Genomic DNA, 141243 nt, shown 5'->3' with positions numbered 1-141243 from the left:
TGGAGAATTAACTGCTATAATTGCTTTAATGAGGTCAATCAGACAGGGTTGTCTAATGGCCCCAATGCTTTTTGCTGTCTCTTCAAATGCTCTTGGGTGGTTGGTCCAACAAAAAATGCAAGAAGAAAAATTCAAAGGAATTAGGGTCAAAGGTGCTCACAAAGACTTATGCCTGCAGATGTTTGCAAATGACACCAATGCACTTCTTAATGCAGATAACCAGTCAGCTGAATCCTTCTTGGAATGACCTAATATGTTCTCTCTAGTCAATGGGTCTATGATCAATCATACAAATACTGGGTTTAAGTCTTCCAATGGACTAACCCCTACTGCTGCCACTATTGCAGGGTGTAAGGTCATCCTAGATGGGGAAATTTTTAGGCTATTGGGGATTCCAATGGGATTCAAGGTTACAATGACACGGAGATGGGATTGGGTTATGGACAAATTCAGGAAAAAGATCTTCCATTGGCATTCCTACCAACCTACTCTCTCCTCAAGAACCTTTGTACTCAACCACTATCTACTGCCTTCTATCATTTCATGCTGGAAGCCAACCAAGATACAAATGCTTTAGGTAATTAAATTGGCATGAAGGTTTTTATGGGGTGGCTCAAAATAATTGAGCAAGATGCCCAAGGTTGCATGGAAAATATGTTGAAATCACAAAACTAGGGAGGTCTTGGCATTCTGGATATGGAAAAAATGGTAGAAAAATTGGCTGCCAAATGGGTTGCAAGGGCCATAGATAGTACTAATTTTTGGGCGTGTTTAATTAAAAGGAGCATTCCTAACTTCTTCTTGCAAGAGTATAAGGCATGGAGCAAATTAACAATTTGGGACCTAATTACTTTCAAATGGACCATTAAGGCAACTGGTTCTCTCATAACTTCCAGAATGTGGAATGCTTGGTTTAGTGTTGATCCGAGCCTATCACAAATTTTTGTTTATCATATTTTGTTGGTTTTCCTTGCTTCTAGAGGTTTACAATAAAAGAAAGAGTGAGAACAACCTCTTGGAAAATTTAAAAAAAATGATTTTTTCTTGACTAGTTCACCGGAGGTGAAAGGTAGAGGGAGAACCTAGTGGTAAAGGGCAGGGAAAATATGTAAATGTGAAAAAAAAAGATATGATGTGGTTGTGGAGCCATGCACCCATGATTCAAGGGTCATGAGTGGCTCATATCATCATGGCTTTGGAGCCATATGATGATTCAAACAAATGGGACCCAAGTGGAAGACTTGGTAAAGGAAGAAACCATACACATGCTTTTGCTGAATTTTTAAAAAAATACTTCCACTCCGATCCAAGAAAAGTTGTCTTCATCAAAGTTGTAGCTGATGAGCTGGAGATTCTGGCCATATTTTTTTTATAATTTTTGCATCTACGGTCTAGGATATATGGCCAAAATGGTGGACGCCAGTTTTTTCAACTGTGGTGGAGACCACCCCCTCTACCTTTACACACACACACCCTTCCTTTTCCACATTGAGACCTTCTCTAAAATCAGCCATTAGTCTTCTCACCCTCCTCTCCTTCCTTCTCTCTCTCAAGCTCAAAAACCCATCAAAGTTCCTCTTCTAATCACCTCTCAAGTCATGCTTAATCTTGTTGTAATTCATAAGTTCTCATTCAACCCCTTCCTATTATTACTAGATATGTATTGATTTTATGTAGATTCTTTACATTTTAAAATAAGGAAGCTCTTGGACTCAAGCTATGGAGGAAGGAGTGAAGACAACACAAGTGATGATGGAGCTAATTGGTCAACAAATCACTTGGAAGGAGCTTCTTCATTGGTTGAATGTCCCTAATCAAGCTTCATTTGTACAAATTACACTTGGATCTTAACCTCACTCCTAATCACTCTCTTTCCTATATAAAGAGGCCTTCCCCTTTGTAATTTCAAGCCTCCCTCAGCCCCATTGAGCCTTTGTATCACTCACCATGAGCCCATAAGCTCATTCATTCACTCTATTCTTGCACATCCTAGAGTGCAAATTGTTTCATGCTAGTAACCTCTCCTCCTCTCACTTATGTTAATTAAGAGAAATGTTTTATATGTGTGTGAGAATGCTTGATGTGATCTTGGCTAATCCTTGAGTGATTGTTTGGTAATCTATATGCTATTTGTGTTGGGAGTGTTTGAAGTCATCCATTCCTTGTACACACACTACGGTTAATGCTTCATTCATAGTGATCTCTCTCTCTCTCTCTCTCTCTCTCTCTCTCTCTCTCTCTCTCTGTGTGTGTGTGTGTGTGTGTGTGTGTGTGTGTGTGTGTGTGTGTGTGTGTGTGTGTGTGTGTGTGTGTGTGTAGCGGTCCTAGTCCACACTTCCAAGACTAGGTGGTGCCCTCATCTCATTTCCCTTGTGGCGCAATGGAGTTTGTTTTGGTGTAGAGGCCACCATTCCAAATTTCCTTCGTCAGTGTCAAGGAAAAGATCACACAAGCATTCATTGCTGATGTGGCAAGTAGTTTCTAGGATTTTTTGCTAAATAATGATGTGGCACTGCCGTACGGACAGTTCCAAAAATCACGGTGCGTTTTGTGGAGTGATGACGTGGCAACAACGTACAAAAATCCTGCTTTATTCTACGTATGGGGCTGAAAATTTCCTACGCTGGGCTTTTTGGGAGTTGCTTTAATTCCCCCAAGAGGGCTTGTGAGAGGAACTTGCTTTATTTCTTTCAAAGCTTTTGGGGCTCTGCTTTTGGCATCCCTTGTAACTCTTTATAAGTGTAGATGGCCTTCATTTCTTAGAGCATCTGGACGTAGAGTCTGAGAGTGAGACCCAGACACTCCGTGTACTTTGTGCAACAGATTAATACAAAAAGAAGTATCGAAAGGGGCGCCAGTCTTTGGGGCCAATATCTCTAGACACGGAACTCTGTCGGGCCTTGTCGAATCAATTGTGAACTGTTTTGAAGTGAATTCTTATTGTGTCGCGGTAGAATCTTGACTTGGAGTGTCCAAGTCTGTTATAGTGGTATCACAGCGCTGCCAATTTCTGTTCTATCGGGAAGTCCGATCCTTTTTACACAGCATCTATGGATTCAGACAGAGATCAATCGACTTCCTTTGCATCAGAAGATTCGAGAAGAGATCACGAAGAAGAGTCACGCAAGGAGTACGGCCCGCCTCGGCCTACTCAGGTGGAGCTTGAAGAGATGGAGCATCGACGATTGATTGATAATGCAGCAAAGATGATGTTAATTTTTTTGAAGGACCCAAAATTTGCAAAATTTATGATGCAGACCTACTTTGACGAGGTGCAGGCACAGTGGCGACAAACCACAAAAACACCTCTCAAAACCAGCACTCAAGAAACCTCCTACTCCAAGGATGTTATTGAGCAAGAATTAGAAGGGGTGGTTGATACAAGGATTTCTTAGCTTTTTGATGCACAGAACAAAGACAAAAAGCACGTCAAAAAAGCAGAATAAGGGCACTGACTTCCCGGGTTATTTGGGTCGTCAGGCTACGTTTGCCTTGGCAAGCAAGCATAAGAAGCATGTGCAATTTGAAGGAGTACCCAATTCTTCTTACTCTTCTTCTTCTTATGACATTTATTCTCGCTCCTCTGACTCGAGCGAAGAAGACAGAAAAGGAAAAAAGCGAAGCAAAATGCAAAGCTTCGGAAAGGGTAAGAAAAAGGCAAAGAAGCCTAGATTTTGCCTAGTTTCTGACAGTTCTACAGAGGACTCGTCTTCAGACAATTCGGACTCCGAAGATCACAGATTCTATGCAAAGAAGAAGAATTTCTATAAAGCCAACCAGTATGACTGTTTGGAGGATAAAATCAAGAAAGTCTGAGAGTTTAAAGAAAGTGGACAGTCAATTAAATTTGATTCGTTTTTTGGATACCGAGATGCTTCTAAGGCTTTGGCCTTCATACAGCAGTTTGACATAGCTTTCTCTAGAGGGCGTTACTTGGAGCACTCCAAGATTCGGAGTGCTATCTCTTACTTCAAGGGAAATGCACGAACTTGGTGGCCCACACTTCTATTGAACCAGACAATGCCAGTTAAATGGCTGAAAATTTAAAGGCTTTTTATTTCTTCTTGGTTGACTCGAGAGTATGAACGCGACATACGAACTGCTTGGAACCATCTTCAAACGACCAAGAAGGATACATTGGATGCATATTGCGAGAGATTTTGGAGCTCTTTTCTACCAGCCTCTTCATTTAAGAAGATCTCATTCAACGAACAGACTGAGTGGAGATCCGAGATCACTACTAAGAGCAAAAGTCAGATTCCATTCAGGAACCGATGAGTCATACGAAACGGGGTTTTTCCATTCATTCAGGCTTCGAGCAAGGAAAGTAGAAAGAGGAAGAGCAACCCAGAAAAGAAAGAAAAGGATGCACAAACCAAGCTTACTCTTCGAGAGAGATCTCTCTACATCAAAGAGGGGAAGTGCTTTGGATGCGGGGAAATTGGACATATCTCCGCGAAGTGCCCTAAAAAGGCACCAAAAGAACATAACGAAAAGGATGAAGAAATGCCCGAGGGTTCAAAAGCAGCTGAGGAACGTGGATGAAAAGGAAAGATGAAAGCAGGGCTGGCTCCAGATTGCATGGGTACTGATCCAAGCACGATTGACGAGAGTATAAAACTTTGCCGAGCATGGGGCAAAGTGAAAGACCAAGAAGCCTCAATTTTCGTTGATGGAGGAGCCAAGGCCAACTTCATTTCACCTGAATTGGCGGTGAGGCTCAAAATCACACCCAATCAGATGGGACCACTAGCAGAGGCAGTTCTAGCGACACCCGGCGAGGATGTAGCCATTACACCTGTCATTGGAAAACTTCGGTTGCATTGTCAGGGGTATTTGGGACATGAGGACTTCTACAAAATGACCTTGGAAGGTTGTGATGCCCCTTGGGAATTCCCTGGTACCATAAGAAAAACACCATGGTTGATTATCGGGCGAGAAAAACGACTTTGACTGAGAGAAGGGTTGAACTATTGTACTTGATGTGAAACTTAAGGGAGAGTCTATTCCTATTGTATCGGCTTCACCCATTTCAAAATTAATGAAATCCAGTCTGTTTGTTTACGCAATATTTTTGAGAGAGTTGAATGATGAGAATAGGACAAATATGTCTGAACTTGATAAAGAACGCCAAGATTTTCTACACACTCATGCTGATTGCTTTTCAGAGGGCCTGCCAAGCGAGTTACTACCCGCTCGTCCTGAGGATCATACCATGATCTGATACCTGGAAGCACACCACCAAACCGGCCACCTTATCGTGTGAGCCGAGCCGAGAACAAAGAAATTATGAACCAAGTGAAATAACTCTTGGAAAAGGGTCTTGTCCAGTCTAGTACTTCGCCATACTGCTCTCTAGTGTTGGTTTTGAAGAAAGACGGATCTTGGAGAATGTGCATCGATTATAGAGCTCTCAACAAAATCACCATCAAGAACGATTTTCGATTCCTAGGATTGATGATATTCTTGACCGACGACAAGGATCCTCGTGTTTTAGCAGGATCGACTTGAAGAGCAGATACCATTAGATCCAAATCGCATCGGGAGATGTCTACAAGAAAGCTTTTTGCACGACTTTTGGGTTATTTGAGTTTTTGGTGATGCCTTTTGGCCTAACCAATGCTCCTTCGACATTTAATCGGATGATGGATATGATTTTTTGAGAGTACATACTATTTGTTGGCACTTTCTTTGACGACATCATTATTTTCTCCAAGGATGAGGCTGAACATAGAGAACATCTGCTACAGGTCTTTCAGGCATTCCGAGATCACAAGTTGGTGATTAATGCAAAGAAAAGTGAATTTTTCCTACCCGAGATACACTTTTTGGGACACATTGTCTTAGCAGCTGGAGTGCAGATGGACCCGGCCAAGATAGAGACTATCCGTAATTGGCCCCATTTGAAGAATGTCCATGAAGCTAGAAGCTTCTTGGGATTGTGTTCGTACTCTAGGCAGTTCATTAGAAAGTTTGCAGAGATTGCTTCCCCTTTGCATATCTTGACACAAAAAGGAGTCCCTTTCGCGTGCGGACCCACAAAGGTGACTGCCTTTTAGACATTGAAAGAGAAACTGACTGAAGGACTAGTTTTGACTTTGCTGGACTTGCAAAAGTCATTTGAAGTATATTGTGATGCTTGTGGTTGTAGTCTGAGTGCGGTCTTAATGCAAGAAGGCCATCTCATTGCCTACAAGAGTCGATTGTTCTCAAGGCCGGAATTGACATCACAGATTTATGAGAAAGAGCTTTTGGCGGTTATTCATGCTCTTACTCAGTGGCGACATTACCTACTCGGAGCGGATTTTACTCTCTTCACTGACCAACAGAGTTTACGCTACTTCTTGTCACAGAAGCAGCTATCGAAAAAGCATGTGCGGTGGGCAAACATCTTGTTACAGTTTCATTTCTAGATTGTCCATGTGTAGGGACAGAAGAATTTGGTGGCGAATGCTTTGTCCCGAAATCCGTTGGTTTTGGCTATTTTCGCCATACATCATAGGAGCTTTGAGGATATGGTCGATCGATATGCCACAGATACAAATTTTGCAGATATTTTTACTCAGATACAGAATGGGGAGATTGTAGCGGCATATTCCATTTGGGATGGCTACTTGATGAGGAAAACCATGTTGTGCATTACACAACCGTTGAGGGAAAAGGTTCTGACCGAATGCCACTGTCCACCATTTACGGATCACCGCGGCATTGCTACCACCTTGAAAGGGGTAGAGAGATACTTCTTTTGGTCGAGACTCAAGAAAGATGTGGACAATTTTGTACGTAGTTGCTTGGTATGCTAGAAGGTCAAGTTTGACAAGCATAAAGCACAGGGATTGTTACAGCCTTTACCCATACCCACCCGCCTGCAATAAATTTTTATTTTTGATCTCCCAAGAACACAGAGTGGTCACGATGGTATCTGGACTTTTATTGATAGATTTATCAAGCAAGTTCATTTCATTCCAATGAAGAAAACAGTCAAGCCGGATCACCTAGCGAGACTGTTTGTGGCCCAGATTTTCAGATTACATGGCATGCGCAAGATGATTGTCTCCGACAAGGGGACCCCAAATTCACGAGTTTGTTTTGAAGGCTATTTGGGAGAGCATTGGCATGCGGTTGTAGTTCTCGTCATCTTTCCACCCGAAGACTGACGTGCAATTTGAGATTGCCAATTTAGTGGTACTATATTTATTGAAGTCTTACATCTTGGATCAGAAGACTCAATGGGAAAAGTATTTACCTCTGGTGGAATTGTCCTGATATGCTCTTTGATGGGGAAGGCGCCATTTGAGATTATTAAAGGTGCTACAAAGGTTCCACCCTTCCTAAGCACGAAAGATAAGATTTTTGAAAGTACACGCGTGACTTGGACACGGCTTTTGCCAAGGTCCACGAGGCTTTGCAGAAATCTCAAGAACGATAGAAAAAGGCAGGAGATCGCCATTGTCGTGATTTTGAAATTGAAGGAGAACGATTGGGTGCTCTTACGTTTTGAGAAGGCGTGCCTGAGAAAGAAAAAGGGAAAGGAGTGGCTTTTTCCAAATCTTAGTATGCAATACTATGGACCTTTCTAGATCTCCGAAAAGATAATATGATGTCTCCTTTAGACTAAAGATGCTTGATACTTGGAGAATTCACAATGCTTTTCATGTGAGTCTCCTGAAGCCTTTTAAAGGCGATGTGCCCGAAGATGGGGAGCTTGATGAGCAACCCGAAGTGGAAGAAAATGAGGAGATCCTTGTTCTAGAATAGATATTGGCACATAAAGACATAAAGATTAAGGGTAAAGTGACAAGGCGGTTCTTGGTTATATTCAAGAACTATCCTGCATTGGATGGGAAGTGGATGGAGGAGGAGGACCTAGCAGATACTCCTTAGATTGTGAATCTTTACCTTGAAGCTTTTGGTTTAGCATAGTCTATTCCAAATGGAACCCCAAACTTAGCTTGGGCGGAATCTAGTGCAGCAGGTATGCATAAGAGGGGAGTTTCTCCACTCCTTTGTCAACAAATTGCCTCGATTTTTGATACTAAACTCACTGATGTCTCTTTGAGTTTCAAGGATACTGTGAGATGACAGTATTCTGCTGTATGACTTTATGAACTAGAATTCCCAATAATATGATACTGAATTTGTTCTTGGCTTCTTTAAGTGCAAGAACTGATAGACAAAATGACTGCAACATTTTGGCCTAAAAGATCTCGTTAGACATGGTGGCAATAAGGAGTAGTCAATTGGGCATCTGTGAGATCTCAACTAGATCTAGATGTGATTGCTAGATACGTTGCCGATAAATCATGGTCTGAGATCCAAATTAATTTGTGAATATGACCTGTCATGTGATGTCCTGTGATGTGACTGTCAATTGGTACATGTGCTAGATGTGTTTTTCCCTAGTGCGTCGGTACTAACAATTAGTGTCTGCCAGGCCTCTGTCTGTTTTGCAGGCACAATTGAGGGTGATTACAATGCTTTCAAGAGGGGGGTATGTCACAAACTAGTGACGTGGCTTAGGAACATTTTTACAGTGCACATACCTATCTTCCCTATTTTAACCATTTTTCACTTATTATTAACAAGTGACTTTGTTGGGAAACTGAGTAGGGCAATTTAGCCAAGCCAATATATAAGAAAACCTAACGCTAGCACTCTCTTGTAGAAGAGGCAGCAGGGACCAAGTGTCCAACAGAGCACCTTCTCAGCAAGACTCCCCGGCAAGACAGCTAGTGTTTTCTTCATCAGATTAAGCCTAGCATTTTGCTACAAGATTCAGCCCTGGTGTTTTTGCAGTTGCAGATCAGCCCTGTCGTTAGTAGATCCCAACATTCAACCTAGCATTTTTGCATTAGACATCAGATCAACCCTAGCGTTTTTGCATGAGACATCATGCCAGCCCTAGCGTTTTTGGGACAATAGAGCACCTAGCATTTTGCAGATTTTTGACAACAGAAGTACCCTCTATATCATCTTTTCAGTTTTTAGTAGATAGATTCCGCACCACAGCCCTCAAACCTTGCAGATCTCACCTTTTTACACAACAGATCCTAGCCGTACGGTTATATCAGCCAAAGTTTGCAGATTCAGCCCGCTATTCACAGATTTCAGCATCTGCGTTTTCAGTGTAAGAAATAAAGGCTAAGTGCCTTATGGCTGGCCGGACAGGTGTTAACACCTTGTAGGTCACTCACTTTCTTTTAATGAATAAGAAAGAATAATCTCAATACACAATCGTGGCTTGAACTCTCTCTCTCTCTCTCTCTCTCTCTCTCTCTCTCTCTCTCTCTCTCTCTCTCTCTCTCTCTCTCTCTCTCTCTCTCTCTCTCTCCCCCCCCCCCCTCTCTTTGCTCTTCTTCCTGCGCTCCTCCTCCTCCTCTCTCTCTCTTTCTTTCATTGCCCCCTCTTGCAACACCTTAAGCACCTGCTCCTTCCCCAACAACTGGTATTAGAGCATGGCCTCCAACCTTCTCTGGCAACACGAGAGCTGTAAACTCTTTTCTTTGCTGTGTTTTAGCTTCCCCATTGTTTGCGCTCAAGTTCTGTCGGGGAGGACTCATCTTGTCGTGAAGAACAATGCCCATTCGTCAAAGTTGACAATTAGGGTTTCAGATTCAGCACACAGCACAAAGAGATTTTGCTGAATTTAAGGTGTTTTGACCTCCCAAAGTCAAAATATTAGCTTTACGGATGAAACTTGTTGCTTATAGGTCAGATTCACAGGTGTTTTAGGCGGACAGGTCTGAAATTTCAGCAAAACAGTGAATTATAGGTCTGAATTATAGGTCTGAATTTAGGTCAATTTCAGCAAAGTTCAGGGCTGATTTGATGTATTTCACCTTGTGGACACATTTTGCAAGGTTTTTATAGTGAGTGTATGCCGATTTGGGTGAATTTTGAGGGGTTTTGAAGTTCTAAATTTTCAAGACAACAAGGTTTATTAGCTGATTTTGCACTCATCTCGCCGTGTTTAGCCTTGAGAAACAAGTGTGTTTGCATTTGTCTTTGTTGCAATGGCTTCCAACAGTGAAAGTGGCAATTTTGTACACATCAAGAAGCTTGAGGGTGCGCACAACTATGCCATTTGGAAGAAACAATGCTACAATGTGATGTTGCAAAAGAAACAGGCGAAGCCCATCAAGACAGAGGGTCAGAAGCTTGCAAACATGAGAGTGAGGAATGGGAAGAGGTGGACGCGTTGGTTCACTCCACCATTATGCTTTCTGTGTCTGATAGTTTGCTTTTCAATGTAGAGAATGAGGACACTGCATGGGGCAAGTGGAAGAGATTAGAGGATCTCTATGCACAACAGAGGGCAGCTAGTAAAGTTTACTCGCTTAAGAAGCTTATGGATCTCCGCATGAAGGAGGGTACACAAATGTTGGTACACCTGAATGAGTTCAACTCAATTTTCAACCAGCTGACGAACTTGAAATTTGAGATTGATGAGGAGTTCAAAGCTACTTTTTTGCTATGCACATTGCCTGAAAGCTGGGATACTTTCCGGACAGCTTTGAGCAGTACCAACACTAAATTGTCTTACACGGATGTAGAGAGTTCTCTTCTTATGGAAGAGATGAACACGAAGAACAAAGCTTCGGTGATTTCTTCTAATGCATTACATATGAGGGGCAGATCCCAGCAAAGGGAGAAGAATGATGGGAAAGGCAAAGGGTGTAGCAAATCCCGTAATAAAAAGGATGTGGAGTGCCGCCACTATAAACAGGAATGTTATGTGTGGAAGAAATTGAAGAACAAAGAGGCAGATGCTAATGCAAAAGACACTGGTAAAGCCAAAAAGAGCTAAATTGTGATTGAAGAGGCGAATGTTGCCTCTATTTATGACAGTGAGAGTAGAAATGATGTGCTTAATGCATCTTCCTTGGATGCAAAAACTCTTGTCTTTGGCTCTGATGAGCATATGCACACGTGGATACTTGACTCAAGTGCTTCTTTTCATGTAACTTCACACAGAGAATGGTTCTTTGATTACAAGGGTGGAAATCATGGTAAAGTGCATTTAGGTGATGACTTTGCATGCGATATAGAAGGCATTGGCAGTGTGCATTTGTCTTTTGCAGATGGTATGACTTTTTCATCCCAGGAACGTCGTACCATCGGTGAGATGAATGTTGACGATTCTTCAATATCTTGCCAATACCATCACATATTTGAATAAAACACCCCTTTATGCAAGGTAAAAATATACTTCTTACTTTTGATTGTGTTCTTCTTATCATAAACTTTGAAGTCTAAGGTGTTGCCTCTACTTGTTTTGTAGTGCTTGGCACAAAGGTTTCTTTTATGCACAAATAGTGAAAGGATGCAGGTTAGAGAGGCCAAGTGTCACCACTTTTCCTCTAAAACAGTCTTCTTTGTTACATGTTGTAGGTAGGTGCTTCAAATCCATGCTTATTAGGGGTGGTAGTCTCATCATAATGTATATTTTTGTATTGTTTATTCCCAGCTAGATAGAAATACTTGCAAATTTGTACAACATATACTTAACAAGTGTCTTCATTATATAGCTTGTAAATGTTGAATTCATACATGTTTTTGTTACAAGGTGACCTCTTGCTATGCTAGTTGAGTGGCGTTGTTTGCAAGAATGGCTCAAGGAACTGGCATAACATGAAGCTTTTACGGTGGCACAAAGCTCTCCTCAGCGGCAATGTGGCTCCCACTACACCAAAAATCATTATGCTGACATGAAGAGATCCCTAGTAGGACAATGCAAAATCTTTTCATTAGCAGCAACACACTCTTTCCTAACATGAGGGCACTCCTACCAAAGATATTTTTATGTGATAGGTCACCCCAGGAGCACTGCCATGTCATGGAATGGATGTAAGAACTATGACCGCACTACTCCTTGGAAAGTGTTCACAGATGTATGTTTATCAAAGTTAATGAGAAGAAATTTGGACTTTTTTATTTGTTGATGTGTAAGAGCACTCTAGGTCTACCATATTTTAGATTGTTTGATAAGTTAAATAAAATTTGTAGTCATTTAAAGTGTAAGTTTGTTTTTGTTTGATAAGATTGTACATGAGAAGACATAATAAAGTATAAGAGATCTTGACGGAATAAGCCTCGATTAGATTCCTACCATGCACTTGTGACACCAGACCTCTCCTTGAACCTTTTGATTTCTATCATTGTGGGAAGTCCAAGGGTGGTTTATTTTCAAATTTTTAGCAATAACTTTTTTTTAAAGGAAATTTTGGTTATTTTAAAGTTTGTACACAGTCTAAGAGTTCATTCTGATTGTTTTCCTTCAGTTTCAATTTTTGATCGAGGGCACTCCTTGGAAGCCACTTTTGAAGGTGTTATGGTGAGATTTTGAGAAAGTTTTGTATGTAGGAAATGCAGTCCTTAACACAATAAAAAACATTGGTTCTTTGAGTATTTTCGGATTCCATGGTTTTAATGCCCGTTCGAGCCCGTAGATTAAGGAAAAAGTAAGAAATGTCTGTTTTACATCATTTTTTAAGAAATTGCCAACTCGCACGTTGATTTTTGGAAAATCCGAGTAGGATATGATTTTTTTGCATCACACGATGGTCGAAGAGCGCAACGAGATGAACAAATTTATGTGAGACAAGCCCATACAGATTCGGAGCCAATTGAACACTAGAAGCTCTTGAAAACAACCTAAAAGTTGTCTAGGAGTTCATTCTGATTGTTTTCCTTCAGTTTCAATTGGCCCCTCTTGTTGAGGGCCCCTGGGCCCCTAAAATGATAAGTACAAGCTTTTTTTAATGCATGGCCATGAGATAGAACTGGGCAGTTTAATGTGTTCATAGCAACCCCTCCCCCCAAATGGCAGATACCTAAACCTTGTATCATGCTTATCAACCATTTTTTACTTCCTTGTGTCCATCCCCTGTTCTTGGAAATATCTTGGTCCCTATTTGTGCCTGGATGCGCATTCTACGCACCGTTGTGGTCCCTCTTGTTGAGGGTGCCTGGGGCTCAAAATGACAAATAGGAGCTTTGTTTTAATGTATGGCCATGACATAAGGTTGTAGTGTTTGATGTCTGGAGTATTCACTATGTCAAATTTTCCTATATCATGTGCGTTCACCACAATGGATTGAAAGTAGCCCTTATAGGCCTTACCTACACATGTTTTTGTAACTTTACAAGAATATAAATTCCCTTCTGTTGAACACATGTGCTATGTTACATATACTTTAGTGAACTCCCAAGGTCAAAGGCCTCACAAATTTTGTGCACTCAGAACATTTAGCACTAGAAATCAACCAAACAAGGAGCCAATTTTTACTTCCTTGTGTTCACCTCGTGTTCTTGGGAATGTTTTGGTTAAGCCATTTCTTTGGTATTTAAAACCACATGCGACCCCTATTGTTATAGTATCCGACCAAAGGTTTCTTGATTTGCAGTTATATAGGTTCGAGTGATACATATCTTCTATGTTAACAATGCATGTATCTATAATTTATGTTTACACTTTCTCTATCCAAATGAGCTACATAGTAAAAATCAAATCCCCAATTCAACAATTAATTTCACAAGGTGATAGCTATTGGTATTGATGGGGGCTTTTCACAAGCCAAGCTCCCATACCCCTCTTCTCTCGTCCCCACCCCATGAAAACCCCCTCTTAGGGAGGGAGTGATAAAAAAAGAATTGGAAAAAGTAAGAAAAAAATAAAGTATGATTATGTAAATATATAAGAAAGGTAAAATAGGCCACCTCATGCTTGCGGGATAGCCCATCCCCACCTTGCCTCCTTTTTCTTCAATGTTGCCCCGCCGGGTGTCCCTTTTCCTCTCCTCCACTCAAAAGGTCAACCCCCTCTCTCTTCCCCTTGTCCTTTCTCCTTTCTCTCTCCCCTCAAGCTACCCCACCTCTCACCAATAATGCATTATAACTCACCAATAATGCACCCTAACTCACATGCAACTTACCCTATCTTCCAAAATAGTATACCCCACCCCCTCTTTCTCTCTCCTATCATATCCCATGACCCAAATACCCCCCTCTCTCTCTAAAGGGCACCATGTCTCTTGTCTTGTAGTTAAATAACCTCCCCCACACTCACACACACTCAGTTTCACTGAAAAAGGTGCCCACAGACCCATCCCCACCCGGTGGTTACCTGATTTTTCTTGTGTTCACACACATCTGCACACAGATTCACCTCTGAACACACTCCCCTCTCTCCCCTCTTGTAATTACTTTATTCTCCATGTCACCTCTCACTTTTTTTCATCAACCTATCTCTCTCTCTTAGTCTCTCTCTCATGAGACTGCTGTTCTGGCACATATACACACAGCCAGACAAGTGGGGCCCACAGTCACATGGCCTATGTAGATAATGATTTCTTCATTTCTAAATTCTAGAATTTCTCCCCCCTCCTCCCCTATATAAAGAGGGGTCACCATCACACTAGGGACACAACATCACCAAAGAACACACTATGCACTGTGTGTGCCTAGTGCACACACACACACCCACACCATCACCATCACCATCACCATCACCATCACCACAATCACCATGCTTGTTTTGAGCATGACCTTTACACCCTTGGCTATGGAAGATGAAGGGCAATTAAATGAAGGATGATGGCCATAATCCTCGTGCGAGTCTTCGCCATCAACTCCCACCTATCCGCCATGTGCTCTACCACTCTCTCCCTTCTCATTCCCCTACCCTATGCTCCCCATTTCATCGCCTAATTCTCTAAATAAAGCTTGAGGTTTTGTGAGTATGTTTTCTTGCAATGTTTTGCCCATGTGAGGTGTGCGGAATCGCCACCTAGTCTTGTGTTTTGGAGTGAGCTTGTGTATGTGTGAAGGGTGTGCGGATTCGCCATCCTTTTGTGGTGCCTAAGTACTAAGCCGCTATACCCCCCCCCTCTCTCTCTCTCTCTCTCTCTCTCTCTCTCACTTGATCTCATTCCCTTTCCTCTTCATCATTACTCCCAAGCATCCATCTCTCTTGGATGAAAACTTTGTTATGGTGGTGTGTTGTTTGCGTCCTAGCCGCTGAAGCTAGGTGGTGCCCCCTGTTTGCTTTACCATGACAGGCTCGAGGCGTGCCATTCGGTCCCCGGTGTTTTAGAGGCCGTCGGGGTTCGGGGTTCGCTTTGCTCCCGTCATTTGGTGTCCCCACTGAGGATCTTTTCATGAAACCCTTCAGTTTACAAGACTAAAACCCTTAAACTATTGTGAATGGATGAATGGCAGGATTTGCTAATTGGACGACAGAAGAAGAAGAGCTCCAAGCACAACTAGACGAACTCCGCATCTCCATCGAAGCTCGAGTGCCAGGCGTAACGGTAATCGATTTGCAGTGGGAGAGTCAACCAACATGCCAAACCTAGTGGATATACATAGGCCAAGTGCCAAGAAGAAGAAGGAGAAGGTCGAAACCATTTCCGCAACCTACAACCAACCCACAACAATAAAATGGAAGGAGCTCTACACAATAATAGAGAATCAACACTATTCTACTTTGAGAATCGGGTAACTCAAGTCACTGAGGTAATTATCACAGTCAGTTTTCAAGTCGCACCTGATGCTGCAGCACAGATAACAGAATCATTGGCTCACACTCTCACTAGAGAAACTAGGGATCTACTGAGTTTGTTTCAGGAAAGAACACCACCCTCTCCCACAAGCTTGGACAGTGACTAAGCACCTCTAAGCTTCACATGAATCAGTACAACCTACCTCAAGACAGATCACACATACCAACACGTGTACACTCAATCAAGGTAATACTGGATTTGAAGGCTCACTACCAGCACGTCATTGACACCATGCCGGGTGGGGAGCGGTTTTTGGAGGTTCTGGCATCAGATCAACCATTTGTCTTACCTTTGGTACAAGGCAATGTACCGTTTGAAGTTTTAATCTATGTCCTAGTATAAGAGGGTATACACGCCTCCTTATAAAGAAGAAAAATACTTTTGCAAGTTAAGCAGTGTGTCTTTCTAGCTCTCTCTCAGTAATCATGGCAAGTGTAGCATTTCCAACATTTAAAGGAAAGAAGGGGGAGGATTTGGTAACAGACTTCCTAGATGACATTGAAGTAGCATGTGTAGTGAGCAACAAAGATACGAATGAATCCCGGGTTAGAATCTTTAAGCATCTCATGAAGCTAGAAGCTAGATCATGGTACAATGCACTTCCACAAGCAACCAAGCATGACTGGGAACCCTTAAAAACCGCTTTTAAGAGGCGCTTTGGGGGAGGTACCACTTCAGAAAAGTTGTGGGACAAGTTGAGAGACTTGAAGCAGGAGGGTCTTTTAGAATATGCCACGTATGAGTCCAAATTTGTGGATTTGTGGGAACGGTGGGTTGAGTCACTGGCTAGGGGGGAAGCTGCACCCGATTTCCTAAAAAAAGATCGGTTCACGCATGGCTTATGGCCGCTTCTCAAGGAGAAGGTGAAAGGTAGATTCTCGGCTACGTACGAGTTAGCCGTTGAGATTGCTCGCCTTAAAGACAAGAAGCTGCGAATGAAAGCCAAAGAAACCGAGTCAACAGAATCAGGAACATCGCGTCGACCAGCAACTACGACAACCACCATTCCACCACCACCACCGGCTCTTGGGGTAAGAGATGACCAACAAGATATGTTGGCCCATATTACTGACCAACTGCAGAATTTGTCTATCCACTTAATACAACAAGGGAGGAGTCAAGAAAGAGATCAAGACCCTGGAAGAGCACGACGACAAAACAGGGAGTATCATTGCTACAACTGCGGAGAAGACGGTCACGGTATGTACTACTGTCCCAAACCACGACAAAACTATAATAGAGGAGGTAGGAGGAACCAATTGTCACCCCCTAGAGAAAGAACACCCCCACCCCGAGCACCACCCCCACCAACACAAATTCTACGTCCACCCCAGACACCACTACAAGCATCCATCCCACCTCTTCCACCAGCCCCACCACCTGATCGCCCTGTAAACATCATAAGGCTAGAAGAGAAAGGAAAAGCCATAGTAGTGGATCCACCCAGAGCAAAGGAGAGGGACAAGGGTAAGGAGAAGGTAACCTTTTTAGAACCACTTGAAGCCATGACTGTGAAAAGAGCTAGGAGGGAGAAAGCTACACAATCAGATGATGAGAGAAGCATGAGAGGAGAAACTAGCAAGAGGCCATCCAGGCCACGATGAAAATTGGGCATCACCGACTTCCAGCTAGGGAAAAGTTCTAAGCCCTATGATCTAACATTGGATGTGGCAGAGCAAGGACCGAAGATTACATGGCCACAGCTGCTACATCTTGCACCAAAAGTAAGGCGACAATGGTCTAAAATGGTAAGTACAAGACGCTCCAAAACAAAGGTAGCCGGAGCAATTTCGGGATGCAACATGGATGACATCCTTCCAATTGTCGACGTAAACATAAAAGGAAAGAGGGTTGAAAACACCTACATTGATGGAGGTGCACAAATCTGTGTAATGAGCGAAGCTATGATGCTTCGATTAGGGCTCGAGGTTGACAGGCCTTCTCCATGCAAGGCAAATATGGCAAACAACGCAAAAGTAAAGTGTGTGGGTGTGGTAAGTGCCGTGAAAATCAAAGCTTTCAACACTGAGGTAGAGGTAGATGTTTTTGTAATGCCTACTAAGGGGGAGGGCTATCCACTAATTTTGGGAAGGCCATGGTTGATGGCCATGAAGGCAAAACAGGACTGGGGTACTGGCCTTCTACGCATGACCAGTAAGAAAGGGGAGACAATCTACTACGACATGAGGATTGGCAAGCAGAAGCAAATGAATCTGGAAACATCGGCAGATGAAACCACTAGCGAATCTTCCAGTTCTGAGGAGGAGACCACATCCACCGACGAAAATGACAGTTCCATTGATGTGATGGGTATCATTATGAAGGATCCACAAAGGGTAAGCACAACTGGTGATCCTTCACCAAAAGGGAAACCCAATGAAGAGGAGAGCAAATCACTTGGCCTAGGAGGAAGTAGGTTGAAGGGTATGTTGCCTACAGAATTAACACTTGAGGAGAAAGATAGTTTTTTGCAAATGTTGATGGGATTTCCTAACCTGTTCATTGACAACTATGAAAGAATCACAGGCATTACAGTGGTGGAACATCATATTAAGCTGAAGGAAGGGGTAAAACCAGTTGTGCAAAAGCTACGACGACTGGGGGTCATACAAGAAAAGGCACTCTTGGCCGAGGTAAGGAAACTGCTGGAGGTGGGATTCATCTATCCTGTAGAAAACTAAGAATGGGTGTCACCCGTAGTGGTGATGCCTAAAAAGAATGGTAAGTGGAGGGTCTGTGTTGACTACAAACCACTAAATGCAGCTACAAAGAGAGACCACTTTCCTCTCCCTTTCTTGGATGAAATTCTGAATGAAGTAGAGGGTTTTGAATGCTATACCGTATGTGATGGTTATTCTGGATACTTTCAAATACGCATAGCCTTGGAAGATAAGCTAAAAATCACTTTTATCACGCCATGGGGTTGTTTTGCATACAGGGTTATGCCATTTGGTCTCACAAATGCACTTGCCACATTCCAAAGATATGTCACATATGTTTTTCAACCCTTCTTTGGAACATCCATAAGAGTGTTCATTGATGATTTTTGTATATATAGCTCCCGTATTTCACATTTAGAAAAGGTAACTGAAGGTTTGGCCAGGTTGCAGAGCCTAGGTGGGAAATTAAATGTGGATAAATGCCACATTGGGGAGAGTAAAGTCATTCTACTAGGCCATGAAATTTCAGCAAAAGGTATCAACGCCGACCCAAGTAAGGTGTCCGCACTCATAGCCCTACCTTCACCAACGATCGCACGCCAACTGGTCTCTTTTCTACAGAAGGTGAGGTACTTAAGTAGATTCATACATCTACTATCATAACTTATTCTACCACTGCAACAACTCACTCAAAGATCAACTTTCACTTGGGACGAGGAAAGCGAACATCACTACAACAAGGTAAAGGAGGTCTTAGCCACTCTGCCAACTATCTCACCACCTAAGTGGGATGAAAAATTCTATGTCACCTCAAGTGTTGGTGATGACTCATTGGGGGCTGTGCTACTCCAAAAGGATACGAAGACATCTTTCATGAGGCCAATCTACTTCTCTAGTCGAATGATGACAGAAGGAGAGAAAGGTTTCACCCATGTGGAACACTTAGTCCTAGCTCTTAGATTTGCAACTACAAAGTTTAGGTCATATTTGCTGCCTAAGCATTTTGTGATTCTAACCACGGATAAAATATTTCCCTATGTTGTACAACACATGGATGTGTCTGCTAGAATTACTAAATGGCTAGTTCGTGTGCAAGAGTTTGACTACACGGTACAGGTAGAAAGCACGACAAGGGCAAGTTTGGGGGGACTCATGACCTACCAAGTCTTTGAAAGGAAGGAGAAGCAATCTAAGGAAGGAGAAGTCCGATTACCTCCAGTAACACCGATGGTAGAAGGAGCATACTCTCTCTACTTTGATGGAGCCTACAAGCGAGCGTCCGAGAAAGCAGCTGCAGGCATAGTGGTCTTTGATGACAAAGGGACAAAGGTATTTTCGTTGGGCCAATTGTTAGATTCACATTCTAACAATGAAGCTGAGTATGCAGCACTAACCAAGGGTCTACAATGGTGCGTCTCGCAAGGTGTACAACGCCTTAATGTATTTGGGGATGCTCTACTTCTGGTAAGGCAAGTAAATGGAGCATGGACATACAAGAATCCTAGTTTAAGGACTCACTTAAGTGGTGTAAAAACCTTGTTGGGTAAGTTTGAAGAAGTTCAAATACACCATATCCCAAGGGCTCAAAACCAAGAAGCAGATGCCCTAGCAAGTGAAAGACTACAGGAAGTGGTGGTTAGAGCAATAAAACTAAAGCTCCCTCTATTTCAAGGTAGTGATGCCTTGCCTGACATCATGCATTTTTTGGAAACAGGGGAATGCCCATCAGATTTAACAAAGGGACAGAAGCAATGGCTGACGCGGAAGGCCACAAGGTATCGACTCATCAATGATGGTTTGTACTGTAAGGGTAAGGACCAAATACTCAGGAAGGTCCCTCTCTCTCACGAAATCACGGGAGTAATTGCTAGCTGTCACGACGGGGTTTGTGGTGGTCACTTTTCCCTAGACATAACAAGTAGGAAAATCTTGCAGGCAGGCTTCATATGGCCTAGCCTCAACCGTGATGTACACCATTGGTGCAAAACGTGTAAGTTGTGTCAAAAGGCCGGCACTAGGTCACTTATGCCTGAACCACAGACACCTATTCTCTCATATGGCCCATTTGAAAAATGGGGTATCGATGCCATTGGGCCATTACCTAGGGCCAACTCAGGAAAATTCTACATTATCATGGGGGTTGACTACATGACTAGATGGGCAGAGGCTACAGCCACCACTAGAATCACAGTGGTAGAGGTAGCTAAATTTATCTACGAGCACATATGCTGTAGGTTTGGCACACCTTTCGAGATCATCTCTGATAGAGGGCCTGGTTTCAGAGCAGACTTGGTAGGAGAATTAATGTAGAAACTGGGCATTACAAGGAGGCACGCTTCACCATATTACCCTCAATGTAATGGCCTAGTTGAAAAGGTAAATGGAATGGTTTCTAAAATTATTACCAAGCAGGTAAACAATCATGCTGGAGACTGGGATAAGTATCTACTACCAGCTTTATGGGCCTACAGAACTTCATTTCGTACATCCTTGGGATTCACACCATATCATATAGTATTTGGTAAGGAAGTAATCTTGCCCATTGAAGTGCAACTACAAAGTCTCAGAGTAATGGCAAGCCAGCTTCAACAGCCCAACGTGCATTTGAGAGATCACATCATCAACTTGGAAAGACTGCAGCTAGACAGAGAAGAAGCAATAAATTATTATGCAGCACAAGCAGAGCATAGACGGCTTAGCTTTAACGAGCATCTCCGGAAAAAAGAATTGAAGAAAGGAATGTTGGTGCTCCGCTACGACAATCGCTTCGACACGCGCAAGGATAAGAAACTCCTACTCCGATGGGAAGGCCCTTTCATCATCAGGAAAAAGTATGCCAATGGAAGCTACCAGCTTATGGAAGCTGATGGAAAACTTCATAAAACCAGGGTAAATGGTTGGCGACTTAAACCTTATTTTCTTCGATTTGACTAGGCTCCACCAATTGACATTCCAGATGAGAACACACCATCAGCCACCACCTCCGACGATAATGATCAAACAGATGAGCTAGAGACATGAATGCCTCTAGCCAAAAGGGGAGGGCTAATGATGGGGGCTTTTCACAAGCCAAGCTCCCATATTCCTCTTTTCTCGTCCCCACCCCATGAAAACCCCCTCTTAGGAAGGGAGTGATAAAAAAAGCATTGGAAAAAGTAAGAAAAAAATAAAGTATGATTATGTAAATATATAAGAAAGGTAAAATAGGCCACCTCATGCCTGCGGGGTAGCCCATCCCCACCTTGCCTCCTTTTTCTTCACTGTTGCCCCGCCGGGTGTCCCTTTTCCTCTCCTCCACTCAAAAGGTCAACCCCCTCTCTCTTCCCCTTGTCCTTTCTCCTTTCTCTCTCCCCTCAAGCTACCCCACCTCTCACCAATAATGCATTATAACTCACCAATAATGCACCCTAACTCACATGCAACTGACCCTATCTTCCAAAATAGTATACCCCACCCCCTCTTTCTCTCTCCTATCATATCCCAAGATCCAAATACCCCCCTCTCTCTCTAAAGGGCGCCATGTCTCTTGTCTTGTAGCTAAATAACCTCCCCCACACTCACACACACTCAGCTTCATTGAAAAAGGTGCCCACAGACCCATCCCCACCCGGTGGTTACCTGATTTTTCTTGTGTTCACACACATCTGCACACAGATTCACCTCTGAACACACTCCCCTCTCTCCCCTCTTGTAATTACTTTATTCTCCATGTCACCTCTCACTTTTTTTCATCAACCTATCTCTCTCTCTTAGTCTCTCTCTCATGAGACTGCTGTTCTGGCACATATACACACAGCCAGACAAGTGGGGCCCACAGTCACATGGCCTATGTAGATAATGATTTCTTCATTTCTAAATTCTAGAATTTCTCCCCCCTCCTCCCCTATATAAAGAGGGGTCACCATCACACTAGGGACACAACATCACCAAAGAACACACTATGCACTGTGTGTGCCTAGTGCACACACACACACCCACACCATCACCATCACCATCACCATCACCGCAATCACCATGCTTGTTTTGAGCATGACCTCTACACCCTTGGCTATGGAAGATGAAGGGCAATTAAATGAAGGATGATGGCCATAATCCTCGTGCGAGTCTTCGCCATCAACTCCCACCTATCCGCCATGTGCTCTACCACTCTCTCCCTTCTCATTCCCCTACCCTATTCTCCCCATTTCATCGCCTAATTCTCTAAATAAAGCTTGAGGTTTTGTGAGTATGTTTTCTTGCCATGTTTTGCCCATGTGAGGTGTGCGGAATCGCCACCTAGTCTTGTGTTTTGGAGTGAGCTTGTGTATGTGTGAAGGGTGTGCGGATTCGCCATCCTTTTGTGGTGCCTAAGTACTAAGCCGCTATACCCCCTCCCTCACTCTCTCTCTCTCTCTCTCTCTCTCTCTCTCTCTCTCTCTCTCTCTCACTTGATCTCATTCCCTTTCCTCTTCATCATTACTCCCAAGCATCCATCTCTCTTGGATGAAAACTTTGTTATGGTGGTGTGTTGTTTGCGTCCTAGCCGCTGAAGCTAGGTGGTGCCCCCTGTTTGCTTTACCATGACAGGCTCGAGGCGCGCCATTCGGTCCCCGGTGTTTTAAAGGCCGTCGGGGTTCGGGGTTCGCTTTGCTCTCGTCAGTATGATCTTTAGCAATACCAAATAAATAGCTACCAATAGCGAATGAATAGGGATATTTAAGAAGGTTTGATACCAAAAACTTGTCAACACTACTCAAAAAGGTGGAAACTCAAAGGCTTTATAATATATATGATGAAACAAGAATCAATAATAAGTCACCCCTATATATCTACACCTCCATCTCAAGTTGTCATTTCTCTAAGTCAAGCTTGGCATAGGCATAGTATGGAAACAAATAACATTTTGGAAAGCAAGAATTTAGCTTTCTAAACTTTTGAAATGTTGCTATTGATATATATTCAACATCCCCAAATGAGGACATCTTGACAAAGGTTATGATCCACTTAATAAGAATAACCATTAGTTTTCTCATATTAAACTGATCATTTAATGTGGGATAATAAATGGGAACAAGGGTTAGAATATAGACATGTGCTTAGGATCTATCTCAACACAGGGCCAATGGTAAAGGGGTTGAGATGAGAGATGGTCTGTCAAAGAGCAAGTTTAACTAATGGAGCTTAAAAATAACTTAGGGTTAGCTTCATTAAAGACATCCAATGGTTAGTGTTAAAAGTCTTTGACCTTAGGCAAGCTAGGGCTGAGCTTGAGGTGGGAACCCGACCTAAACTTACCTTTGACCTTAGGCAAGCTAGGGCTAAGCTTGCCTAAGGAAAGTTCTCTTCTTCTTCTTCTTCTCTCTCTCTCTCTCTCTCTCTCTCTCTCTCTCTCTCTCTCTCTCTCCATGCTCTGGTTTGAGTAATGAGCTTCAGATATGATGACAAACGCAAGCCAATGATTTTTTGTTTTTTACAAAGACCAAAGAAATAATCTGTTTTCTAAATTACAATTGACAATTTGTGTTAAAAACCAACTTATATTGTGTAATAAATAGACTGCTTGCACAGGTTTTGAAACGAAGCAACTGTGAGGGAAGAACCCGAGAAATTATCACTCTTAATGTATTCAATTCAAATTCATCTATAAGCTCCAATCACAACTCGTTGTATCATCTAAGTGTGGTAGATTGGTTATCTCAGTTCTCTATTGTTAATAGACCTTGAGTTTAAGACTCATTGAACAGATATTCTTTGAGATCTCCTATGACGTTGAAAGTATTCTTCTCCTAAACTAGCCATCATCTTCAAAAATAATATTATATCTTATTTGATTACCAAAGAAATATTTTGCTCAAGGTCAAATATTCTCTCTTTGGTGCAAACTTCTTTTTAGATGATGAGGTTGACCAAAGGTGTGGAGGTCCCGCATGTTGTACCTCCAACTTGGCTCGTCACGAGACATCGTTTCTAGAAGTTAATATTCAGCTTCAGTATTTGGAGACCGGTAATGTAAACCCCCCAATGAGCTCATGCAACAGTATGTATTCGACCATCTTTTACCCCAACTATACAAACTTTTCGAGGCAAACCTATGGAGTAAAACTTTGTTTACTTGCTAACGCTCGTCAAATCTCACAAAAATCGGAGAAAGTGAGCAGGCGTGTGCTGGAGCTAATGGCGACTAAGCCCGAGAGGATGCAACCTACTCTCATACCATTTGTTGGAATTATGATTGTAGGAAAACACACACACAACTTGGAGAAGACGAAGGAAGACCACGGCACACAACAGAGAGTGTATTACTTAGTGTGCAATGGAAAGATTAGTTATCCCTAGAGTTATGGGGGTACATACAATGCACAGGGAAAAAAACCTCCTAGTGAGAGAAAAAATGCATCGGCAATCCTAAGTGTGTTCACACACACTGCTACCACATGTATATAGTAACAAATGAGTGAAAGATGTGATGAGTTATTTGAATCGTATGAAAGAGTTGTGCATTTTTTTGGATGCAAGGACGTGTGTAGGTGGTAGCCATGGATATAGGCTATATAGGAATGTGGGCAATAGAAGGTCTACAATAGGTTATGTCTTTACATTCACTAGTAGTGTAGTCTCATGATATCTTGTTTATAAGATTGTACATCTCAATCTACCATGGAAGTAGAGTATGTTGCTACATCAAATGCCAATAGCTATACGTATTTTATTTGAAAAATATATCATGCATGAATAATGGCCCGGGTGTGAGTATGAATCAAGCCACGAGCAAAGGAATTGTTTGTATAGAGGTGGAAAGCCACATGACCATAAGCAACCACATCACTATTAAATTTAATGTGTACAAAATGTGAGACATGACAAATGAGAGATGGGAAACCATCAACCAATCCTTTTTTTGTAATACTCTCTGCAAGTAGAGATTGGAGAGAGTTAAGTTATATTAACAATCATCAACCATACAAATGCATCATGCTCAAAATGAGCCATGGAGATAGTCCAAAAAGAATTAGAAAAGGTTCCAAAGCTAAGTCACTCGAGCACAACTAGCAAAAGCTCAAAATATCTCATCTATACTCTTTATACTGGAGCTTAAAATTTTCAAGGAAGGAGAGACCCTCCACATGTCACACTCTTCTTCATTTCAAAGAGAACCTTTTAAAAAATTTAATTTGAAATTTAAAAGTGAAGGGCAAGTACTAAGATGGTAACAAAATGAAAAGGCTTTTCAATCATGCCAATGTAAAGTCAAAAGAACTTAGTACTATATTTATCATATTTATAGGAAGGCCATGGAGTTTCACTTCAGCCCTCAAATTTCAACAATGACCACTCGGACTACTTTTACTTTTAAAAGCCATTTGAAGGGTGGCTTCACTTTTCATTTTGAAGGCTATAAAGAACTTCCCTCTATGTCACCCAATAAACCACTCTTTGGAGGCTGTGTGTGCACATGCACGTGCGAGCGAGAGAGAGAGAGAGAGAGAGAGAGAGAGAGAGAGAGAGATGCTACCTTTTTGTGTGTGTGTGCCTGTGTGTGTGTGTGTGTGTGCCTGTGTGTGTGTGTGTGTGAGAGAGAGAGAGAGAGAGAGAGAGAGAGAGAGACAGAGTCGATGTGCCATTCATTGAGGTGTTAGAGCGCTGCACAAAAGCCTTCCACTTTTGTATTGCATTAATGAAGCACAACGAGCTCAAAGATTCAGCGATGGAAGTCTAGAGATTTGTTGTGGATGTCCTGCATACATTGTGGGTACATGTGTGTGTGTGTGTGTGTGTGTGTGTGTGTGTGTGTGTGTGTGTGAGAGAGAGAGAGAGAGAGAGAGAGAATGTGGGTACATGTGTGTGTGTGTGTGTGTGTGTGTGTGTGAGAGAGAGAGAGAGAGAGAGAGAGAGAGAGAATGCAATGTTGCTAATTGCAAGCTTTTGTGTGTGAGTGAGATTGTTGAGAAATAGAGAATGGTCCATTAGTTCATCATGTGTGTGTGTGTGTGTGTGTGTGTGTGTGTGTGTGTGTGTGTGTGAGAGAGAGAGAGAGAGAGAGAGATCACATGTGTGAGTGAGTAAGAGAGAGTGCCATTCACTACAACCTATGCGAGTGAGTGTGTGTGTGTGCGTGAGAGAGAGAGAGAGAGGGGGGGCGGGGGGGGGGGGGGGGGGTAAGAGGGTTCTTACACTGGCACTAGAGACAGTGGGGAGGGAGAATAAGCATCGGTCTTACAATTAGCAATCGAAAAATTGACATCCACAAAATCAAGAATCAAGAAAATCGAGAATTGACGTAATTGAAAAAGTTTGATCTGATTAATCCAAGGTAGAAGGCAGGCAAGCCCAAGGTTGGAGGGGAGCTCAAGAGATGGAAAAGGTGGACAATGGGGGACAACTCTTGCAACACTCGGCTATTTTTTTGAAGGTTTTTATGCTAGATTTCTTTGAGCTTGGTTGGTGATCTCGCCTTTGAATGGAATTGACTTGGAATTTAAAGGTGAATCTCAAAATTCATAGGTGGAATTGCTCTAAACCTAGGTTTTTTTGAGCGATAGGCATCGTTCGTTGGTGGGGAGCACTTGGTAGTAGTAGAAGGGTGCTTTGTACAAAGTTTGCTCGAGCCATTAACTGTTGGGGCTGGTAATTAGAGGATAAAAAGATAATGGCTTAGGTGAAAACAGCTCTAGCCACGACTCAACAGACTGTGCTTATTAGAAGTTGTGTGAAGGATGAATCAGTCGCAACCAGTCCGCTAAAAGCACTCCATGTTCTTTATGAGAGAGAGAGAGAGAGAGAGAGAGAGAGAGAGCTACCTAGCAGGTCTTCAACTCAAAAGAATAGAGGAAGGGAGAAAAATAGGTGGAGAAAAAGATAGCAAAGATTTACTCGATGAGTCTTTATCTCAAGGTCTAATATGAGAGAGATAAAGAGAGAGAGAAGGCAAACCTATGCATTGTTATCTTTTTAGAGTGATTCCAAGGACTAGAGTTCCATTCTCCTCACATGTGGATGCATAGATACACACACACACACACACACACACACACACACACACACACACACACACCCCTACCTCTATATGACTTCGTATGTGTGTGTGTGTGTGTGTGTGTGTGTGTGTGTGTGTGTGTGTGCGAGAGAGAGAGAGAGAGAGAGAGAGAGAGAGAGAGAGATCTGATTGACATGCTTTTCTTGGCCGCAGCATTGCGCCGGTCACATACTAGTACGTACTTAAGCATCGGGTTGATTAGAGAGCCACCTTGCAAAAATTACAACCAAGTACAATTGCATAATGGGGGAGCCTGCAATATCCTTCACCTCGCATCATAGAGACCCACATTTGGGGAAAAACCAAGGGACCCACCATTTGAGAACCATCACATCTGGATCTCAGGCTTTTGTGGAGAGCCTAGCACCAACAATAGGACCTCAAGAAGCAACAACATAACTGAGGAACAAGCAGGCTATAAGGGGAGCCAAGCCCCTTTCCATGCGATGATCCATTGCCACCAAGGAGAAGAGCTTGCCACAGGCCATCGCCTTGCCAAAGCACCACACGGAGAAAATTCAAGGCCACCATTGCCACCCGAAAGAGATGTGCGAGAGAGGCCTCTCCCATAACCAAAAACTAGGGTGGATGAGCAAGCTTTGATAGACAGGAATGAGCGGCTTAGGTGCCCTCCTCCCGGAAAAATCCCCCACCTCTGGCACATGCCTCGCGGCTGTCGTTAATCCATAGACACCTTGTCACCTCCTCCCATAGGTGATCAATGTGAGCCTCCCCAATGAAGACCCCTCGCACGCAAGGCCACGCCATGTCCAGACGATCGCAAGCTCTATCAAAACCCTAGGTTGCAAATGTACCATCAACCAATCCTACTGAAAGTCATGGTCTGACAAATAGGTAGAAAAATCAAGTTGAGGACGAAGGAAATGACCTCTATGGTGAAATTCATGATACAATCCACTATCATTCTCATGTTGTGGATTCCTACAACATCATGAACTACACTGGGAGGGTCCCTAACTACACTGGGAGGGAGGGACCGCACACTAGCTAAGCATGTTTGGGAGCAAGGGAATATGTGTATGAAGTGGGGGCTCGAAGACCACTACCCCTAATCACATCTAGCTTGGTATGAAGTGGGAGTGGTTTATGATATTGTTCTCTATACAATATGGAGAGAGACACAATGGGAATGTCCCATGTCAACATCCATCTATTTCCCAAGGGCGATGCTCATCCACCAGCGCCACGATTTTAATAGTGCTCATCCAGCGTTCATTCTTTTTATGTGGGCAGAAAAGTTTATCTCGAGCAGTGAAAGGTGAAAAGTTCAGCTCCTGTGGTTCGTGAAGAGCGCTGTCAGGAGTCCGTCCATAATTTGAAGGTTTCTCGCGCACTGAGAGAGAGAGAGAGAGAGAGGAAGAAGAAGAAGAGGAACAACTCCGAGAGAGAGAGAGAGAGAGAGAGAGAGAGAGAGAGAGAGAGAGGGGGGGGGGGGGGGGAGACATGCATGCTATGCCGGGGGGCAGCTGGCCAAGGTTCATGATCATGAGTCTTGTCGCGTTAATGTTGAGCTCATGTAGTGGGCGATGGCGAGCTCTCTCTCAAGCAGATACCCATGATATATTACAGCAAGATTGCTTCAACCAAACGTGCGGCGGTGTGCGGGTAAGCTATCCATTCAAACTCAGCGACAACACCCACTGCCCATCGTATTCTTCCTTCTTCGATCTCGACTGCCAGCTCTCCCAAGGTCAAGAGCGCTTATATTTGAGCAACATCACTAACATGACTGATTACTGGAATGCATCCGTCCCTAGAAGAGTATTGCACGTAGACTTTGATAGTATCATTGTGGATGCCACCGGCCTTAATGCCTCCCTCACCACCAATGGCACTTCATGTGTCCCTTCCACACCACCTACCTTGGCACTTCCCCCCTTCCCCTCCCCTTTCTTCTTTTCTGACGACAACCTCTTTGGTAGCTTTGGTTGTTCCGTATTGGGTGTTATCGTTGGCGCTAAGCTACTTCCGAACGCCTCTACGTCAGAGCCGTATGAATCAACGATAGAGGTTGGTGGTTGCTATGTGCTTTGCTCAGGTTTGTGCTCACCCTCTCACCCACACACACGCACAATATTCTGTGTCCTAAGTCTCTCTTGAATAACACGTCTTGATTTCAAAATTTATCGGACAAATCTTCTTCTTCCACGTTTCAGTGCTCGGGAAAAAAAATCTAAGTTTAGTGTATTATCCAATCTATAAATTTTATAAAAAAAAAATCCTCTAAATTTTAAATTTAAACATGACAAAACCACCCAGAAATCTAGTCAACAAGACTTCAATCAAATACGTCCACTTTACCTCAAAAAATTCCATGTGTAAGTTGTCCCAATTTTTAGAAAACAATTTTTAGAAGCTGTCCCAAAATAAGGATTGAAACCCACTAGAAAGATAAAGTCGACTGTCTTTGGTATTTCAGATTGTTCCCAAGATGCTTCTCTCTCTCTCTCTCTCTCTCTCTCTCTCTCTCTCTCTCTCTCTCTCTCTCTCTCTCTCTCTCTCGGGGGTGTGTGTGGGTGTGCGCAAGTGCTAATAAAAAGAGGAAAATGGTATTGAGTTCAACTCTCCTCGTAAGATAGACCTTTAAGGTCTCTTGGGATAGTTTCCTACGACATTAAAGTTCTCTTCTTCTTCTTCCTCTCTCTCTCTCTCTCTCTCTCTCCCCCCCCCCCCCCCCCCCCCCCCCCCCCCCCCCCCCCCCCCCCCCCCCCTCCCTATGACGTTGAAAGTATTCTTCTCCTAAACTGGCCATCATCTTCAAAAATAGTATTAAATCTTATTTGATTACCAAAGAAATATTTTGCTCAAGGTCAAATATTCTCTCTTTGCTGCAAACTTCTTTTTAGATGATGAGGTTGACCAAAGGTGTGGAGGTCCCGCATGTTGTACCTCCAACTTGGCTCGTCGCGAGACATCGTTTCGAGAAGTTAATATTCAGCTTCAGTATTTGGAGACCGGTGATGTAAACCCCCCAATGAGCTCATGCAGCAGTATGTATTCAACCATCTTTTACCCCAAATATACAGACTTTTCGAGGCAAACCTATGGAGTAAAACTCAGTTGGGCCTTGCCATCAAACCACACACAATCTATTGCAGACATTGAACAAAGTCCTAAGTTTGCATGCTCCAACCACTCCAACATAACCATTGTGCAGCAAGTTCCTGGGTACTATTGCTCTTGCCAACATGGATTTCATGGTGATGGATATGCACAAGGACGTGGTTGTGCAGGTAGCCTCTACAACTTATTAGATAACATCTCATTCTCTTATAAATGCTTAACCCTTGGTGACTCGTAATGAAGTTGCATCATTTTTACACACGCCCATGTTTTCAGGTAAAGCAATATTCATCAAATGAGAGGGTAGATTTAGTAACATTCTCTTCTGATGTGTGTCCACAATATTGCCATTTACTTCTTGATAGCACTAATAATTTAGTGGTGTAGGGGGGCTTTGGCTCTTACATACGAAACTAAGATTGCATTCAATATTTAGGACTTAGCATATGCCCTCAAGGCTCATCTTGAGCTTGAGGTATCTTTGACAATGTACATTATTTTAGTGAATACAATAGTACATACACTCACTATTGTGAGTTTGGGGGAAAAAAAAACAGCTAACATATTACATTGGATAGCAATCGGGTTTCCCAAAGAGGCAACCAACAACCCCTCAGCAGGTCAATTTTGTCCCGTCAGAATGGCGTTGATGGCCAATCTCAATCGTTCGAAGCTTTCCTTCTACCAATCAAGACAATTAGCTCCGTGCATTCAAGTACTATTTCATTGAAACTAGCATTTAGAGAGCATTCTCAAACACCCTACAATTCGTGGCCTTCCAAATTTTCTTTAAAGTAGAAAACTTTGACAACTTGACTGCATATAAGGAGCACTTGGCTTTTCACCCTCATCCCTCCAAAGAACAAATCATTCTTAAAGAAGTATATCCTCCATGTCTTCTAAACCCACTTGCACATTTTTTTGCTAGGCTATGGATCGTCGGGCTCTGTCCTTGAATAGATGAGGAAGGTCCTCACAAGACATTTTGCAGCCACTACATCTATATGGGTCAATCCCCCTGGCATAAATTTTCACTCATGTCACCAAAGCCCACACCAGTACCTTCCATACAAAGCACTTCGTTGCCATGCGCCATTGTGGGGCTCAAATGTTATTCACTACCGACCCCCATCTTGCTTCTGGCCACTGTTTCTCCCAATGCTTGTTGAGGCGAGAGAACCAAACACTCAAGACCATGAGAGAGAGATAAACATCCTTTAGTTTTTGGTTTCCCAAATTACCAACTCTTGGGCCATCGCCAGACTTCCACTCAAACTATGATTCACACATCGACATATAACTCTTATCCAGCTCTTCCAGAACTCTCATTGCTAGTAGAATTTATATCCCACTTAAATTGAATTGAGATGCTAGTTGATCAATATGTTTCAATATTCTCTTAGTGTTATCCCAGAAATGGGCCAGATGACTTAGACCCTTAACGTTCATCTTTCTAGTTGTGTCCCTCCAAAGCGGGTTCAATGGTATATTATTGGCTTTAGACATCCAAGGGACCAGTGAGTGATGGAGTTCTGGAAGTATTTAGTAATCTCTCCCCATTCCACGGAGCTCGCCCATTGGTCCTCCCAGTTTAAGGTTGAACCACCTAGGGGCTATTAAAATGTTAGACTTACACCACTTTGCTGCATCATAGGTCTAGGGCATGCATGTACGGCTAGTGTGCCTCAGGGCTGGCCACCCTTTTCATATGCATTTAGACTACACTATCCGACCACCCACTTGTGGGCCGGCCGCCCACCTTGTCCGAGCGCCCTCAAATTTCTATTTTTTCTTGTTGGTTCGTATGGGCTTTTATTTGGCATTTCCCTACCCCCCCCCCCTGGGCACATATGTACTATTGGTCTCTTGCTCTGGTAGTCAGTGGGGGGGACTGGTCGCCCCCTTTCCCCATCTCTGGCGTTTTATGTCTTCTCTCTCTCTCTCTCTCTCTCTCTCTCTCTCTCTCTCTCTCTCTCTCTCTCTCTCTCTCTCTCTCTCTGCGTGTGTGTGTGTGTGTGTGTGTGTGTGTGTGTGTGTGTGTGTGTGTGTGTGTGTGTAAGGACATGGGTCCTATGGACAAGGCCACCGGCACGACCGGACAGTGTGTACGCTAGGGGGAGGCTATAAGATAGCACGGTTGGGTGGAGACTAGCACACGCATTACCACCGCCCTTTCACTGGTATCAGAGCTATTTTTGGAAGGAGGCTAAAAGCGGCTTGCATGTGCGTGTGACGCCCTACTTCCCTCCCACGTTCCACAGACAGCGACGTCTCCGTTGTGCAGCAAAAAGAAGGCATGCACAGTTTACTATACGAGCAGAGCATGGACAGATAGCTACAGCCGACCATGGCCGCCCCACCTACGCCCTCCAGAGCGCACGACCAAGGCAAAGTCAACCGGTAACTCAACGGCATCGAGGCTCTGAAGGCTTTAATTGGCGCCATTGGCTACGCACGTAGGAAGGCCCGCTTAACCCTTGCATGAAGGAGGGTTGAACCCACCCCATGAGGGTAAGAGGCCAACACTTTACCATCAAGCTATTCGCCCTTATTATGTATAACAAGGAAAGATAGTCTACTTGTGTAGAAAGGAAAATTAGAAGTAAACTGAAAGCTTCAAACTTCAAGGAAGTAGTTTCACCCTTCCTTTTCACTTCTTGGAGGAAGGCAAGTTTTCCTCCAAAAATTCTTTTTTCCTCAAGGAGGTAGCTTCAAAGTGAAGAAAAGCCTTCACAAAACGACGAGTCTTTGTGAAGAATCATCAAAAGTGTTCTTACAATGAACGACAAGTGAAGCACTCAAATTCCCGCAAGGCGAGGTTCACATGCAACGCAAATCACGGAGCATACAAAACACAAAGACTTCAATTCTTCTCAAGGTACAAGTTGTTTTTTTTTCTCTCTTTGCATTTGTGTGTGTTTACCATGGCCACTGAGGATATCCCACCTACACACATGTTTGATTTTGAGCACGTAGATCAAAATCAGGGCACCACAGATGCTACTGACACTAATATGCATGATGATGATGATCTAGGAGATCATGGGCTTGTAGATATGGCTTTTTTCAAGACTTTGGAACATCGCCAAAGCGTACTTGGAAGCAACCTTTCTGCACTCAATGCAAATGTTACCAATCTTTAGGAGTTACTTGTGAAATTTATGAATTCACAGACGACTCAAGGAGCCACAAGTGGCACGGTTCAAGGGAACCAAGCTCGCACGACTCAAGGAGTCCAAGAGACAAGAGCTGCAGAAGATGGAGAAGGTAGCAATGCATTACTTAAGAATATCACCATTCCTGAGTTTCATGGGGAACAACGTGATCGCAACAAGGATGCGGTCAATACGTTCTTACACAAATAAAGTGATATTCATAGATTGAGACACGGCCTGGATATAAAGACGGCTGTGGAAACAAGTCTATCTCTTAAACGCAAGGCCTATAGGTGGTGGATGACATTTCCAATAGATGCTCGTCCTCCGTTGTCGGGGGATTTGTATTCGAAAGGTGAGTCAGGAAGGCACCGGGCCCTTGGCTGTGAGAGCTGCGGGGAAAAGAGTTGTAGCAGACACAATTAACGAAAACAAAGCTCAAAACAAATAGTTTAACTTAAACCAAAAATAAACACTATCCATGATTAATCAATCCTTAAAGGAGGTGTCTATGCTCCCTACAAGGTTGAACCTGTCTTAACCCAGGTGCTAATCGAGACAATCGTTACTGATCTAATTTGTTTCCTCCTCTGCTGCTTCAAGATTGAAAGAGAACCAATTTACCTTCCGCCATGGCTATGGGAGCTTCGGTTTTGAACGGCCTTAGGAATTTTGATATGACTTACGATTGTGGCTCAGGTTTATGGCATAAGAAGTTCGGTTTAGAATTGCGGCTTGGATTTTATGGCTTAAGATTACAGCTTAAATGAACGAGAAGAAGATAGAATTCGAATGAATATGGGGTTTTGGGTTAAGATGATGGCTTAGCAGTAGGATTCGGTAGATTATGACGGGCTTAGTCTAGAGCTTAGGATTATGGTGGCTCTGTTTAGGGCTTAAGGTTATGGCTTAAGATATTAGAGATTAGGCTCGGCTAAAGTGTGTTAAGGATTATGGCTTCTTAGCTTCCTTCCCAGGAGAGAAGGCAGTCCCTTCAAAAAGAGGAGAGAGCTTCCAAAAAAAACGAGAGAGCTCTTGAGAGCCACATCCTTTCCTTTTTATAAGTTGCATGAACTTTATTTCTTGCTAAAAGGGGCCTACCCATTAGCGATGTCGCTAATGGGTGACGTAGCAGGCGGATTTTGGACTAGCGTGGAATTGGATGAGAGTGGCGCCGAAAAGCTTCGCAATGGTCTGCTCTGCAACTTTCGTCTCTTTGCCGCCTTCATTCGAGCGCCATGCCGGCCAACGCGAGTCCGTCTCCCTTCGTCCTGCGCTTCCCTCACTGCCGTCACGCCTTGGCTTTGCTTATTCCCCTTTTGTTCACACACAAACCCTTAGTAATTGAATGGGCGGCCTTTAGATGGCTTGGGCGGGCAGCCAGCCTTAGGTTTTGGGCGACCGTAGGTTAAGTGGGCCATTGGCCATGGTTTGAAGGGCATCATCACCTTTGGCTCACATACCGCCCATAGCCCTTGGGTGGCCAAGTTTAGTGGGCGGCCTTTCTTCTTGCGGGCAGCCACTCAGCTCAAGAGCACTACATTTGGACATACATATCGACCAAGACATTGCCTCCATGACATCATTTCCCAACACCCACTGACTAGCAATATCACCGTGAATTCTAATGCCCACTCTAGTGTTGAATGGCACCATAGCTTTCAAGATACAAGTATGTCCGTCAAGGCTAGGCATTAGATATGTTATAAAAAATGCTTTCGCATCAGCCCACATTTGGCATACACATCGAGCACCACACTGCATTAAGCCAGATAAATTTGACTGATCAAGGCGACAAGCGCGGTTCACCGGCCCCGGGCGATACAGAAACTGGTCAGATACAGAAACTGGTCATATCTTGCCAACCGAAACCCCGATTGACGAACTGGAAAGACCGACATGCTCCTCGAAGTGAGCACTTTGGACCCATGCATTCCTTTCATCTTTGACCTTTTATTAGCAGGTGCTCAATCTAGTACAGATCTGCTACTGACTCAACTTAAAACTGACATAACTTCTTCACCGTAGCTCCAATCAACGAGCCATAAAGACAAGCATGTAGAGCCTTTCAAGTACTTCATTTTTAATCAATAAAATCCTAGATATGACCACTTCAAGCATACTCACTATTTAGAATTACCAAGACATCTTTTGGCCCTTAGAGCCGCATCTGGCACACTTTTAGCGTAAAAATTGGCTTTTTAGCAAGCCCTTATAACTGCTGAATAATCATGTAGGATTCAAATACACCTTATTGGCATCCCTTTGCTCATTTTCTTGTCATGGAAGCGGAGCTGCACGACATCCACCCCCTCTGAACCTGCACAGCCTTCGGTCTGTGGTGCCAACCGGTCTTCAAGCTGCATCTGCTATACACACCTTAAGCTACTTGTCATCAAGCTCACGCAATTGGTAAGGACTTGTAAAACAAAATAAGGCTTAAATCATATCATCAATAGTCTAGCTCAATTATCTGGTAGTTGTTCCATCATAAATCTTTGAACCGTAGTGGTCGTATCTCCAAAGCATTCAATTATAAAAAATATGTTTAGTGAACCCCGTCAAACTCAAGTGCTCCAATTACTTATGCACACAAATTGACCATCAGCTCGCTTTAGGGAACCTTGTCAAGCTCAGGTATGCCTTACTCTGTCTGCACACGGAATGCTCGTCAAGTCCTTTACTTCAAGTTCTGGTAGCAAAACCATCTCAAAAGATGTGAAGATACTATAACAATTGTCCAAAATGTCAATTGAAAGCTAGCGATGTAAGCTTATTGATCATATAACCAAAAACACTTATGTCTTAGCATACATCCAAAAACAAATCTACTGCCAAGTAACCTGCTATAGGAAAATAAGCGATATCCTTGAATCTACAAGTTGCTCTTCAATAGCTCCCAGGATCAAATGGGATAATAAGAAATTGCCCCAATAGTGGCTCATCATAATATCCATATGAGCATACATATCCTGTATCAATCAACTTCAAGCATTGCTGCTCCAAGTATGCTATTCCAGGATCTAGGAGAAAGAAACCACAATATATACTCAAAAATACCAATCCATAGTGAACTTGCTTTTGAAGATATGTTGAATCACTTGGATCAAATACCATTAAGATCACATAGCATTGATGGCCTCCGCAATATACTAGAGCTTCACCTGAAGCATAGTGCAGCAGCCATATTTCATAAACTTTTGGTAACTTAAGGTCGTTACCAGCAAGAATTAAAGAATTATGACTCCCTTTTACTGGTATCCAAGACATCACTGACATAAGAATTACTAGGAATAGTATCCAAATCCAGCCATATTTAGCACATTGTCCAAAGAAATGAAAAGCCCTGTGCACTTTATGTTGTATCAAGGATGATTTAGCATCATCACCCCCTCTAGCTTCATAGCCATTATGAAAAACCTTAGGACTTTCTGGACCTATATCATTGGAGATATTTTTACCTGGTTTTTGAGTTTGATAATGTACATTAGCTTTATCCTGTAGATATTCATCCATAGTACGTATCCTTGGGAAAATCACCCTTGGAAGTCTCAACATTCATCAAAACTATAGAAGTTGGCTCCTCTTGCAGCCTGTATATAAGCATAGATATAAAATCCATGTCAATATCCTGTTCACAATCAGCATGATCTAGGAAATCTTCAATATCATCCTCTCCTTCATCATTTGCATACATGCTACTTAGCAAGCCATTATAGCTTTGAAAAGGTTCTTCAGGCACCCTTTCTGAAGGGGTACATGCATCAAAAAGCTTTCCTATACTGCTATAACCGTCTCCTTCAGACTGGGCCCAAAAACCTTCAATTATGGAATCTTCTTTTGTGATAATAGAATCAGCAAGCATATTTCTAGGAACAAACATAGGTTCATTGGCATTATCAGGCACATCCTGTGTTAGGTCCACAACCTCGGCCATTACATCAGCTGTCGTGTATATAATAGCTTTATTTATACAATCATCTGTAGTAAACTTGTTGCCCTGCTCAGCTATAGTGCCAATAAATCCATTAGAAGCCTGTAGTGGCTCATCTTCTTGATAGACTTGTTAAGAGCATCCCATGCCAAGGTCAGTAGCTTGAAAAAATTTTGTTGTACAGTCTAGCCCTTCACTAGAACCATTATTCGAGGTAACTTCCATGCGAGTAATCTTTGGAAAAAAATCATATATTTGTGTTTCAGCATTAAATTCATGATTTACCTTTGATAGGTTGCTCAAAATATGGTCCTTTGAAGTTGAATCTTCTACTTCCAAAGTTGTATTTGCATTGGCTTTACTTCTTGCAGAAATATGATTCCAAAATTGATCATAATTAAGGAACTGCATCTGATCCCCTTCTTCTTTATAGAAAACAATCTGGCTTCATTCATTAATCTCCTTCATTGCCAGCTCGATAATCTTTGAGCTTTCGTAACAAACCCATTTGCAAAATAGTCCCACTGCGTGGGATATGTTACGGCCAGTTCTCGAACCTTATCTTTAAACTCAGAGGTTACCACTTCTTTAAAAGTCAAAATCATCCTCTTCATCTCCACTTGACAGCGTGCAAGGAGTCCATCTGGATCATGTCCTTGAAAAATTCCACACTGTTCCTGTACGACATCAAGTGCCATCTCCACTGCATCATCAATCTGCTCTTTCATCTTCATAGATTTTACTTCTTGCAAACATCTCTGAACTAAGCTCAACATTTTTGGCAGATCTGCTGCCGCTAGATTTTTATCAAATTATTGAAATTGTAATCTTCGATAAATTGCATCAACTCTATTGGAATCTCCATCTTTACCTCCCACCCCGGCTCATTTCGCGTCGGGTTTACCAAGAATGTCGAAGGATTTGTATTCGAAAGGTGCCGAGAAGGCACTGGGCCACTGGCTGTGAGAGGTGCGGGGAAAAGAGTTGCAGCATACACAATTAACGAAAACGGAGCTCAAAACAAACAGTTTAACTTAAACCAAATAATAAATAGTATCCATGTTTAATCAATCGTTAAAGGAGGCATTTATGCTCCCTCCAAGGTTGAACCTGTCTTAATCCAGGTGCTAATCGAGACAATCATTACTGACGTGATTCGTTCCCTCCTGGTGCTTCAATATTGAAAGAGAATCGATTTACCTTTCACTATGGCTATGGGAGCTTCGGTTTTGAATGGCCTGAAGAATTACGATTTGACTTACAATTGTGGCTCAAGTTTATGGCATAAGAAGTTTGGTTTAGAATTGCGGCTTGGATTTTATGGCTTAAAATTACGGCTTAAATGAACGAGAAGAAGATAGAATTCGAATTAATATGGGGTTTTGGGTTAAGATGCCGGCTTAGCAGTAGGATTTGGTAGATTATGATGGGCTTATTCTAGAGCTTAGGATTATGGTGGCTCAGTTTAGAGCTTAAGGTTATGGCTTAATAGATTAGAGATTAGGCTCGGCTAATGTGTGTTAAGGATTATGGCTTCTTAGCTTCCTTCCCGGGAGAGAAGGCAGTCCCTTCAAAAAGAGGAGAGATCTTCCAAAAAAATGAGAGAGCTCTTGAGAGCCGCATCCTTTCCTTTTTATAAGTTGCATGAACTTTATTTCTTGCTAAAAGGGGCCTACCCATTAGCGATGTCGCTAATGGGTACCCCTTAGATGACGTGGCAGGCAAATTCCGGAGTAGCGTGGAATTGGATGAGAGTGGCACCGAAAAGCTTCGCAATGGTCTGCTCTGCAACTTCTGTCTCTTTGCTACCTTCATTCGAGCGCTATGCCGGCCAGCACAAGCCCGTCTCCCTTTGTCCTTCGCTTCCCTCGCTGCCGCCACACCTTGGCTTTGCTTATTCCCCTTTTGTTCACACACAAACCCTTAGTAATTGAATGGGTGGCCTTTAGATGGCTTGGGCGGGTGGCCACCCTTAGGTTTTGAGCAGCCTTAGGTTAAGTGGGCCCTTGGTCATGGTTTGAAGGGCATCACCTTTGGCTCACATACCGCCCATAGCCCTTGGGTGGCCAAGTTTAGTGGGCGGCCTTTCTTATTGCGGGCAGCCACTCAGCTCAAGAGCACTACATTTGGACATACATATCGACCAAGGCATTGCCTCCATGACATCATTTCCCAACACCCACTGACTAGCAATATCACCGTGAATTCTACTGCCCACTCTAGTGTGTTGAATGGCACCATAGCTTTCAAGATGCAAGTATGTCCGTCAAGGCTAGGCATTAGATATATTATAAAAATTGCTTCCGCATCGGCCAACATTTGGCATACACATCGGGCACTGCACTGCATTAAGCCAGATGAATTTGACTGATCAAGGCGACCAGGGCAGTTCAGAACCGGCCCCTGGCATTACAGAAACTGACCATATCTTGCCAACCAAAACTCCGATTGTTGACGAACTGGGAAGACCGACATGCTCCTGGAAGTGAGCACTTTGGACCCATGCATTCCTTTCATCTTTGACCTTCTGTTAGTAGGTTCTCAATCCGGTACGAATTTGCTACTGACTCAACTTAAAACTGTCATAACTTCTTCACCGTAGCTCCAATCAACGAGCCATAAAGACAGGCATGTAGAGCCTTTCAAGTACTTCATTTTTCATCAATAAAATCCCAGATATGACCACTTTAAGCATACTCACTATTTAGCATTACCAAGACATCTTTTGGCCCTTAGAGCCGCAACTGGCATACTTTTAGCTTAAAAATTGGCTTGTTAGCAAGCCCTTATAACTGCTGAATAATCATGTAGGATTCAAATACACCAGATTGGTATCCCTTTTCTCATTTTCTTGTCATGGAATCGGAGTGGCACGACACCGTCTTGGGCTGCGTTTCAAGCTTCTTTCTCCAAAGTGTTTTTGGACTCCAATAAAGAAGATAAGAATTGGTTAGCATGGGATGCATGCCGCATGTCTGGCCTCTCTCTCACACAGTACCTTTCGAAGTATGGAGAAATCATATTAAAACTAGAAGGTTTAGATGAATTCCAAAAGATACGGGGTTTTAATAGGGGACTTGACAAAGACTATCGTCTTCATGTCAAGACCCAACATCCAAAAACTTTGGAAGAAGCCATTAGTCATGCACAAAGATATGATGATGACCAAGAGAGGAAACGAAATGTTCCCTACTCTAAGAATACTTTTGCTAAGAGCAATGTGGCTAAGAGCCAATGGGGAGGTAGATCTCCCACATGTTCCAAGAGGAATAAGAGACAATCTACCTCTCCACGCCCATAAGAGGCTAAGAAGCCTAAACAATCATGAGATACTCCGCGTGGGTCTCTCAGCATGCTGATTTTGAGCGTGCAAAGAAACACAATCTGTGTTTTAGATGTCTTTTGGACCAACATAACAAGAAAGATTGTCCTCTTTTTCAAGGCAAAGAAAAGGCCATGCACACGGTGCAACACCTCACATTAGATTCATCTCCTAAATATTGTGTTGTAGAGGTTCTTCATATGGAAGAAAAGCACAAGTGTTGTGTGCCTGCTTCAATGTGGCAACCCACCTTTGGCCCCCATGGTTTGATTCGCATGCATGGCACTATTAACGAACAACGTGTTCGTATTTTAGTGAATGATGGTGCAACTCATTACTTCTTGAACTATAAGCTAGTCAAGAAATTGAAGCTTACACAGACTCCCTGCTCTCACAAGTATGTGGTGGAGCAGATGTCTGGGAATGATAAAGAAATATGGGACACGGTAGTTCAAGGGGTTGAGCGTATTGTTCAAGATCATACGATGACCCTTGACTTCCAAGTTATGAACATGGACCGTACTGATGTAGTTTTAGGACGGGAATGGCTGCATGGTTTAGGAAACACATTACACACTAGTTATGAACACAACTCCTTATCCTTTATGGTCAATGGTAAACATGTGCTTTTGCTTGGTGAGAAAAATATACCATCTACACCTCTTATATGTACAACCGAGCATTCTATTTTGCAGAAAGCAAATTTAATAGATGAAGTCTTTTTGTGTTACTCCTTGTCTCCAAGTCTTGTGAATTATCAAGCAAAGTGCAATGAATTCTAATGGTATGCAAAATGCAATGAATTCTACTGATAAACGAAGTTTTAACAAATCTAACGAGCAAAGTGCTCTCAATTTTAATTCTATAGAGCAACGTGCAACTGTTGTAGAACAAACATTACAAGAATTACAAGATTCTCCATCACAAAATAACTCTAGTTTACTTTCTCCTTTTTTTGCACGGCAAAAGCTGACTCACTTACTCACGGAGTATAGTGATGTGTTCTCAAGTGATTTACCATCGGCTTTACCCCCTACACGTGATGTACAGCATGGCATAGATGTCTTGCCAGGCACTAAACCGGTGAGTAAACCACCTTATCGTATGAGTGCTAAAGAAGCCAAGGAGGTTGAGAGTCAGTTAGCTGACTACCTCGCTCATGGTTTCATTAGACCTAGCGCTTCACCTTGGGCATCACCAATTCTATTGGTAAAAAAGAAAGATGGTACTATGTGCATGTGCGTAGGTTATCGTGGATTAAATGCGATAACCATCAAGAACAAGTATACTCTACCTCGAGTGGATGAGTTGTTTGATTAACTCCACAGGGCAAGATACTATACAAAGATAGATCTTCATTCAGGATACCACCAGGTATGTATCCTACTGCAAGATATCTCCAAAACTGCCTTTAGAACAAGGTTCAGGCATTTTGAATTTTGCTTTATGCCTTTTGGTCTAACCAATGCTCCAACTACATTTATGACACTCATGGATAGTATCTTACGTCCCTACCTTGGAAAATTTCTTGTGGTTTTCCTTGATGACATTCTCATTTACAGTAAGACTGAAGATGAACACATAGAATACTTATGATTAGTGCTTGAACAGCTACGAGCTCACGCATTGTATGCTAAGCAAAGCAAGTGCGATTTCTTTAAAACAGAGATACATTACCTCGGTCATGTGATCTCTTATTCTAGCATCAAGATGGACACTGACAAGGTCGCTTCCATTCTTCGATGGCCGCATCCCAACACGGTTGACGAGCTTCAAATGGCTGGATTTTATCGACAGTATATCCGTGACTATGCCAAAATCATCGTTCCTATGACGGATCAACTTAAAGCAAAAGGTAAGACCTTTTCTTGGGAAGAAGCCCAAAACGCAGTTTCGAACAGCTCAAGGTAGCTGTAGCCACTGCTCCCATCCTAGCAATCGTCGACCCACTTAAGCCGTTTGTGGTAGAGACTGATGCTAGTGATAGAGCCATTGGTGCGGTACTTCTCCAGGAGGGAAGACCTATAGCCTTTGAAAGTAAAAAGTTAGATAGAGCTCAACAGAATTATTTTGTTTATGAGAGAGAGCTCTATGCCATAATTCACGCTTTACGAAAGTGGCGACACTATTTATATGGTGCCGAGTTTGAAATAGTTGTTGAACATGAGAGTATCAAATGGTTTACTACTCAAATCAACTTGAAGGGCCGCCTTCAAGATTATGATTGTAAGCTACAATATCGCAAGGGGCGATATAATGTAGTAGCGGATGCACTAAGTCGGATGCCTCATATTAATTCACTTGCTTTCACGGAACTAAAGAGTGGATTTTTGGAGTCATTACGTGGCAAGTGTGCACAAGATCAATCATATGCTAAAGTGTGGACTGCAGTTTTAGAAAGGGATCCCTCACACTCACATGTCTCTGAATGGTCTGATCAACATGTCTCTGCACGCACAAATAGAAACTCCAACACATAGAGCTCCACCCTACTCAGGAAGAGCTTAAGCGATGGAAGAATTTTTCCATTGATGATGGCTACTTACTCCACAAAGGTAGAGTATGTGTGCCAAAGGACTCAGACTCTAGGCCCCAAATCTTATTTGAGTGTCACTATAGTCCAAGTGCTGGTCATCCAGGTATCCGTAAGATGTATGCCTTAGTTCGACGGCAATTTTATTGGTCGGGCTTACATCTCAATGTTCAAGAGTAGGTACTAAACTGCCAACAGTGCCAAGTTAATAAGGCAGAGCGTCTCAAGGTAGGTGGCCTTTTACATCCTTTAGAGATTCCACAAGGTAAGTGGGAGAGTATCTCTATGGATTTTGTAGTAGGACTACCTACTACAAATCGTGGCCATGATGCCATTTGGGTAATTGTAGACCGTCTCACAAAGATGGGTCGATTCATTCTCACTAAGACTACGGTTAAGACACCGGAATTAGCACAACTATTTGTAGAGCACATATACAAACTCTACGGTCTTCCAGCTAGTATCATTAATGACAGAGATCGAAAGTTTGATAATCACTTCTGGAGAGATGTGTTCCAAAAGTTGGAAACTGAACTTAATCTAAGTATGGCTGATCATCCAGAAATGGATGGTCAAACAGAAAGAGTTAATCAAGTGCTATAGGATATGCTACGAGCGTACGTTAGCAAGAAGAAAACCGTTTGGAAAGACTACTTACCTATATTGGAATTTTCTTATAATAGTTCAAAGCATGTGACTACAGGGTTTAATCCATTTATGCTTTTGTATGGATTTCAACCTAGATCACCCGTTACGGTGGGGTTGGCTAAGGAGAAGATACAACAAGTGAAGGATTTCTCCAAGACCATTTTGACATGCTTCGAGTTGCTCGACAGAATGTTAAGCGAGCTCAAGATCGATATAAGAAGTACGTAGATGAGCATCGACGTCTTGCTACTTTTGAAGAAGGAGACAAGGTTTTCCTCAAAGTTCCGAAGCATTCAAAAATTCTGAAGACGGAAAAAGTTGCTAGACTTTCACCACGCTATTGTGGACCGTTTACCATTCTCAAACGTATAGGTCAAGTGGCCTATAAGTTAGCTCTTCCAAAGCACTCACGAGTTCATCCTGTTTTTCATGTTAGCCGTTTACGAAAACAGCTAGGACAGAATGATAATGTCATTGACACAGATGTGTTGGTTGACCTTATTGAACCGCCAAGCATTCCTCATGAGTCCAGAAAGATTTTGGATTCTCATGAGCTTTGCACCAGACATCATGTCAGACAATAGGTGTTGGTAAAATGGCTAGATAGACCTGAAGAAAGTTCTACATGGAAGAATGTCACTGCACTTAAGAAATGTTTTTCTACGTTCATTTTTTAGGACAAAAATGATTCTCCAAAGGGGGGGTAATGTAAGGACATAGGTCCTATGGGCAAGGCCACCGGCACAGCCGGACAGTGTGTACGCTAGGGGGAGGCTATAAGATAGCACGGTGTCGAGAAATTTGCGGTCTTCCCAGGAAAGCACCGGGCTTATGGCTGTGAAAGTTTGTGAGAGAACTCAACAAAAACTATATGAAGGAGTTAAACCATAGATGCCATGAAGACTAGGGTTTGGAAAGAAGTGCAATCAAAGAAGACTCGCTCTTTCTCTCTTGCACTCACACACACAAAGAAAGAACAAAAAAGAGAATGTCAAAACAATACGAAGATGAAAACATCAAGGCTATGGTCATATCGTATCATGGGTAATATGAAAGGGTTAATCGATGAATTAATGGCATTCAATCTTGGCTGACCAAATAGGCTACGAATTGTTCTTTGGAATTGTAGTTTTGTGCTTACCATAATATAAATATTTTGTCTAGTGATTGGGATTAATTGTGTGTACAAATCCTCTTGGTTCATAGCAAGATAACTACGCTTACGTCAAAAGAAAAGTTATAGTCTATGAGAGGTAGTATGATGGGATCCGGTGATAGAAGTATTTCATTAAGCCTTTCTGGGCCAAAGAGAAACACTATACGTTGTTGAAAGTGTATTTTTCGGCTAATCCATACGTTAATTCTAATAGATCGTACAGAGTGAAAACGGTAGAAATGATCATCATGTGGGTTATTCATCTAGGATAGTATGTGAAAAATGTAGATATGAGAGAAGTGAAGAGATGAGAAGTTTCCCTCCCAAGCCCTATTCTTGCCCGTAGGCAATAAGGGTACTGCGGGGAGAGATGTACCTATAGAAAAGAGAACCTAGAATTTGCAGAGAGGATGAATTACTAAGAATGAGAGAGATAGGTTTGCTTAAGGAGATGAGATTAGATACATATATATATGTTGGATTAGAGATGAAAAAGAAAACAACAAGAAATCAAGAAAACATCAATGTAGAACACATCTTACTTGACAAACCCTTCGACACCATTATTGATGGAGAGAGAAGAAGAGTGGGTAATTCCACTTTGATTGATACACCAAGTGCTAGGTAGGGTGTGAGATGATAATGAGATAGTAGAAATAAAGAATCAATGCTTTTTGCCCCAAGTTAAAGTGGCGGAGCTATTGAGCTTTTCCCATAGTATTTTCTGATGGCAAAGTAAGGATAGGTTACCCTTGAGAAAAATAATAGGATGAGATAGAAGGCTTATTATTATACTTAAATATGAATATGTACATTATAGGAAAGATAATTATGTATCTAAAAAGTTACAAGATAGATCTTGTAGCATGCGTTCCCACTATGTACGTGTCACAGCACGACATCCACCGCCTCTAAACCTACACATCCTCCGGTATGTGCCACATTATTTCTTTGTAAGATCAGCCCTCTTGTACATCTTCCTTGCTTTCTTCTTCACTGGATGATTCCAAATCTTCATCTTCACTTTGATCTTTACCTGTGGTTTGCTCTTCTTCCTCATCAACATCTTCTGGATCATTGTCTCCTCTTCTCTTAAACATTTTGATCCTTTTTCCTGCAATGGGAATCTTTACTTCTGTACCATCTAGTTCAGACAAGCTGTAAGTAGCATTTTCATGCACATGCTCTACAACATACGGTCCAAACCATCTTTTTGAAAACTTACGCATGACTGTGTGATGGTTATCAAGGCTACTATCATACACCAAAACCAAGTCACCTTTGTCAATTGCTTTGCTCCTGAGTCGATGTCGCTTATCAAAGTATTCCTTGTTTTTCAACCTTGCATTTTTGAGTCGTTCTTTTGCAGCTTCAATGTCTCCAGGTCTTCTCTCTAGCTGCCTTATACGTAGTGCAAGGAGATCTTTCCTGCTAAACTCCTCTTGCCAAGGTAGTACATTCCATGTGGGAATTGTATCTTCAATCGGCATCACTGGCTTTTGACCATACATTAGCTCCGCAGGCATGTAGCCAATTACTGAGCTATGTGTTGTACGATCAGCCCATAAAGCATATGGTAATAGTTTTGGCCACTCACCAACTCTTCCTTCGTAAGCCTTGGCCAAAGCTTTGATGATAGGAGGATGCCCTCTTTCACTCTTTCCATTGCCTTCAGGGTTGTAAGCTATAGTAAGAGAAAGCTTGATTCCTAATCTAGAAAAGAACTCCCTTACTTCTTCGACATCCAGTTCACCTCTATCTGCAGTGATTTTTCCCACACAACCATAACGGCAAATCACCTCATCAAGAAGGAATTTGCACACAGCTTCTGTGGTTTTAGCTCTTAATGCTCTTCCTTCAACCTGGTTAGTTAGGTCCTCTCGTGCAAGAACCAAGTATCTCATCTGCCAGAGTCCTAGAGGCATTGTGACTAGATCCACAACCCATTTATAGTGCATGGCTAGTGGATATGTAGGGTGCAATCCATCACGATGTCGAACATTTGAATACACTTGACAAGTTACACGCATCTTTATACATACCCTTCCACCAGTATTTTTCTTTCAACTTGGAGAACGTTGCCCATACACCCCTGTGTCCAGCCCATAGACTCTCATGAAACTCTTGCATGAGCTTTACTTGAGTCTCTTTTTTACATATAACCCTTTGTGGTGTAGCACCCTTTTGTTTAGGATGCTTCCACAAGTAACCATCCCTCAAAAAGTACCCATATGCTTTCCTGCGTATCCTCTTGAATTCTTGTTCAGAACAATCATCCTATTTTGTTAGAGTACTCAAGTAGCTTCCAATAAGAAGCCAATCACCTTCATAAAGCTCTTTCAAGAATGATTCAAGTAGATTAGTCATGCAGACATTGTTACCTTTGACATGAGAGATAGAATAGAACTTTGTGCCTACATCATCTCCCTCGTCAATCATTTGTGACTCATCTTCATACCTTGCCCTTGATAGCATATCTGCCACTGTATTGTCTTTACCTGCAATGTGATTAAACTCAGGATTTAAGGACTTAATGTAGGCAATCCACCGCAACATAGCAATGTCTGGAGTTGAGCAGCTTGTAATCATCCCAAGAAGTGGTAGACAATCTGTTTCTACAACCACACATGCACCAATTAGGTACTCTTTCCCACTTTTCAAGGCTGTAACCATACTCCATAACTCTCTCTTTATCTGTGGATAGTTTCTTTGGCGAGCACTTAGCACCTTTGCTCCAAATCTTACCACATACCTTTGTCCTTCTTTGTCATCTTGCCCTATTGCCCATCCAATCCCTGTAGGACTGGTGTCTACTGTCACAATTACTGGCCTTTGACACTCATAGTCTACCTTTCTCAAAGTTGTTGCTGACTGGAGCAACTCCTTTAGCTTTTTCATGGATTTTACATGTGCTTCTATCCATTTAAACTTCTGATTCTTTCTAAGAGGATCAGCTACATGTGCATAATGTGGAATCCAAATAACATAGAAGACACATGCTCCCAGAAACCTTTTAACCTCAGTGATGCTAGTGCACGTTTCTTTCATTCTTTGGATGGCATCTACCTTTGTTGGACAAGGTTTCCTACCATATGGCCCGCACATGTGCCCCACAATAAGCACTTCATTGACATCAAACATAGACTTTTTCCCTGACAATGTAAGATTCACTTCTTCCAACCTAGACAAAATTTTATCACAATCATTTATGTGATTTACCACAAACCTGCGACATCCCTTGAGATCCAAAGCTTCATCTTTGTCACTTTCTTCACATCCTTTGATAGGCAAATCATCAATGAAAGGCATTGTGATTTGAGGAATAAAGTCACGTAAGACCTTATTCATCCCATTCATCATATGTGCAACCGAGTTGGTTGCTCCCTGTGGCAAGGTACACATCCTTACCAAACCCAAAGGTGTCCTCATGGTTGTCAAGTCTCTGCTTTCGATTGCAAGCTGAAATTGATCATACCTTGAGTAGAGATCCCCCATTGAGTAGATTGCCCTCCCTACAAATGCCTCTGCAAACTCATCCACAATTGGACCTGTACCTACATTTCTAATTGTCAACTTGTTTACTGGTTGCATATCTTGGATGAAGCGTAGAGAACCATTCTTCTTCGGAACTGTGAACCACCTGTTTGAGTATGGAGCACAAGAAGGCTCCAAGATTCCCATTTTGATTTTCTCATTCAGTAGCTCTACTAACTTTGGCAAATGAGCCTTTGGAACCGGAATAGGCCACAGATTCCAAGGCACATGAGGTATTGTGAAAATTACCATAGGAGCTACAATAGAAGGATCAACACATCCTATCTCATGTGGCTCAAATGCAAAAGCCTTACCATGCTTTGAAAGTATTTCTTTGAAGCACTTTGTCTCCTCCCGTGTTAGAAACTCATCGCGACCAATCTGCAAGTCTTGGAAAGACTCCTTTGTGAAGGTATGCCCAATCTTTTTAGGATTCCTCAAACTTGGTTGTAAAGAAGCCTGCTCAATCTTTTCCCTGTTGTTGGGTGGTAAGGGTGAAGCTATTGGTTTCACCTTCTTTGCTACACTCTTGTATTTAGTTTCAACATGGACTTCTGGGCCAACTGTTTGGCTTTCTTTAAAGGCTTCTATTACTTGATACATTTCCATAGAGCAAACTTCCACAACTTCATTTTCAAGATGCAAATTAGACCCCATTATAGCATCAATCTCACCCATAGTATCTACAAAAGAAACTTGTTCACACAAACCCAAAACATTTTCAGTAGGCTCTAGCAACCAACTCTTTTCATGCCTATTTGTACATTATGCACATATTGCCTCTCATATCTCTTCAAATCTTCAAGTTTTGTAAAACATACTGATCCATTCTTTGTTACCAAGGAGCTCGTTGAAAACGCTTCACCTATTTTTGGATCAGGCGAGACCCTTTTTCTTTTTGTACCACTGCAATCCCGCTTTACAATGGTACTTGGCCAAAACCCATCATTTCTCTATGATCATGAAACTCTTTGCTCACCTTTGGTAGAGGATGTTCTCTGAGGTTGTCACAATTTCTTTCATGGTTCACACAAACTGTGAGAAATTGGACAGCTCGTTTACCATCTTTGCTACGTATCCTAGCATATGTTGAACCATCATCCATTACCTTTGTTTCCATTCGAACTCCCACAATGTAGGGTTGTCCAAGGATGAGATGATATAAAGAAGTTTTGGTCAATCTTTACATCACCTATTGTTACCTTCACACCTGGACATGCTGCATACAATTCATCGGATGAATTGTTTGCCACTTTTACCATCCAGCCATGATCTGTGTCCATCGGCCATTTGCACTTGTTGTAGAGACTCTTTGACATTATGTTTATTTCTGAACCATGGTCAATCAAGGCAACAAATGGCTCTTCAAGATCACCTACCTTGACCAAAGTTTCTGTAGTAGCCCTTGCCCAATGACTTCGTGAATAGTAACTCCTAGGAATATCTTCAACTTCTTCATCATCATTTGAGAAATACACTTGCTTCACTCTCCCACTAGATTGGTAGCATCCTATCACAGCTCCATCATTCTCCTTATTTTGCAGTTGCATCCCTTGTGTCTTTGAGGTTTCCCCTTCAACCTGTGGACGAGAAACTTCAACAAGGGTTTGCCTCTTCCTCTTGATGATTTCAATGATCTCCTCATGGAATTCACGCTTTGCAATGCCAAGAACTTCTCCCAGAGTAAACTCAATCTTGCTATTCAAGATCCTTTCCTCCAAGACTTTCTTTAAATCTGTAGCAACCTCAATATCAGATTGTAGTTTATAAGTTGGGCCTTTTGTCTTACCTTTCGTTGGCTCTTTCTTCTTTCCTGTTGTAGACTCCTCCATGAGTACTTCAGGTGGAGATGCTCCTTGTGTTGAAGGTGTTTGAGAAGGCATTGAGTCGCTTCTTCCCCCACTTCTAGAAGCTCTTTTTGATGGTCCTTCATCAGCATTCTCACGTCTGCGCTTCTCTTCTACAATCGCCTCATTTTGTTGGCATTTTGTAATGTAGGCATGCACTGACAATGAGTCCACTAGATCATTCCATCCTGTTTATAGACGTATGCAATCACCTGCTTCATGTAGAATCTCTTTTGTAAGCTTTCCCTTTTTAGCTAATTGCATGACATTTGGCCAAATTTGACCATGATGGTCACTCACCTCTTCATCACAAAAATGTTCAATTTTTACTCCATAAGTAGCTGCCTCAACTGAAGAGGTGGCATGCTTAGTTGCCATATCTTCAAGTAAGGTTGCATTCCCCCCTTCCCAAGGTTAGTTCTCAAGGGTAGACCTGTCTCTCTTAAGTGGATTTTACTATCCTTAAAAAAGACAACATCTTTTGACAAAGCATCACTAAAATCATCACAATCCCTTCTTACATGGTCTGTACTATCACACCAAATACATCTATAACAAACCCTTCTTTGGGCTGTTGTCTTTGCCTAGGAAGTGGCCCTGATGGTTGGCCTTTTTCTTCAAGCTTTGCAAACTTCACCTTCAAGTCACGCATTTCCTTCACAAGCTCATCTAGCATGGACTCATCAAAATTAGGAGAGATAAAAGTAGGCTTTACCATTTTGTCAGAAGTTGAGGTGGAAGGACTTGTAGTATTTACTACCATCTTGTCCCTTCTTCTTTGTCGTTTGGCAAGCAGTGAGACAACACCTTCAACCTCATTCCACTCAGTCTTTAGTCCTTGCTCAGCATCTTTATCTTCAAGAAGAAGCTCCAAATTTTCTTGAAACTCTTTACCTGCAGCTTGTAAGAAAAGATCTGTCTTCTCTGCATCTAGTGTGGCCCTTTTTGTCCTAGTGAGTTGTGCATAGCGCCGCTCAAATTCCCTAAGTAGCTCTGTTATTGATAGTCCTTGCTTTGGCTTGACTACCCATTCTAAGAATGTCCTTTTGGTCACTCTCTCCGAGTCCTCCATGAAATATTCCTCCTTTAAAGCTACTTTGAGTTCTTCCCAATTTCTCCCATGCCCATCTTTAATTACCCTAACATGCTCTCTAATTTCTGGAGCAACAACTAGCTCAAAGCTTTGAATCATCTCACCTTCTGACACGCGATGCAGCTCCATCTCCTTCACATACTCGCGTAAGTACTTGGTTACATCTTTGCCATTGAACTGATCCATTCTATTGACGACTGCTTGTATGGCCTTCGTTGCTGAAATCTCCCTTCTTTCAATGGCATGTTGTTGTTGCATGAACATTGCAAATGCTTGAAACATTTGCATTGTTTCTGGGTCAAAATGCATACCCTGTTTCTCAACATGATCACCCATGGTTACCCACAAAATCTAACCCTGGCAGTTTCGCGTCGGGTTCACCAAAAATATGTCGAGAAATTTGCGGTCTTGCCAGAAAAGCATCGGGCTTATGGCTGTGAGAGTTTGTGAGAGAACTCAACAAAAACTATATGAAGGAGTTAAACCATAGATGCCATGAAGACTAGGGTTTGGAAAGAAGTGCAATCAAAGAAGACTCGCTCTTTCTCTCTTGCACTCACACACACAAAGAAAGAACACAAAAGAGAATGTCAAAACAATACGAAGATGAAAACATCAAGGCTATGGTCATATCGTATCATGGGTAATATGAAAGGGTTAATCGATGAATTAACACTAGAATGGTAACCTAACAGGACATAAAAGTGTCCTTTCAGGGTTTTGGGAAAAATTTTCAAAACCATGGTAGATCCACTCATTTTGAAAAATCCTTTCATGAGCTTATAGTTCAATAACTACTACATATGGAAAAAATGAGAAACTTGTAATTTTTCTCATCCCTTGGTCACTACAAGCCTCCAAAGTTGATGGACCAGTGCATTTTGCCCAAAACAGCAATTTCTTACGGTTGATTGCATATAAATAAGTGGAGATTTTTGTAGGACATGAGATAAAATGCCCCGTTAACTTCAATGGGTTGGTGACCAAAACATATGGTTGATTTTACCTCACTAAATTTTTTTTGGGCAAAAAAAAGGTACAAAATAGTTGCATTTTTGCCATTCTGCGGACCTATCATCAAAGTTTCTATAGTCACGCTCAATACAGATACTATATACATGTTTTCTTAGTTCCCTTTGGGCCTTTGGATTCAAAAGGAGCCATGGAGCATGTCAAAAGGATAATGGATCTCTTACAATTGGAACCTTGGGGGCAATGATAAAGTGCTAAATACAGCAAACATGAAAAAACTGGGTTTAGCATTATGACCTCTAGAAACCCATAGAAACTACTCAATATCTAGCCAAGTTTGTAGTCTACGATTAGATATGGTTACTACCTACAAAATACACACAATTGGCCTAAGAAACTAGCAATATTGAGAAAGTTATACTTGCTAGTACTCTGAAATGTATCGTATTCTTCAGCAATCAAAAAACTCAACCATCATCATAGACTATGCTATATAGCATATTAGGTCCCCCAAAACTCAAGGAAGATTAGCTTTATGTTATACATTACACTTACACAATCAAAATTGAATTTGGATATCAAGAAAGCCACCAAAAATCATAAAAGTGCTAATTTTTGCCAAAAACAGGATTATGCAGTTCTTGTAAATTGGTCATAACTTTCAATTTTAACACTTAGCTCTCCCTACAAGCATCAAAACATGTTGAGAACTATGAAGGCCTAACCTCTAGCCATCTAAACCTCACAAACATGAAGTTTAGAGTGGTATAGTTGCCAAAATTTGAAAAAAAGCCAAAAACAGGACCCGTTTTTTCACACAGTTTAGGTTCAAAAATTTTGTGCAAGAGTAAGGTTAATGGTGAGATCGATACTCAAAAAAAATGCTAAGGTTTTTTCAGCTGATAAGGAAACTTTGTGGATATATAGCACCTAAAAAATCATTTTCATACTCTTCAAATAATTCAAGCAAAATGGTCACTTAACACAAAAGTGTCCAAGGACATAAAAGTGTCCTGTTACCATTCTAGTGTTAATGGCATTCAATCTTGGCTGACCAAATAGGCTACGAATTGTTCTTTGGAATTGTAGTTTTGTGCTTACCATAATATATATATTTTGTCTAGTGATTGGGATTAATTGTGTGTACAAATCCTCTTGGTTCATAGCAAGATAATTACACTTACGTCAAAAGAAAAGTTATAGTCTATGAGAGGTAGTATAATGGGATCCGGTGATAGAAGTATTTCATTAAGCCTTTCTGGCCAAAGAGAAACACTATACGTTGTTGAAAGTGTATTTTTCGGCTAATCCATACGTTAATTCTAATAGATCGTACAGAGTGAAAACGGTAGAAATGATCATCATGTGGGTTATTCATCTAGGATAGTATGTGAGAAATGTAGATATGAGAGAAGTGAAGAGATGAGAAGTTTCCCTCCCAAGCCCTATTCTTGCCCGTAGGCAATAAGGGTACTGCGGGGAGAGATGTACCTGTAGAAAAGAGAACCTAGAATTTGCAGAGAGGATGAATTACTAAGAATGAGAGAGATAGGTTTGCTTAAGGAGATGAGATTAGATACATATATATATGTTGGATTAGAGATGAAAAAGAAAACAACAAGAAATCAAGAAAACATCAATGTAGAACACATCTTACTTGACAAACCCTTCGACACCATTATTGATGGAGAGAGAAGAAGAGTGGGTAATTCCACTTTGATTGATACACCAAGTGCAAGAACTTCTTTGATTAGATTTGATCTTCCAAGGTTAGCTTGTTGCAAGAATGGCTAGTCTCTCCCTAGGAGAAAGTGTAGGCTTGGGCTTATGTTAATGGTTAAGTACAATTAGACATTACTACTCACTCCCTCAAGAATTCCTGTCATCAATAGCTTGAATGCTTGAGTTTTTTTTTCAAGGAAGAAGAGGTCCCCTTTTATAGGTGAAGGGAACCCCCAAGGGTTTACACAAGAAGAGAGAAGCCAGTGTGAATAGGAATTGGAAAAGTTGGAAATGAGTTGTCCCTGCATGATGTGGGCAGACTGGGGTCCAGTATTTTGATCATATCTCCTCAACCGTGGCTCCAAATAAAAAATTAAAAATATGGACAGAAACTTCAGCTCATTAGCTATGATTTTCATTTTAAAATCATTTTCCAATTCGGATTGGAACCTTGTGTAAAAAATTCATCAAAATAGGATCCATTTTTGGCAGCAAAAGTCTTCCCGTGGTCCCCTTAGCTTAGACTTTCATTTAATTCCAAAGGACACCTCATGCCATATGAAAGCATGACATTGATCCTTGACAAAGTTTTGTAATCATGCTTGCAATAATGCATTAAAATAAGTGTATCTTTGAAATCATGCCACCTAGTGTCCCACTAGGATTTGATTCCCTCCTAGTAGCTATTTAAAAAGAAATATAAGAAAAGTATAAAAAATACATAGAATATATATATATATTGGAGTTTACCCTAGATATAGGATCTAGCTAGGGTGTGAGATGATAATGAGATAGTAGAAATAAAGAATCAATGCTTTTTGCCCCAAGTTAAAGAGGCGGAGCTATTGAGCTTTTCCCATAGTATTTTCTGATGGCAAAGTAAGGATAGGTTACCCTTGAGAAAAATAATAGGATGAGATAGAAGGCTTATTATTATACTTAAATATGCATATGTACATTATAGGAAAGATAATTATGTATCTAAAAAGTTACAAGATAGATCTTGTAGCATGCGTTCCCACTATGTACGTGTCACAACACGACAACGGTTGGGTGGAGACTAGCACACACATTACCACCACCCTTTCACTCTCTCTCTCTCTCTCTCTCTCTCTCTCTCTCTCTCTCTCTCTCTCTCTCTCTCTTCCACACATGCAAACTCTCACATGGTATCAGAGCTTCAGGCTCTTCGTATTCTGGCACTCCACCCGCAGAGGTTCTCCTCCCAAGAAGAAGATCGAATTAGCCATCATTTTTTTGCAAATCTATCATCGTTTTTCAAAAGCCAGACACGCGATGGAATATGGAGTTTTTTGTCACAAAGGACCCCAGCTCCACTTGCACTCTTTGTCTCCACACATGGCAATCACCAGTTATGGTTGCTAGCGCTACCCTTTTGGGAACTTTCCTCGCCAAGGAAAACCTTTTGCTCCACCTACATTTTTCAGCCAAATTTGTGTTCTGGGCAAAATCAATGATTTTCTGGGTTGATTCAATAGCGTTTTCAGCAGAGGGGGGTATCATCAGACTTGGCCCACTAGATCTTGCCTCCTACATGACTTGGCATCCACCGAATGCCTTGCCAGCAAGATTCCTTTGATTCTACTACAATTTTCAGCCATATACACCTGCTATTTTTTCTCTATTTTCAGCCCACCTAGGGTTGTTACCTTGATTATCCACCCTCCCTACGACCTCTGCACCGCTACAAGCATACTGAAAATCCTTGTGGACAATAGAATTTTCATCATCTCGTAGTTGCATTTTGGGTGGACAGCAGTCTCCCCGGGGAGGTCACCTAATAAAAATGTAACCTATCACGTGAGTTCAACAGAAGGGTATTTAAAGTTCTTGAAACTTACAAAAATATATATACAGAAGGGCATTATTTTTCCAAATTTGAAAAAACTTATAGATTTTAAAAGAAAAGGGTACATTATATTCTGAACAAATTTCAGAGATAAGGGGTTTTACAAACATGTCTTGAACGCACGTGATATGGTAGTTTTACACATAGTGAACCCCTCGAGGCAGTCTCTTGGCATGTTTTTCCATAGAGGATAAAGTTACCTCCTACTAGGACACCATTTGATGTTGTTATGTGCGGTCTCTCAGTGGACTGATGTAGTACACATTATCTTTGACTCTCAGCTTGATCATCTACGGGCGTACAATTTTTGGGAAATCCATTCATTCCAACCATTATTCTACGATTGCGTACTCCATAGGGGGTGGTGACTTGTGGTTTTCTATGGACACACCTATGAACTCACCATAGGAATTTACATGAGATATGGCCATGCACATGGCATATGGGATTCCGACATTCTCGAAGAAGACACCACCATCTTGGGTGGTCAGACACTTACACTTGACCTCAACACATCAAATTACTTGGTAACACAGGAGCATCTACATGAGATATGGCCATGCACATGGCATATGGGATTCCGACATTCTCGAAGAAGACACCACCATCTTGGGTGGTCAGACACTTACACTTGACCTCGACACATCAGATTACTTGGTAACACAGGAGCATCTACATGGACTTAGAAAGAGGATCTTGGATCTCTTCTTGAACAAGTTCATTGCTTGGATCTATAGAGTGGAGTGGGACTTCAGTGCTTTGGACTCTCTTGGATGCGAGAGATCAGGCATCATTACACGACTACATCCGGAGTCACCCAGCACTTGGCTTGGATGGTAGTGCAGTTGCTCTTCACACTCCTCATCATTTGGATTGCTACCTTCAGAGTTTCTTACACTCACCCTCGATAACCTTACAGTAGACTTATCCCACAACCTTAGAAATAGGCCACTCCCAGCTCATTCACATTGAGAGCCACACCGAGTTGCTATTTGGTGGCGTTGTTGGCGTGGATTTTTCTTTGGTTGACATTGAAGTATTGGAGGTAGGAGATATAGGCAAGATAGCACAGATAAAGGTCTACATTTCCTCTTCTTAGAGGTTATTCACAGTGTAGACTGCTCAGTCTGGCTTCCCTACGTTTATAGGAGGATGATCACGGTGCAACCAACTTGGTTTGGCCACACCTCTTCTTAGAGATTATTCACCACGTAGACTATTGAATCTGGCTTTCCCCTCATCTTGGATTACCCTACATATTGATAGGACACCATCCGGTGGTGGTCTGTACGGTCTCTCGGTGACTGCTGTGTAGCTTACGGTAGCTTCTATAGTGCAGACTATTTAGTATGTCTTTCCTTGTTTTGGAGGATGTTTATGGTGCAGATTGCTACATCTGGCCTTCCTGGAGTTTTTCACAAATTAGCCACGCTAGTTTACAGGTATGGATTGACAGGCTTCCGGTCATTCTCATGAGGGTTCCAGGGTTTCTCCATTTTCTATAGGCGGTTTGAATATAGACACCAAAGATCCTATTGGGCAGGACACGTGTAGGTCTATTGACACTTCTTTCACGACAAGGAGTTGTTTTCACACTCATTTTGGTACCTTCACACAGTATCTTCACCCTATATTGGTGGAGTACAATAGTTTGCTACATTGTTCTTAATGGCACTTTACCATGGAGATCTCTCAGAGGTTGGGACACCCCAGACTGCTGCTACACTCACAGAGTTCACCGGAGTATTGTCCTTCAGTGGACATGACAGCAGACATCTTCATTCATTTGCCTCACATCTTAATCTTCACGTGGTTTGTTCAACATCTAGTACTAAGAGGGGGTGTTAGACTTACACCGCTCTACTGCTTCATAGGTCTAGGCATGCATGTACGGCTAGTGTGCCTCCGAGCTGGCCACCCTTTGCATATGCATTTAGACTGCACTGTTCGGTCACCCACTTCTGGGGGTCGCCCACCTTGTCCAGGTGCCCTCATATTTCTATTTTTTCTTGTTGAGTCGTGGGAATTTTTATTTGGCATTTCCCTACCTCCCCTTGGTCACCTATATATGGGGCTAGGGGAACGTCTATGGAGGATACCACCTGCAACAAGATATGGAGAGAGAGAAGGGATGCAAAAGCGGGCGAGAGAGAGAGAGAGAGAGAGAGAGAGAGAGAGAGAGAGGGACGATTTAGCACAATAGTGCTTCTATTAATTGAGAGAACACCTTACATATATAGGACAAAGGTGGTTGCATGTGCCTAATTTTAGGTAGGAAAGGTGTGGTGTGGTGTGTGTGAGTCACCTTAAGGGTGTGTTCTCGCAGGGTTGGACAAAGTTTCAGACAAGGGCTTGTACCCAAAAAATCCCCCCTCAAGCCCTAACTAGACAGACCACTCTCATGATACCTCGAGTTTTTGGTGTACTCGGCAACCGTGAGTTTTAGGTTCTCTCACAACCAAGGATTTCTGGTGTATCCATAACATGGTTCTATGATAAAACCCCCCCTTGAACAGATAGGGTGTAAGTCACAAAGTTAGCTACCAATAAATGGAGTTTTTGGTTCACTGCCAAACCTTAAGTTTAAGGTGTACCCAGTAACCTCACGAGAAGCAGAACAAAATAGGACTTGAGAACAAAAAAAAAACTGATAATTTGGGAGGTCTTACCACTCATCTGTGTGGCAGTGTCTGAACCCGTACAAGACTTTTATTGAGTGTGACAAGACAAAAACTAACTTTAGAAAAATTGCCATAAGAGTAACACAAAACAGAAATGATGTCAATGTAGATTTTCTCAAAACAGAATCTTCTTCGTTCTTGCAATTTTTGATGTGTTCAAACATGTCATAATCCTTGAACATGATAAATATTTGCATACGTACCAAGATAAATGTGCACAAGACCAGTATAGCCTCAAAAAGTTGAATTTGGATACCCGTTTCATATGTAGTCTCAACTCCGATTTGTCGCATAAAAATGCAAAAAACACGCTTGAAATAATGCATGTAATTGCGAAGATGGTGGCTGGATACGTGGACATCTCTGTAAAATTGCAAAATAAAACTCGAGCCGTAGGAAGTTGGTACATGTGGTTGATCCATGGTCGATTACCGGTACTGCTGGAGCTTTTGAGTGAGATTTGCCTTTACTAGGAAGAAGTGGCCAAATTTTTATTTATTTTTGGGTGAACAAAGGCTAAAATTAGACCTTAGGTGTAGAAACAAAAGTGAAGCTTGCATGGAGAAGCTCACAAACAACGTGCAACAACCTGCGCCTCTTCTCAAATGTTCATAGCTCCTCATACGTGCATCGAATCGGGTCCATGAAGAAGCAAAAATTGATGCACAGAGCTTGAACGCATCTTTCAAGCCCGTTTCTTATGAATTTTATGCAGGTCATTTTTCTGTCGTACCTCCAGAGTGGCGGTTGTTCACATGCGGGTTCTTCTTCTTCTTTGTGCAAGGCTATGGCAACAAGACAAGCATTTGGGTTTGATACCAGTTGTTGGGGCACGTCCATGGAGGATACCACTTGTAGCAAGCCATGGAGAGAGAGAAGGGATGCAGAAGCGAGAGAGAGAGAGAGAGAGAGAGAGAGAGAGAGAGAGAGATAGATAGATAGAGAGAGAGAGAGACGATTCAGCACAATAGCGCTTCTATTAATTGAGAGAACACCTTACATATATAGGACAAAGGTGGTTGCATGTGCCTAATTTTAGGTAGGAAAGGTGTGGTGTGTGTGAGTCACCTTAAGGGTGTGTTCCCACAGGGTTGGACAAAGTACCGGACAAGGGTTTGTACCCAACACAAATACAGTCTGACATATAGTTGTATTGTTCTCTTGCTTTGGTATTCAATGGGGGGCTGATCGCCCCCTTTCCCCATCTCTGGCATTTTGCTCGCTCGCTCTCTCTCTCTCTCTCTCTCTCTCTCTCTCTCTCTCTCTCTCTCTCTCTCTCTCTCTCTCTCTCTCTCAAACACACACACACACACACACACATCAACTTATCGTGCATCTCTCGGGGCCTTTCTATGCTTGGGGATCATGATTCTAAGTTTTGTCTTGGAAGGAGCTAAAGTATTGAATTAACCTTTCACTTATGGTCGTTACAAATCCTATCCTTTTTGGCATGAAATAAGAAATCTTATTGTTAGGACATTGCAGGTGATTATCCTATCCTTCACTTGGGATCTTGGAGGATTTTTTCACAAAATTTTGGAAGCTGTAGGCTTCCCATTTACTCAAAGGAAGTTTGAGTTGTTGATCATTGATGCTCTAGCCAAGGATCCTTATCAGGTTGTATTGTTTTTTTACAAACAGGTGAATGTCCCAGAGATCTCACTAATGGCCACAAGCAATGGCTAGTTCAAAAGGCAATTAGACTTTGACTCATTTGCTGCAGTCTAACTCAAGTATGAATGTCCCAGAGATCTCACTAATGGCCACAAGCAATGGCTAGTTCAAAAGGCAATTAGACTTTGACTCATTTGCTGCAGTGTAACTCAAGTATGGAACTAGAGGCATGAATGCCTATAGCTTCAAGGGGCAGGCTAATGAGAGCCGCTTTTCAAATTTTACTCCACGTCTCTCTTGGTATGCACTTGGTGGCAAGGCTTCAAGGACCCTAAGAGGAGGAAGGACCTGATGGATGAAAATCACAAAAAGTCTATGTACTTAATTTGTACATAGCTATGGTTTTGACACATTTGGATCTTAAAAATAATAAGAGGTAGGAACAAACCCTATGAAAAAGAAAAATTTCACTGGATGCTAATTCTACCCGCGTCGGTCACTACTTGACGGTCACTACAGGTGCAGAGTAAAAGTCAATAGTGAAAGGGAGGAGAATCTTATGCATTATTGAGTTGGAGTCAACAAAATATTATCAAATTCAAACATAATTCATGTGTGGACACAAGGCTTGCACATGGAGTCAAGAGGGGACACAAGGCTTGCACCTAGAAGACTTTTGGAAGGGAAAAGATGGACACATATTTTTGTGGGGTTTTTTTTTTAATTTTGCATTTCGAATTGGAAAAAGTTTTCAACAGCAAAGTTGTAGGCGTTGAGCTGATCTTTCGGCCCCTATTTTTTTTATAATTTTTGAAGCTATGGTTTGGGGGGTATGGCTGAAATGGTGGAGCCTATCTGTCCACATGGGAAGAAGTCCTGATTATCCAACTCCACACACACAATTTCTTATAGGTTTCTCTCCATTATTGTTGTATTTTCTCTTCTTTTTCAAGATTCTCTCAAATATCATAAGGAAGCTCTTGGAATCCAGCTATGGAAGGTGACATGGAGACAAAGCTCACCATGATGAAGGCAATTAGGAGGAAATTGGTCAATAAGCAGGGCACAGTGGAGCTTTCTCATTAGGAAAAAGGCTCTAATTGAGTTTACTTTGTGATAACTCCTCTTGCTCATAATCTCTTTCCTAATCACTCTCTTGCCTATAAAAGGAGGCCTCCTCTTTTGTAAACTGGGACACACACTACACACACACACTACCCCATATGCAAACTATCCCATACCCACATACCCACACACCTACACATACACACCCTTGTGCTATATGCTAGTAGCATGAACCCTAATCACATAATCAAAACACCATCACCATGCACAAAATGAGCACCATATCTCCACACACTTCTAATGAAGGATTGAAGGCACGATTTCAAGAAGAAGAATGATGGGGCTACACTTATGATATTCCTCACCATTAACTCCCATTCCTTCATTATGCATCCTATGGTCTTGTCCCCTTCTCATGTTCTTGCCCTATGCTACCTATTGTATTCATCTTTTGCAAGCAATCAACACACTCCATCTTGGTGCCATACCTTGTGTCATTTGGGATATACTTCGTTGTGAGTATGGTTTATGCTTGTTTCTTTCCATTTTGCTTATGTTGAGGTGTGCAGATTCGCCACCATACACACACTCTCTCTCTCCCTCTCATATTCCTATCATCTTGCTTCTTGCATCTTAAGGTGTGCAGATTTTCCACCTCTGGTACAAGAAGTGAGCATACTTGCATGTTTTCCTTACCTCACTATCTTCCTTACTACGTGCACGAGTAGCAAGCTCATTCTCACTCACTCACCATTCCTCTCATCTTGTTTTTTGACCACCCCATCCCACACTTGGACGTGGACCTTGAAATTGTTTTACATGGCATATTTGATTTCATATATGTACGCATCCTAGCCGCTATCTTGTTTGGTGGTGCCCCTATCGTATACCCCCCATGATGAGGCCATCATGCATAGTCTTGGTGTAGAGGCCACCCAGTCTGTTTTTCACTTTTGCCTCTCATTTGGTGTCCCCAAGGAGGAGGGCTTTGCAAAGGCCTTCAGTTAACAAAGAGTAGTGATGCATGCCATCAATCACTGAAGGCCTTCATCGAAGTGCTATTGCCACGTTGTAGCATGGTAGATATCCAAGAGCACCAAGTGTTTTCTCTCCAATGATCAGAGAAGAATCGTCAATTACATCAACCACAAAGTTCAAGCCACAAAGTCTAAATGAAAGGGCGGTGGTAATGTGTGTGCTAGTCTCCACCCAACCGTGCTATCTTATAGGCTCCCCCTAGTGTACACACTGTCCGGTTGTGCCGGTGGCCTTGCTTGTAGGACCCATGTCCTCAAAAAGAATCGTAGGTAAACATTTCTGAAGTGCAGAGACATTCTCCCATGTAGAACCTTCTTCAGATCTATCTAGTCATTTTACAAATACCTGCCGTCTGGCATGATGTCTGGTGCAAAGCTCATGAGAATCCAAAATCTTTTCGGGCTCATGAGGGATGCTTGGCGGTTTGATAAGGTCAACTAACACACCTATGTCAATGACATTATCATTTTGTCCTAACTGTTTTCGTAAACGGGTAACATGAAAAACAGGATGAACTCGTGACTCCTCTAGAAGAGCTAACTTATAGGCCACTTGACCTATACATTTGAGAATGGTAAATGGTCACAATAGCATGGTGAAAGTTTAGCAACTTTTTCCGTCTTCAGACTTTGTGAATGCTCCGAAACCTTAAGGAAAACCTTCTCTCCTTCTTTGAAAGTAGCAAGACGACGATGCTCATCTGCGTAGTTCTTATATCGATTTTGAGCTTGCTTAACATTCTATCTAGCAACTCGAAGCATGTCAAAATGGTCTTGGAGAAAATCCTTCGCTTGTTGTATCTTCTCCTTAGCCAACCCCAGCATAACGGGTGATCTAGGTTGAAATCCATATAAAAGCATAAATGGACTAAACCCTGTAGTCACACGCTTTGCACTATTATAAGCAAATTCCAATATATGTAAGTAGTCTTTCCAATTGGTTTGCTTCTTGCTAACGTACGCTTGTAGAATATCCTCTAGCACTTGATTAACTCTTTCGGTTTGACCATCTGTTTTTGGATGATCAGCCATACTTAGATTTAGTTTAGTTTCCAACTTTTGAAGCACAGCTCTCTAGAAGTGATTATCGAACTTTCGATCTCTGTCACTAATGATACTAGCTGGAAGACCGTAGAGTTTATATATATGCTCTACAAATAGTCGTGCTAATTTCGGTGTCTTAATCGTATTCTTAGTGGGAATGAATCGATCCATCTTTGTGAGATGGTCTACAATTACCCATATGGCATCATGGCCACTATTTGTAGTAGGTAGTCCTACTACAAAATCCATAGAGATACTCTCCCACTTACCTTGTGGAATCTCTAAAGGATGTAAAAGGCTACCTACCTTGAGGCGCTCTACCTTATTAACTTGGCAATGTTGACAGTTTAGTACGTACTCTTGAACATCATGATGTAAGCGTGGCCAATAAAATTGTCATCGAACTAAGGCATACGTCTTATGAATACCTAGATGACCAGCACTTGGACTATCGTGACACTCAAATAAGATTTGGTGCCTAGTGTCTGAGTCCTTTGGCACACATACTCTACCCTTGTGGAGTAAGTTACCATCATCAATGGAAAAATCCTTCCATCGCTTAAGCTCTTCTTGAGTAGGGCTGGAGCTCTGTGTGTTGGAGTTTTTATCTGCGCGTGCAAAGACATGTTGATCTGACTGTACAGAGACATATGAGTGTGAGAGATCCCTTTTTAAAATTGCACTCCACACTTTAGCATATGATTGATCTTGTGCACACGTGCCATGTAATGACTCCAAAAATCCACTCTTTATTTCCATCAAAGCAAGTGAATTAATGTGAGGCATCCGACTTAGTGCATCGGCTACTACATTACAGCTTACAATCATAATCTTGAAGGATTCCTACCCATCTAGCTTTACAACCCTTCAAGTCCGTTTGAGTAGTAAACCATTTGATACTCTCATGGTCAAAAAATACTTCAAACTCGGCACCATATAAATAATGTCGCCACTTTCGTAAAGCGTGAATTATGGCATAGAGCTCTCTCTCATAGACATAATAATTTTGTTGAGCTCTATCTAATTTTTTACTTTTAAAGGCTATAGGTCTTCCCTCCTGAAGAAGTACCGCACCAATTGCTTTATCACTAGCATCAGTCTCTAGCACAAATGGCTTAAGTGGGTCAATGAATTGCTAGGATGGGAGCAGTGGCTATAGCTACCTTGAGCTGTTCAAAACTGCGGTTTTGGGCTTCTTCCCAAGAAAAGGTCTTACCTTTTGCTCTAAGTTGATCCGTCATAGGAACAACAATTTTAGCATAATCACGGATATACTATCAATAAAATCGAGACATGCCTAAGTTTGAAGCTCCTCAATCGTGTTGGGATGTGGCCCTCAAAGAATGGCAGCGACCTTGTCAGTGTCCATCTTGATGCCAGAATAAGAGATCACATAAGCGAGGTAATGTATCTCTGTTTTAAAGAAATCGCACTTGCTTTGCTTAGCATACAGAGCGTGAGATCGTAGCTATTTGAACACTAATAGTAAGTGTTCTATGTGCTCATCTTCAGTCTTACTGTAGATGAGAATGTCATCAAGAAAAACCACAACAAGTTTTCCAAGATAGGGACGTAAGACACTATCCATTAGTGTCATAAATGTAGTTGGAGCATTGATTAAACCAAAATGCATAACCAAAAATTCAAAATGTCCGAACCGTGTTTTAAAGGCAGTTTTGGAGATATCTTGCAAAAGGATAGGCACCTAGTGGTATCCTGAATGAAGATCTATCTTTGTATAGTATCTCGCCCCATGGAGTTGATCAAACAACTCATATGCTCGAGGCAGAGGATTCTTGTTCTTGATGGTTATGGCATCTAATCCATGATAATCTATGCACATGCGCATAGTATCATCTTTCCCCTTTATTAATAAAATTGGTGATGCCCAAGGCGAAGTGCTATGTCTAATGAAACCATGGGCGAGGTAGTCAGCCAACTGACTCTCAACCTCCTTGGCTTCTTTAGCACTCATACGATAAGGTAGTTTACTCACTGGTTTAGTGCCTAGCAAGACATCTATGCCATGTTGCACATCACATGTAGGGGGTAAACCCGGTGGTAAATCACTTGAGAATACATCACTATACTCCATGAGTAAGTGAGTCGTCTTTTGCCGTGCAAAAGGAGAAAGTAAACTAGAGTTATGCTGGGATGGAGAATCCTGTAATTCCTGTAATGTTTGTTTTACAACAGTTGCCCGTTGCTCAATAGAATTAAAATTAAGAGCACTTTGCTCGTTAGATTTGTTAACACTTTGCTTATCATTAGAATTCATTGCACTTTGCATACCATTACTAGAATTCATCGCACTTTGCTCTTGAGAATTCACAAAACTTAGAGACAAACAGTAACACAAAAAGACTTCATCTATTAAATCTGCTTTTTGCAAAATAGAAAGCTCGGCTCTACACATAAGGGGTGCAGATGGTATATTTTTGTCACCAAGCAAAAGCACATGTTTACCATTGTCCATAAAGGATAAGAAGTTGCGTTCATAACTAGTGTGCAATGTGTTTCCTAAACCATGCAGCCACTCCCGTCCTAAAACTACATCAGCAAGGTCCATGTTCATAACTTGAAAGTCAAGGGTCATTGTATGATCTTGAACAATAAGCTCAACCCCTTGAACTACTATGTCCCATACTTCTTTATCATTGCAAGACATCTGTTTGACCACATACTTGTGAGAGCAAGGAGTCTGTGTAAGCTTCAATTTCTTGACTAGCTTATAGTTCAGGAAGTCATGAGCTGCACCATCATCCACTAAAATACGAACCCCTTGTCCATTAATATTGACATGCATGCGAATCAACTCATGGGGGCCAAAGGTGGACTGCCACATTGAAGCAAGCACACAACACTTGTGCTTTTATTCCATATGAAGAACCTCTACAACACAATATTTAGGAGATGAATCTAATGTAAGGTGTTACACCGTGTGCATGGCCTTTTCTTTGCCTTGCAAAAGAGGACAATCTTTCTTGTTATATTGTTATGAAAGACATCTAAAACACAAATTTTGTTTCTTTGCACGCTCAAAATCAGCAGTGCTAAGAGACCCACATGGAGTATCTCGTGATTGCTTAAGCTTCTTAGCCTCTTGTGGGTGTGGAGAGGTAGATTGTCTCTTGCACCTCTTGGAACGTGTGAGAGATCTACCTCGCCATTGGCTCTTAGACACATTGCTCTTAGCAAAATTATTCTTAGAGTAGGGAACATGTTCTTTCCTCTCTTGGTCATCATCATATCTTTGGGCATGACTGATGGCTTCTTCCAAAGTTTTTGGATATTGGGTCTTGACACGAAGACGATAGTCTTTGTCAAGACCCCTATTAAAACCCCGTATCTTTTGGAATTCATGTAGATCTTCTAGTTTTAATATGATTTCCCGATACTTGAAAGGTACTATGTGAGAGAGAGGCCAGACATGCAGCATGCATCCCATGCTAACCAATTCTTATCTTCTTTATTGGAGTCCAAAAACTCTTTGGAGAAAGAAGCTTGAAACGCAGCCCAAGATGGAGGATGAACATCTATTGGAAATGTCATCCACCACTTATAGGCCTTGCCTTTAAGAGATAGACTTGTTTCCACACCCGTCTTTATATCCAGGGTGTGTCTCAATCTATGAATATCACTCCATTTGTGTAAGAACGTATTGACCGCATCCTTGTTGCGATCACGCTCTTCCCCGTGAAACTCAGGAATGGTGATATTCTTAAGTAATGCATTGCTACCTTCTGCATATTTTGAAGCACTTGTCTCTTGGACGCCTTGACTCGTGTGAGCTTGGTTTCCTTGAACCGTGCCACTTGTGGCTCCTTGAGCCATCTGTGAATTCATAAATTTCACAAGTAGCTCAGTAAGATTTGTAACATTTGCATTGAGTGCAGAGAGGTTGCGTTCAAGTACGCTTTGGTGATTTTCCAAAGTCTTGAAAGCAGCCATATCTACAAGGCCATGATATCCTAGACCATCATCTTCATGCATATTAGTGTTAGCAACACCCGTGGTGCCTTGATTTTGATCTACGTGCTCAAAATCAAAAGTGTGCGTAGGTGGGATATCCTCACTCGCCATGGTAAACACACACTAATATAAAGAGAGATAAAAAACATCAACTTGTACCTTGTAAAGCTTGAAGTCATTCTGTTTTTTATGCCCGGTGATTTGCGTCGCATGCGAACCTCGCCTTGCAAAAATTATAGTGCTTCACGTGTCGTTTGTCGTAAGAACACTTTCGTGGATCTTCACAAAAACCCGTCTTTTTTGTGAAGGCTTTTGTTCACTTTGAAGCTACCTCCTTGAGGAAAAAAGAATTTTTGGAGGAAAACTTGCCTTCCTCCAAAAAGTGAAAAGGAAGGGTGAAACTACTTCCTTGAAGTTTGAAGCTTTCCCTTTCCTTCTAGCTTTCTTGTCAACACAAGTATGCTCTCTTTCCTTGTTATACAAAACAAGGCTCAATAGCTTGATGGTAAAGTGTTAGCCTCTTGTCCTCATGGGGTGGGTTCAACCCTCCTTCATGTAGGGGTTAAGCGGGCCTTCCTACGCACACAACCAACGGCACCAACGGCACCAACAGAAGCCTTCGAAGCCTCGGTATCGTAGAGTTTCTAGTCCAGCTTGCCTTGGTCGCCTGTCTTACTCGCCCGTTGTGGAGGACGTAGCTGGGGCGGCTGTCACTGTCTACCTTCGGGCGCTACGCACAAAAACCTGTGCCTGCCTTTTTTTTTTGCTGCACAGTGGAGACGTCGCTGTCTGCGGATCGTGGGAGAGAAGCAGCGTGTTGCATGCACATGCAACCCGCTTTTCCTCTTTCCCACAAATAGCTCGAATACCAGTGAAAGGGCGGTGGTAATGTGTGTGCTAATCTCCACCCAATCGTGCTATCTTATAGCCTCCCCCTAGCATACTCTCCAGCACTACCGATGGCCTTGCCCGTAGGCCCCATGTCCTTACACTAAAGCATTTGGTGGAAGCAAGTGGGCCTACGCTCTCTCTAGGCCTAGAGAGTTTAAGTGAAGTACGACCACCCAAGCATCACCGCCACATGAAAAATGGAAAGCCAATTGAGGTAGACTCTTCTCGCCAATATGGAGGATTATGTGGGCTTCAACAAGAGATAGAGGCATGTGGTGAAGGTGCCACGTTGTCAACACTTAAGGTATGCAACTCTAGTGGTCAAAGCCTTGCCCTACACCCAACATGGATAATAACAATAGACCAGAAGTCTTTCCTCTTTGTTTCTTGCAACACATGCACGTGCACATTGATAGGAAGATATTCTTACCACAAAAAGATTATTTTTCTATTTGGAGCAAAGATGCTTGATGAAATCCTTAGATCCCCACGTTCGATTATCTTGCCCATTCTTGATTACTACCACTCTTTTGATATAAGCATCTTTATTATATTCTAGCCTTGCGCTCTTCTTAGCTCCTGCTCAAGTTTTCCACCCATGTATAAACCTTTATGAATCACTAAGTCATTTTTCTTTTTAAGAAAAATGTGTGGCTGCTCATTGACTTACTACCATGGCAAGTGTCTCTTTTCCCACATTCAATGACAAGAAGAGAGAAGACATCACCACTGATTTTTTAGATAACTTTGACATTGTTTGTGTGGTTTCCAACAAGCATGATGACACCTCACGGCTACAAATCTTTCCTCTATTGATGAAAGTAGAGGCCAAGTCTTGGTACAATGCTTTGCCCCAAGCTACCAAGTATGCATGGGACTTACTATGTGCTGCCTTTGTGAAGAGGTTTGGTGCAGGCAGAACCTCAGAAAAGTTATGGCAGTTGCCGACAGAGTTAAAGTAGGGAGGTCTACTAGAGTATGCGACTTACGAATTCAAGTTTGTGTATTTTGGGAGCGATGGGTTGCCTCACTGGAGTAAGGTGAAGGATTGCCTAATTTCCTAAAGAAAGACCGTTTCATTGCTGGCCTGTGGTCACCGCTTAAAGAGAAGGTGAAGGGGAGATTCCCTACAACGTATAAGTTGGTAGTGGAAGTAGACCGTCTTAACAACAAGAAGCTGCAAATGCAAGAAAGTATCAACGAGTCAAAGGAATCAAGCTCAATCTGACTAACCCCAATAACTGCAACATTTTCTCAGAGGACCCAACCACAAGAGGCATCAGAAGAGCAGCAAGACCTATTGAGTTGCATCACTACTAAGCTTGAGAATCTATCTGTGCATTTGGTGCAACAAGGACATGCACACAACCAAAATCGAGAGCAAGGGAGAGGACAACAAAGGCAAAACCAAGAATACAACTGCTATAATTGTGGGGAGGATGACCATGGCATGTATTACTGCCCACACCCAAGGAGGTAGAGTTTCAACAGAGGAGCCATACAAAACCATATTTCACCACCAAGAGCAACACCACCATCATCGAGGGCATCACAACAAGCACCACCTCTTCAAATATTACAACCACCCGTTCAACCACATCCACCACCACCACCACAAGCTCTCATTCCATCCATACCCCCACCCCCAATCGACAACCAGGAAGTGAGTTTCATCCGTCTTGAAGGTAAGGGCAAGATGAAAGTGGAGAAACTCATCAATGAAGTGGCAAGAGGTAAGAACAAGATAGAAGAGGTAGACACCATGGGATTTAATCACTCTAGATATGAGGAAGCTTCAGAAAAGGAAGAAAAGATGAAGGCCAAGGGAGAGTCAATCAAGAGGAAGTCTAAGCCACGACAAAAAACTGGCATTTTAGATTTCATAATTGGTGAGTCTATAGAACCTTATGATCTTGTGAGTGATGTTTCTATGCAATGCATGAGCATCCCTAAGGGGGAGGGCTGCCCAACTATCTTAGGAAGACCATGGCTCAAGACCATGAGAGAAAAGCAAGATTTGGACACAAAAGTTCTCAAGATACAAGGTACAAAGGGCAAGGACATTCTATACAACACGAAGACTAGTAAGCAACAAGGGATGGACATGGAGACTAATGCACTCTATAACAGCTCTACTACAACATCAAAGGAGGAGGAATCTACCACAAAGAATGATAGTGACAACTCTCTTGAAATCATGGCTTGTTCTCGATGTTGGTGGATCCACTAGATATACAACTACAAGAAGGAATCATGAAGCCTTTAGCACTACACCAGTCAAAGAAAGCAATAACATACCAAACTGTGATGGTTGTTACCAAGCAGTGGGATTGTGAAGTCCACCCTAAGGAGATTCTTAATCAAATGGATATAGTGAAAATTTATTGGCAATCTAGGTTTGGCAAACTAGATATAGAGATTATGTTTGATCATATTGTGTTAGATGCATTTAAGAAAGCTTTAAAGAACCCTTAGCACAAGGGATATGCATATGGTCACAAAAAATGGATCCCAATGTGAGAAAGATGGCAGTATGGTCCTGCATGCATATAGCCGAGATGAAGTGTTTTTTAACATGTGGATTGCAAGCTATCTTTTGTATATGCTATGCACTTTGGAAAACAACATGTATCAAGCTTGTCTTTAAGCTACAGGGTTGGTGGCTTATTACCAATGTCAAGAAAGGCAATGGAAATTTTTGACAATACCCAAGAGGATAGTGACTCTTTTGCTTACTTCAAATATAGTGGTAAGCTAGGTCTTGAAGACAGTAGGAACTTGCCGCTTCAACAAGAGGTAGAGGCCTTTGGTGAAGGTGTCACCTTGTCAACACTTAAGGTGTAGTGGTCAAAGCCTTACCCTACACCCAACCTGGATAATAACAATAGACCAGAAGTCTTTCCTTTTTGTTTCTTACAGCACATGCATGTGCACATTGATAGGAAGATATTCTACCAGCAAAAGATTGTTTTCCTATTCGGAGCAGAGATGCTTGATGAAATCCTTAGATCCCCATGTCGCATCATCTTGCCCATTCTTGATTACTACCACTCTTTTGATGTAAGCATCTTTATTCTATTTTAGCCTTGTGCTCTTCTTAGCTCCTGCTCAAGTTTTCCAGGGTTTTCCACCTATGTATAAACCTTTATGAATCACTAAGTCATTCCAAAAATAAATAAATGTGATTTTCTACTCATTGATTTAGTACCATGGCAAGTGTCTCTTTTTCCACATTCAGTGGCAAGAAGGGAGAAGACGTCACCACTGATTTTCTGGATAACTTTGACATCGCTTGTGTGGTTTCCAACAAGGATGACGACGCTGATGGGGGCTTTTCACAAGCCAAGCTCCCATACCCCTCTTCTCTCGTCCCCACCCCATGAAAACCCCCTCTTAGGGAGGGAGTGATAAAAGGCATTGGAAAAAGTAAGAAAAAAATAAAGTATGATTATGTAAATATATAAGAAATGTAAAATAGGCCACCTCATGCCTGCGGGGTAGCCCATCTCCACCTTGCCTCCTTTTTCTTCACTGTTGCCCCGCCGTGTGTCCCTTTTCCTCTCCTCCACTCAAAAGGTCAACCCCCTCTCTCTTCCCCTTGTCCTTTCTCCTTTCTCTCTCCCCTCAAGCTACCCCACCTCTCACCAATAATGCATTCTAACTCACCAATAATGCACCCTAACTCACATGCAACTTACCCTATCTTCCAAAATAGTATACCCCACCCCCTCTTTCTCTCTCCTATCATATCCCATGACCCAAATACCCCCCTCTCTCTCTAAAGGGCGCCATGTCTCTTGTCTTGTAGTTAAATAACCTCCCCCACACTCACACACACTCAGTTTCACTGAAAAAGGTGCCCACAGACCCATCCCCACCCGGTGGTTACCTGATTTTTCTTGTGTTCACACACATCTGCACACAGATTCACCTCTGAACACACTCCCCTCTCTCCCCTCTTGTAATTACTTTATTCTCCATGTCACCTCTCACTTTTTTCCATCAACCCATCTCTCTCTCTTAGTCTCTCTCTCATGAGACTGCTGTTCTGGCACATATACACACAGCCAGACAAGTGGGGCCCACAGTCACATGGCCTATGTAGATAATGATTTCTTCATTTCTAAATTCTAGAATTTCTCCCCTCTCCTCCCCTATATAAAGAGGGGTCACCATCACACTAAACACACACACCATCACCAAGGAGTACACTATGCAGTGTGTGTGCCTAGTGCACACACACACACCCACACCATCACCATCACCATCACCATCACCGCAATCACCATGCTCGTCTTAAGCATGACCTCTACACCCTTGGGCTATGGAAGATGAAGGGAAACTAAATGAAGGATGATGGCCGTAACCCTCGTGTGAGTCTTCGCCATCAACTCCCACCTATCCGCCATGTGCTCTACCACGCTCTCCCTTCTCATTCCCCTACCCTATGCTCCCCATTTCATCGCCTTATTCTCTAAATAAAGCTTGAGGTTTTGTGAGTATGTTTTCTTGCAATGTTTTGCCCATGTGAGGTGTGCGGAATCGCCACCTAGTCTTGTGTTTGGAGTGAGCTTGTGTATGTGTGAAGGGTGTGCGGATTCACCATCCTTTTGTGGTGCCTAAGTACTAAGCCGCTATACCCCCTCCCTCACTCTCTCACTCTCTCTCTCTCTCTCTCTCTTTCTCTCTCTCTCTCTCTCTCTCTCTCACTTGATCTCATTCCCTTTCCTCTTCATCATTGCTCCCAAGCATCCATCTCTCTTGGATGAAAACTTTGTTATGGTGGTGTATTGTTTGCATCCTAGCCGCTGAAGCTAGGTGGTGCCCCCTGTTTACTTTACCATGACAGGCTCGAGGCGCGCCATTCGGTCCCCGGTGTTTTAGAGGCCGTCGGGGTTCGGGGTTCGCTTTGCTCCCGTCATTTGGTGCCCCCACTGAGGATCTTTTCATGAAACCCTTCAGTTTACAAGACTGAAACCCCTAAACTATTGTGAATGGATGAATGGCTAGCAGGATTTGCTAATTGGACGATAGAAGAAGAAGAGCTCCAAGCACAACTAGACGAACTCCGCATCTCCATCGAAGCTCGAGTGCCAAGCGTAACGGTAATCGATTTGCAGTGGGAGAGTCAACCAACACGCCAAACCCAGTGGATATACATAGGCCAAGTACCAAGAAGAAGAAGGAGAAGGTCGAAACCATGTCCGCAACCTACAACCAACCCACAACAACAAAATGGAAGGAGCTCTACACAATAGAGAATCAACACTATTCTACTTTGAGAATCGGGTAACTCAAGTCACTGAGGTAATTATCACAGTCAGTTTTCAAGTCGCACCTGATGCTGCAGCACAGATAACAGAATCATTGGCTCACACTCTCACTAGAGAAACTAGGGATCTACTGAGTTTGTTTCAGGAAAGAACACCACCCTCTCCCACAAGCTTGGATAGTGACTAAGCACCTCTAAGCTTCACATGAATCAGTACAACCTACCTCAAGACAGATCACACATACCAACACGTGTACGCTCAATCAAGGTAATACTGGATTTGAAGGCTCGCTACCAGCACCTCATTGACACCATGCTGGGTGGGGAGCGATTTTTTGAGGTTCTGGCATCAGATCAACCATTTGTCCTACCTTTGGTACAAGGCAATGTACCGTTTGAAGTTTTAATCTATGTCCTAGTATAAGAGGGTATACACGCCTCCTTGTAAAGAAGAAAAAAGCTTTTGCAAGTTAAGAAGTGTGTCTTTCTAGCTCTCTCTCAGTAATCATGGCAAGTGTAGCATTTCCAACATTTAAAGGAAAGAAGGGGGAGGATTTGGTAACAGACTTCCTAGATGACTTGGAAGTAGCATGTGTAGTGAGCAACAAAGATACGGATGAATCCCGGGTTAGAATCTTTAAGCATCTCATGAAGCTAGAAGCTAGATCATGGTACAATGCACTTCCACAAGCAAGCAAGGATGACTGGGAACCCTTAAAAACCGCTTTTAAGAGGCGCTTTGGGGGAGGTACCACTTCAGAAAAGTTGTGGGACAAGTTGAGAGATTTGAAGCAGGAGGGTCTTTTAGAATATGCCACCTATGAGTCCAAACTTGTGGATTTGTGGGAACGGTGGGTTGAGTCACTGGCAAGGGGGGAAGCTGCACCCGATTTCCTAAAAAAAGATCGGTTCACGCATGGCTTATGGCCGCTTCTCAAGGAGAAGGTGAAAGGTAGATTCCCGGCTACGTACGAGTTAGCCGTTGAGATTGCTCGCCTTAAGGACAAGAAGCTGCGAATGAAAGCCAAAGAAACCGAGTCAACAAAAACAGGAACATCACGTCGACCAGCAACTACGACAACCACCATTCCACCACCACCACCGGCTCTTGGGGTAAGAGATGACCAACAAGATATGTTGGCCCATATTACTGACCAACTGCAGAATTTGTCTGTCCACTTAATACAACAAGGGAGGAGTCAAGAAAGAGATCAAGACCCTGGAAGAGCACGACGACAAAACAGGGAGTATCATTGCTACAACTACGGAGAAGACGATCACGGTATGTACTATTGTCCCAAACCACGACAAAACTATAATAGAGGAGGTAGGAGGAACCAATTGTCACCCCCTAGAGAAAGAACACCCCCACCCTGAGCACCACCCCCACCAACACAAATTCTACGTCCACCCCAGACACCACTACAAGCATCCATCCCACCTCTTCCACCAACCCCACCACCTGATCGCCCTGTAAACATCATAAGGCTAGAAGAGAAAGGAAAAGCCGTAGTAGTGGATCCACCCAGAGCAAAGGAGAGGGACAAGGGTAAGGAGAAGGTAACCTTTTTAGAACCACTTGAGGCCATGACTGTGAAAAGAGCTAGGAGGGAGAAGGCTACACAATCAGATGATGAGAGAAGCATGAGAGGAGAAACTAGCAAGAGGCCATCCAGGCCACGACGGAAATTGGGCATCACCGACTTCCAGCTAGGGGAAAGTTCTAAGCCCTATGATCTAACATTGGATGTGACAGAGCAGGGACCAAAGATTACATGGCCACAGCTGCTACATCTTGTACCTAAAGTAAGGCGACAATGGTCTAAAATGGTAAGTACAAGACGCTCCAAAACAAAGGTAGCCGGAGCAATTTCGGGATGCAACATGGATGACATCCTTCCAATTGTTGACGTAAACATAAAAGGAAAGAGGGTTGGAAACACCTACATTGATGGAGGTGCACAAATCTGTGTAATGAGCGAAGCTATGATGCTTCGATTAGGGCTCGAGGTTGACAGGCCTTCTCCATGCAAGGCAAAGATGGCAAACAACGCAAAAGTAAAGTGTGTGGGTGTGGTAAGTTCCGTGAAAATCAAAGCTTTCAACACTGAGGTAGAGGTAGATGTTTTTGTAATGCCTACTAAGGGGGAGGGCTATCCACTAATTTTGGGAAGGCCATGGTTGATGGCCATGAAGGCAAAACAGGACTGGGGTACTGGCCTTCTACGCATGACCGGTAAGAAAGGGGAGACAATCTACTACGACATGAGGATTGGCAAGCAGAAGCAAATGAATCTGGAAACATCGGCAGATGAAACCACTAGCGAATCTTCCAGTTCTGAGGAGGAGACCACATCCACCGACGAAAGTGACAGTTCCATTGATGTGATGGGTATCATTATGAAGGATCCACAAAGGGTAAGCACAACTGGTGATCCATCACCAAAAGGGCAACCCAATGAAGAGGAGAGCAAATCACCTGGCCTAGGAGGAAGTAGGTTGAAGGGTATGTTGTCTACGGAATTAACACTTGAGGAGAAAGATAGTTTTTTGCAAATGTTGATGGGATTTCCTAACCTGTTCATTGACAATTATGAAAGAATCACAGGCATTACAGTGGTGGAACATCATATTAAGCTGAAGGAAGGGGTAAAACCAGTTGTGCAAAAGCTACGACGACTGGGGGTCATACAAGAAAAGGCACTCTTGGCCGAGGTAAGGAAACTGCTGGAGGCGGGATTCATCTATCCTGTAGAAAACTAAGAATGGGTGTCACCCGTAGTGGTGATGCCTAAAAAGAATGGTAAGTGGAGGGTCTGTGTTGACTACAAACCACTAAATGCAGCTACAAAGAGAGACCACTTTCCTCTCCCTTTCTTGGATGAAATTCTGAATGAAGTAGCGGGTTTTGAATGCTATACTGTATGTGATGGTTATTCAGGATACTTTCAAATACGCATAGCCTTGGAAGATCAGCTAAAAACCACTTTTATCACACCATGGGGTTGTTTTGCATACAGGGTTATGCCATTTGGTCTCACAAATGCACCTGCCACATTCCAAAGATATGTCACATATGTTTTTCAACCGTTCTTTGGAACATCCATAAGAGTGTTCATTGATGATTTTTGTATATATAGCTCCCGTATTTCACATTTAGAAAAGGTAACTGAAGGTTTGACCAGGTTGCAGAGCCTAGGTGGGCAATTAAATGTGGATAAATGTCACATTGGGGAGAGTAAAGTCATTCTACTAGGCTATGAAATTTCAGCAAGAGGTATCAACGCCGACCCAAGTAAGGTGTCCGCACTCATAGCCCTACCTTCACCAACGACCGCACGTCAACTGGTCTCTTTTCTACAGAGGGTCAGGTACTTAAGTAGATTCATACATCTACTATCACAACTTGTTCTACCACTGCAACAACCCACTCAAAGATCAACTTTCACTTGGGACGAGGAAAGCAAACATCACTACAACAAGGTAAAGGAGGTCTTAGCCACTCTGCCAACTATCTCACCACCTAAGTGGGATGAAAAATTCTATGTCACCTCAAGTGTTGGTGATGACTCATTGGGGGCTGTGCTACTCCAAAAGGATACGACGACATCTTTCATGAGGCCAATCTACTTCTCTAGTCGAATGATGACAGCAGGAGAGAAAGGTTTCACCCATGTGGAACACTTAGTCCTAGCTCTTAGATTTGCAACTACAAAGTTTAAGTCATATTTGCTGCCTAAGCAATTTGTGATTCTAACCACGGATGAAATATTTCCCTATGTTGTACAACACATGGATGTGTCTGCTAGAATTACTAAATGGCTAGTTCGTCTGCAAGAGTTTGACTACACGGTACAGGTAGAAAGCACGACAAGGGCAAGTTTGGGGGGACTCATGACCTACCAAGTCTTTGAAGGGAAGGAGAAGCAATCTAAGGAAGGAGAAGTCCGATTACCTCCAGTACCACCGATGGTAGAAGGAGCATACTCTCTCTACTTTGATGGAGCCTACAAGCGAGCGTCCAACAAAGCAGCTGCAGGCATAGTGGTCTTTGATGACAAAGGGACAAAGGTATTTTCGTTGGGCCAATTGTTAGATTCACATTCTAACAATGAAGCTGAGTATGCAGCACTAACCAAGGGTCTACAATGGTGTGTCTCGCAAGGTGTACAATGCCTTAATGTATTTGGGGATGCTCTACTTCTGGTAAGGCAAGTAAATGGAGCATGGACATGCAAGAATCCTAGTTTAAGGACTCACTTAAGTGGTGTAAAAACCTTGTTGGGTAAGTTTGAAGAAGTTCAAATACACCATATCCCAAGGGCTCAAAACCAAGAAGCAGATGCCCTAGCAAGTGAAAGACTACAGGAAGTGGTGGTTGGAGCAATAAAGCTAAAGCTCCCTCTATTTCAAGGTAGTGATGCCTTGCCTGACATCATGCATTTTTTGGAAACAGGGGAATGCCCATCAGATTTAACAAAGGGACAAAAGCAATGGCTGACGCGGAAGGCCACAAGGTATCGACTCATCAATGACGGTTTGTATTGTAAGGGTAAGGACCAAATACTCAGGAAGGTCCCTCTCTCTCAGGAAATCACGGGAGTAATTGCTAGTTGTCACGACGGGGTTTGTGGTGGTCACTTTGCCCTAGACATAACATGTAGGAAAATCTTGCAGGCAGGCTTCATATGGCCTAGCCTCAACCGTGATGTACACCACTGGTGCAAAACGTGTAAGTTGTGTCAAAAGGCCGGCACTAGGTCACTTATGCCTGAACCACAGACACCTATTCTCTCATATGGCCCATTTGAAAAATGGGGTATCGATGCCATTGGGCCATTACCTAGGGCCAACTCATGAAAATTCTACATTATCATGGGGGTCGACTACATGACTAGATGGGCAGAGGCTACAGCCACCACTAGAATCACAGCGGTAGAGGTAGCTAAATTTATCTACGAGCACATATGCTGTAGGTTTAGCACACCTTTAGAGATCATCTCTGATAGAGGGCCAGGTTTCAGAGCAGACTTGGTAGGAGAATTAATGAAGAAACTGGGCATTACAAGGAAGCACTCTTCGCCATATTACCCTCAATGTAATGGCCTAGTTGAAAAGGTAAATGGAATGGTTTCTAAAATTATTACCAAGCAGGTAAACAATCATCTTGGAGACTGGGATAAGTATCTACTACCAGCTTTATGGGCCTACAGAACTTCATTTCGTACATCCTTGGGATTCACACCGTATCATCTAGTATTTGGTAAGGAAGCAATCTTGCCCATTGAAGTGCAACTACAAAGTCTCAGAGTAATGGCAAGCCAACTTCAACAACCCAACATGCATTTGAGAGATCACATCATCAACTTGGAAAGACTGTAGCTGGACAGAGAAAAAGCAATAAATTATTATGCAGCACAAGCAGAGCATAGACGGCTTAGCTTTAACGAGCATCTTCGGAAAAAAGAATTGAAGAAAGGAATGTTGGTGCTCCGCTACGACAATCGCTTCGACACGCGCAAGGATAAGAAACTCCTGCTCCGATGGGAAGGCCCTTTCATCATCAGGAAAAAGTATGCCAATGGAAGCTACCAGCTTATGGAGGCTGATGGAAAACTTCATAAAACCAGGGTAAATGGTTGGCGACTTAAACCTTATTTTCTTCGATTTGACCAGGCTCCACCAATTGACATTCCACATGAGGACACACCATCAGTCGCCACCTCCGACGATAATGATCAAACAGATGAGCTAGAGACATGAATGCCTCTAGCCAAAAGGGGAGGGCTAATGATGGGGGCTTTTCACAAGCCAAGCTCCCATACCCCTCTTCTCTCGTCCCCACCCCATGAAAACCCCCTCTTAGGAAGGGAGTGATAAAAGGCATTGGAAAAAGTAAGAAAAAAAAAAGTATGATTATGTAAATATATAAGAAAGGTAAAATAGGCCACCTCATGCCTGCGGGGTAGCCCATCCCCACCTTGCCTCCTTTTTCTTCATTGTTGCCCCGCCGTGTGTCCCTTTTCCTCTCCTCCACTCAAAAGGTCAACCCCCTCTCTCTTCCCCTTGTCCTTTCTCCTTTCTCTCTCCCCTCAAGCTACCCCACCTCTCACCAATAATGCATTCTAACTCACCAATAATGCACCCTAACTCACATGCAACTTACCCTATCTTCCAAAATAGTATACCCCACCCCCTCTTTCTCTCTTCTATCATATCCCATGACCCAAATACCCCCCTCTCTCTCTAAAGGGCGCCATGTCTCTTGTCTTGTAGCTAAATAACCTCCCCCACACTCATACACACTCAGTTTCACTGAAAAAGGTGCCCACAGACCCATCCCCACCCGGTGGTTACCTGATTTTTCTTGTGTTCACACACATCTGCACACAGATTCACCTCTGAATACACTCCCCTCTCTCCCCTCTTGTAATTACTTTATTCTCCATGTCACCTCTCACTTTTTTTCATCAACCCATCTCTCTCTCTTAGTCTCTCTCTCATGAGACTGCTGTTCTGACACATATACACACAGCCAGACAAGTGGGGCCTACAGTCACATGGCCTATGTAGATAATGATTTCTTCATTTCTAAATTCTAGAATTTCTCCCCCCTCCTCCCCTATATAAAGAGGGGTCACCATCACACTTAACACACACACCATCACCAAAGAGTACACTATGCACTGTGTGTGCCTAGTGCACACACACACACACCCACACCATCACCATCACCGCAATCACCATGCTCGTCTTAAGCATGACCTCTACACCCTTGGGCTATGGAAGATGAAGGGAAACTAAATGAAGGATGATGGCCGTAACCCTCGTGCGAGTCTTCGCCATCAACTCCCACCTATCCGCCATGTGCTCTACCACGCTCTCCCTTCTCATTCCCCTACCCTATGCTCCCCATTTCATCGCCTTATTCTCTAAATAAAGCTTGAGGTTTTGTGAGTATGTTTTCTTGCAATGTTTTGCCCATGTGAGGTGTGCGGAATCGCCACCTAGTCTTGTGTTTGGAGTGAGCTTGTGTATGTGTGAAGGGTGTGCGGATTCGCCATCCTTTTGTGGTGCCTAAGTACTAAGCCGCTATACCCCCTCCCTCACTCTCTCTCTCTCTCTCTCTCTCTCTCTCACTCACTTGATCTCATTCCCTTTCCTCTTCATCATTGCTCCCAAGCATCCATCTCTCTTGGATGAAAACTTTGTTATGGTGGTGTATTGTTTGTGTCCTAGCCGCTGAAGCTAGGTGGTGCCCTTTGTTTGCTTTACCATGACAGGCTCGAGGCGCGCCATTCGGTCCCCGGTGTTTTAGAGGCCGTCGGGGTTCGGGGTTCGCTTTGCTCCGGTCAACGCCTCACGGCTACGAATCTTTCCTCTACTGACAAAAGTAGAGGCCAAATCTTGGTACAATGCTTTGTCCCAAGATACCAAGGATGCATGGGGCTTACACGTGCTGCATTTGTAAAGAGGTTTGGTGGTGGCAACCTCAGAAAAGTTATGGCTGCTAATAAAAAGCAGGGAAGTCTACTAGAGTATGTGACTTACGAATCCAAGTTTGTGGATTTGTGGGAGTGATGGGTTGTCTCACTGGAGAAAGGTGAAGGAGCACCTAATTTCCTGAAGAAAGACTGTTTCATTGCTCGCATGTGGTCACCTCTTAAAGAGAAGGTGAAGGGGAGATTCCCTATGTATGAGTTGGTAGTGGAAGTCGCCCGTCTTAAAGACAAGAAGTTGCACATGCAAGCAAGAGTCAATGACTCAGAGAAATCAAGCTCAGTCCGACTAACCCCAGTAACTGCTACAGCCACTCAAAGGACCCAACCACAAGAGGCATTAGAAGAGTAGCAAGACCTGTTGAGTCGCAACACTACTGAGCTTGAGAATCTATCTGTGCATTTGGTGCAACAAGGGCATGCGCACAACCACAATCAAGAGCAAGGGAGAGGACAAAAAAGGCAAAACCAAGAATACAAATGCTATAATTGTGGGGAGGATGACCACGGCATGTATTACTGCCCACACCCAAGGAGGCAGAGTTCCAATAAAGGAGCCATACAAACCATATTTCACCACCAAGAGCAACACCACCACCACCAAGGGCACCACAAAAAGCACCCACCTGTGCAAATCCTACAACCACCTGCTAACCCACATCCACCGCCACCACAACCTCTCACTCCACCCTTACTCTCACCGCCAATCGGCAACCAGGAAGTGAGTTTCATCGGTCTTGAAGGTAAGGGCAAGATAAAAGTGGAGAAACTCATCAAAGAAGTGGCAAAAGGTAAGAACAAGATAGAAGAGGTAGACACCTTGGGAGCTAATCATTCTAGACATGAGAAAACTTTAGAAAAGGAAGAAAAGATGAAGGCTAAGGGAGAGTCAATTAAGAGGAAGTCTAAGCCACGACAAAAAACTGGCATTTTAGATTTCACAATTGGTGAGTCTATAGAATCTTATGATCTTGTGAGTGATGTTTCTATGCAGGGCATGAGCATCCCTAAGGGGGAAGGCTACCCAATTATCTTAGGAAGACCATGGTTCAAGACCATGAGAGAAAAGCAAGATTTGGACACAGAAGTTCTCAAGATACAAGGTACAAAAAGCAAGAACATTCTATACAACACGAAGACTTGTAAGCAACAAGGGATGGACCTAGAGACTAGTGCACTCTCTAGCAGTTCTACTACAACATCAAAGGAGGAGGAATCTACCACAAATAATAATAGTGACAACTCTCTTGAAATCATGGGTCTCGTTCTCGATGTTCACAACAAGGTGGATCCACTAGATATACAATTGCAAGAAGGAAGCAGGAAGTCTTTTGGCACTACACCAATCAAAGGAAGCAATTGCAGACCAAACTGGAATGGTTTTTACCAAGTAGTGGGATTGTGAAGTCCACCCTAAGGAGATTATTAATCAAATGGATGTAGTGGCAATTTATTGGAAATCTAGGTTTGACAACCTAGATATAGAGATTATGTTTGATCGTATTGTGTTAGATGTATTCAAGAAAAGCTTTAACGAGCCCTTAGCACAAGGGATAGGCATAAGGGTCACAGAAAATGGTTCCCAATGTGAGAAAGATGGCAGTATGGTCCTACATGCATATAGTCAAGATGAAGTGTTTTTCAACATGTGGATTGCAACCTATCTTTTGTATATGCTATGCACTTTGGTACAATATGTATCAAGCTTGTCTTTAAGCTACATGGTTGGTGGCTTATTACCAAAGTCAAGAAAGTCAATGGACCTTTTTGACAATACCCAAGAGGACAGTGACTCTTTTGCTTGCTTCACCTGTAGTGGTAAGCTAGGTCTTGAAGACAGTAGGAACTTGCCACATCAACAAGGAGGCCATAAATGGAGGACTTTTGGTACAATCTTGGGGATCATGATTCTAAGTTTTGTCTTGGAAGGAGCTAAAGTACTGAATTATCCTTTCACTTATGGTGGTTACAAATCCTATGTTTTTTGGCATGAAAGAAGAAATCTTATTGTTAGGACATTGCAGGTGATTATCCTATTCTTCAGTTGGGATCCTGGAGGATATTGACACAAAATTTTGGAATCCATAGGCTTCCCATTTACTCAAAGGCAGTTTGAGTTGTTGATCATTGATGCTCTAGCCAGGGAGCCTTATCAGGTTGTGTTTCTTTTTTTACAAACAGGTGAATGTCCCAGAGATCTTACTAATGGCCACAAGCAATGGCTAGTTCAAAAGGCAACTAGACTTCGACTCATTTGTTGCAGTCTAACTCAAGTATGGAATTAGAGGCATGAATGCCTCTAGCTTCAGGTGGAGGGCTTATGAGGGCTGCTTTTCAAATTTTACTTCACCTCTCTCTTCGTATGCACTTGGTGGCAAGGCTTCAAGGACCCTAAGAGGAGGAAGGACCTGATGCGTGAAAATCACAAAAAATCTATGTATTTATTTTGTACATAGCTATGGTTTTGACACATTTGGATCTCAAAAATAAGGAGAGGTAGGAACAAACCCTATGAAAAAGAAAATTTCATTGGATGCTAATTCTACCCGCAACGGTCACGACTTAACAGTCACTACACGTGAAGAGTAAAAGTCAATAGTGAAAGGAAGGAGAATCTTATGCATTATTGAGTTGGAGTCAACAAAATATTATCAAATTCAAGCATAATTCACTTGTGGAGACAAGGCCTGCACATGGAGTCAAGAGAGGACCACCTAGAAGACTTTTGGAAGGAAAACGGCGGATACATATTTTTGTGGGATTTGTTTCTATTTTTTTCATTCCGAATTAGAAAAAGTTTTCAACAAAAAAGTTGTAGGCGTTGAGCTGATCTTTTGACCCCCATTTTGTTGATAATTTTTAGAGCTATGGTTTGGGAGGTATGGCTGAAATGGTGGAGCCTATCTGTCCACATGGGAAGAAGTCCTGATTATCTAACTCCACACACACAATTTCTTATAGGTTTCTCTCCATTATTGTTGTATTTTCTCTTCTTTTATCAACATTCTCTCAAATATTGTAAGGAAGCTCTTGGACTCAAGCTATTTGGACTCAAGCTATGGAAGGTGGTGGAGACAAAGCTCGCCATGATGAAGGCGATTAGGAGGAAATCGGTCAATGAGCAGGGCACCCGGAGCTCTCTCATTGGGAAAATGCCTCTAACTAAGTTTACTTTGTGATAACTCCTCTTGCTCATAATCTCTTTTCTAATCACTCTCTTGGCCTAGAAAAGAAGGCCTCCTCTTTTCTAAATTGGGACGCACACACTACACACACACACACTACCCCATATGCACACTATCACATACCCACACACCTACACATACACACCCTTGTGCTATATGCTAGTAGCATGAACCCTAATCACATAATCACACCATCACCATCACCATGCACAAAATGAGCACCATATCTCCACACACATGTAATGAAGGATTGAAGGCACGATTTCAAGAAGAAGAATGACGGGGCTACACTCATGATATTCCTCGCCATCAACTCCCATCTCTCCATTATGCATCCTACGGTCTTAGTCCCCTTCGCATCTTCTTGCCCTATGCTACCTATTGTATTCTTCTTTTGCAAGCAATCAACACACTCCATGTTGGTACCATACCTTGTGTGGTTTGGGATATACTTCGTTGTGAGTATGGTTTATGCTTGTCTCTTTCCATTTTGCTGATGTTGAGGTGTGCGGATTCGCCACCATACACACACACTCTCTCTCCCTCTCATATTCCTATCATCTTGCTACTTGCATCTTAAGGTGTGCGGATTCGTCACCTCTGGTTACGAGAAGTGGGCATACTTGCATGTTTACCTTACCTCACTATCTTCCTTACTACATGCACGAGTAGCAAGCCCATTCTCACTCACTCACCATTCCTCTCATCTTGTTTTCCGGCCACCCCATCCCACACCTGGGTGTGGATCTTGAAATTGTTTTCCGTGGCATATTTGATTGTGTATATTTACGTGTCCTAGCCGCATATCTTGCTAGGTGGTGCCCCTATTGTATACCCCTCATGATGAGGCCATTGTGCATAGTCCTTGTGTAGAGGCCACCCGGTCTGTTTTGCACTTCCGCCTCTCAGTTGATTCTTCACAAAAACTCGTCGTTTTCTTGAAGGCTTTTGTTCACTTGTGAAGCTTCTTCCTTGAAGAGAAAAGAACTTTGGAAGAAAACTTCCCTTTCTCTAAAGAGTGAAAAGTAAGGTTGAAACTACTTCCTTGAAGTTTGTAGCTTTCCTTTCCTTCTAGCTTTCTTTGTCAACTCAAATATGCTATCTTTCTTGTTGTATACAACAAGGATCAATAGCTTGGATGGTAGGGAGTTGGCCTCTTACGCTCATGGGTTGGGTTCAACCCTCCTTCATGCAAGGGTTTAGAGGGCCTATGAGTGCATGCAACGGAGCCTCATTGCCGATCGTCGAGTTTGCCTTGGTTGCCTGCCTTGGTCGTGCGTTGTGGAGGGCATAGGTGGGGCAGATGTGGCTGATTGTCCTCCCATGCTATGCACAAAACTCCGTGCCTATCTTTCTTTTTGCTCCGTTGTAGAGGGCGTGCGTCTTCCCCACCTGTTGCCTATGGATCGTAAAGGAGGAGACGCGCGTCGCATACACATGCAACCCACTTTTCCTCTTTTTTGAAATAGTTGTGCTACCAGTGAAAGGACAAGAGCAATGCCGTGTGCGAGTCTCCACCCAACCATGCTATCTTATAGCCTCCCCCTGGCATACACACTGTCCGACCGTGCTGGCAGCCTTGCCCGTAGGACTCGTGTGCTTACAAAAATCTTTCTTGAAGTCCACAAAGCAACAATACAATCCTGTACCCTTCAGCCCGCTTTCCTCCATGAGTACTTGAAGAGTGACAAGGTGATCAATGGTGCTATGATGTTTTCAAACACCTGCTTCTCCATATGCATGCTTGCCATTCTTTTCGACCCATTTGCTCATCTTCATTTCCACACATCCAAAAAACTTTTCCATAAGAGAACCAACCATTATAGTCCCATAGTTGTCTACATTGTTTACATCTTCCGACTTATGCAAAGGTTTAATCCAATTTGTACTTCCATCATGAGGGATTCCATGCTGAAGTGCAATGTTAAACATATCACATAGCCAAAAATGTTTTTCCTCACTTGTCCATTTTAGCATTTTGAACTTGATACCTTGAAGATCTTCTACCTTGCGAGTGGTAGAGAGAGAGAGAGAGAGAGAGAGAGAGAGAGAGAGAGAGAGAGAGAGAGAGAAGACAAAGAAAGAGTTGGAGAGAGCTAGTACATGCGGCATGCTAAGGTGCCTAGGGGTGAGGAGGAGGTGAGAGGGTGTCTTGGGAAGTGGCAAGGAGATATTACCATGTGGCACTCCACCATCTAGAAACCCACCCACCGTAAACTTTTTATGTAGATTATATAGAGTGTATACATAAGAGATGCTTATTGAAAGGATTTTAATGAGCTAGGATGATGCACGTCACGTATTGAGGATAAATCCAAATGGAATTACTCTCAACAACATGATGATATATGTATGAAGATCCATGCGCAACTAATGGATTCACTAATAAGAATTTTTAGATGAAGGATTTAAGAGTTAGTTTGCTCAAAAATATGGTTGCCAACTAATTAACAAATGGTCCCAAACCCAAGCTATTCCCATGGTTGGTTTCCATGCTGGTTGCAAATCCTAGATGGTTGTCCTGCTCCACCCCTAGTAGATGGAGCAATTGGGAAAACACACTACAAACAAACGTTCACAAAACTCCTTTTCCTTTAAAAAAATGGTGGTTCCAAAATGACCTTCTCTCTCCTCTTTCTTGCTTTTAATTCATGTGAAAACACACTCAATTGTTCTCAATTGCCAACTTGTTGTTAACCAGCTCACCATGTAAACTGACCCTAAGCCTCTTGGCACAAGGTAGTTGCTGAGCAAGACTCTATTTTGCGTGACATCTTCCTCCTCCCTAGACCATGGGTATTATTGCCAGGTATGTCATGCACACCTCCACACTTCTTGAATAAGATATGCTTCACACATTGCATCCGTTTAGGCAAAGGGTATACGAACCCCTTGGAAGGGATTTATTTTTGTCAAAAACTCGAAGAGATCTATGCACTTTTTTGAAGATCTTGATGCACACTCTAGCTTGTAACAATGCCTCTTTTTGATGCATGTCTTGCTGTAGAAGTGTTGCCATGGCTCCCTCAAGTTGGTTGCAAACAATGAACGGGACTTTTGAAAGAAGGGTGGAGATAGTGTAAACCACAATGGGATGTACTTGCCCATTGACACTTTTCCTATTAAAGGCCATCATCAATACTCACCTTGTGATACATGATCGACATTGTTAAATTTTCCACAAGTATTTTCTTAAAATAGACCTATAAATATATTAGCAATAAAGCATTTGGTTTCGTAAAAATGAATGCTCTACCTACCTACAAAAATTTAGAGAAAATAGTGTGACAAATGTGTGTGTGTGTGTGTGTGTGTGTGTGTGAGAGAGAGAGAGAGAGAGAGAGAGAGAGAGAGAGAGAGAGAGAGAGAGAGAGAGAGAGAGAGAGAGAGAGAGAGAGAGAGAGAGATCTAAATGCATGAAATCATAGCACACCTTTGATATTGTGAGAGGCTCAAGATAGACTAACAAAAAAGCTTCATGTCATGCCCATGACAAGATATACCACGCGGTCTTAGTGATCCCAAAGAGGTGGGATTGACGGGCGATGTTTGTGGGGATCACAATGCTAATTAGCAGCTTAAAAAAAGTCAACAAGTTGATTCACCCCCCTTGCATGTGAGTTTCGAACTTAGGACCTCCCGCTTGGCCGCCTGTTGCTCTGATTCCTTGTCCCCCTAGCCATTCCACTTTTCTATAAAGCGAACTCAAAAAGGAAAGGCAAGGGAGAAAGTATTTATTCGAATGTGAAAAGTAAACTTGGACAACTTATGTATTTTGTAGCTTCACGAGACTTTATTTTTATTTTACTGATGTATTTTAATTGAAAATAAGCTTTTTGAGAACTCATGCATTTAATTGAAAATAAGTATTTTGTAGCTTCATGAGACTTGATTTTTATAATGCTTATGTATTTTAATTGAAAATAAGCTTTTTGAGAACTCATGCATTCATCATTGCCATACAGATATAGATGAATGTGCCGGTGCCTCTTTGAATGATTGCGTTCCTGGTAAAAGCACATGCCACAACACAGAAGGAGGTTACACGTGCAAGTGCAATTCGAAATTTCGAAGCGGATCTGGTTGCAATTTTTCACCTACGTTGAAGATGGTCATTGCTATTGTTTGTGGTATGTAATTTGAAAAAGACATTAAACTTCAACAATCAAGATTAGTTATTCCTATTAGCACGGTTTTCTTGCTATACGAGGTTTTGTCTATGTAATTACAAGAATGTGTCAAATGACATGGGTATGAAAACATGTCTGTGAGTGCGCGGTCGCATACGTGTGCAATGAAAAATATTTAGTCATGCTCTCTCTCTCTCTCTCTCTCTCTCATGTACGCATTTTACATACTTATGTATGTACACTAAAACATTCTCTTGCTGATCGTAGCCATCGTTTTCGTGGGCTTGGCGATATGTGGGGTGGCAGTCTTTGCAGTATGGTGGAACCGAAGGGTAAAGAGGAAATACTTTCTGCAGAATGGAGGCATGCAGCTTCAAGATGTCATAGCGAAGGCCGGGGGCAAGAGGCAGAGCAGGCTCTTTACAGCAGAGGAGCTAAAGGCGGCCACAGAGAACTATGCCGAGCATATGAAACTTGGGATTGGTGGCTTTGGCACCGTTTACAAGGGTATCTTAGAAGATGGACAGCTTGTCGCCATCAAGAAGGCGAACTTCGGCACAGGCAAAAGTGAGGACTCCTTGAATGAGCTCAAGATTTTGCTGCATATCAATCACAGGAACATTGTCCAACTTCTCGGGTGTTGCATGGAGACGGCTGTGCCTTTGCTTGTCTATGAGTATGTGTCTCATGGAACCGTGAGACAGAATTTGGATGCCAAAGCTGCAGGTGTTGTGGGTTGGGAGCAAAGACTTAAAGTGGCCAAGCAAACTGCAGAGGCACTTGCTTATCTTCATGCTGCTGCCTTCCCCCCCATCCTGCATCGTGATGTTAAGTCTTCCAACGTCTTACTCGATGACAATCTGGATGCTAAGGTAACAATTAAGGAAAGCGTCTCACTATGTGACAGACATCAATGCCAACAAACAGATTCATATACACATGCATTCATCATCGAAATATAAATACATACTCGCATACTTCGGTATACACATGCATACTTCTATTCCAAATAGATATACCTATTTTTATGAATTAACATAGTAAACAAATGTCTACTCATATAACAATATATAAGTACACAGAGGCCTCTAGTCTCTATGATCTCTCGGATGATTCGGGCTAAGGCCTGAGTGCCACATGAGATTATTCGAGTTGAGCTAGCTGCCCCCCCTCTCGTAGTTGAGGCCCTTACTAGATCAGTTTCCTTCATGCATAATTTATGGGACCTTCCAAGAGACAGATATGCTCGGCTAGCCCTTGAGTCATCCCGACAGCTAGCGCTACAAGGGGACATAGCATGTGTTGGTATGGGCAGATGACATCACGGTTTCAGTCACATGGCTTCAGCATGGATAGACTGCCTCCATTCTAGTACTCCTTGGATGCACCCTCCCTTTCTCTCACCCGGAGAGAGACCACTAGATTTATACGTCAGGATTTTATTCAACTAGATACCAAAAACACATGGATAGAGCCGGTACAAGAGTTGGGCACGAAGATGGCTTTCTATAGAGAGCATCTCTTCCAACTAACAGTGGATGGATATGTGCTCAGACCGGCCTATATTGACACTCATTTATCCTATGGGATACGATGTGCTTTTGGTCAGCTGCGCACATCATCGCATCAGCTAGAGATTGAGACTGACAGATTTAGGAGGGTTCCAACACAAGCGAGGATATGCCAGCTGTGTCATATAGAGCAAGAGACAGAGTTACATCATATTTGTCAGTGTCCGGTGTACTATGAGATACGAGGCCGCTTTCATTGTCTATTCAGAGAGGGTTTTGAACCGTTGGCCAGAGTCATGAGATATCAGGATCAGAGATGTCTCAGGTTGTTTTTGCTAGTGCTGCGTAGACACAGGGAGAGTCTCTTGAGGAGACCAAGTAGGTGGAGACATTCATAGAAGAAGATCACTGACTTCTTTAGAGCAGGGACTTAGCAGCCGGATGAGCATGCTTCACAGCAGACTTCAGAGCACACTTCTACTAGAGGTATATTAGTGGACAGAGTCATTGAGCTCGGGAGAGCTAGACGCCCACGTCTACGGGGACGACCACGACATTGATGGAGGCTTCACCAGAGAATCAAGGACTATTCTAGCACGAGATGGGAGACTCCCAATAGACTAGTTACAGAGTCGGACATTGACGAAGCCATTCAGCGACTGATGGAATACTTTCTCGGACAACGCCCGATGCTGGGCATCCTCGGGCATGGATGATGACGATGATGACTTTCAGTCTGACGATTTTAGTCTTTTAGTTTTAGTCTTTGACTTTACTTCATTTTATTTTTGTACTCAGACATTGGATTAGATCCACAATATCAGTTTGGTCTCATAGGTCATTTTGGCCTTTTGAAGACGTTTAATATAACATTTCATTTTATTTCATTTCATCTCTCTCTCTCTCTCTCTCTCTCTCTCTCTCTCTCTCTCTCTCTCTCTCTCTCCTTCCTTAGTCTACGCTTCTACATCGTCGACAGAAGGAGCTGCAGCAAGAGGAGAAGACCCGTGAAGGGAGAAGATTATCTCCCTCATCACCGACAAATCCCCTTTTTTGGCGTTTCAAAACGTTGCTACCCCTCAGTCCCTAGCACTTCCGTGTCATGAGCACCTTGGGCGGCGTTGCTGTCTTCCCCGTCGTATTGTTTTAGAACGCTGCCTGGTAGCCCCTTGGCAATGCACTGGCAACTCCAACGGCGTCCCCACTACCCAGGACGTTTTTAAAACGCTCTTGCCCCTGCCCTTGGCGACGCTGTTGCTCTTCCCCACGGTTGCCTTTTGAACCGCCAATGCCGGCAGCACCTAGGGACCCTTCGATTTCCAGCGTTTTAAAACGCTGCTCTTTGACGGCGCTCCTTGACATTGGCGACAGGCCCCATTCCTCTTTTTCAACAACAAACGGCCATCAATCAGCGTTTTGACATGCTATGAGCTTGCAGTGTTGGGTGGCATTTGTCTGTTGAGAGGATTAAAGTCGGCCACCTTGAAGATAAAGAGTGTGCAAGCCATAGTTTTTAAAGCCGTGTAAAAGCACCTTTTTGCGGAGGAGGGATATTTTGGGTGAATTCAAAGAATGGAGCCCACTTCGTGTGGAGCTCTCTGTGCAGAGGGTGTGGAGCGGCTTGGAAGAGGCGAATAGATCGTAACTCAAGAGAGGGACAACAGATTTTGCGGAGCCACTTAGGAGTAGCAAATGAGTGGCCCGGCTTGGGAATTGGTATGACTTGGAGATTTTGCGGCTTGGTTAGTGCGGCCATCTCTTGGAGTACGAGAAGGAAGCCAGATTTCCAGATCTTGCAACTTCAACATGGCCCCCCCTTGCTCGAGCACCAACGACAAATGGAACGGTAATAACTATGCTCATTAGAATTTAATCATGCGACTCTGGTTCTCACGTAAAGACTTATGGGATATTGACGACGACTCGAGGTCCTGTCCTACGAGGGATTCCAACAAAAGGTACACCCGCCTTCAAGATGACAAATATCTCAAATTGTGTGTCGATTGGGATGCTGCTAATGCGAAGGCAATGTCAGTCATTGCGGAATCTGTCACAAGGCGAGCACCAAGTGCCAATAGAAAAGAACAGACTTTTAGCACTTCAATAACAACTGAACTGAAAGAGAGAGACGACACGCGATCGGGAGTGACGGAATTCCACCCCAGAGAGTATTGGTCCCAAACCTTGGCGCCTCTTTCAGTATTTCTTCATATTACTTGAACTCAGTACAATGCCGCTACTCGCGCTCTGCACCTTCTGACTGAATTGTGTCAGAGAATGAGCCCTCTGCACATATTTAAAGGCCCCATGGCCCATGAAAAGCAATTTACATGAAAAGCCTTTAAACTCAACGACGACGCGCTGAAAACGCAGATGCTGAAATCTGCGTTTTCCGGGCTGAATCTGCAAACTATGCGGGATCTGACCGTGTGGCGAGGATCTGCTGCGGGAAGGTGAGATCTGCGAGGTTTGGGGGCTCTGCTGCGGTGTCTAGATGCTGAAAACTGAAAACGTTGGTGCTTACTGAGGTTCCGTCGCAATGAATCTGCAAAACGCGGAGGTTGATCTGCGAACCAAAAACGCTAGGGCTGGTTCTGTCCTGCTGGAGAAATCTGCTAACGCTAGGACTGATCTGCTGTGTTGTTGTGGAATCTGCTAATGCTAGGACTGATCTGCTGTCGTGGTGTGGCCGGGGCTAATCTACAATGCAAAGACGCTGGAGGCTGATCTTGATGCAAAAACACTGGGCCTTCTCATGGCTGAAAACGCTAGGTTTACTGCCGGTGGGGGATCTTGTTGAGAAGGTGCCTGTTGAACGCGAAGTTCCTGCTGCCTCTTCTGCCAGATTGTGCTAGCGCTAGTTTGCTTATGTACTTGCTTAGTGAATTTGCCCTGCCAGTTCCCAACAAAAGTCACTTAATAAATAAGTGAAAAATGGTTAAAATAGGGAAAATAGGTCTATGCACTGTAAAAATGCTACTAATGGATTTTGATGGAAATGTGATGGTCATGCTGTGTGCAACCAGAGGATATACATCTAATCTAAGTGTTTGGACATGCACGGTCTGCGAACAGACTCACAAAAGTGCCAGATCACTTCCTATTCTAGACTAACTGAACTGGATTGAACCCTTGTCATGAAGTAGCTTGTCCACATACACATACAGTTAGATGTGTCACGTGACATCTCTTCATGAGAGAGACTAATCACATCATGCATACTACCCGAATTAAACAAGATCACAATGTGTGTACTATTCACATGACTGTAACACTGCATGAGAAACTCATCTACATGATCATGAGAAACTTCGGACAATTAGTGTTCTCATTGAGTGCATTCACAGATGATGTGGATTTTGTGGGTTCTCTAGGTGCTTTCTTAGGACAGTCTCGTTTAATGTGACCTTTAGTGTGACACTCAAAACATCTTCCGTCCTTTTTGTATTCGGTGCATTCTTCAAAACTTAGCCTACCTCCTACGATTCCTTGAGCATATTTTTTATCAGGTGTCATGTCATAAGACAGGCACCACGTGCCAATAGAAAAGGACAGATTGAACAGACTTTTAGCACTTCATTAACAAACTGATTTGAAAAGAGAGAGACAACAAGCGACACGGAGTGGCGGAATTCCACCCCAGAGAGTATTGGCCCCAAACCTTGGCGCCCCTTTCGGTATTTCTTTATATTGTATCAACTCAGTACAAGCCGATACTTGAGACTTTGCACCTTCTCCAGAAAGCATGCCAGAGAATGAGCCCTAGCCTCATATTTAAAGGCCCTTGGCCTGAAAAGCAGTTAAAGTAAAAGCTTTGAAAACTCAAAAGCTTCTGGTCCAAAAAGCAATGTCAAAAGCTACCAGCGTAATTTACGAAAATCCGTACAGCCTGCCACATCATCAGCCAGCGCAAAACGTGGAAATCCGTATAGCCTGCCACGTCATCATCCCAACGCAATTTTTGAAAATCTGCCACGTCATCAGTTTTTGGCGTGTGTCCGGATCTTGCTTTATTTTCTTCCTTTATGTCACTTGGGGCCCCATCGAACGGGGTTCCCATAAGTTGGTAGGACTTCTTCTGTTACTTGTTCTTCTTAGGGTTTAGGCCCCTCGGCCGACATCTGCAAGTTGGCTCCATTCTTTAGGCTTTGACACGTCAACAATTTGTTACATGTCAACTTAGGGGTTTCCTGAGTTTTAGCCTTTTCTTTAGGTTTATGTGAGAGTTATGTGCTCTAGATGCAGAAGAAGAATTACCATCATGCTTACCAATGGTCTTACCATGCTTACCATTCGGTTGGTCTTGAGAAGTGAGAAGTCCTCGACTTGTTCTCCTTCGGCTTGCCTTTGTTGTGCTTCATTTCTTGTGCTAAGGCGATTCTGACGGCGTCATTATAGTCCTTGGGGCTGAAAACTTGCACATCGAACTTGATGTACTTGTCTAACCCAAAGAGGAAAGCCTCCTTGCGATCCTCATCGGACTTACGCAATTTAACACCAATTTGCAAAATACGGTTAGAAAAAGACATAACAGCGGATCCATTTTGCCTAAGACCACGCCAATCTTCTTTTAACCAATCAAGGTACTGTGGTGGCATGAAGCGAGCCTTGAGCTTGTCTTGGAAGTCGACCCAACTGAAGGAGAGGGGTACGCCTTCCTCGGCACGCTCAAGATGCTCAGTCAACTGTGACTCCTGCCAAGCTTGATACCAATTAATGGCGTCACCTGCTAGATACATGGCCGCAGTCAACACATGTTTTCTTGTTAGTCGCAAAGTTAGCATTAAATTGATGCAACCAAGAATGAATCATAGATGCATCCATCTTACCATCATACTTACTAAACGTCAACTTCTCTACCGGTGCTACGTGATGACTCGCCGACCTCCTTGAGTGGCTTAGTCTTTAAGGAGAGTACCTGTAGGATCAACTCTTGCATGCGTTGGTCTCTCTGCACCTCTCGCTCTAACTCCATAGCTGGTCGCTTTTCTTCGGCCGCTATGCGTTGAGTCTCGCGTGCTTGCTCATGTTCAAGCTCCATAGCTGCCCTTCTTTCTTTGGCTGCTAAGCGTTGAGTTTCGCGTGCTTGCTCACGCTCAAGCTCCATAGGTGCCCTTCTTTCTTCTCGATCGCAGTCCATGGTGGTGCGTTGCGTCTCTTGTTGTAGCATCATCTCCATCATCGACTTGACCAAAGTCTCCATAGGGTTTGGTGCAATCTGTGGCGTAGATGGGGATGGGGGAGGATCGAGGAACAATTCTCCTGGTGTAGAAACTTTGTCTTCTCCAACTCCACTCTCATCAATTTCACGCAAAGTATCCATTCCGCTTTGGGTGATGACTAATCACTGAGTTCTGGGGTTCTTGGGGTTCTTGGGTTCTTGAGTACTTGGGTACTCGGGGTTCTTGGGGTTCTTGAGTACTCGAGGTTCTTGGCTTGCAATGTGCATTTAAGAAGGCTTTTCTCTTACCCAAGCTCAACTCCTTCCTGCGGGTGCACCCCTTGGCTGCCATGCGCTCACAACACCAAGGTTGCTTTTTTTTTCCACCTCACGTCGATTGGCTTGCCGCTTGTTAGGTGCAGCGGAATGAATGTTGTTTTTTTCTCAAGATTAGTGATCTTTATTGCTCAAGATTCCTTTTAGTTCTTTAGGGAAAGAGAGAGCTTTCCGTCTTGTAGAGTGCTGTGATCACGAACAAAGTGAGTGGATCTAGTGCGTGCAAATGAATGAGACTGAGAGAAGGAGAGAGAAGAGATACGACACCGAGGGGTTGTAAAACCCTCCTCCGAAGGCCCCACTCTCGTCGGCGAGAGTGGTCTACTTGATTGCACAACGGTGTACAAAGTGAATGCAATGGACAGATGCAAAGGGACTATGCCGATGACGACGACGGCGATGACGGCGACTTGGGCTGAAATCTGGGATCTTCTAAATGCTGAATTTCTGGGACTGTTTCAAGGCTGAGAATGACTGTTTTCTTGCATGTTTAAGGGTTGATTTTGAAGGCTTTGTCAGGGATCTTGCTGAAGACACAAAATGCTGATCTGCTGTATTTCCTTGGCTGCGTTTTTAGGGCTGAAAGCACCTGCTGAAAACACTGCCCAAGTTGAGGAACTCCTGCTGAAAAATGCTGGTCTGGAAGGGCTGAAATTGGCTAATCTGATGCAAAGGCCTAGCGTTAGTAAAAACGCTGCATAGGCCAGGCTGTTGGTGAGCAAAAACGCCAGCAAGGGAAACAAGATGGCGATATCTGCAAGGGGAGGAGACGCCAGGGGTAGGGCCTGATGGTGATGCTGGAGCTAGGGAAAAACGCCAATGATGGGGGAGGTATGGCGAGGCTACGTGCTGGGGGGGGGGGGGGGGGGTATTGCTGAGAAGTTGCCTGTTGAGCGGGAAGCTCCTGCTGCCTCTTCTGCCAGAAAGTGTGAACTTTGGTTTGCTTATATATTATCAATCACAAGGGGAGACTCTCCCAATGGAAAAAAAAGATTCTTCTATTAGTCAATAAAACTTCCCATAGGGCTACAACCACCTCTACTAGAGAGGGCACATCAATCACAAGGGGAGACTCTCCCAATGGAAAAACAACATGTACAATGAGGGCTAAATCAAGAGATGGGAGGGAAAAGCCACACAGGTGGACGGTAGTGCCATCTGAGCTCACCTCGGACCATGGTGAAGAAAGGCCCAAGGCGCCAGAGTCGAAGGAACTCCTCTCTATGCTCCCGCATGCGATCGGAGCTGCCCTGAAGTCTCTTGAACAGTCCCCTGAGAGTATGAATCAACTCAAGCCAAAAATATCGAACAGTCTCCGCTGGTGGCACAAGGTGAGCCTTGAAGATGCAAAAGCAGCGGGCCCGCCAAATGAACGAGAGTGTCAGACCTCAGACGAGCTTCCAACACACCTCTCTGACTGCACCACTCCTGTGGGGTAAGCTTGTAGCACGCTGGAGTGTAGGTCGACCTCTCTGTATCACTATCATTGTGCTGCTGGAGGATAGCTCAAATTGAAGTGCAGGGCCAGTGAGAGTGGACGAAGCAGCTGCCCCCCAGGTGTACTGTCGTGCTGTGGAAAGAACTGGCATCAGCCGAAGGACCCGAAGCCAAACCTGCTGTGCCATAGGGTAGTCCCACAAACAGTGACGCTGACTCTCCAAAGGATGTTCACAAGCTGCGCATGCTGCCGAATCGCCACTATGTACTAGTGTCACGTGCACATCTAACCCTATGTGTATGTGGACAAGCTACTTCATGACAAGGGTTCAATTTAGTTTAGTTAGCCTAGAATAGGAAGTGTTCTGGCACTTTTGTGAGTCTGTTCGCAGACCGTGCATGTCCAGACACTTAGAGTAGATGCATATCCTTTGGTTGCACACAGCATGACCATCGGATTTCAATCAGAACCCATCAGGAGCATTTTTACAGTGCATAGACCTATTTTCCCTATTTTAGCCATTTTTCACTTATTATTATTAAGTGACTTTTGTTGGGAAACTAGGTAGTGCAATTTGACAAGCAAGTATATAAGAAAACCCAGCGCTAGCACTTTTTGGCAAAAGAGGCAGCAGGGACCAGAACATCCAACAGGCACCTTCTTAGCAAGAGCCCCCCGGGGCAAGAAGACTCGGCGTTTGCAAGAACAGCCAGCGTTTCCTTCCATTGCAGATCAGCCCTAGCGTTTTGCATTTGCACGCAAACACGGCAACAACAGGACTCATCATATCATTAGCGTTTTTGCACCAGAACACACATCAGCCCTAGCATTTTTGAATTTGTAGAGCACCCTAGCGTTTTTGCAGATTCGTCGCGACAGGACCATAGAAGCATCAACGTTTTCAGTTTTCAGCATCAAGACACCGCAGAACAATCCCAAACCTCGCAGATCTCACCTTCCCGCAGCAAATCCTCGCTGCATGGTCAGATCCACCGAAGTTTGCGGATTCAGCCCAGAAAACGCAGATTCTGAAATCTGCGTTTTCAGTGTGTCGTCTTTGCATCGTCGTCATCGCCGTCATCACCGACATAGAGTCAGAATTCAGCAGATACAAGATTTGCAGATTTCAGCCATTAGCGTTTTTAGATTTCAGCCCGTCTCATCATCGTCCTCACCGTTGGCAAGTCCATTGCATTGTAGAGATTTGAGCAATCAATAGTAGACCGTTCTCGCCATAGAGAGTGGGGCCTTCGGAGGAGGGTTTGACAACATTCTGATGTTGTATTCTTCTCTCTCTATCTCTCAGTCTCAGCACCTTCATTCACAGTATTTACCACTTTGTTTGTGATCATTTGCACTCTCTCACTAAAGGAATGGAAGGCTCTTCCTTCCGTAAGTAAAAGGAACCTTGAGCACAGTTCGAAGCACTCATCTTAAGCAAAGTTCAACATTCACTTCCGCTGCACCTTACATTGGTATCAGAGCTTTGGCAGTGTTCTGTATCACTCAAGGAAAGAACCACAAGAATCACAAAATTTTTTTTGCTTGTTGCGGTCGCACGTAACCCAAGTCCACTTGGGCGTGTCGATTCCTAATCGTGTTTTTGAAGAGTGACAGGAAACCCAAGAAAGAAGGGCTTGTCCAGCCTCCCCCTTGTTCTCTTTTCACTCATTGAGAGCGGACCGTGCACTTTGCGGCCGGCCAATCGACGTGAGGTGGGAAAAAGCAACCTTGGTGTGAGCGCAAGGCCGCCAAGGGGTGCACTCGCGGAAAAGAGAAGATCTCGTGTGAAGAGAAGATCCTTCTTTAACACAGATTGCAAGCTAAAGAAGAACCTCAAGACCCTCAAGAACCTCAAGACTTAAGACACTCAAGAACCCAAGACCCACAAGAACCCAAGTTCCTCGTGAACTGAAGAACCCAAGACTTCAGTGTACGGTCATCATCCGAAGCGGAATGGATACTTTACATGAAGGTGATGAGCATGAGGGTGGTGAAGAAGAATTTTCCCCACCGTGAGGTTTTTCCGACCCTCCCCCTTCCCCATCTACGCAAAGGATTGCACTAACTCCTATGGAGGCTTTGGACAAGATGATGATGGATAGGAAGTTGGAACGCGAAGAAAGAAGAGCAGAAAGAAAAGCAGAAATGGATCGCAAGCACAAAGAAAGAAGAGCTGAAATAGAGCGTGAGCACAACACAAGGAAAGCCGCATTGGTCCTACTATTTTTTAATGTGCAGGTGCAGATTAAAGAGATTCAGGAGAAGGAGACTCTCTCAATCTTGTCTTCTCCAAAGCACGACACACATGATTTGCATGATAATGATAAGCATGATGATTTGCATGATCAAGATGTGATTATTCGCAAGCATGATGATTTGCATGATCAAGATGTGATTATTCACGAGCATGATGATTTGCAGGAAGACGCTGTGATTGTTCACAAGGATGATGGTTTAGTTGATACTTTGTCTAGTGAAGCTAACTTCATTGCAAATTCGATAGATCACGAAGAACCGATCTTGGCTCTCGAGTCGAGGTCCAAAGAACCCCCACGGGAAGTATTATGTGTACGAATGATTAGTCAGTACGCATTGTTCGAGTGTTTCATTCGTGATGCTTTTCTGTATTTTAGTCACTGTCCTTATGTGATCCCTTTTCATAGGCATGACATATTGTACGATGAGCACGATTCACTCATCAATGAGCACGGATGTATGCGGATTTCTCATGAAAAGATGAAATGTTTGCATTCAAGGAATTCACATTCCATGTCTCTTCCTTGGCATGACACAGTATGCGACAGAGGATTGAGCATCAAGCATCGGCATTTCCATTGTGATTTGCCACAGTTGATTGATTTAGATCAGAAAGACAAGTTTCGATTCCATTGTTTGCGTGTGTTTGATAAACGGTTTTGCACTCCGTCTATATGTTCATCTACATTGCATACACAGTCTTTAATGAAGACTAGAATTTTTCCAGTCACTTTACATGGAATGGGTATGTTCATGTTTTTGTGTTGGAAGTGGTTTCGGGAATTTTCATCCTAGGAGATTCTTGAAGAAGGTAGAAGCATGACTATAGACGAAGTTGAAGCATTGAAGGAGCCACAGATGACTTTGTGTCGCTTTCGGCACGGCCCAAAGAAGCAAGCGTTGCAGACCTTTATGAAGTTCAAGTATCGCATGACCCACGCATCAGAGTGGGTCGGCGAAGAGTCCTTCCTAGAATTCCAGACGTTGCTGGCGATCTCCCTCGACGCCATATAGTTCGGTATCAGTACGTCACTTTGAAAAGGAGGGGATGTCACGTGCATATCTAACCCTATGTGTACGTGGACAAGCTACTTCATTACAAGGGTTCGGTTCAGTTCAGTTAGCCTATAATAGGAAGTATTCTGGCACTTTTGTGAGTCTGTTCGCAGACCGTGCATGTCCAGACACTTAGAGTAGATGCATATTCTCTGGTTGCACACAGCATGACCATCAGATTTCAATCAGAAGCCATCATGAGCATTTTTTACAGTGCATAGATCTATTTTTCCTATTTTAGCCATTTTTCACTTATTATCATTAAGTGACTTTTGTTGGGAAACAGGGTAGGGCAATTTGACAAGCAAGTATATAAGAAAACCCAGCGCTAACACTTTCTGGCAGAAGCAGCAGCAGGGACCAGACATCCAACAGGCACCTTCTCAACAAGACACCCCCTCTCGGCAAGAAGACTCAGCGTTTTCAGCCATCAGCAAGAACAGCCAGCGTTTCCTTCCATTGTAGATCAGCCCTAGCGTTTTGCATTTGCACTCAAACCCGGCGACAACAGGACTCATCAGATCATTAGCGTTTTTGCAGCAGAACACACATAAGCCCTAGCGTTTTTGAATTTGCAGAGCACCCTAGCGTTTTTGCAGATTCGTCGCGACAGGACCACATAAGCATCACCGTTTTCAGTTTTCAGCATCTAGACACCGCAGAACAGTCCCAAACTTCGCAGATCTCACCTTCCCACAGCAGATCCTCGCTGCATGGTCAGATCCACCGAAGTTTGTAGATTCAGCCCGGAAAACGCAGATTTCAGCATTTTCGTTTTCAGCGCGTCGTCGTTGCATCGTCGTCATCGCCGTCGTCACCGACATAGAGGCAAATTCAGCAGATACAAGATTTGCAGATTTCAGCCATTAGCGTTTTCAGATTTCAGCCCGTCTCGTTGTCATCCTCATCATTGTCGACATTGTCGGCAAGTCCATTGCATTGTAGAGATTTGTGCAATCAATAGTAGATCGCTCTTGCCATAGAGAGTGGGGCCTTCGGAGGAGGGTTTGACAACATTCTGGTGTCGTATTGTTCTCTCTCTATCTCTCAGTCTCAGCACCTTCATTCACAGTGTTTACCACTTTGTTTGTGATCTTTTGCACTCTCTCACTAAAGGAACGGAAGGCTCTCCCTTCTTTAAGTAAAAGGAACCTTGAGCACAGTTCGGAGCACTCATCTTGAGCAAAGTTCAACATTTACATCCGCTGCACCTTACAACTAGCCAACTCCCCATTGATGTAGCTCTATGTGCAACTAGCCATTGGAACAAAGTGACTCGCCGCGGCTGTTTGTAGTCCCACAACCTCGCCCAGAAGGTTGACAAGAACTCAGCTGTGAGACCCTTCTCCCACCAATGAGGTGCTGCAGCAGGACGAGTCTCTCTCCGTGCTACTAGTATGTGATGTCCCAGTTGAACAATGTACTGAAAGAAAGGGATCCTTGGATGGTCAGCTGAGGAGAAAGGGTCCCTCCAAAACGTGTCACAAAGTGATGACGTGGCTACTGACAGCAGAAACCCTAAAATTTTTGTAAATCCTAATTTCTGCCAGAAACCCTAATTTTGCAAAAACCCTAATTTCTGGAAATCCTAATCCTAACTGCTGGCTGAAACCCTAAAATGGTTGGAAACCCTAAAAGCAGGCGGCCATGCCACGTGGCAGCAGTGTACAGATATTTCCGAAAATCACGGAGGTGGAAAAAAAAAACATTTTTTTTTAGCGACGCAAATCCCAGCTTTTGGCTACGCTTTGGAAGATAGAGAGAGAGAAAGGCATAATTGCTTTATTTTGCTCTCATTGAGAGAGAGAGATAGAGAAACTGCTTTTGAACTGAAAGCTTTTGGGGCTTTGCTTTTGGGCATCCCTTGTAATCTTTATATACACGGTTTAGGGCTCACTTTGCAGAGCATCTGGATGCAGAGTCTGAGAGTGAAACCCTAAACGCTCTTTGTACTTTGACATTGATTTAATACATAAAGAAATACCGAAAGGGGCGCCAGTCTTTGGGGCCAATATCTCTAGGCACGGAACTCCGCCGGCGGGCCAGTGCAAATCTATTGTGATTTGTGAATTGTTTTTAAGTGGTTATTTGGTGCTGTCGCGACTGATTCTTGACTTGGAGTGTCCAAATCTGTTACAGTGGTATAAGAGCACGGCCGATTTCTCTTCTACGGGAAATCTGATCCCCAATTATTTTTTTTCCGCAGCACCTATGGCTTCACGCAAGGATTAGTCGACTCCCTCTGCATCTGGAGATTCGGACAGGGATCACAACGAAGATTCTGGCAGAGAGTATGGCCCGCCTCAGCCTACTCAGGCGGAGCAAAGAGAGATGAAGCGTCGTCAATTGATCGGCGATGCAACAAAGATGATGCTCAGTTTTGCGAAGGATCCGAAATTGGCAAAATATATGAGCGAGACTTCTTTTCAGGAAGTGCATGCGCAGTGGCAGAAAACCACTACACCACCCCTGAAACCCGCTCTCAAGAAACCTTCTGATCACAAACAGTATTTAGAGAAGGAATTACAAGAGGTGGTTGATGCACGGATTGCTCAGCTTTTTGACGCACAAAAGAAAGCCAAAAAGCACGGCAAAAAGCAGAAGAAAGGCACTGACTTCCCGGGATATTTGGGTCGTCGGTCGACATTTGACAAAGCAAAGAAACAGAAGAAGCGTTTTCGATTTGAAGGAGTACCCAGTTCTTCTTCTTCCGACAGTTCTTCTAGCTCTTCAGATTTGAGCAAAGAAGACAGAAAAGGTAAAAAGCGAAGCAAGAAACAAAGCTTCGGAAAGGGCAAGAAAAAGGCAAAGAAGGCTAAATCTCGCCCAAAGATTGACAGTTCTATTGAGGACTCGTCTACAGACAGCTCAGATTCTGATGACGGAAACTTTTATGCGAACAAGAAGAATTTTTACAAAGTCAACCAGTACGACTTTTTCGAAGATAAAAGCAAGAAAGTCGGAGAGTTTAAGGAAGGTGGGCACTCCATCAAGTTTGATACTTTTTCAGGATACTCAGATGCTTCGAAGGCTGTCTTTTATACAGCAGTTTGACAACACTTTCGCGGGAGGACGCTATTCAGAGCACTCCAAGATTCAAAGAGCTGCCTCTTACTTTAAGGGGAATGCTCGTACTTGGTGGTTCATGCTTCTTTTTAACAAGACTGCGCCAGTTAAATGGCTGAAATTTAAGAAGCTTTTTATTTCTTCTTGGTTGACGCAAGAATATGAACGAGATATACGAGCTGCTTGGAACCATCTTCGGATGACCAAGAAAGATACAATCAATGCTTACTGTGAAAGATTCTGGAGCTCTTTTCTACCCGCCTCTTCATTCAAGAAGATCTCGTTCAGATAACAGATTGAGCGGTTTACCTTGGGTCTACCAACAAAGATCCGAGATCATTGCTTGGTACAGAAGTCAGCTTCTATTCAGGAGTTGATGAGTCATGTGCTTTGCCATTCACTCTGGCAGTCAGACCTACCCCACAAATGAGGCCATGACACAACGAGCCGAACAGACTTCTGGGAATGAAAGTAGAAAGAAAAAGAGCAACCGAGAGAAAAAGGATGCACGACCCAAGCTTACTCCTGAGGAGAGAGCTCGCTTCATTAGAGAGGGGAAGTGCTTTGGATGCGGGGAACATGGACATATCTACGCGAAGTGCCTTAAAAAGGCACCGAAAGAAGAGAATGATAAGGACGACGACAGGCCTGAGAGTTCGAGAGCAGATGAGGAACGTGGCAGAAAAGGTAGATAGAAAAGCAGAATTGGTACCACATGGCGTGCGACCTGCACCAAATCAAATGAATGAAAGTACAAACTTTGCCGCTTTTTCGGGCAAAGTGAAGGATCAGGAAGCTCTTTTGAAGGAGCCAAGGCCAACTTCTTTTCACTTGGAATTGGCGGCTCGATTTGGAATTACGCCCGACAGACTGACGCCACGGGCGGAGTTAGTTCGACTGGCACCCGGACGGGATGTTGCCATTACATCGAGCATTGGCAAACTTCGTTTTCAATGACAGGGGTGTTCAGGGCACGCGAGTGACGTTCTACTCGGAATCCCTTGGTACCACCAGAACTACGCCGTGGTTGACTATCGGGCCGAGATAGCGACTTTGACAAATGAGGGGCTTAGAGATTGTACTTGATGAACTTCAGTTTCTTTACTCATTCTTTTGGGAGAGAACTGAACGATGGATAAAGGTTTAATATTTTTGACCTGAACAAAAGAACGCCAAGATTTTTCTCCACACTCATGCCGATTGCTTTTTAGAGGGGCTGAAGATCAGACCATTGACCTGATACCTGGAAGCACGTCATCGAACCGGCCACCTTACCGTGTGAGCCGAGTACAGAATGAAAAGATTATGAACCCAGTAAAAGACCTCTTGGAAAAGGGTCTTGTCCAGCATAGTACTTCACCGTATTGGTCTCCACTGTTGTTGGATTTGAAGAAAGACGGATCTTGGAGAATGTGCATCGATTATAGAGCTTTCAACAAAATCACCATCAAGAACAGATTTCCGATTCCTAGGATCGATGATATACTCGACAGGTTACCGGGATCCTCGTGCTTCAGCAGGATTGACCTGAAGAGTGGATATCATCAGATCCGAATCGCGTCGGGAGACGTCTACAAGACAGCTTTCCGGACGACTTTTGGGTTATTTGAGTTTTTGGTGATGTCTTTTGGTTTAACCAATGCTCCTGCGAAATTTAACCGGATGATGGACAGGATTTTTCGAGAGTATAGGCTATTTGTTGGCACTTTCTTTGATGATATCATTGTTTTCTCCAAGAATGAGGCAGAACACAGAGATCATCTGCATCAGAGATACACTTTTTGGGATACTTTGTCTCAGCAGCAGGAGTGCAAATGGATCCGGCCAAGATAGACACTATCAGTGATTGGCCCGATTTGAAGAATGTCCATGAAGTTGGAAGCTTCTTGGGACTGTGTTCGTACTACAGACGGTTCATTCAAAAGTTTGCAGAGGTTGCTTCCCCTTTGCATATCTTGACACAGAAAGGAGTACCTTTCTCGTGGGGATCCACAAAGGTGACTGCCTTTCAGACATTGAAAGAGAAATTGACTACTGACCAGTTTTGACTTTGCCGGACTCGCAGAAGTCATTTGAAGTATTTTGTGATGCTTGTGGTCGTAGTCTGGGTGCGGTCTTATGCAAGAAGGCCATGCCATTGCTTACGAGAGTCGATTGTTCTCTAGGCCGGAGATAACACCACAAATTTATGAGAGAGAGCTTTTGGCGGTTATCCATGCTCTTACTCAGTGGCGGCATTACCTACTCGGAGCGGATTTTACTGTCTTTACAAACCATCAGAGTTTGCGCTACTTCTTGTCACAGGAGCAACTTTCGGAAAAGCAGATGCGGTGGGTGAACATCTTGTCATAGTTTCACTTCCAGATTGTCCATGTGCAGGGACAGAAGAATGTGGTGGCAGATGCTTTGTCTCGGAAGCCGTTGGTTCTAGCTATTTCCGTGATACATCATAGGAGCTTCGAGGATATGGTCGACCAATATGCCACAGATACAGATTTTGCAGATATTTTCACACGGATATGGGATGGGAAACAGTAGCAGGATACTCCATTCGGGAAGGCTACTTGATGAGAAAAACCATGTTGTGCGTTACACAGCCGTTGAGGGAAAAGGTTATGACTGAATGGCCACTGTCCACCTTTTATGGGTCATCGCGGCATTGCTACCACCATGAAGGGGGTAGAGAGATATTTCTTTTGGTCGAGACTCAAAAAGGATGTGGAAGAGTTTGTGCGCAATTGCTCAGTATGCCAGAAGGTCAAGTTTGACAGGCATAAGGCACAGGGATTGTTACAGCCTTTAGCCATACCCACCCGCCCCTGGGAAAGTATTGAAATGGATTTCATTTTTGATCTCCCGAGAACACAGAATGATCACGATGATTTTCCGATTACATGGCACGTCTGAGACGATTGTCTCCGACAGCGACCCCAGATTTATGAGTTTGTTTTGGAAGGCAATTTGAGAGAACATTGGTACGTAGTTGCAATTCTCGTCATTGTTCCACTTGCAGTCTGACGGGCAATTTGAGATTGTCAATTCAGTGGTTTTAGATTTATTGAAGTCTTGTATCTCGGATCAGAAGACTCAATGGGAAAAGTACTTACCTTTGGTGGAATTTGCCTACATAACACGATACACTCTTCGACGGGGAAGACGCCATTTGAGATTGTTGAAAGTGCTACGAAGGGTCCACCCTTCCTGAGCACGAAAGATTAGATTTTTGAAGCGGATGAATATACGCGAGACTTGGATACGACTTTTGCCAAGGTTCGCGAGACTTTGCAGAAGTCTCAAGAATGATAGGAAAAGGCAGCGGATCGCCATCGTCGCGACTTGAAATTGAAGGACGATAATTGGGTGCTCTTACGTTTTGCGAAGACACGCCTAAGAAAAAAAAAAGGGAAAGGAGAGGCTTTTTTCCAAAGCTTAGTATGCGATACTACGGACCTTTCCAGATCACTGAAAAGATAAATGATGTCTCCTTCCGATTGAAACTGCCAGATACGTGGAGGATTCACAATGCATTGCATGTGAGTCTCTTGAAACCTGTTAAGGGTGATGTGCCTGATGATGGGGAGCCTGATGAGCAACCCAAAGTGGAAGAAAACGAGGAGATCCTTGTTCCTGAACATATTTTGGCACATAAGGATACGAAGACTAAAGGTAAAGTCCGAAGGCGGTTCTTGGTTAAGTTCAAGAACTATCCTGCATTGGATGCGAAGTGGATGGAGGAGGACCTAGCTCAGATTGTGAAACTTTACCTCGATGCTTTTGGTTTAGCATAGTCTACTCCAAACGGAACCCAGAATTCAGCTTAACCGGAGATCTGGTGCAGTGGGATGCACAAGAGGGGAGTTACTCCGCTCCTTTGTCAATAGATGCCTTGATTTTGATACTAAAGTCACTGATGTCTCTTTGAGCTTCAAGGATACTGAGAGTTGACAGTATTCTGCTGGATGACTTTATGAAATGGAATTCCTGATAATGATACTGATTTGTTCTTGACTTCTTTTGAGTGCAGGAACTGATAGACGAAATGACTGTAGCATTTTGGTCTGATTGATCTCGAATAGACATGGTTGCAATAGGGGTTAGTCAATTTGACATGATGAGGTCCCGATTGGACCTAGATGTGATTGCTAGCTACATTGCCGATAAATCATGGTCTTAAGATCCAAATGAATGTTGAATGTTATGTGATGTCTTGTGATGTCTAGTGATGTCGTGTGATGTGACTGTCGATTTGGTACATGTGCTAGATGTGTGTTCCTAGTACATAGGTACTAATAGTCAGTGTCTGCTAAGACGGTTTATGGCTTTTGTCGGTTTTGCAGGCGTAATCGCGGTCGATTACAATGCTTTCAAGAGGGGGATATGTCACAAAGTGATGACGTGGCTGTCGACAGCAAAAACCCTAATTTCTGCCAAAAACCCTAAAATTCCTGCAAACCCTAATTTCTGCCAGAAACCCTAATTTTGCAGAAACCCTAATCTCTGGAAACCCTAATCCTAACTGCTGGCTGAAACCCTAAAACGGCTGGAAACCCTAAAAGCAGGCGGCCATGCCACGTGGCAGCAGTGTATGGATATTTCCGAAAATCACGGAGGTGGAAAAAAAAAAACAATTTTTTTGAGTGTCGCAAATCTCAGCTTTTGGCTACGCTTTGGAAGGTAGAGAGAGAGAAAGGCATAATTGCTTTATTTTGCTCTCATTGAGAGAGAGAGAGAGAGAGAGAGAGAGAGAGAGAGAGAGAGAGAGAGAGAGAGAGAGAGAAACTGCTTTTGAATTGAAAGCTTTTGGGGCTCTGCTTTTGGGCATCCCTTGTAATCTTTATATACACGGTTTAGGGTTCACTCTGCAGAGCATCTGGACGCAGAGTCTGAGAGTGAAACCCTAACCGCTCTTTGTACTTTGACATTGATTTAATACATAAAGAAATACCGAAAGGGGCGCCAGTCTTTGGGGCCAATATCTCTAGGCACGGAACTCCGCCGGGCCATTGCAAATCTATTGTGATTTGTGAATTGTTTTGAAGTGGTTATTTGGTGCTGTCGCGATTGATTCTTGACTTGGAGTGTCCAAGTCTGTTACAAAATCAATCTCCAGGCTGGTCTTATGGGCTGAAAACACTGGTCCTTCAGATGCAAATGCTGATGCAGATAGTTGCAAAAACGCTAGACTTAGTGCTCTTGAGAAAAACGCTAGGAAGCCTGAGGCGTTGCAGACAGTTGTACCTCCTTGTGTCCCTACCTCTTTTTGTTGCCCGGGGGCTGCTTATATAGGTGCCTAGAACTGGGTCGAGCAGGCTCCATTCAACCCCCACGATTTTGCGAAAATAATAAAGTCATTTTTGAAATAAATGACCTTATAAGAGGTGGTTCACATGCAACTACAGGAATGGGTCATTGTGGTGGAAAATGCTCAGGTACTAGGTCACGATGCTACTGATCGTGGGTTGTGCAATCAGAGAGTATGTAGCTACTCTAAGTGCCTGGACATGCACGGCTTGCGTATAGGCTCACAAGGGTGCCAAAAGAGTTCCTAGGCTACCTAAATTGAAGAAGTAGGAACAACTTGTCCACATGCACATAGGGTTAGATGTGCATGTGACACTTCCGCTGCACATTACATTGAATGATTGAGTGGTGTTTATACTCATGGCCCGGACCCTTACGGTTATTTACGGGGGGAGTATTGAATGTTTGTAAAGTGTTGTTTTTACTCATGGGCCCGGACTTGGATGGTTATTTACGGAGGGAGTATTGAAGAATAGTCTGAGCAACGGTTACTCTTAACGCCTCCAAGCGAGGCAGGCTGCGGTCTGGGGAACGTTTGGTTGTAAAAGGCCTCTAAATCTCATGGCCCGGACCTCTTTAGGTTATTTGTGAGAGGAGTGATGAGGGAGTTGTTGAACAGCTCATGGCTCGGACTGGGATGGTTATTCATCGACGACTATATGTTTCTGTGTCTCGTAACATGCATATGTAAGCATCCATGTTGCATTGTGATGTGCCAACCACCAAATATTCCTAATTGGGTGAGATTGCCTGGGTATGTAATTTTAGTGCATCAAGACACTAAAATTTTAGTGTCTTGATTGCTTGGCTATGTAATTTTAGTGCATCAAGACACCTGTTACAGATTAGTGCAGTCTAGGTGTGATGGCTAATTTTGCTACGCCAGAATATCAAGAGCTCCGATTTTTCTAATTGGGTGAGATTGCCTGGGTATGTAATTTTAGTGCATCAAGATACTAGTTACAGATCAACACGGTCTAGGTGTGATGGCTAATTTTGCTACACCAGAATATCAAGAGCTCCGATATGGATAAGAAAACTGAATGACCCTAGGGATTGACCCTCGGATGTTTTTGAGCTAACTTGAGTTGTTTTGTAGGTATGTAATTGCAAACGATTACTCTTTTTTCAAGAAGAGGGGATGTCACAAATTGCAGACGTATTAGGCCGTTGAAGACGGAACAAGTTACGGCTCACGGAGCCTCTAACCCTAGCCCTCCTGCAAATCCCGGACGAGGGGCCAAAACCCTAGAAGCAGCAGTAGAAGAAGTTCCCACCAACTTTTAGAACGTCATCAAAGGGGCCTAAAAATCACAAGGGGTTAGGAGGTTAGGATTAAAATCCTAACCCAACCTAACTTGCAAGTTTCCGTCCGATGGGGCCCAAAGTAAGTCTCTCTCTCTCTCTCTCTCTCTCTCTCTCTCTCTCTCTCTCTCTCTCTCTCTCTCTCTCTCTCTCTCTCTCTCTCACACACACACACACACACACACACACACACACACACACACTCTAGTGGGTAAAAAGTGATGACGTGGTTGCTGTATGGATCCTCTGTAATTTGCGTTGACAGGGTGATGACATGGCAACTGTACGGATGCCCGCATGCTGATGTGGTAGTGTACCGATTTTCGAATTTTGCGTTGGCTGTTTTTCAGTGCTAGCTTTTGGACCAAATGCTTTTGGGACTTTGTAACAAGTCAGCGATGTGGCAGTGCAAATGACACGTGGAAGTTGTACGGACACCCACAACTTTCGTTGGCTGATGACGTGGCAACTTTACGGACATTTCTACAATTTGTGCTGGTTTATGACGTGGCAACGTGTATGGATTTCTTCAAGTCACGCTAGCTGATTTGGCAGATTTTGAGCTTGCTTTGAGAGCAGTTGCTTTTGAGTTTAAGTACTTTTAGAGTAGATGCTTTTAGGGCTCTGCTTTTGGCATCCCTTGTACTCTTTATAATTTTAGAGGACGCTTTTCCTGTAAACTGCTTTTAGATGGCTCGGGGCCTTTAAATATGAAGTGTGGGCGCTCTCTCTCTGGCATTCTACCGTGTGGAGAGGCAGAGCAAAGCCACAAGTTATACACTGTTCAAACAATATAAAGAAATACCGAAAAGGGTGCCATCGTTTGGGGCCAGTGCTCTCTTGAGGTGGAACTTCGCCACTCCATGTCTCGTGTGCCGTGCATGTCTTTCAGTTCGGTTGTTTTAAAGTGTATAAAGTCTGTTAAGTCTGTTCTTTTCCGTTGGCATGTGGTGCCCTCCCGCTACAAGGTGGCCACGCTAGTTCTCTTTGATTTGTTGGTTGCTTGCTCCTACAAAGGTGGCGTGGGGTTGGCTGCGATGAGAGTCTCCACAAGCGCTTTTGGACCATTCTCGTATGTTTTGTAACGGGGAAGGGCACCACGTGCCAACAGAAAAGAATAGATTGAACAACTTTAAGCACCTTAAATAACAACAAAACTGAAAGAGATGCACGACACGAGACGGGGAGTGGCGGAGTTCCATCCCAAGAGAGCACTGGCCCAAACGCTAGTGCCCCTTTTGGTATTTCTTTATTATTGTTGATTCGCAAAGTACAACAGCTGGGGAGCACCTCCTCTGCAATCTGTGCGTTGAAGAGTGCCAGAGAGGGCCCCAAAGCTCATCTTTAAAGGCCCAAAGCCTAAAAGCATCAAATATGAAAAGCTGACCCCAAAAAAACACTTTTATAAAATTTCAGGATTTCCTTAAAAATCCGCTGCGAATTCCAGAATGTCCGTATAGGTGCCAGGTCATCATATTTTGAGGTTATAAACTTGTCTGATTTCGTTTTGGCCACTTTCGGGCACTTTAAACAAGTTTGCTTTGACTTTTAGGGTTTTGAGGCCCCTTGGTTGCTAATTTGTAAGTTGGTCGGGATTCCTTCTGTTTCTTCTTCTTCTTCTTCTTCTTCAAGTTTTAGGCCCCTCGGCCGGGATCTATTCCATTGGTCGGAACTTGGTGGGAACTCTTCTTTAAAAAAATAGGCCACTCGGCAAGACTTTGCAAGTTGGTAAAACTTCTTCTGTTGGTTCTGCTTCTTCTGTTGCTTCTAGGGATTAGGCCCCTCGATCGGGATTTGCAGGTTGGCTCTGTTCTTTAGTGGCTTGACATGTCGGCAATTTGTGACATATTTCGTTGTTTCAGTCATCCTCTACCACCCGGTGGCCTTGCTGGCTTTGACATGACCGTGCTGGACCATCTTTCGGTGGTGCTTTTTAGTGGCTACCTATTGGTTGACAGGAGGGTTCCTTGTTTCTTCCAGGGCATTCATTGGTGGTGTTTTCTTCTTCCTCGCCAGTGGTTGCTGTCTCAACCTCACCTATCCTTCACCCTCATCTACAGTGGTTGCTTCTCAGTGCATCATTGATGTTGTCTTGAGCCTTTTCAGAGACGCCCCATGCTTTCCTTGGGTGGTTTTCCTCTTCATAGCGGTTTGGAGGTGCCTCTCTTTTCAGAGGTTCTGGTGGATACCCTCGCCTATCCCCCTATCCAGAAGTTGCCAAGGCACTTTTTACCCTTAGGAGGGTTTTTGTCCCCTGGCGTGTTTATAGAATTGTGACTTTTTCAAATTTGGCCTCTAGCCTTAATAATTGTCTACGGCGTTCGTGTCGGCACCATTTTGGATGCTCCAAGGGGTCCATGTAATAGAATGTTAGCTATGTTTTTCCCGAGAGAGAGAGAGAGAGAGAGAGAGAGAGAGAGAGAGAGAGAGAGAGAGAGAGAGAATCTGTTGTGGGTGAAGGTGGCAGACTTTGGCGCGTCTCGACTTGTCCCCAAAGGAAGGCAGCACGTGTCAACGGCCGTGCAAGGCACCGTTGGCTATCTGGATCCGGAGTATTTTCAGACTTTACAACTAACAGATAAGAGTGATGTATACAGCTTGGGAGTCATGCTTGTGGAGCTTATCAGTGGCCAGAAGCCTATTGATAGGAGTCGGGAGCCCCAATTTATAAGTCTATCTGTTCTCTTCATGGAGTGTATGCAAGACGGGAGAGGGGAAGAGCTCATTGACCCTTTCCTTATAGAGCCCTCAAGTGTATCAAGTCACAAGGCGTTGGATGCGATGATGGTAAATATCCATGTCTTTTATTTTTGATAGTGTTGGTAATGTAATGCCACTTTATAGTGTGCAATGTATATGTGTAAATTTATGTATAGCAGACACACGCACACGTGCGCACGCGTGCGTGTGCGCGTGCGCACACACACACACACACATCCAGGTGACACGAGTTTTTCGCTCAGGTGCAGGTGCGCTCATCTATAATGGCAGTTGCTACTATTGCTTTTCAATGCCTCTCTATCCAGGGTGCTGACCGCCCATCTATGAGCACCATTGCTGATGAGCTCCGCCATATAGCACGTGCCCTGGAGGAGGCTAATTATGGTAATGATGCGAATAAGGACTCCCCCAGGGTGTCTTCCAAAGAAAACCTTTCTGAGCAGGTGGAAGCTGGTGCTGTCGTCGCTTACAATGCCAATGAGGTCTTACAGCAATCTGTTTCCAGCACCACGTCAATTGGCAACCTCAACATTCCTACCTTACCACGATAGTCTGTTGATACCATGGCACCTGCAGAGAGAACGTAAAGAAAAGGCATGCAAAGTAGCTTTCCAGAAGAGTGTACATGACACAACTTAGGTATTAGTGTAATGAGAAACCTACAAGAAATAATAGTTGAATACATTCTTCCGTCTGCATTTGCATTTGTGTTTGTATTTGTATTTGTATTTGTATTGTGCCAAGTCTTACTACATTTGGGTGGTCTCCTTTTCCACCACCCTCGTGCTGCTGTAGGTTCTGCCAAATGATCCTATCAATGGTGTGGATTTGTAGTATTTAGTCAATACTATGTATGATGAGGTTGATGGTTATATTTTCTTATGGATGACTGCTGTGAGTCTGTAGGTGCACTTTCCTGCATAGGTGAATTTGGGCTCTTTCTGGATTTGTTTGTTGTATTGGAGGAGATGCAGATTTCACGTTGTGAAGTTTTCGATCGAGTTGCGACCAGTTGATATTGTGGAAATTCTTATTCTAAGTGGCTTGTATGCCCTATCAACTACCCTTTTTGTTGCAATAGCTCTTTCTATCTATTGCTTTTTTCTAGTGCTAGGCTTCATCTTGGCCTTGATCTCCGGAGTCGTGAGAGAAACTTAGTAAGTTGAACTTTTTGTTGATGTATGCTCATGTGTGTGCATGGGTGTCGTGTGTGTTGTGTTGCGAGCATATGTTAGTACCTAGTTCTACACCCACTATTGGACACTGATGTTGCTAGTGGAGATGCTGTAGTAGTGGATGACTACCATGAGACTATAACTACATTTTCCTTCATAGGTGAATTTGGGCTCTTTATCTAGGTACGTATGGCTTAAACAAAGGAAAGCCATTTCTTCTCCTTGTTACTTGATGATTGGTAATATCGATAGGCCATCCTGAATGATCATATGGTTTTCTTAAGGACAACCTTAATTTGGAGAATATTGTTGATCTCAACCAACATTTTTTAATTTTATGGCCTCGTTTTTTTGTGTCTGATCTTTAGTTCCAGCCTGTTTGCTTACAAGAAGCATATTGGTCTTTGAGGGGTGGTGGTTGTTTTCACTTGACTTCACAATACGATTGTATGTGTGTGTCTTGGGGGGGAGGAGAGAGAGAAATGAAATGTTATATTAACATCTTCAAAAGGCCAAAGTGACCTATGAGACGAGAAAGCTGCAAAATGTACTACAATGTCATGCGGATGGAGTTTTTGTGTGTGTGTGTGTGTGTGTGTGTGTGTGTGAGAGAGAGAGAGAGAGAGAGATGTTGGGTGCTACTATGTGAATCGACAATCAATATTTTTTTTCGCTTTCTCGAGCAAAACCGCATATTTGCTCATGCTCAAGGGGCTATGGCACTAATTGAGCTTGGTGTAGACAAACATAGCACTAGGGTAAGTGCATTTCAAAAGTCATAGACACCCCCTTCCCCATCTAGTCGGTCTTAGTTCTCCTAGGGACAAGTGTTAGGGAGCGAGGGTTGTTTTGTGGATATGCCCGACGAGTGTGAGGTTATTTTCTCGTGTCGGGATATTTTAGTCATGTCTAGCCTAGGGTTTTGGCTCTATTCAATAGCCATGTAGGCTCCTTTTTCCATAGGGTATTTTTCCTCCTTGTAGTTAAGTGGTGGGTAGAGTTGCTATGGCTTTTGCAAATGCACATGGATGGAGCAAAAGACATCGTGGGCGCACATACACACCCTCGCACCGTAACACAACACAAGGAATTCCTTTAATTTCCTCACCTCACATATAACCAATCAAGAGATCAATGAAAATCCTCCCCCCAAACTCAATTTAAGCTCCAAGCGTCTCGAACTACAAGCCCTTGCCTATGAGCAGACACTATGTAATGAGTCGAGTTGATCAAGGTTCAGAATCACCAAAACTCTCAATGGTCCCCAAAAGACACATGAAGTAGCATAAAAAACAAAAAAATTTCAGCCAAAAAAGACCTCTCACAAACCATTGCAAGAGCTTCACTAAACTCCACTCTATTGGACTATTTGGTGTAGCCTCAAACCTAATGGCACTAATGCAGGTTCATATTGTCTTGTAGAAAGTAGCACCTTCTTCCCTCAATTCCTTGTGGACATATATCCATGGAAACATTAGAAATTCCATAGACTCTCCCTAATTCACTCCCTCACACCCTAAAAAACAAGAAGCAAACTAGTCGGGACTGCACTAGACCACCATGCAGAAACCCTCTTGTGTCCTTCTTCAATTGAGAAAAATTGTAAATTTTTGATTAAGCAAGGAGCCCCCAACTTGAGCCACCACATCCACCATTGTTGATGTGCAAAAGAGCCCTTTCACACCCTTCTGACCCATTTTTTGACCTTTTATGGCCAATTTTGACTCCCAATGGTATTTTTTGTGGGGTAAACCCCAAACGACACCGATTTTCTCCTAGTCTTGATCCTTGATGCTCAAATTGCATGTCCACATACCAAAAATTCATTGTTGACCAATTTTAAGACGGTTCACACATCACCGCATACCGGGAGAGATAAATAGTTACCACACGTGTCCAACTTTCGGGGCGAGATGAGCATATCCAAACTTCCACTTACATTATTTGGTTCTAGACATATCAAATAAATACCCTAGAGATAAAGGAAGCCATCCAAGACTCCGACACCCTGTCTAAGTATGCACATGTGCGTGACTGTGTTGCCGACACACAAACCTAACTATGTACAATATGTACATGGTCCATCATATTTGAAACCCAAAATCACATTAGCAAAGCTTCCAAATGCATGTATTTACGCTTATTTGTACATATATCCATGTAAATATCCACTACTATGTACATGCCAAAAGTAGCTTATCATCATTGTCCACCCTCTAAGTTGAACATTTATGCTTGACCAAGAGACTCTTTGCATTTGGAACGCATCCGTTGAAAAATATTTCTTCAATCTATAACCATTTATTCTTTAATGCAAATGTTCACTAAATAGTTTTTCCAACCCATATGTGCCATTCGGAAAAACATGTTTCACTCTGTATGGCCCAAGCCATTTGTTCCTCAACTTCTTTTGAAAAATGCAATCCAAGCGAGAATCATATTTCATTACAAGATAATCCTCTTTAATATATTTCTCTGGCATCCTCTTTTTTCACTTCTCTATCCTTGTTTCTGCTTGTCGAAGATAATAATCACAAAATTTCTCTCTGTTCATTTGCAACAACTCTAGAGTAAGAATTATTTCCTGCAATTTGTTTTTATGCTCACCTTGCATTCTATACAATAATTTCAATGCATCCAACTGCACTTGTATGGGCATGAGATCTTCCTTTCCATAAACAAGCTCATATAGTGTAAGTTGTGTGGACATTCTATATGCAGTTTTGTAAGCCCACAAATACTTTTCTAAGTACAAATCCCACTCTTTGGGATTCTCTCTAGCATACTTTGATAACATCTTCACAATTTGACTATTGGAATTTTCAATGAGTCTGTTGCATAGTTGGTAGCAAGGAGAAGAATGCATATGCTGAGTTTTTAATTTCTCCATGAGAGCACCAACAAGTTTTTCTCTAAATCTTGGTCCACGATAAAAAATGATAACCATAGGAGCTCCAAACCTGCAACACACCTATTCATACAAAAAAGAGGCTACTCTTCCTACTATTACATCTTTTATAGCTCTCACTTCTACCCATTTTGTCAAATAGTCCATAACAATAAGAATATACATTTTGCCATTATTGGTCCTTAGGATGAGACCTACATAATCCACTCCCCATTTTGCAAATACATCAAAAGACATGATTGCATTTTGAGGCTCAACCAAAAGTTTTTTATTTGCAAACACTTGGCATTCATGGCATGAATTGCACCAAAATAAACATCTCTCATCATGGAGGGCCAACGGTAACCCACTCTTAGAATATGAAAGATAACCTGTTCCTTGCCTTGATGACTCTTCATGGAAATGATTCAAAATCAACCCTATTTATTCTTTGCATGGTACTTTCCTTAGAATTCTATCTCTGCCATAAAACATGAGATCCTCACCTACCATTGTGTAGTCTCTTGCCTTTGCAACTATTCTCTTACACCGAATTTTGTTCATGCTCTCTGGACATTGGCCCTTACCAAGAAATACTTCCACATCTTGTAGTGACTCCCTTCCTACATATAAGGCTTCTTTGACATTTGAAGGAGCTACCAAAAGATCCAACTTGTTCCTAGTAAACTCGTTGGCTTCTTTATTCTGCTCACGAGGAATATGCTTAAATTGTATCTGCACAAACTCATGAAAAAGCTTATTGATGCCACAAAACCATTTCTTTAATTTGTTTTCCTTAAATTTCCACAAACGAAGCAACTGATTCATGACTAGCACTGTATCTCCTTTCACAATGACTCTTCTCAATCCAACCTCAGTATGTTACTTCAACCCAAAGAAAATAGTTAGGTACTCGGCCTCAGTTGCTTTCAACTTTAGCAAAATCATACTCTCTAGAAAAGATTACATGGACTTTTGGATTCTTAACGATCACCCACAACTTGCCTTTTGAAGAAATTTCCTATATGCCCCATAAAACATCATCATATATGCAATTTCAATATCCACTTCCTCTTCGTGATTGTCCTTATCAACTCTTGGGTAAGATGGAAGCTCCCCTCCCTTTGTGTACCACTATGTCCACCAAGTGAGCTTTAATAGAATGATCAACTTTGAACTCATACTCATACTGTTGCAGTTCCACAATCCACTTTAAGATTTTCTTGCTAGTCTTCAAATGTTGTACTACATCTCAATTTTTTTTTTGGCATGGTTAGCATAGAACATTTGTGGTAGTAGATATCTCTTGAACTTGAAACAAGCAAGAACCAATGCCAATACCCACTATTCCATCTCTGTGTAGGAGAACTCACTGGCATTCTTCATTTTGCTCTCAAAATATATAGGCATGAAGTTCTACCTTGCTTTTGTAAGGGGGTCGACCCAAAAACTAATGTTCCCACACTAATAGATACATAGAAAATGGTTTCCAAGTAAAGAGGACTCACTATCGGTAAAGCACACAATACCTCCTTAAGAGCATCAAAAGCTTGTTGCATGTCTTATTCCATTCAAACCCTTGAACTCTTTGGCTCAACTTCTGGAGAGGATACACATACTGACATAGCGTCCCAAAAAATCCTTATATAGATACATGAGTTTATGCACAAATGATGTAAAATCCTTTGTGGTATTGGGTGGATCCATAAACAATAAAGCTTTAACTTTCTCAATGTCAGCCTCAATTCCATTTTGTGAGACCACTAACATGAGCAAACTTACACTTCTTTGGGTTGAGTTTCCTACCCTCGTTGAAGTCTCTCAAAACTCAATCTTAACTTCCCCAAATGTGTGATCCGGAAGCTATAACATCCAATTTCATCCATGAAAACTTGAATGAACTTACCTAAGTACGGAGCAAATACTTTATTCATCCACCCTTGAAGGGTATTAATCAATCTAAAAGGCATTATCTTATAGGAAAAACGACCCAAGGGAGTCACGAAGGTAGTCTTCAATCGCTATCAAGATTTGAAAGTAACCAAAAAATCCATCCATGATTGAGTAGAGTTCATGACCTGCAACTTGATTGAGGATCTCATCCTTGAAGGATTGTGGATAATGATTCCTTTTTGTGGCAGTATTCAAAGGTTTGAAATCAACACACACCCTAAATATTTCATTCTTTTTGGGCTCAATGACTACTGGAAAATCCATTTAGACTCCTTCACTGGAAATATAGCATTTGCTTTAATAAGCTTTGTCACCTCTTCATGAAGTTCCTTCTCATGAGTGTGAAGGAGTACGAGCGGAAGTGCGACGCGAGAGAGAGTGTGAGAAGAAGAGCACGACGATATGGTGAACTCGCTCTACTGTAATGTGTAGAGCATAGTGAGTTCTTATTAGGTTTTTACAAAAGAATATGTGTACATACCTGGCGGCCCGCCCACTTACCTGGGCGACCACATTGGGCTTTATACCCCAACAACCTCCCACTTAAAGTCCAATGTGGTACTTTAAGTGTGAGAGAAGCTACTATACAAGCTAATATACAAGAGATGTAGAGAAGTGATGTACTACCCTACACCTAACTGCTTGCGAAAATGCGCAAAGCTCTCTGAGGGAAGTCCTTTTGTAAGTAGATCAGCAGGATTTTCTGTGGTGTGAACTTTGATAAGCTGAAGTTGCTTATCCTCAAGCATTTCCTTGATGAAATGATACTTCACATCCACATGCTTTGTCTTTGAGTGATAAACTGGATTGCGAGCCAATTGTATAGCACTTTGACTATCACAATATAACACAGGCATCTCTTCTTTGATTCCCAAATCTGTTACTAGTCGATTAAGCCAAATTGATTCTTTGCATGCCTCTGATGCTGCAACATATTCAGCCTCTGTAGTAGACTGAGTAACACAATCTTGTAATCTAGAACGCCATGATACTGCTCCACCAGCCAATGTAAAGACATACCCTGACGTAGACCTTCGGTTGTCTAAATCACCTGCATAATCTGAGTCTGTAAAACCCTTTACACTCAGCTCCTGACTCCCATAGCATATACGCATACTCTTTGTAGCTTTCAGGTATCTCAATATTCCTTTCACTGCCTCCCAATGTTTCTTGCCTGGGTTTGACATGTATCGACTTACTACTCCCACTGCAAATGCAATGTCTAGGAGAGTAGCAATCATTGCATACATCAAACTACCCACTGCAGACGCATATGGAATCTTATCCATTTCAGCCTGTTCTTCCTCAGACACAGGACAATCTTGTTTGCTAAGTTTCACATATGGTGGCAATGGAACACTCAATGCCTTTCCCTTCTCCATATTGAAACGTTGCAAAACCTTGTCAATATACTCTGTTTGAGACAACCAAATCAACTTCTTTGATCTGTCTCTCTCAATGCGCATACCAAGTATATGACTTGCCTCACCCATGTCTTTCATGTCATACGATTTTGCCATCTTTGACTTCAAAGCTGAAATTTCTTCCAAGTGCTAGCCATCAATCAACATGTCATCCACATACAAAATAAGGATCAGCCAACTACCATCCTTAGCCTTCTTTGTATATAGACAATGATCGAACTCACTACGTTTGTAGCCTTGAGAAAGCCATAAAGACTCTTTAACAACTGGCATACCCAATCTTCCTTGCCTTTCTCAACAAACCCTTTTGGCTGTTGCATGTAAATTTCCACATCTAAATCACCATGCAAGAACGCTGTCTTGACATCCATTTGGTGCAACACCAAATCTAATATGGCAACCAATGCAAGAAAGCATCTCAATGTAGTCATCTTGACCACCGGAGAGAAGACTTCATCAAAGTCAATGCCTTGTTCTTGCTTAAAGCCCTTGGCAACAAGCCTTGCTTTGTACTTTGGCTGACTATCATGAGCGGTGATCTTATACCTGTAAACCCATTTACAGGGTAGAGCTTTTTTGCCCCGTGGTAATTTAACTAGCTTCCATGTCTGGTTTTTATGCAGAGCTGTCATCTCTGACTGCATGGCCAATTGTCAATTCCCGGAGTCCTTCATTTGCACTGCTTCCTTGTAACATGAAGGCTCATTGCAATCAGTCAACATGACATAGTTCATAGATGGAACAAACCTATCAGGAGGTCGTGTGACACGTCCAGATCTACGCACAATAGGTGGCTCAGGCTCAGCCACAACCTGTGGTTCCACTCTATCCTATCCTTGCTCCTCTTGAGCCCTGACATTTTGTCTTGCACGTGCAGGTCCATCTTCTTGGAAGACAACTCTTCTAATCTCCTCAACCCTCTCTGGTTTAGAATGATATTTGGATTCATTAAAGTGAACATCATTGCTGCGGACAAATTTTCTGGATTCGGGATCCCAAAGTTTGTACCCCATCTCACCAGAATTACCATAGCCTAGAAAGATGCACTTTCTACTCTTTGGCTCAAGTTTGTTCCTAAATTCCTTTGGAACGTGAGTATATGCCTCACAACCAAAGACTCTGAGATGCTTGTATGAGGGCATTTTGCCTGACCATACCATCTCTGGCACTGAATCCTTCTGCAAAACCTTGCTAGGAGATCTATTTACAAGATGAACAGCTGTTGATACAGCTTCAGCCCAAAACCCATTTGGCAGCTGTGTATTAGACAACATACTTTTGACCTTCTCTTGTATGGTCCTATTCATCCTCTCAGCAACACCATTTTGAGGAGGATTGTAAGGAGCAGTAAGTTCACGTTTTATACCTTTTGACTCACAAAAGTCCTGAAAGGCCTTTGAAACATACTCTCCACCATTGTCAGTGCGTAAGCATTTAAGCTTCTTGCCACTCTGATTCTCCACAAGTGTCACAAACGTTTTGAAAACACTAAACGCTTCATCCTTGTGCTAAACCCATACTTTTCTCGAGTAATCATCTATAAATGTCATAAAGTAAGAAGCTCCCCCTAGAGATAGGTTAGGCATAGGTCCACACAAATCACTATGAACAAGTGCCAGCTGTGTATCTCTTCTACTGCTTCTATGCTTATGTGGCTGCTGTGTTTGCTTACCATACAGACAATGTTCACAGAATTCAAAATCATTAAATGAAAAGCCAGGCAAATAACCAGAACGAGCCAAGATTTCCATTCCCTTCTTGGACATATGTCCTAACCGGCTATGCCACAAAGAAACGTTCGGCTGCTCGGTTACATTGATTACATTTTTAGAGACATTTGATACATAAATCATGTAAAGTCCTCCAGACTTTACTCCATGTGCTACTGTCATAGAACCCTTGGATATCTTCCACATGTTCTGTCCAAAAGTGGTGACGTAGCCAGCATCATCAAGTAAACCTGTGCTGATCAAGCTCTTTGTAATTGCAGGAACATGTCTCACATTCTTCAGCGTGAAAGAAGAGCCATTCTGAAACTTCAATTGAACATCTCCAACACCTAAGATCTCACATGTCTGCCCATTGCCTAGCCGAACATGATCTTTAGTGGTCACATAAGAGGTAAACCACTCCTTGTTTGGAGACACATGAAGTGATGCCCCTGAGTCTATAATCCAGTCACTCAGTGCATTTCCATCAGATGCTGTAAGAAGAGCTGAGTCCATTGTATTCTTCAAGAAGTAGATGTCTCCTGACACTAGACTGTCATCCTCTGCAACAGTGTTTGTCACATTTATTTCTTGAATCTTCACTGAGGACTTGTTCTTCTCACCATGGTCTTCAGCTTTCTCTTTGCCTTTTTCTGCTTTCCATTCTCTGCAGTCTCTTTTCATGTGACCCTTCTTGCCACAATGGTAGCATTCTATGTCACTCTTGCCTTTAGCACTGCGGGACTTGCTACGAGACTGATTCCTCTTTCCACCTTTGTACTTTTCTTTGGTCCTTCCCCTGACAACTAAGGCTGTTCCTTTGCCTTTGTCCATTGTCTTTCTATTGGTTTCTTCAGTAAGCAGACTTCCTTCTACACCTGCTATGTTCAAACCATATGGAGGTGCAGAATTACTCAAAGCTGTGTGATAAGTGTCCCAACTTTCCGGCAATGTGATCAACAGGAACATAGCTCTAACAGGTTCATCAAACTTGACACCTTGAGCTGACAACTGACTATAGATTGTGTTGAATTCATTCAGATGATTGGACATAGGTGTCCCTTCTTTCATCTTCAAGTCAACAAGCTTCTTAAGCCAGTATACCTGTGAAGCTGCACTCTGCTTCTCATAAAGATCACTCAGCTTTAACCATGCTTGATAAGCCGACATCTCGTCTGCTACATTGAAGTAAACGCTTTCTACCAAAGTCAGCATAATGGTAGAAAGTGCCAATTCATCCATTTCGCTCCATTCATCTTCGTCCATATCTTCTGGTTTTATCCCCTTGAGCTTTATAGGTTTTATCTGCTTCTTTTGTACCAACACGTGCCAAATCTGCTTCTTCCACAATGGGAAATTGGTTCCATCCAGCTTCTTGATATGTATCCTGTGATCCAACCATAGCTACGCTTCACACTAGTTTACTTTCCTGGGAAAAATTCGGCAGAGTTTCCCCTGTAAACTGACCTCTGAACCAATATCAACCTGTCAAATGAACCAAGAAAGCTTCAGATTCTGTAAAAATTTTGGCAGAGTCTCCTTTGTAAAATGGCTCTGGTGTACTAAAAACAGACCAAAAAAAGCTCAAAAAACACTGTCTCTCTGACACTGTAAGTTGTGGGTAAACCTGTCCTGCACCTGTATTGTCTCTCACTGTCCTGTCACCGTCCTGTAAGCATAGACTGTGACAATGCCTCAACGGCAATAAAGCAAAGATGCAATCCCAACTGTCTAACTCACAGTCAATACATCCTAGCTGCCTATCTAAGGGTGCTCGAGGGATCGCTCCAAGACCTGTATCACCGAAAGGATCTCAACATTCGAGAATCCCCCAGCTCAATAAAACCTCACTCGACCCTCAACAAAGGCTGCAGTAAATTTGACAGTACATAGACTTCCCACAAAGTCATACATCCACAAATTTCCTACTGTATACTGTAACCGTTGCGGCGGTTGTTTGCTGCGTGACTCACAACTAGCAAACCCTCAACAGACATACATCATCTCTGACAATACATCCCATGTGGAAGTACCTGCAATGTCAGGATGAAATCTGGAATATCAAGCAGCAAACACAAGCTACCTGATGAACTAGTGGATGTCGCCTATAGTCTGTGTGTAGATGCGCCCGTGTCGTATGTGACACGCCTCCAAGAACTGTGAGCCATCCTTCGATGTGTAGACAGCCACAAATCAACACTCTGGGAGTGTCGATATCCTCAGCACCTGCAGTCGTAGGCCGAAAACCCCAAATTTGCAGAGTCGGATCTGCACCCGTCGAGACCACGTAGTCGAAAATGGCTTGCGCAGGACTTTGTCGAAGCCGAACGGTGATCGAGATGACCTCATATTGAAATTCTGACGACACCGAGCCCTTCGAGCTCGCCCACGAGATTTGGGGCCGTGTCTTCGCCTGTCGAATTTCACTCCAATATGAGCTGGTGAGTCTAGCCTCCTGCAGTGCTGCCCCGAGCCTCGATCTGAGCTCTGATACCAGTTGAAGGAGTACGAGCGGAAGTGCGACGCAAGAGAGAGTGCGAGAAGAAGAGCACGACGATATGGTGAACTCGCTCTACTGTAATGTGTAGAGCATAGTGAGTTCTTATTAGGTTTTTACAAAAGAATATGTGTACATACCTGGCGGCCCGCCCACTTACCTGGGCGACCACATTGGGCTTTATACCCCAACAGAGTGACCCCAATCTCCTAAGCATTTTAACCTTTGTTTTGGAACCTTCTTTTAGGTTGATTCTATGCTCAACCCCTTTTACTCCTTGTAGCTCTGTATAATTAATGGAAATAGCTTCGGAAACTTTGCAAACATACCTTCATATTATTTCTTCTCTTATTCAATCAAGTCTTCTCCCAACAATCTTCTTACATTAACTCTAGCAAGCTCTCCAATTGCTTTTGGATTCTCTTTCTCTTCCTTGATCTCTACATCATGCAAGGATGCATCCTTTCAACACTTATCCCAAATAGACCGGGACACAATTGCATCAAACCTTCCTCTATACTCTCTTATGATGACATAGATAAAGCATCACTATCAAATGAGCCACTTTAAGACGAGATTGTATCTTGCATGTCCACAATATGCTAGAATGGCTCTCATGTGTCTTTATATTGTAGACTATGGTTCTTCCTTTCTCTTGGCCAGGGATGGTGATCAAGCCCATACCCAATCCTATTTAGCACCAAGGGTTATAAGCCATGGACTCCCTAAAATGATTGGGTACGTATTTTCATGTGCAAGGTGCTTGCATCATGTAGCAATCAACCAAGCACTCAATCCCCAAGACTCTTATCTTAACATCTTCAGCTATCCCAAGACACATTGAGCCATCTTCATACGGATCAAACCATTCATTGACATTTTAATTCCTGCATCCTTCATGATAGCCTCGGTCATGACGCACATTTGGGCACCACCATCCACATACACTTGTACTTGTCTCTTCTTTCCCAGCATAGCTTCATCTATTGGCACCATATTTATAGGGTGATTGCCGACCCTCAAAGATGACACCATGATTTGATGCTTTTCTCTCTTGGAAGGAAGCCATGTTTTCACACATTTTGTCCATTGCCTCCTTAATTTAGCATTCAAAGACACCAACTGACCAAAAGAGATATTAGCCTTTTGATTTTGTAAGTCATCAACAATAGCATAGTTTCTAACATTTTGACCAAGAACACCTATTTAGGAAAATAGGGAAAAATTCACATATTTGGGACGATTCTTTGTGTCTCATGGACTTGAGGTAAGGTTGTATTGTACTAGGTTGTTGCACATATGAAAACTGAGATACAATGTTTAGTGGATGCTTATGAGTCTGCAAGATCCAATATGGTCCGTTTCCAACAACCATACTATACACTAGAGTGTTTTTGCACATGTTAGTTTACAAATACACACACACACACACACGCGCACGTGCACACACACACACACACACACACACACACACACACACACACACACACACACACACACACACACACACACACATGCTCATGCACCCAAAGTTTTCTTCCCACACATGCTTCATTTGATAAAACAATTAAAATTTAAGTTGCAAGAAAAACTTGGGTGACTAATGTGAAAAAAAAACACCATTCATATTGAATAAGATTTCTTGAAGATTACAAAGGTGGGATGCCATTATCAATGTTGATAATGACCCATTGCTAGAAGATTACAAAGTTGAAAGGTGAATGCTAAGCCATCATTCCTCTTCATTTGCATTGACATTTGATGGTGCCTCATGTTCATCAAGTTTCAACTGACTCTCTTTGGCCTTGAGGATTATTGCCTTTGGAATCTTGATTTTCTCAGGAATTCGTCCACCCTTGGGCTTCCATGCCCAAATGATGCAGCTAGTGTCTTCCCAACGTTGAGGATCATTGATGTTCTCTCTCCAATACTTGTTCCAACAATCCTTGTAAACCTCCACATCACTTGCATTCTTCTTCTTTGAAATTGGTCCCCAGTATTGTATCTTCACTTGAAGATAGGTTGCTGAGTCATTGTTCTAATCAATATCTGTTGCTGCCACTCCTAACCAAATTGAGTAATTTTCATCACAAGGTTGCACAAGTACAAAGTCTCCCTTTTCCACATCAAGAGTTGGGTTGAACTCCTCAGCAAGTTTGTTGCGCATTGGACCACAATAGTGGCCCTCTATTATGTCAAGTGCTTCATCTAGATCATCTTCCAATGGAACTTCAAGAAGATGATCTTGTTCACGCATAATCCTTGGCCAAAAGTCATCAAATAAAGTGTTTTCACTTTGTCCAGGGTTTTGCATAGCTTGCATGAGATTCTCCCAGTACATAAGAACTAGATTGATCCACCTAGCATACTCACTTTCATCTCCTTTCTCTTGCAAGTGATCTTTCCACCAACTAACATACTTCTTTATTCCTTCCATAACTTTCTCACTATCTTCAACATACTCAAAGGGTGGTAATACTTTTGGAACACCTTTAGGAAGCTTGGCTCCTCCTTGGTCATTTCTCTTCCATAACTCTATACCATTTTCGGGTAACCAATCCACATTTTTAGGGTGCACTTTGTACTGCATCAAAGGTATTCCATCACTCATATAGAACCTAAATTGCAATGGCTTTGAATGACCCACTAAGCTATCTGCTCCATCATGTAAGAACACCTTTACAAATCCCTTAAAGTCTGCCACCTTTTGTAGGAGAAAAGGTGCTGGATGCATGCTAACACACTCACTGAAGATCTTCATCAAATGTGGAAATGTAAAAATGGCTTGTTTTCTAAGCTTCTCATAAAAGCGACTGAACAATGCATCAATGTCTTCATGAGTGTGACCAACCATAAGAAATCCAAGTTGTACATTGTCAAAGACTCCTCGTGCAACCAACAATGATAGGTATGCAAACACATATCGATTCTTATTTTCTGAACCACAATTGTCAAGTTGCAACAGCAATGTTCTTGGCAACCTCTTGAACCCAAATACATTGCCATCCTCTTGTACATGTGCATTAGTACCAAAGATTGATTGCATCCTTGGACAATCATTTCCTTGTCTAGAAGCAAAATTCTCAGTGTCCACATTCACATTTGTGATTAGATCAGTCTCTGCCTCTTCATTCTGAGCACTCTGTTCCTTGCAGTATTGGTTTTTCTCCTTAAGCACTTTCATATGGTGATAGAGAGAAGCTGTAGACAAAACACAATCAAAAAGATTTGTTCGTGGTTCTACACTTGAGTTTTCTAAGCTCAAGTCACCAAACATATGTTTATCTCTTCTTTCTAAGTTTCTTAGACATTTTGAGAGAGATGCAATTGTGAAGTTGGGATCACTCGGCCATAATCCCAATGCAAAGTGACCATAAGCTGTTTGTCCATGTCCATGAGTGAGCATTCCTGTCAAGGATACTGGAAGCCTCTCAACTCCATTGAGAGATTTTGGAACTGGTTTAATTTGTGGTATAGCAGTCTTACTCTGGTCCATCTTGTCATGTATAATGCACAAGAACTTGGTTGGATTCATTTCTGAAGAGCTCCTCCAAGCATAGTATAGATTTCTACAGCTCATTTGTTGCAACATGTGTGATCTCCTCTGTGCCATGTATCTAGCACGCTCCACCTGATTTTTGGTAGACTCCAGCTTGACCTTTATGGATGTGCAAATGTCACATTTAGAGAATGTGCTTGATTTTGATAAAGTGACTATCTTGAAGACTGTGTTCCACAACCTTGAGAATGTTGGCTGTGACAACGTTTTGTATTCCATTGTGACAAGTGTGTCGTTTACTTCCCGCAAAATGTCCACTTTTTTGTACATCGTTGGTAGAACACGTTGAGTTTCCCGAGTGCCATGCATGGTTGTCCTTGACTTATGTGGCATTTGATCTGCATTATTATCTATGAAGCCTTGTATGAGTGCTTTTGCCATCTCAACATGTGTCAAGCTCTTCCTTATTATTCCAGTGTTTCCATGATTGCCATTGCATGCTCCATCCAAGATTTTTTTACGCCGCCTGTAAAATGTTGACTTTCCTATTCCATGCATTACATACCATGCTTTACTACATACCTTCTTTCCATCAAAAGTAAACTCAAAGCATTCCTCTTCTTGATCTTTTCTATGAGCCATGCTCATACAATCCAATACAAATGTGCATCGACTAGTGTAGCTTTGTCCCCAAAAGTCTGCCCTCGCTTGCATGATTTTGGATATGTTTCCAATCTGGCAGCATCGCATCTCACAACAATCAATTGTTGCAACTTTGTGAATGTTTGCAGCATCACATTGTTTGTTGAAAGCATGAGCATTACCTTTTTTTTTCTAGGCCTAACTCTATGTACATAACTCCTTTTCTTACCTGTCCTATCTTTTATATCATAGTCACCAACAATGGCATCCTGCTCTCTATCATTTTGAGTATGAAGAAGAAGGCCTAGTTCTGTACTGGTGGTACCTTCTTCAAAACTAGTTTCAGTGTTGTTATCTATGCCATCATCCTCATAGTCATCACTGGAAGCATATAAGCTGTCAAGGGAATCTCTCGTTTCTTCCATGAGGAAATCTTGAATACCCTCAATGGTAGAAGAGGATCCAATGTCTTTGATCAAGGGCTCACCATTCTCAAATGTGAGCTGCCTAATAGGTCAGCTTACCAAATTCAAACTTGAAATATCACTTTGATGTGGATGCATCGACCCTTCCACAATGACACCCAAGCTACTCTCACCTAGTTCAGTACAATTTATAGCCTCGTATGGGTGGACCAGCAATACCACTCCATTACCAAGTTTTGTAGATCTATTGTCAGCCCAAAGGATGACTCTTTTCTCTTTCCAACTCGCTCTATCTATCAAGCCATCTTCTTGACTAACAAGAAAATCCTCATCTATTGTGTGAGATTTTCCTCTATCCATAACAATATTATGCAATGGCCATTTGATGATGCTTCCAACTGCTTGAGACATGGTTCTTGCATCCATAGTGATGAATGGAATCAAGAAGGTGTCATCAAAACTTTCTAGTACATGTATCGCCACACATGTTGTGCCAATCAATTCAAAACCACAACGTTGAGATGCATCAGTGGAATGAATAACCCCACGAGCTTTCCTTGTGGAACCATCAACAAGAAACATTGAATCACCTTGTTTTGGACCCTGCAATTTTTGAGAAAATCAAGAGATATCAGTAAAATTGTATGCCTGAACATATAACTCAAAATTTAATGCATTCCCAAGATACACTCACAATTTTGGCAAAATCTTGCATCCCATTCAATTAAGAAAATCTACACTGAGTCAATCCATGGAGGATGGTAGGAGGCTCGACCTCAAGTTTGAGCCTGTATGTACATCCAAGTGCTAGAAATATAAAGCTGATAAGAGTTGCAAGATAGGGACTATGTTACATTGCAGAGGCACCCATGGAATTTGATAGGAGGATAGAGTCTTTATGCACATCCAAGTGCTAGAAATATATAGCTCACAAGAGTTACAAGATGGATCTCGAGTTATACTGAATCAACCCATTGGGGATGGTAGGAGGCTCGAGCTCAAGTTTGAGCCTAAATGTACATCTAAGTGCTAGAAATCTAAAGCTGAAAATAGGTCCAATATGGTGCCTAAGTTACAATTTCGGAGCATAGATGAAGCCTAAATGTAGGTCTAAGTGCTAGAAATCTTTAGCTTAAAATAGTTGCAAGATGGATCTCAAGCTATAAGTCAACCCACGCACGATGGTAGGAGGCTCAAGCTCAAGTTTGATCCTAGATGTACATCTAAGTGCTATAAATACCTAGATAAAAAGAGTTTCACAAAGCCAAAGTTTCACAGAGGCAAGCATGGAATTTTGTAGGTGGCTCGATCTCAAGTTTGAGCCTAAATGTACATCCAAGTGTTAGAAATCTATACTTGTCACATGAGTTGCAAGATGTAGCCCAAGTTACATGGAGGCACCCATGGAATTTGGTAGAAAGCTCAAACTCAAGTTTGAGCATAGATGCACATTCAAGTGTTAGAAATCTACGAGCAACAAGAGGTGTGAGAAAAAACCCGAGCTATGTTGAAGTAGCCTTGAATTTGGAAGGAGACTCAAATTGAAGTTCGAGCTATATTATACATTTAAAGAGTTGTAAGGTGGAGCCAAGGTAATGATGAGCTTTACATCAAACCTAAGTTTCCTTGAATGACCTATCAAAAGAGTTTGAGCTTACAAGAAGGTGAGGCTTCAAAGTAGTTGCATGAGTGGCTCAAACTTAAGTTCGAGCCTAGTTAGTCATATAGTTTTCTTTTAGGATAGGACATTAGTTTGAGTATAGGTGGGCTTGGAGATTATGCTATGAAAATTGAGCGTTGATGGACATTTAAAATACAATGAGGTTTTTTTCTCAGTTGCTTATGTGTAAATCGATTCTTGGTGATTATAGTCCTGGTGTTTTATGTGTTATAGCAGGACAATTTTACATGCAAAAAGGTGCAATGAAATCGGTTAAGGAAGAGGGTTGGTGGAGGTAGGTCCCTCACTCAATGATCCTAAGAGGTTTTAGCCAAGGGAAGTCAAAACTATGTCCAACTTGTGAGTATTATTTTCCCAAAACTCTCAAAAAACTAGTTCTAGACACCCCTAACTTCGTCGAATTTTTTGACCCCTTAAACGTCGTTTTTTTGAAAACTGTTCATAAAACCTGTTTTTTTCGGAATAGGGTTTGTTCAGAAAAGCGTAGAGCCGCTCTCAAGCTACAGGCTCATAACAAAAGTTTTGCACTCGGACTCCGTATGTGAAAGTTATGCTGATTTTCGTGAAAAGTTTTTTTTTTCACTTCTTTTAACCATCATGAAAACCATTAGTTTTGGTCCACGCATGTGAGTTTGCTAGTCTAACCTTGGTAGGGTTGGTGGGAAAAGCTATTAAAGGCTTTTTAATGCTTTTAAAACCTTCTATATTATAATAGGTTTGGTTTTTTCTACAGACTGTGACGAATTCGAGGACGGCGCGACAGGTGAGATTCTTTACTCCCATATCTTCTTGCCCTCTGCGAATCTGCTCGCGGCCCCACAAGGCTCTTTTTCACAACTCTAGATTAATTCTCTATCTCTCTCTCTCCCCCTCTCTCTCTTCTACATTAAAACAAGGTTTCGGTTTTTGTGCAGACAGTGAAAAAACTGACGACGACGTGACAAGTATGGCTCTTTACTTACCCATCTCCCACTCCTCTATGAATCTATTTGCAGTCTCAAAACGCTCTACATTAACTCTGTGTGTGTGTGTGTGTGTGTGTGTGTGTGTGTGTGTGTGTGTGTGTGTGTGTGTGTGTGTGTGTGTGTGTGTGTGTGTGTATGTGCATATCTTTCTCTTTTTGATTGCAGGTGAAGATCTATTGCAGTTTAGATTTGAAATTTGAATTTCAAATTCGAAAGGCTTATCCAGGTGCACTTCTTTGTCTCTCTCTCTCTCTCGTGCATGTGTGTGTGTGTGTGTGTGTGTGTGTGTGTGTGTGTGTGTGTGTGTGTGTGTGTGTGTGATATCTTCTTCTAATCTTTCTGTGTAATTACCATCAGCTCCTCTTAATCACTCCCTAATCTCTCTGTGTAATCTCCCTTGCCTCCTCTTAATCACTCCCTAATCTCTTCTAATCTTTGTATGTAATCTCCTTTGTCTCCTCTTAATCACTCCCTAGTCTCTTCTAATCTCTCTATGTAATCTCCCTTGCCTCCTCTTAATCACTCCCTAATCTCTTCTAATCTCTCTATGTAATCTCCCTTGCCTCCTCTTAATCACTCCCTCCCTTCCTCTTAATCTCTCCTAAACCTGCATCTCAAAAGTTCAGTCTTCAATATCATTCTATTAGTTTCTAATCTCTATTTAATCTACTTCTAATGACTACTTATACTCATTATTGTTTGCTACCGTCTCCTTAATACACCTTTTAAACTCTATCATTAAGTTAATCAAACTACAACTACGTCTAAAATCACGCTCTATAAATTGAAAGTAAGTGTCTATTCTTTAATTAGAGTACTTAATCAATAAGTACTTTCATTAACTTTTTTTAAAACTGTAATTAAGTAATTAATCTACTTAAAGAAAAAGATAGATAACAACACTTACTTGGTTGGGTACTGAGTGTGACATTTCCACTTGACGTAGATTCTTTGCTTTTGATATTTAGCTCATTTTTGGTGCCTTGTTTCCTTGTTGGGAAACTAGAACAATGAGCTGATGTAGCTTAAACCTCACCTTCTAATGCTCTCAAAGCACTAGCATATTCCACTCTAGTGTGACCTCATGAGCTTATTGTGGATATTTTAGCATGATAGCGTTGCCTCATGCAAGTGCTTGAGACTTAACTAGGGCTAGAGAATAATAGCTCTAGGGAAAGCGGCTCAAATTTAAGTTTGAACTCGCCTACATATGCTATTGTAGCAAGTCTGGCTTAATGGCATCCTTGTGGCTACTTAGGGAAAGAGGCTCGAGCTTAAGTTCGAACCTTGCCTACATATGCTAATATAGCAAGTCTGCCTTGAACTTAAGTTTGAGCCTCAACTGTATATGTTACTTTAGCACTAGGGTGTACGGTTAGCCTCATGACATCTGTGTGGCTACCAATGCCAGTAGGCTCAGACTTAAGTTCGATCCTCACTTGCATATAGTAGAGTAGCACCATCATGTAGGGCTTGTTGCTACACGGGGCATAGAATAACACCTTTAGGCTCGATCTTAAGTTCGAGCTTCAAGTGCATATTCTTTAGAACTAGGATGCAAGGCTTGCCTCCTAACATCCTCGTAGCTACCAATGGAAAGAGCCTTGCTTGCTGTGTAGCCCTACTATGCAAGGGCACAGCCTCATGACATCTTTGTGGCTATCAAGGACATGGAAAAATATCTTTAGACTCAAGCTAAATTTTGAGTATTTCATACTGTAGCGCTAGGGGGAAAGGTTAGCCTTGTGAAATCCTTATAGCTACTAAGGTCATAGAATAGCATCCTTGTGGCAAACAATGGGAAAAAGCTTGCACTTAAGTGTAGACCTTGCCTACAAATGTCAGTATAGCACTACGATGCATGTATAGCTTCAGACATCCATGTGGATACCAAAGGAAAAGAAAAACACTTTGAGGCTCGAGCTTAAGTTCGAGCCTCAATTGTATAAGCTATTGTAGCACTAGGGAGTATGTCTGGACTCATCCTTTAGAGATACTAATTCCAAGAGGCTCGAACTTAAGTTTGATCCTCACTTGCATAGGCTACTGTAGCACTAGAATGCAAGCCTAATGCCATCCTTGTGGCTACCAGTAGGCTCAAACTTAAGTTCTATCCTCACTTGCATATACTAGAGTAGCACCAGCATGTAGGGCTTGTTGCTACCAAGGGCATAGAAGAACACCTTTAGGCTCGATCTTAAGTTCGAGCCTCAAGTGCATATTCTTTAGCACTAGGATGCAAGGCTTGCCTCATGACATCCTTGTGGCTAGCCTTATTTGCATATGCTATTGTAGCACTAGGGTGTAAGGCTAGCCGAGGGACATCCTTGTGGCTACCAAAGGCAAGAGGCTCGAGCTTAAGTTCGAGCCTCACCTAGATATGTTAGTATAGCACTATCATGAAAATCTAGATTCACGAAGTCCTTTTAGGATTCATGCAAGAATAGAAAAACACTTAGGATTGAACTTAAGTCTAGCCTCATGGCATCCTTTTGGTTACCAATGACAAGAGGCTCAAACTTAAGTTTGATCCCCACTTGCATATTTGAGTGTAGCACTAGCATGGAAGGCTAGCTTGATGACATATTTGTGGCTATCAAGGGCATAGAATAGCACCTTTAGGCTCGATCTTAAGTTCGAGCCTCAAGTGCATCAAGGAATAAAAAATCACTTTTAGGCTCAAACTTAAGTTTGAGCTTCCTCTCCATATGCTAATGTAGCATTGGGGTGCATGCCTAGCCTCATGACATCCTTCTAGCTAGAAAAATCATAGAGCTTCACTTTTAGGCTCAAATTTAATGTAGCACTAACTTGCAAGACTACTCTCATGACATCCTTGTGGCTAGCAAGGGTACAAAACAACATCTTTTGGCTCAAACTTAAGTTCGAGCCTCGCCTACACATGCTAGTGGTTTTTTTAAAATGTACTATTTAACTTAAACATATGCTCCTTGTTTAGGTTCTAACATTGTTCTTTTTGGTTGTTTCAGGAATGGAGGCTTCCAATGTACCAAGTATACCAGAGCAGGGTGCACAAGTCTTCACACTCGATGTTCTTGGAATGTCCACTCACGCCAAAACTACTGCTCCAAGAATAAAGGTTGACAAGACCTTTGAGTTAACAAAAGAAGAAGGAGTGAAGTGGTTTGTGGATACCTACGATATAGATGCAAACTACAAAGGTGACATCCACCTATATTTGTCACAAGGTGATATGAAATATGGAGACATGGGGATTGTTGTGAGTGTCAAAGATGACGTGGATGCAACAGCAATGCCATGCTTTGCATGTAATGTGCTACCTATTGGAGAGACCACAAAGGCAAACAAGTTTTGCTTATCATTGGGCACTTTTCATGTAGCAGACATGAATGGTAGCAAACTAGGAAAAGAAAATTCTATTGTAAAATTAGGATTGAAGATCTCCCGCTTAACTAATCAAGAAGACTCGGGTGTGGACTGTGTGGAAGACCTAATGAAGGCAGTGAAACATGCAAAGCGAGTCTTGAGCTTACCAAAGAAGATTGTACCTGCAAAGAAACCAATAGGGGCACTACCTAAGAAAGTTGTGGAGAAGACAGGGAAAGCCATAGTTAGGAGTGCACTTGCAACATCAAGAGGTGCCTGTGCAAGCGCTTCAACACATGTAGAGAAGATCACTGCCACCATTAATTTAGAGGAGCAAGAAGGTTCACAAGGGCAAGATGCACAAGGACTCAGAAGAAAAAGAAAGGCAAAGGATGATTCTACTCTTGAGGAAGATCGACAAAAACTAGCAAAGAGGAAGATGAAAAAGAGTGTAGAAGAAAAAGAGGTTTCTGAAGAGGAGTTTATGGACATGGAAACTCCATCCGAAGATAACAAGGCACTGACCTCTTTAGAAATCAAGAAGGGATTCTATCCTTTTGGGATCAATGAAGTCTTTAGCATTGACGTGACAAGGTGTTTTCCTGCTCCATCAAACTATGTGTACAGAAGATTAAATCTAGATTGGGTCAGGATTTTGACTTTAGACTTCATTCAAGAACCAAAGCAAGAGGAGATACTAGCAATTTTGATGCCTTGTGATCCTTCCAAAAAACATCCTCTTGACAAACTTGCCAAAGAGGATGTTCGCAATGTTGATTACTGGATCATCTCTGGACAACACTCCATTAGTGCTGCAAAACGTTTGCAAGGTGCAAACGTTGCAAAGGTTACCCCTCAATTGCGTCAACAATTCAAATATAGACGATCAAAGATTATTCTCAATTGCCCACCAAAGATCTCTCATGAAATCTCCAAAGATGCGAATCTATCTGTTGCAATGTCAATGCAAAAGGAGCCATTTCTTGACCAACTTATGCAAGCACGAGCACAATGGCATGCAAATGGTTGTCCTTCTAAGCCACCACCTGGTGTCAACCAAACCAAGAAGGACTTTGAGGCTTGGAAGGTACTTGTTTGATTCTTTGAAAAAATGGATGTGAGTCTTTTTTATCAATATCTATTTGTAAACTAGAGTCTATCATAGGCTCAAGCAAGACCTCCATGTGCTCATTTAGAACTTAAATTCAGGTTTTAACTTAAGAATTAGTGTCACTTGCATATGAGGCTAAGCGAGGCTCGAACTTAAGTTTGAGCCCCACTTACATATACCCATGTATTTTGGACTTTGCATAGATGTATGTGAGCATATAAAGAAACAATTCAATCTAGACAGGCTTGAAATTATTAAGTATACGTCTCAATCCCACAAGTTAGAGACTTGTCAATATTGATGTTGGAATTTTCAATTTTGCAGACCTTTGTTGAGACAACAGAGCACACACCTCAAAAGGGATTTGTCAAGACCGACTTGCATTTTCTTCTATGTGATGAGAAGATATGGAAGAATTGGGTCAAGATCATGAGACAATATGCTCGAGGCTTGCTACCAAATACAAAGGGAGAAACAATTGACGAAGGTTCCAACGAAAATATTAAATTTCTAACTATGAAGGGTGGTCAGATTCGACAAGCACCTCGCACAGCAACACTGGCACCTACATTGTTCAGGTGCATTTTAGGCCTCGAGAATAAAGAAGTTCTTGAACTACATAATGCAATCCTGGACAAAACCATCTTGCTAAAGAAGAGCAAGCATACCCCTCATAGAATGGACATGAATGAGATGGCTTGGAAGCTAAAAACAAATCGAGTGTTGAAAGAATCAATAATATCATTCTTCTTTGATTTGACAAGGGAAAATTTATCTTGGGAGCAATTTTGTGAGAAGTACAAGCTAGGAGAGCATGAGTACAATCAAATGAGGAGCTATAGCCAGTACTATGTCAAGGACTCCCTCAACAGAGCAAAGAAGACTCCACCCTCACTTCCAAAAAGTGTAATAACTCCCCTCAATCATCTTTATAGAGCTAATATGGGCATAATATCTCAAGATGAGTCTACTCCATGGAGAATCAAGGGGGTGGGCTTTGATATGGGTAAGATCAAAGACTTTTTCAATACAGAGCATGTACCATTTCAATTGGTTGTCTTGGATCTTCATGGTACTAAAGAAAAGCTCTCTATAGATTTTTTTGCAAATTTGGCACTTAATCTAAACACATTGAATGCACAATACGAATATGTGCTAGTGTGTTTTATTGATTTCATCAATATCGGAATGCTTGTTGAAGGGGTTTCTAGCCAGTCAACTAAGGTCCATATTGAATATGGAAATATCCAAGCTACAAGAGATGACTCATGGATAGATGGAACTGTGGACTCTGCAATGGTTGCTCTTTTTGTTAGCAAGGTTGATAGATTTGAGGCTATTGACAAATCTCATACAAAAAGAGTCTTTTTCTCATGCTCTCATGGCAAGGATCATGAATTTATTGATAGAAACTTCATTGATGGCCTTATCACAGGGTTTTGTCCTGAGCAAAGCTATGTGTTGGAATTTTTTTGCGGTGGAGTTGTGTTGGAGCAAAGCTTGTCAAAGAAGAGAAGGGAAATTTCTCTATGTAAAGATGATTTTGAAGCAATGGAGTTAGAATCTCAATGCTCTAGTATTTTGGAGAGCAATCCGTCCTTGCAGGAGTGGTGTGGTGCAAGTCAAGCATCACTTGCGTGACAAACAGTGGAGCTGGATGATAAAGAAAAAGAAGACCTTAACAATCTTGACATCGATGAGCAACAAAGCAGTGGAGAGGATGTTGATGGAAATGAAGACAACGATAATGTAGACAACACGGATGATAGTGAAGTTCAAGAAGCTACGAATTTTCATCATCAAGGGGGGGCAGACAATGTTGGAGAAATGAGTCCAGTTGTGGATGTTGAGTGTGCAAAAGAAAATGATGAAGATAATGAGGATGATGATGCAGGCAATGAGGATGCACAAGAGGATGATAGAGCCCCTCAAGGCATTGTAGTAGCTGATGAAAAAGGTGTGAATTCTTCTTAGAGTATTTTTGATACTAGGTTTAATGATGCATGCCATTATCATGTACCAACAGACTCCTAAAGTATAAAAAGGCAGGATAGTGTATTGAATTGATCAATTGTGATACTTTAGGTCCTTCAAACACTATTTTCTTAATACTATCTTGTGTCTTTATCTAAAAGAATTTCATTTTAATTAGATTTAATTGTTGTTGTTTTAAAAAATGATGGGGGGGATCAAACTTGAGTTTGAGCCATCACAAAGCACATGTCTTTATTTAAAGTGTCAATTCACAAAGCATAGCTAACATACAGATGTGTTTTAAGAGTAAGAAATTTTGGTTTTGGTGAGACAATAATGAAGCATTATCAAACACTAATGAGCCTCAAACTTAAGTTCAAGCCTAACAAGGAGAGATAGTGAAGCACTTGTGTATGAACTTCAATCAAAAATGTCATGGCTGAGTTGTTGTAAGTGAGACTTGAACTTCCTTATCCTAGTGTAGCACTTGCATATGTTACGTGAAACTCATAATGTCTTTGTGCCTAACAAGGCATTGAAATTTAGTTTGTAGGCTCGAACTTAAGTTTGAACCTTGCCTCCACATATTAGTGTAGAACTACCATGTGAGGCCGAGCTCATGAGCACTACCATGTGAGGCCGAACTCATGAGCACTACCATGTTATGCCAATCTCAAGAGCATTGTAGTAATATAATCTTCCAAATAGCAATACTTATGGATCATGAAGTAAAAAGGATCATACCTTGAAAAATTCATAGTTAAGAGGTTTTTTGAATAGGCCCTAGATGTGCACAATATAATAATTTTGTACATAGTGAATGCGTTGCGACTAGACATGGCTTGAGATTTAAGCCTTACACTTGAAACATAAGCTTAAGGTTAAGACTTAAGCCTTAGGCATGAACTTAAGTTTGAGCCTCAAAAGTCCTTGTCATAGAATCCTACCTCAGTACTTCCAAGTGAAGCTCACAATTTCATATCCTATTGTAGCGATTACATATGTTAAGAAAGAGAAAGAGTCATGATCTATAACAAGAAACTGAAATTTATTTTGTAGGATCGAATTTAAGTTCGAACCTTGCCTTTGTATGTTAGTGTAGCACTACCATATGAGTCCAGTCTCATGAGCATTGTAGCAAAAAAATGTTACAAATAACAAAATACTTATAGATTATGAAGAAAATTGGATGATACCTTGAAAAATTCATAGATAAGGGGTTTTATAAATAGGTCTTCAGTGCACATAGTGTAAAAGGTTTTCACATAGTGAATGATGAAGACTAAAAAGGGCTTAGGACTTACATTTTAAACTTCAAACATAAGCATAAATTTTGAGACTTAAGTTTTAGGCTTGAAACAAAAGCCTAAACTTTGAGACTTAAGCCTTAGGCTGAGCTTAAGATTAAGCCTCACTTTCAAATGTGCTTTAGGTATCATTCTAGGTTAGCATTTTTGTGTTAATGTGCTAAATGGAGCCTTTCTAGCATAAAATGTCTGGGTTAGATGATGGAAATGAAATGGATTCTATGGTTATTGAAAATCCACTAGAATATTTTCTAAATAGGTAAAAATTTGGCTTTTTTCATCTTTCAGATGAAGACAACAAAATAGAAGACGGAGATAACATATCTCAAGCAGCACAAGTGCTGCCCACCATTGTTGGAGAGACCGAGTTTCATAAAGGTGATCTTGTAGAGCATAAAAGTGATCTTGTAGAACAAACCTCTCAAAAAAAATTCAAATGACATGACTAAAGAGAGCGAGAACATACTACCTACAATTGGAGAGACCCAAATTCATGAAAGTGACATTAGGAATAGTGAAGAGGAGATGGTGGTGGTAGACCATCAAAGTGATTTTGTTGTGCAAAATTCTCCAAAACCTTCACACGACACTAACAACATGCCTCAAAGAGATGAGGATGCAGAGGGTAGTGAGAAGAAGGGTGAAGCCAATGAAGAGCTCCAAGCGACTCTTGCAACCAAGGACATACAAGAAAAAACTGACAAAGGGACAGGAAAAGCGACACCAAATACAAACAAAGTCCAAAGCATTCAAGAAAGGGAGCAAGGGATTGAAGTTGGTGAGAAAAACAAAGGTACTTATTTGTCCAATGTGATTAGTATAGATATGGCCCTTTTTGGAAGATAATAAAAAATTCTATTATGTTGTCTCTGCAGGTGAAATTGACATTCAAAATCAAGGATCCAATGTGCCACAAGTAGACATCAACATTGAGGAGCTACGTCCTGATGCACGAAAACGTAGGCCACTTGGAAGCTTATATTCTTTTGAGAGAGATGGAGATAAACTAGTCTTTCAATCTTCCCACATCAATAGAGAAATGCAATCACTTTTAGGAGACATCATTATAGATGTGTATGGGAGTATGAGACGTAAATAAATGTGTGCAATTTACAATTGTGTGCTGCAAATATATGGTCCCTTGTTTTGAGATTTATAAGTGCAAAAACTTAAATTGTTATCATTCTTTTGTATCGTATGCAAAAAATATTGCTCATGCAATCAACATGAAGAAACATGCACTCATTCTTGATCTTAATGGAGTTTTACTCAGCAAAGAAGACAAGAGGCATCCATGTACAGATTGTGTCAAAATTGACCTTGGTCACACCACAATTGTTGTTCGCCCGGGTTGTTTTGAATTTTTGGATGAGATATGTCAGTACTTTCATGTTGGTATTTCGTCAACCATGCTACAAAAGAATGTTTGCACTTATGTGAACACTCTTGAAAAGCATGCACATAAAAAATATCATTTCTTTATGGTATGGGGACAAGAAGATTGCTACATCCATAATCTTCGAAAAGTGTATAGACCGGATAAGCCTAATGTTGAGGCTATGTTTAAGCCTTTGTTGAGGGTTTAGTATCAGTGCAGGAATTTATACAATACAAAGAATACATTGCTCATTGATGATAGCCCTTTCAAGGGATGTATTAACCCAAATGATAACTGCTTATATCCTGAAATTTTTCAAGGGAGGCCTGACTATCTTCTTTGCAATGAGATTCTACCATACCTTTTAAATCTAAATAATACAGATGACATTCGATCTGTTATTTCACTCAATCGGCTAGGACAATCTCCAATCAAAGAGGTTCATGACCTATTTACAAAGTTTCAAGACATTATGGAAGAATGGGGCATGTTCAATGTCCAAGTTCTAAGGGAAGAACTTGACAACAATTTAGTCGAAGTGGAAAGCTCATCTTGTGCATCTTCACAGCTACCATTGTGCAATAAAAAGTTCAGTTATGTTCAAGAAAGTAGAGAGAA

General features: G+C 42.5%; 1 protein-coding gene across 3 annotated transcripts; it reads left to right on the top strand.

Moving 5' to 3' along the window:
- The first annotated feature begins 28530 nt into the window (after positions 1-28530).
- On the top strand, positions 28531-113348 carry LOC147422261 (wall-associated receptor kinase-like 6). 3 transcript variants are annotated; one of them, XM_086503115.1, is made up of 7 exons: positions 28531-29295; positions 30104-30490; positions 87110-87175; positions 88332-88496; positions 88764-89368; positions 112390-112716; positions 112893-113348. In XM_086503115.1, exons 1-7 carry the CDS (start codon positions 28701-28703, stop codon positions 113199-113201), a joined length of 2454 nt encoding a protein of 817 aa, XP_086359241.1. In that variant the 5' UTR covers positions 28531-28700; the 3' UTR covers positions 113202-113348. The 3 variants fall into 3 exon arrangements, with proteins under 3 accessions (XP_086359241.1, XP_086359242.1, XP_086359243.1); XM_086503116.1 differs by lacking the exon at positions 87110-87175 and having other exon boundaries at positions 28537-29295; XM_086503117.1 differs by lacking the exons at positions 30104-30490; positions 87110-87175 and having other exon boundaries at positions 28538-29295.
- The last annotated feature ends 27895 nt before the right edge of the window (positions 113349-141243 follow it).

This window comes from Adiantum capillus-veneris, chromosome 27, assembly GCF_014529385.1.
Source record: "Adiantum capillus-veneris isolate H3 chromosome 27, ASM1452938v2, whole genome shotgun sequence".
NCBI classification, from domain to species: Eukaryota; Viridiplantae; Streptophyta; class Polypodiopsida; order Polypodiales; family Pteridaceae; genus Adiantum; species Adiantum capillus-veneris.
This window is presented reverse-complemented; position numbering and strand designations above follow the sequence as displayed.

What these genes read in the sequence shown, in the direction of transcription:
- LOC147422261 (XM_086503115.1), top strand. Translation starts at nt 28,701, where the DNA reads ATGCATGCTATGCCGGGGGGCAGCTGGCCAAGGTTCATGATCATGAGT. An exon ending in ACAAGGACGTGGTTGTGCAG is followed by an intron (nt 30,491 to 87,109) that starts GTAGCCTCTACA and finishes GGCACAAGGTAG; the next exon opens with TTGCTGAGCAAGACTCTATT. An exon ending in ATGACAATCTGGATGCTAAG is followed by an intron (nt 89,369 to 112,389) that starts GTAACAATTAAG and finishes TTGTGGGTGAAG; the next exon opens with GTGGCAGACTTTGGCGCGTC.